General features: G+C 41.4%; 3 protein-coding genes across 5 annotated transcripts; 2 read left to right on the top strand and 1 right to left on the bottom strand.

Annotated features, from left to right (window-relative positions):
• Positions 1–22424: 22424 nt before the first annotated feature.
• LOC130379044 (glutamate receptor 2-like) lies at positions 22425–68001 on the top strand. Of its 3 annotated transcripts, XM_056585619.1 has the most exons (20): positions 22425–22675; positions 29878–30018; positions 40917–41156; positions 41243–41364; positions 42085–42159; positions 45198–45251; positions 45585–45743; positions 46584–46751; positions 49665–49769; positions 49970–50077; positions 51042–51105; positions 51604–51746; positions 52336–52551; positions 54224–54378; positions 54475–54673; positions 56036–56283; positions 59996–60110; positions 63504–63638; positions 63973–64148; positions 66697–66776. In XM_056585619.1, exons 1-19 carry the CDS (start codon positions 22606–22608, stop codon positions 64141–64143), a joined length of 2688 nt encoding a protein of 895 aa, XP_056441594.1. In that variant the 5' UTR covers positions 22425–22605; the 3' UTR covers positions 64144–64148; positions 66697–66776. The 3 variants fall into 3 exon arrangements, with proteins under 3 accessions (XP_056441594.1, XP_056441596.1, XP_056441595.1); XM_056585621.1 differs by lacking the exons at positions 59996–60110; positions 63973–64148 and adding an exon at positions 60858–60972 and having other exon boundaries at positions 66697–68001; XM_056585620.1 differs by lacking the exon at positions 63973–64148 and having other exon boundaries at positions 66697–68001.
• Positions 68002–70714: 2713 nt separating this feature from the next.
• Positions 70715–84732, bottom strand: pmm2 (phosphomannomutase 2). The gene is made up of 8 exons (XM_056585618.1): positions 84530–84732; positions 82568–82679; positions 81567–81643; positions 81363–81454; positions 75091–75190; positions 74610–74685; positions 72488–72603; positions 70715–71229 (listed from the first exon to the last, which is right to left on the bottom strand). Exons 1-8 carry the CDS (start codon positions 84602–84604, stop codon positions 71122–71124), a joined length of 756 nt encoding a protein of 251 aa, XP_056441593.1. The 5' UTR covers positions 84605–84732; the 3' UTR covers positions 70715–71121.
• An 11463-nt stretch (positions 84733–96195) lies between these two features.
• LOC130379298 (G2/M phase-specific E3 ubiquitin-protein ligase-like) lies at positions 96196–99352 on the top strand. The gene is made up of 7 exons (XM_056586047.1): positions 96196–96800; positions 96886–97223; positions 97426–97736; positions 97891–98069; positions 98343–98515; positions 98606–98820; positions 98960–99352. The coding sequence occupies exons 1-7, from the start codon at positions 96624–96626 to the stop codon at positions 99202–99204; spliced, it is 1638 nt and encodes a 545-aa protein (XP_056442022.1). The 5' UTR covers positions 96196–96623; the 3' UTR covers positions 99205–99352.
• Positions 99353–130487: the final 31135 nt, after the last annotated feature.

Here is a 130487-nt window from a genome sequence, read left to right as displayed (position 1 = left end):
ATGGTCTCATTGATTAAAGTGGAAGCGATCAGCAGCGGTGACCGCAGCGCAGCCGTCCCGCGGCGCGTAAGCCTCCGGTGGAATCAGGCCTTTAGTTTGACTCGTCATAGTTTGACAACGCCTCATTCCCTTTAACCAAAAAAGGGCATTGATCTCCCGCCCCTCATTGATGGGGGGCGGGAGATACGCCCATCTAGGTGACGTGCACCGAATTAGCAACATTAGAGAGCTGTCACTCAAGAGGACGTGCCCCTAATTATTCATACATTTTAACCTCCAATAAAAAAAAAATTCACCTCCTAAAAAAAAATTCACCCTCAGTGTTGTCATGGAGATATGAACTAAACATACTGACTAGAATGGTTTTTTGGACCAGGCTGTAAATAGGTTTAATAAGACTGTGAAAACGGCCTGTTTAAGATGTGACGACGAAGAATTGCTCCCTTTTGGTACCACCTCGTAGTGGCCACCCGGTGCTACTGCAATGTTTGTCACTTCCGCATTGGATGCTGGTATATCTCGCTGTGGTTGGGGCTTGGTTCTACCACTGTCTCACGGAGACACACTGCACAACAGCAAACATTGTCTACATAAGGTCCAACCAGGGCCGGCGATCGGCATAGGCGAGCTAGGCGACCGCCTAGGGCGACAAATGCGTTGGGGGCGCCCTCTGGTGGCGCCCTTAATTAAAAAATATATCAATTAAAATATACGACGCGAACGGAGAAGCGAGGGGGCGCGGGAGCAATTGTCAGGGCGGCCCGAAACCGTCAGCGTAGCACTGCCGAAGACAAGGCAGTCTGAAGAAGTAAGACGACAGCAGTCTGACTTATGAGGTGAAAATGGCGGTGCTAGCAAGTGCTCTAAGTTGATACTGTGCATGCTAAAAGCTACAGAAAACTCAAATTTCCATCAAAGCCTCAGCCACAAGCACAAACACAAACATCAGGCAAAAATAAACCTAATGCATGGCCACAGTCAGGCTCAAAGGCCTGTAATAGATGTGGGAAAATGCCCTCGCAGGAATATTGGAATACCCTGCTAAAGATGCTGTGTGTCAGAACTGTGGAATAAATGGACATCATGGCAAGGTGTGCAGAAACAGTGCAAAATCACTGAATGCTGTCACTACAGACGAAGAAGAGAGCTTTTTCCTGGGGGCCGTGGATGCTGGAAAAGACCCGTGGACGGTGCAGCAACAAGTGAGACAAAAACAAGCGTTCTTTAAAATAGACACTGGTGCTGATGTCACCGCCATGCCAGCCGAGGTGTACCATGACATTACAGGGGGGCATGATGTGAAGTGCCTGGCAGTGTCGACACGGCCATTGTTTGGGCCAGGTGGCAATGTACTCTCTGTCCTAGGTGTAGCCAGAGAAACGCTGCGCCGAGGGAAAAAGACGGCCATAGAGGACATTTATGTCGTACGGCATCGCCATGGAATCGTTTAAACAACAGTATCCGAAGCTGTGGAGCGGCTTGGGTCTTGTTCAGATACTCAATTAAATTAAAGCCAGAGGCTGTGCCCTTCTCTCTCCACACACCACGCAGAGTACCTCTACCGCTTATGGGAAAAGTGAATGAGGAGAATGGTCGTAATCACCAAGATTGAGGAGCCGACTGATTGGTGTGCCGGGATGGTGGTGGTGTCGAAAAAAGCAGGTGATGTTCGCATTTGTGTGGATTTCACAAAAATGAATGAATCAGTATGCAGAGAAAAGTTGATCCTGCCTTCTGTCGAACACACTCTGGGCATGTTAGCTGGTGCAACAGCATTCAGCAAATTAGATGCCAACATGGGTGCTAGAGAAGGCACAAAAGGCTGGCTTTATGCTCAACATGGACAAATGCGAGCTCACACAACACATGGTCAGATTCCTGGGTCATGTGATTTCAGCAGATGGAGTGAAGTCAGATCCAGAGAAGACGAGAGCAGTACAAGAAATGGATGCACCCAAAAATGTCAGCGAACTCAGGAGTTTTCTGGGCATGGTCAATCAGCTGGGCCGCTTCATGCCTAACCTGGCTGAAAAAGACAAATTGCTATGACAGTGCTCACACTATACAACTCAAACAGTGCACTAAAAATCTCTGAGGATGCCTCTTCCTTGGGCCTGGGGGTAGTCCTGCTGCAGAAGAGCAATGCCATGTGGTCACCTGTGGCATATGCGTCCAGGTCAATGTCACCAACAGAGCAGCGCTATGCTCAAGTGGAGAAGGAGGCATTGGCTGCGACGTGGGCATGTGAAAGGTTCAGCTGTTTAATCCTGGGAAGACCATTCGAGCTGGAAACTGACCATAAGCCATTTGTGAGTCTGCTGGGAGGGAAAGCTTTGGATGACCTCCCACCAAGAATCTAAAGGTTTAGGATGAGACTCATGAGGTACAACTATACAGTCAATCATGTCCCTGGCAAAAGCCTGTGGACAGCCGACACCTTATCTCATGCTCCTCTGAGAGCCGCAAGAGCACACACGGATACAAGCCTACTAGAGGACAGCAACATCTATGTAGACTCTGTCATCAGCAACATTTCTGTCAGTGGAGATTATCTTTGCAGCCTACGTGAGCACCTGAAGGCAGCACATGCTCTGCACTGATGGAGTACTGCACAGACGACTGGCCTGACAAAAGTCAACTGCAGGGAGTGCTGAGACATTACTGGGCTTATAGAGCAGTGCTGACTGTGCAAGATGGACTGCTGCTGCGGGGCAAGAGGTTCGTCATCCCATCGGCCTTACAAGGTGATGTGCTGCAGAGGCTACATGAGGGACACCTGGGGGTGACAAAGCACAGGGGCCGGGCCAAACAGACGGTATGGTGGCCAGGACTCAGTAGTCAGCTGAATGACATGGTGCTGAAATGTAGGACCTGCAATCAAGAGAAAAGGAACGTCAAAGAGCTGCGTATGCCAACAGAGATGCCAAACAGGCCTTGGCAAACCTTGGGAGCTGACCTTTTCATGCTGCAAGGCAAGACCGATCTACTGGTAGATTACTTCTCAAGGTATGTGGAAGTTGCACTGCTGTCACCCACAAGCTCTTAGCATCCTACGAGTACCCCTGGGCCCCGTTTCCTGAAAGCATCATTAGCCTAAGTGGATCGTGAAGTGCGTCGTACGAGCATCGTACAGTTTTCACACCGTTTCCCAAAAGCATCGTTGTTAACGAACGCCATGAAAATGCTCGTAGCTAACGAGGACTCCAGGGGTACTCGTAGGATTCTAAGAGCATCGTTAGCCTACTATAGTCTCAGTGGCGTCATCAGCGGACATACCGTGCATTGGATGCGTTTTATTAAAGCACATCCAATACCATGGAATGCCCAGCTGGCGCAATTTTGCAACCATAAACAGTGGTTACTATCGATATATTACTCATAGACTACTGTGAGATTTAAACAGCAAAGATAGAGACATGTTAGAAGTCAACAACACATAATTTATGGCAGCAATTTAAAATTCAAAAAATACACCGAAATGTACCGATCAAACGCCACGTCACAAGGCATACATTAAATCAAATGATTCCATTGCTCTTCTGTGGGAGGTCGCTTTCGAGCTTCACTTTCTGTCTCTCTCTGATTTTTTATTTAACCATCTTGGTTCAAATGTCCTCATATTGATCAATGGCAGAAGTCATAGGCTACTGTAGATATGAATCATGCTGAGACCAGCGGGTGTCGGAGAATTTCTGCAGGCGTTTTGCGTTGCGATTGTTTGCATTAAGCACTGTGGGTGCTTCGGTGAGGCTGTGATGAAGTTCACTATTGTACCGTGTCTAGACAGTAACGAACATCCCTGACCATAGTTAATCGCGTTTGTGGTCTACACTCAGACGTGAACCCATTATTGCATGCAATGTCTTCATTTATAAAAAAAATGAAATCATTCGGGAGTATGCAATAATACAAATTATTCTAAAGAGGTCAGAGACTCCGTGCACAGCCCCGCCTTCCCAAGTGAACCAAGAAAGCCTGCGCTGTGACGAACGGGGGATTTGACCCCCGCGGTTTTAAACAGGAAACTTGAGATAAGAAGACGAAATCGCCAGGCGTGCGAAGCTTCTATAACAAACTGGCTCGGCAGTGTAAAAATACCTATAGCCTACTTCATCCTGCCCAAAAATATGGGCAGGATAGACCAACTTCTCCTAATCGGGTCAGCAATAGCCGTGTGTCAATGCCTAGCCTCTGAGTTTGAATGATAATGAGTGAATGGAACGTTGCATTTTTATGTCTAAATAATCTAGACTAGAGAGTGCGCGCCAATCAATGAAACCCTATGCGGAATCAGATAAAGTTGGCTCTCTTTGCTGCGCAAAGTATGTTTCAGAAATCAGCACTTAAAGATAAATGTAGTTGTCACACAGGCTATTTTGGATTTTTGTAATATGGAATTATTTTCAACTGCCGTGAAAAAATGTATGCACAGTGCGTTCAGGAATAGGACTGATATAGCATATGTCGGCCTAGGCCTAATAAATTGTGTTTTAATATCTTTAGCATTCATATTATTGCAGTCTATTCTTTTCGTAGGCTACTCTGCTGTTGGCCTTGATGGGGAGATATTTTAACCCTTTTTAACCCCATTTTCCTGCAACTGTGTCAGTGGACAGTTACAATCCTACGAACGTCGTGAGTGCAGTGAACGCCCGTTCATGTTAAGAGGAGTTTCGGGAATCGCTCCAAAGAAATTCACGATGGTTTGCATGATCCATCGTGAGAATGATCGTACAAGCAAAGATCCATCGTTATCGGGAAACGAGGCCCTGGAGTCCTCGTTAGCTACGGTCGGCAACGATGCTTTTGGGAAACGGTGTGAAAACTGTACAATGCTCGTACGACGCATTATACGATCCACTTAGGCTAACGATGCTTTCGGGAAACTTGGCCCAGAACTTGAAAGCCCTAATTTGAAGTTCTCTCAATTAAAAGCCTTTGTTTTTGTAACTTTTACAGTAAAGAGGGACCAGACCAGGGCCTCGTTTCCCGATGGATCTTTGCTCGTACGATCATTCTCACAATGGATCTTGCGAACCATCATGAATTTCTTTGGGGCGGTCCCGAAACTCTCAAACTTTCAAAACGCCGCGCGGCAACTCACCTCCATTCAATTCAATGAGGGAAGGGCGGCAGAGGGGGGACGCGAAAGCGCCTGTAAACCAGGAAGCGGTTGCCGCCCACGTGAACCCGCAGATTTTGCCCTACCGCTCAGCTTTCCCCGTTTTGAAACTTTCAGGTGCTTGCACACCGCCGTGCGGCAACCGCCCATAACCATCTTGCTGCCGGAGGGTTCAGCGCGGCGGTGTGAAGGGCCAGACTTTTTCAAAAGCGGCTGCTGCTGCTGCCGCCGAAAGTTTCAACACGGGGAAAGCTGAGCGGCAGGGCAAAATCTGTGCACGTTCACGTGGGCGGCAACCGCTTCCTGGTTTTCAGCCGCTTTTGTAACCGCCTCCCCTCTGCCGCCCTTCCCTCATTGAAATGAATGGAGGTGGCGAGTTGCTGCGCGGCGGTGTGAAAGCAGCTTTCGGCGGCAGCAGTGGCAGCAGCAGCAGCCGCTTTTGAAAACGACTGGCCTTCGCACCACCGCGCTGAACCCTCCGGCAGCTGGGCGGTTATAAGGGCGGTTGCCGTGCGGCGGTGTTCAAGCACCAAAACGTGCGTTCACTGCACTCACGACGTTCGTAGGAGCTGAAATGGGCTCCGTTCTGAGGGGGACGCAGGAATGTCGCAGGGAAATGGGGTTAAAAAGCGTTAAAATATCTCCTCATCAAGGCCAACAGCAGAGTACCCTACGAAAATAGACTGCAATAATTTGAATGCTAAAGATATTAATACACAATTGTTTAGGCCTATAGGCCGCACAATTGATTATGCCTAGGCCTAATCAATTGTGGCCAGGGCCTAATCACAATTGATTAGGCCTGGCTTATTTAGGGGCTTATTTTCCCGATAATGACCGGCATTCTATACATTATCCCTTACTTATCACACGGCTCTTCTCAATGCTGTAGACTACATTCGTATTCGGTTGCTAAGCGACGTCAAAGACTTTGGCGAATTATTTCTCTGCTGATCATCGCTACGAATGATAACAAATACATTGGACAATTTTGATTCGATTTGGCAAGTAGCCATTACTAATAATACCAATACTCTTTGGCTGGGATGATGAGGCATCAGACAATCAAGTCATTTTAGCCTGAATACATCTGAAGCACCAGAGCAGGTTGCTAGTACCATGGACAGCAAGGGCGTAACCACGCATTCTTTGGGGGGGTCGTGTCCCCCCCAATGTTGAGAAAATACTAACCTGTCCCCCCCAATATTCAGCAGGATAAAATGTAAAATATATGTTCTCTTTTTATGAACCCTGTCAATGGATCGGTCTCTTGTTATGCAGTGATGTTGCTAGGTACGCGTCCTGCGTCCCTGACGCATTAAAATCTGAAAGGACGCGCTAAACTCACTATCCATCAGTGTTGTATAGTAGCGAAGTAGAAATACTTCGTTACTGTACTTAAGTAGTTTTTTTGGATATTTGTACTTTACTTTACTACTTATATTTCTCTGTACTTTTACTTTTACTTCGCTACATTTTGCGAAGAAAACGGATACTTTTACTCCGCTACATTTCCCTTGAAACTTTCGTTACTCGTTACAAAATCAACTCAGCTTTAGAAAAAAAAAAATGAATCATGAGAGATATGAGAATAACGTCGGGGACTGTGGTAGAACACAGACTGCGAGCCTGTTTGGCGAATCAGCTGTCCCAGCGCACGTTCGCAAAGCCCCCTTGCTTAGTTACTGTTGCTACGTCGATCAAAACTCCTACGACTGTCAACACACAAATGCATGGCTGGGACGAGGGCAAGGGCTATCAAAATTCTACTATTTGTATCAGGCTGGTTTGTACACGCAGTATTACAACACTATCTTATACACTTCAATACGCTGTATATGTGCCATTTTTGCTACAAAGCTAATTTAAATACCCTTTTTGGGCAGGGACTTAAGTTTTCCGAAAATCCGCGATCCTGGATGACACCAAAATCAATATTAAGTAACGTGTACCAGCGCTTGCGGGATAATAGGTCGGGCTACGATATCTGTCAGTGATTTTTTTTTGGAGTAACTCCGCGACAGCATCCAGATCATGGCAAAATGGACTGCAATATGCAGTGGAAGGATGTTTTCAAAAAAGATCAACAACGAAGGGGAAACAACAATAATCAAAGCAAAATCATACAGGTCTCAATCAAAAAATTAGAAACTTCACGACCTCAAAATAAATACCACCAGCACAACATTTTAAACTAGTAAGGTTCTTTCACCGCTTTTTTATTAACAGCAGTTACTTGTACTTTTACTTTCAGTACTTAAGTACATTTAATATCAGAAAAGTACTTTTGATACTTAAGTACAGTAAAGATCAGATACTTTAATACTTTTACTTAAGTACTATTCTAAAAGGTGACTTTTACTTTTACTTAAGTAATTTTCCAGTAAGGTATCTGTACTTTTATTTAAGTATGGCTTTTGAGTACTTTATACACCACTGCTATCCATGCGTCCCGGGGACGCATCTCATTTTCCCCATGAAAAACGATACATTGTGAACATTAAACAACTCGTGTTTAATCACAGTAACTGGCCAAAGAAACCTTCTTGTGAGCAGATCGGACAAGCGCTGTTTCAACCCTCTGCGCATCTACTTGTGACACACACACACACACACACACAAATGTGGCGCTCGCGCGGTAATAGCTCATTGGCGCCACCTAGTGATCATTATGTGCAAATGCACAGCCTCATTAAAATGACTTAGGGGTCATTTGACCCCTCTTGCGGCGCTAGGAGTAAGTAAAAATGGCCCGGCGTTTCTAGTGTTAAACATGAACGGTTGAGTACTCCAGCTCTAACCATATCATACCACCATCAAGGAGTTTAACACTATTAATTTAATTTAAGAAATAGAATAATAATAAAAAAGAAACACATTTTTTAAACTGGGGAGTCGGGACCCATTGAATTTCTCAGGGACCCACCCAACTCGCCACCTGTGGGTCCCGGGGACTCACTACATTGAAAACCTATCAACATCACTGGTTATGTCTTATTTATTTTCAATTTATTTCCGTTTGTTGAGTGTGTGAATCCCCCCTCCTAATTGTACACTTGTGCGATTTAGTTTGAAACCACCTCGCGACTTTCTGCGTTGTCATGGTTACCCCACACTCTTTCTTCAGTGAGAGCCAAGAAAGTAAAGTTGAGTAATGGAGGATTTGAGGTTACCTAAAAAGCAGAAGAAACTGGACCAACAGGCAAGCATACGCAGTTTTTTTCAAACAGTAAGTAACTTGACAGGCATGCTGAAAGCAGTGGCCAGACAGGGACATGCTCTGGACAGGCAGCTGAAAGGTGAGAATTTTGAATATGAGACTAGACAGCCTTACAACATTGTTTATAACCTGGGCCTACATGTCAGCAATACATAAAAGCCTACTTCTAATACAAGCAGAATATATAGACCAAAATTATCACGAAGGTCAGCCACTGTTCTTCTGATAACATAATGACATGTGGTCATGGGTATGTGGTATTTTTCCATTGGAAGCTATCCTTTTTGCTACAGTACTACTGGAAGAGCATAATTGTAATTGGTAGGTGTGTTTAAGGTCAGTAAGCAGCTAACCAAAACAAAGTGTGTGTGTATGTGTGTGTGTGTGTGTGGGGGGGGGGGGGGGGGGGCAGACATTACATTATTACACTATTCCTTTAGATGTGAATTCAAATGGTCAATGTAGTCCTCGAAACTATGTTCTAAATGTCCACATTTTCATATATAAATATAGAATTGTAGGCAATGCACTTAACAAATAATAATAAAAAATGGTTACGCCCTTGATGGACAGTATCAGAACGATAACCTGTTGAACTAAATGGATGTGGTAGGCTACACACCAGGATACATCTGCAGACCACTGCCACATAAATAAAGGTAAGACGCAATATTTATTAAGATTTGCTGGTGCTGTGGCGAGGTCTTTTGTGTTTTTTGCACTCAAGTGGTCGGCTGTTTTAACTTGCAAAAGATAGTCGGTGGAGTCAGTCTCTAGTTGACACAAAGTCACTTTTGGTCATTCTTGATTTGCTTGAATTCTGGAATAATTGTGGGGGGGAGTGCATGCGTTTTGGTCAGAATGCCTGATGTAGGCTAGTTTTGATGGAATGCGTGTTGTGAATGGAGAACAGCCAGCTCCTGATGTGATACAGCGTTCAGCTGTGCAACAAATACTTTTTTTTTTTTTTCAATCTTGACGACTTTTGTAGTGTTGTGTGTAGCCACACCTTTGGCCCTTCTGAACTTAAACATGCAGTTAAATTCCTTTCCTAGCTCCTCTTGTTTATGTTGTTAGCTTAGCCATATCATGTCACGTTGTCAACATTGGATACATGGAGCAGAACATAGTGGGTCATATGTCCGATGCTTTTTGAAAACGTTTTCTTCATAAAACGTGCCAGACAGATTTTGTATACATTTTCTTCCTTAGTAATTAGCTACATGGTTATGTCTTCTTTCAGAACATTTCATTACCGGCACTAAAGAGAGAAAAAAGAGTGCATCCTCATTGTACCCAGCACAGGAGCACTTCTAAAAATGCACTTCTGAATGCGTCTCTGTCCCCAGCACATTTCAAAACAAACTGACGCCCATGACACCGACGCGCAGCGAGGGTAATTGCTTCCCACTGAAGGGGCTTAAATACGACCGGCGACGTTCTATACATTACCCCGCTTATTACACGGCTACGTGCTAAAAATAAAAAATGACCTCATATGGTGTGGCTTGTTACAATTTATTTGTTACCAGCATTCGTAGTGTTGATCAGCAGAGATATAGTCCGCTAAAGACGTTGACGTCGCTTAGCAACCGAAAACGCTGGGATTGAAAAGTTACTGGACTACTTGAGGAGTGATACGAAAGACGTCATTATAGGCAAAAAGTCCTTTGTTTTCCTTGACAGCGGTCAATTTATATCTAGCATTCACCGCGAAGTTGTGAAGAGCCCATGCAAGTGAACGGAGCGTTCCACGGCGTTGAGAAGACCCGTGTAATAATCCATAATAATTCAACTCGATTCTTTTTATCATATTTTTTTTTTTTTAAAAGTGGTGGGTACAAAATTATTCTTGACAAAATCTGATGGGGACGCATCCCCGGCGTAATCGACGCCTATGCTTCTGTCATTGATCAATATGAGGACATTTTAACCACGATGGTTGAATTAAAAACAGAGGAAGACAGCAAGTGCAGCTCGAAAGCGACCTCGCACACAAGAGCAATGGAATCATTTGATTTTATTATATGCCTTGGGATTTGACCCCTTTTTCTTTCTAAATCTCAATGTTATTTTAGTAACATTGATAAAATGTCATGGATTATTATGTTTATGATCATATAAGACATTACCATGTAAAGAACATGGTGCTGGGTTCACTCTGTCTTTAGAACTAATAAACATTTTTAACTAATATATATGGGTTGTTAAAATAATGCGGGTCTCAGGCACGGCTGTCAATATCAGCCACTGGCCATTAGGAGCTCCACACATCCACGCAGACCCAGCCTCCTCTGTGCCACTTTGTCGTGACGTCGAAGTGCCTCGGAAAACGCACTATTAGACCACACAGTATTAAAGCTAACCTTATTACTGTATTGGACCTGAAACAGTATTAGAGCTAACACCAGTTTCTAGTCACAATACAACACGATGGTTGAATTAAAATCAGAGGAAGACAGCAAGTGCAGCTCGAAAGCGACCTCGCACACAAGAGCAATGGAATCATTTGATTTTATTATATGCCTTGTGACGTGGCGTTTGATCGGTTCATTTCGGCATGCTCTTGTATTTTTGGAATTTTAAATTGCTGCAATAAATTATGTTGTTGACTTCTAAAATGTCTCAATCTTTGCTGCACCGCCGATATTTACGCCACTGCCACTGAGGCTAGAGTAGGCTAACGATGCTCTTAGCATCCTACGAGTACCCCTGAAGTCCTCGTTAGCTACAAGCGTTTTCATGACGTTCGTTACCAATGATGCTTTCGGGAAACGGTGTGAAAACTGTACGATGCTCGTACGAGACACTTCACGATCCACTTAGGCTTACAATGCTTTCGGGAAACTGGGCCCAGACCTTATCAGATCAAATTTGTTTCTTGAAGGAGATTATGGTGTTTTCCAAACAAGTAAACATAGTTCCAGAAAACATGTTTTTGAAGCTGTTTGCTGGAAATAGCTTTTAGGAAAAATAATCTTGCCTATCGCTATTCCCCTCTGTTTCAGTCCCTTCAAAATGTGCTGTTTCTTGTACCTGTAGCTTTAATGCAAATGAGCTGTTGCTCATTGACCAAATCTGCTGTAAGAGTGAACCACAGCATGATTGTTGCCGTTTATGGACTCCCTGAGCTCTATATCTATATAATATAATAATAATAATAATAATAATAATAATAATAATATAATATATAGGTATCTATATAATATAATATCTAATATCACAGTCAAAAGCTATGTGCGCCTCGGATGATATTATGAATCATAAAGACTGAGTCTGACGTCTCTGGTACTTCTTCCACAACAAGTAAAGACTCGTAGTGGGGGTTATGGTCGGCCATGGTTGAGAAGAATTGGGTTAAAGGAACTTTGGCCTTGACTCTCTGAAGTCCATATTGAACCGCGACATGGAGGAGAATGCAGGGATTTTACTCCCGGAGCTGAGCTGCCGGACTGCCGCCGAGCTCCCCCCCGCCGGAGCTGCCGGACTGCCGCCAGAGCTTAGGCGTCAGTCCGGCAGCTCCGGCGGGGGAGCTTCGTGGCATTTTTGAAAAGCAGACTGCCACCGAAGCTCTGGCGGCAGTCCGGCAGCTCCGCCAAGCTGCCCGCTGGAGCTAGACATCTATTTTTGTATGGGAGCTCCCTGCTTCTGTAATGCGCAAACATCTCCGCCCAGCACTCATCCGCTGGTCCACAAAGTTGTATCTATGCTCTGATTGGAGGGGGGGTGTGGAAGTGGGTGGTAATATTAAAATGTGCCCCCTTCCTACATAGGAGGAAGCGCCGAAACTGACTCGCTAAAGTTTGCATGCGTATGGGAGCACCAGAGACCCAAACCAACACCTTAAATCCCAGGAAAAGTGTTGTTTTCATAACATGTCCCCTTTAATTAGCAATTAAGAAACTACTTTGTCTTCATATCGCATACCTGCCTTAAGTCACCTTACATTACTGTGGTGTATCTGAATGCAGTACATTAAGGGTTAATGTATTACGCGGGTTACGTTACAGTCAACCAATAGGATTATGTGTGTGTGGTCACATGATGCTGGGTTCGTGCGTCTTCATGTTAGTTTAATAAAGTGCCTGTAATGTCAAGACACAGTTGTCCGCGCTGAATTAATATTCCTCAAATAGAATATACGACATGGTGTCAGAAGTGCTGTGTCTATGACCCGAAAGAAAAAGCACAGGACACAACGGTCCACGGCGACAGAGACAGAGGGAGAGACATTGGTGGATGTTAAGAGCGAACAACGTGAGGGAAACGTTAACGTGCAACAAGCGAGCATGGCGGCTAGTGCACCAACTGCTACATTCAACATCCAGCCACCGGAGCCCTTTGATTTCAACAAACCGCTCGATTGGACAAAATGGATCCGGAGGTTCGAGAGGTTTCGGCAAGCGAGCAACTTGACTACGAACTCCGAGGAAACTCAGGTTAACACTCTGATATATTGTATGGGGGATGAAGCCGACGATGTATTGAGAGGATTAAAACTGAGTGATGCTGACATGAAAATGTATGACAAAGTAAAAGACGGATTCCGGGATTTCTTTGTTGTGAAGAAGAATATTGTGTTTGAACGTGCATGCTTCAATATGCGAAAACAAGAACCAAATGAGACTGTCGAGGCATTCGTCACTGCCCTGCATGCTTTAGCAGAACACTGTCAATATGGGGACTTGCATGATGAACTCATACGAGATCGGATCGTAGTGGGGCTTGCAAACACCAGACTTTCTGAACGCTTGCAGATGGAGGAAAAACTGACTTTGCAAAAAGCCATTGATATGGCAAGACAGTCTGAAGAAGTCAAAAAGCAACAGAGCACACTTAGGGGTGACGCTAGCAGTGTGATGCAGATGGAGGGGAGCTCCATAGACAGACTGATAAAAAAGGGACAGCAATATACCAACTGGAAAAGCAGCGGCGCACATTCCCGCCAACACACGCAAGGCAGAGACAAAGGCATGCAGCACAGCGCCCAGTGCTACAAGTGTGGGGGGCCTTCTCACGAGTTTCCCGCCAAGTGTCCCGCCAACGATGCAACCTGTCGGGGCTGCGGAAAAAAAGGCCATTACCAGCGTGTCTGCAGAAGCAAGTCTGTGGTAGCGTACATTGAGGAAGAAGAGGGGAAAAGTTTCTTCTTGGGCTCTGTGTCATGTGAAAACAACATGTGGGTGGCTGATGTGCAGATAAAAGGGAAAGTGCTGAAATTCAAACTTGACACCGGCGCAGATGTAACCGCCATTTCGGACAGTGACCTGAAAGACTTGTTCCCGGGGGCACAAATGCCTGTCCTCCACAAGCCAGAGAAACCCTTGCTGGGTCCAGGAAAGATTCAGCTGGAGGTAGCTGGCTATGCAAAAATGCAGCTGACTTACAAAGCCAAGCAGACAGAGGAGAAGGTCTATGTGGTCAAAAACCTGAGCACACCTTTGCTCGGGCTACCGGCCATTACTGCCCTGGGTCTACTCATTCGAGTCGACAGCGTCACCATGGACTCTTTAAAGGCAACCTACCCAAAACTCTGCAAGGGCCTAGGCGACATCAGGCGTCCATACCACATCCAGCTCAAGCCAGAGGCCGTGCCATTCTCTTTAAAGACTCCACGGAGAATTCCCCTGCCTCTGATAGGAAAGGTGAAGGAGGAGCTCCAGCGGATGGAAGAGATGGGGGTCATCAGGCGCGTCGAGGAGCCTACGGAGTGGTGCGCCGGCATCGTCGTCGTCCCAAAGAAGAACAGCCAGCAACTACGCCTGTGTGTGGACTTCACGGGCTTGAACCAGTATGTGTGTCGAGAGAAGTATGTCCTGCCATCAGTCGACCAGAGTCTAGGAATGCTAGCTGGAGCCAGAATCTTCAGTAAACTAGACGCGAACATGGGATTCTGGCAGATTCCTTTAGCTGAGGAGTCAGCCAAATACACAACATTTATAACACCCTTCGGACGGTATCACTTCCAGCGTCTTCCGTTTGGGATCAACTCTGCGCCCGAGCACTTCCAGCGTGTCATGGCGGAGGTGATAGATGGACTCGACGGGGTGGTCTGCCACATCGATGACCTGCTGGTGTGGGGAAAAGACCAAGAACAGCACGACGCTCGTCTCCATGCCTTGTTGAAAAAGCTTGAACAAGCAGGGGTGACTTTGAATGCAGACAAGTGCGAGCTCTCCAGGAGTGAGGTGGTGTTCCTCGGGCATGTCATCACCACGTCAGGCATCAGCCCCGATCCAGAAAAGACAGAGGCCATCAGGGACATGAAAGAGCCTACAAACGTGAGTGAGTTGAGGAGTTTCCTGGGGATGGTAAACCAGGTGGGAAAATTCATACCCCAGCTATCAGAGAAAGACAAAGCTCTCCGTGACCTTCTCTCAAAGAAGAACTGCTGGCTGTGGGGTGTCGACCAGGTGGCGGCTTTCAGGGTGCTGAAGGAAGCACTAATCTCTCCACCGGTCCTGGCCATGTATGACACGAGCAGGGACACCAAAATATCGGCAGACGCTTCATCTTATGGACTGGGGGGCGTGCTCCTCCAGAAATGGGACAGCAAATGGAGGCCGGTAGCTTACGCATCCCGCTCACTCTCACCCACTGAGCAACGCTACGCGCAAGTAGAAAAGGAGGCCCTGGGTCTAACCTGGGCATGTGAGCGCTTCCGGGACTTTTTGTTAGGAAAGCACTTCTGCCTAAAGACTGACCATAAGCCGCTCCTCTCCTTACTAGGCGCACAAGCACTCGACCTGTTGCCACCAAGGATACAGCGCTTTCGAATGCGGCTCATGCGCTACTCCTATGACATCGTGCACGTTCCTGGAAAGTCACTCTGGACTGCTGACACATTGTCACGTTCACCTGTACAGAAAAAAATGACCGCAAATGACACTGAACTGATGGAGAGCACGAACATTTACGTGGACTGCATTGTCAACAACTTACCTGTCAGTCCCACGTTCATGGACACACTCAAAGCACAGCTGGAAGCTGACAGTGTATGCTCTCGTGTCATGAAAATGTGTGCAGACGGATGGCCAGATCACGCACAGCAGGAACCACTCCTGAAACACTTCTGGCCCGAGCAGGCTACACTCACAGTACAAGATGGACTGTTGCTGAAAGACACACGTCTGGTCATTCCAGCAGCAATGCGGAACGATGTGCTGGACAGACTGCACGAGGGCCATCAAGGGGTCGTGAAGTGCAAAGCACGTGCCCGTCAGACTGTGTGGTGGCCTGGGCTGGGACATCAAATCACAGAGATGGTGCTCAAATGCAGAACGTGTCTGCAAGAGCGCCGCAATCACAGTGAGCCACTCATGCCGTCAGACTGCCCCGAGCGCCCATGGCAAAAGCTGGGGGCCGATCTCTTTGAACTGGGGGGAAAAACTTACCTGCTCGTCGTTGATTACCTCTCCAGGTACGTCGAACTTGCCCTGCTGACACACACAAAATGCAATGATGTGATTAACCATCTGAAATCGATGTTTGCCAGACACGGCATCCCGGAGGTGCTCATGTCTGACAACGGCCCTCAATTCTCCGGCCAGGCATTCGCTTCCTTCGCCTCTGCATATGGGTTCAAACACCTTACCAGTAGCCCCAAATTCCCACAAAGCAATGGCGAGGCTGAGCGAGCAGTACAGACCATAAAGGGTCTGCTGAAAAAGGCAACTGATCCGTACATGGCTCTGCTTGCATACAGAGCCACACCTCTTCAGAATGGATACAGCCCGGCCCAGTTGCTCATGGGTCGACGTCTCCGCACCACAGTGCCGACACATTCCTCTGAGCTGCAACCTACACTGCCCGACCGCAACACTCTGTTCCAGAAAGAAGGGGAGAAGAGGACGTCAGATGCTGCAAACTTCAACAGGCGACATCGTGCAAAGCCACTCAGCAGCCTGTCTCCAGGTCAGGAGGTGTGGGTGACTGACACAAAAACACCAGGGACTGTGATCCAGAGTCACACCTCGCCGAGATCTTACCTTGTGGATGCGCCACATGGGGTGGTAAGACGCAACCGCCTGCATCTTATACCACTCCAGTCTCCGTCACGAGACGAGGCTGGACAGCAGCAACAGGAGCCACTGCCGGTCCTAGAGCAGGGTGACACTCCACCTGCTTTGGGGTCTCCTGTTCCCTCTCCTGGGGTTTCCACTCCCAGAACCAGGTCTGGGAGAGCAATCATACAGCCCACTAGACTGAACTTATAAGTGGCTGAGAAAAGAAAAAAAAATGTTCAATGTGAAAAAAAAGTTTGTCATATGTTCATGCTGAGCAGAAAATGTTTTTCCAATGTACCAGTTTTACAGGGGAGATATTTACTTTAGAAAATAAGTTGGAAAATGTTATGTTTAGAAAGAGTATCAGTTTACCAGGATTTGTTTAACCCTGTTTTCTTTCACAGGTTTTGATGGACTTTGAAAAAAAATGTGTTTCACATGTTCGTAAAAAAGGGAGATGTGGTGTATCTGAATGCAGTACATTAAGGGTTAATGTATTACGCGGGTTACGTTACAGTCAACCAATAGGATTATGTGTGTGTGGTCACATGATGCTGGGTTCGTGCGTCTTCATGTTAGTTTAATAAAGTGCCTGTAATGTCAAGACACAGTTGTCCGCGCTGAATTAATATTCCTCAAATAGAATATACGACAATTACCACAGGTGAAAATTCTTGAGCACGACAGCCCTTGTGTCAACCGTGCAAGAGAAGTTCCTTGGGAAGAGCTGCATACTCCTGCAGGACCTTCTTAATTAACCGTGTTCAGGGTTCCCTATCTTTTTAGCTCATCACTTTCGAGGACATTTTCCATAATCTTTCTGTGCTCACATAGATTAATATATGTTTAATGTATGAACTGTCAGTAGCGGCCACCCTAACATTAATTGAATGAGTATCAAAGTCTCACTTTTTATTTCATCATAAGAACTGAATCAACTTCAGTGAGGTGTAATGTAACCTTGAGGTACAAGCAGTCAACATCAAGAATATCTGAGATTGCCTACAGTTTTTTCAAATCGCCTAATCGTCCAAAGTGAAAGAGTCTTTAAAGAGCCAGTGAACCCAATTCAGCTGGAATTAGAACACCGAAAAAATAAACAGACGTTATGGTCATAGAGCTCTCTCATTCGTGAGAAAGAGGGGGGAGGGAATTCATTAAGACTGAGATGTTATCACCATGGTAACTTTGTGAACTCGTCGTTGAGCAATATCTTATCAGCAGTATCATAATGAGCAATGTCACAGGGTACGACACAGAGTCTTGGCACTCTGTTTCTAGAGAGGAATCTTTTGAGATGGAGGATTACTCTCCCCCGCAATCTCCTTCCCCTCATCACCAAAAAAACACCCCCTGCTTTAGCATCAGAGTGAAACGTTAGCAGGTTTTGGGTATCGTTAAACATGGGATCTGACCCCTTTTTCTTTCTAAATCTCAATGTTATTTTTAGTAACATTGATAAAATGTCATGGATTATTATGTTTATGATCATATAAGACATAACCATATAAAGAACATGGTGCTGGGTTCACTCTGTCTTTAGAACTAATAATCATTTTTAACTAATATATATTGGTTATTAAAATAATGCGGCTCTCAGACACGGCTGTCAATATCAAACGCTGGCCATTAGGAGCTCCACACATCCACGCAGACCCAGCCTCCGCTGTGCCACTTTGTCGTGACGTCGAAGTGCCTCGGAAAACGCACTATTAGACCACACAGTATTAAAGCTAACCTTATTACTGTATTGGACCTGAAACAGTATTAGAGCTAACACCAGTTTCTAGTCACAATTCAACACCATATACGGTTAGACTCAACTCACCTGACCGTTAAACTGTCTCTTTTTAGTTTCTTAGATAAATCAGACCCCATAGGCGTCTTTAACATGCAATCCCTACCAATACATACTATAGAATTCCCTTTGTCCCACAGATGCTTCATCCAGAGCAGCTCCATAGTACTATATGTTTACCTTGTATCTTTGAATAAACAAAACTGTGTTGAACCTTTACCACAAGCCCCGACACCAGAGGCCACCATCGAGACCACTGTCCATCATTGGCGGGGAACTGGCAAAAACATTTGACTTGTTTTTCTCTAAATGATCAGGATGTCCCGATCCATTTGTATCGGGAAGACACTGGCCCAGAAGGCTGGATCTTGTCATTGTGTAAGAGCGTTCAGGCTCCGATATACTTTCCACGTTGCGGTGGCCAGAGATGTACCGGTCAAGCGGGATGTGCACATGGTCCCATTCATACTATGGTTGAGGGTCTGCGTCCGCCTGGCTTCCTCTAATACAGGTTTCCCTTGGAGAAGCTCCATAAGAGCCGGCGGGGTAAGCTAGCTAGCCAGCCGGCCACTAACGCTCACTAACCTCTTTCGCCCCACAGCCCACCGCAACCAACGGACCAGACCACCGGAGACAATGGGGAGGAGAAGCAGGCCAACTGTATGACATAAAATAAACAATAGAAGCAGTATGAAACGGGACTGGCGTTCTATATTATTATAAATATCACTACATTGTTCGACTACATTTGTGGAATAGTCAACTGAGGTTTCATTCTTTTGGGTGATTATGCCTGGCTTTTTCTTTGGAGGACTGCTGTGCTGTGGGTATTGCAATTTTTTTTTATGTTTTAAACAAATATTCATACATGTTACAGCTTTTAGCTAAAGTCTGGTTTTATACATATTATAACATGACATGACATGTTATTCCTTGCATGCTAAATGTAATTGAGGTAGCATAAATCGATGTATATCACTAACCGCGATGCTAATGCCAGAAATGATCAAAACTGGACCCCTATCACTGTCAAATGTTTACTTTTGGATTCCTGTGATTACCTTGCAATCAGAACTGTTGCCCACGGCATGAAGAACCCTTTTGGTTAACTGATGGTATCTGAATACGGCTGTTACAAAATCTGGTGTGGCCCACATCCTTGGCTGCAAAGATATCATCCTAAACTCCCTCCTAGTAATTGATGAGACCAGGGGGGACACAACACACAGGCCTTGCAAGGCACTTATCAGCTTCTTTGCAACGTGGGGCCTGATGTCTTTCGGGCTGAATTTGAGTCCCTGAATACATTAAAATTAACCTCGCTAGTTACCGCTGATGAACTTGAAATCAATTCAATCTCATTTAAATGTGTGATATAGATTGTAGCATTAAGGACATCAATTGTAGCATAAACAATTCATGGTAAATATTCTGGCATCAATATAATTCCGTAAAACACAATACTATAAGACAGAGGCAGCATTGAAAAAGCCAGTAATAAGAGGAATACTGGGGAGGGACATTAAACACAAAAGCAAAGAGATAGAGGCTCAAAGCAGGATGGGATGGCAAGAGAGAGAGTGACTGCAGCAATAGAGCAGTGTTAGAGCTGCAATGACACAGCTCATCAAAACCAAGGTTAAAGCCCTGCTAGGCAAAAACAATTCAATGTAACACCAGCATACAAGTAAGAAGACAATATAACATAATTATACATATGTGCTGCCCGTATAGAGATTCTATAACTGCATAAGATATGCAAAGAATGATGGCTTCCTACCTTCAGCTGGATCAGCAGTTTTGCTAGGTAATGGGTTTTTTTGTTTGTCACGCAGTGCAATGTATGCGGCTCCGTGAACCGGCTGGAGAAGTGTGTGTCTCACTCCTTTTCTGTTCCTCCTCTGCTGTCTGCCTCACAACACTCGGTGAGCTCCCTGTGCTCTCCAGCAACGTCCTATCACAAGTTGTACTAAACCTACCCTCCTGCACCACTCTATATTACTGTACATGTGAGAGAGGAAATCATGGTGTGTGTGTGTGTGTGTGTGTGTGTGTGTGTGTGTGTGTGCCAGAGAGAGAGAGAGAGAGAGAGAGAGAGAGAGAGAGAGAGAGAGAGAGAGAGAGAGAGAGAGAGAGAGAGAGAGAGAGAGGGGGGGGGGCAGAAGGCAGAGAGAGAGATTTACTACCAGGGGCACTGCTGTCGACAGGACTCAGCAGCAGTGCTCCTAGCAAGCATTGCAGTAAAAACCTCCACTGTGATTTATGTGTCCCCGGGCTAGCATATGTGTCTCTGGTGTGTAAAAACTGTTAATTCTAGAACCTTAATTCATTGCACATTCAGTTTTCTTATTAGGCTACAGCCTTTTTGTATTTTGTTTTGTATTTCATCCATTTGTAAACCTGCTTTTCACTTTAGTGCCCATAAAGAACCGCTTGAATTTTTCCAATTTTTTTCAGAAATATTCTGCTTCCACGTTGAAAACATGATTATGTTTTCAAGCATGGAACCCAAGAACATGTTTTACCTAAATCTAAGTTCCTTCCTTGGATATTTTTCACAAAATAAGACAAAAATTGTCCTGATCTTCGGAATGGTCTTGAAGGAATGAAGTGATGGTCTTTTCTATGGGCATGTCTTTTGTTTCTGTGATGTGTTCACATCACTATATTTAAACTTCATGCATGATGCCTATCTGTTCTGTAGCAGATAATGACGATGTCATCAGAATACAGACAAGTGGACAGGACACACTCCATAGGGAAACACAACAACAGTAAGAGTCCTGAATGATTGATTTACACCGTAAAAAGCGTCCCACACCCGTTTGTTGGTCTCCTGGATGATGGCATATCCACCTCTATCATTGCTTTCTTGTTTACCTCCATGGCAGCATAGATGGGCTCTGTGTGTGGCTGACTCACACTGTTCAAATTCACTGAACACCTCTCCTTGAGGCTGTTTTAAATGGTGAGGGGGGCTTCCCACGATGGATGCCACAGACTAACCTGTCATCTAATACATTCCTGGACTCACAATAGTCTGAAATCGAATGTAATGGAGCCATAAAATTGGTGCCTGTTATGAAATCCCCCTCCCCCCGATTTCCATGGCTCAGTTAGGTCCTTGTCCCACACAAACCTTTGAGTGCTGCCTTAACCTTAACATCAATTCTATTTTGCAATGTTGGAAACTCTACTTCCAACCTTTCCACATACTCAGTGTAGTCCTCACTGCCACCTCCAAACAGAGGACTACCAGGGATTGGAGAAGCAGCCGGTGGACGCCCATGGTTAGCTCCTGGGAGGAAGGGCTCCTACGTCAGCATCCCAGGCTCCTGCTCACCATCAGTCAAGATATTCTGCCAGCAAACCGACAAGGCCAGCAGCAGGGTTCAGTGCTTGTCAGTGGGTCCCTTGGGCCCCCAGTATGTCTCACCCAGTCCAGGAGAGTGAGTCTGCACCACCCAGGTGGTGCAGTGTCCCTCTCCTGGACTGGGTATATACCGTGAACATTCAACAACAAAATAAATGCTTTGGATAAGCTTGACATGTAGGCTTCGAAACACAAACGTAAATAAATCAATACATAATACAACAGGTTTTACTTATATTGACTGAATCGTTGATAATTATATTTATTTTAATAAAGCCTTTAGACATTATATATACGTTATAATTTATAATAAGTTGGCATACTAGGCATAATTAGTAGGCAATATAAAAAAAAATAGATAAGCATAAATTAGGGCTAATGGTGTCTTTCAAAATGAATGAATAAAAGTTAAAGGCCTATTAGGATATTTTTATATTTTGATGTGGGTGTCGACTCAATACAGAATGAGCGTGTTATTATGTTATTATCATGTTCCCTCCAAAAAACTATTGAGAAAGGGCTTCTATGTCAGGTCACACAAAGAAATTATGAAATAATGTAGCGAGTTAAACGAGGTTTGGTGGGTTAACGTCGACTAGGTTATACCGTAATTACCTCTATAATGGCGCGATGTAATAAAAAGGGTCGCTCAAAAGATTGCAGCGAACGGTGGCTCAATGGACACCCTTGATAGATTGAAGCAGACCAAATCAGTGATGAGACACATATTTTATTGACAAACGCTGCAAACGTTTAATAAGGTTGGCCGTTTCGAGACTATGGGGCGTATTGCGAGTACCTCTACGATGCACAACTGTCGGCAAATCCCGGTCTTGTGTCGTGCTTCTTCGTCTGCAAGTGGCTCATTAGTATTCCTGTAGCGTCCTTGAGACCCACCCCCAGCACCACTGTCAAACAGCGGCAGGGTGCGCACGGTGGAGGAGAGAAGTGATCCAGGTATCTGCAGGGCTCCACTTAGATCTTGTCACGGGACCAAAACCCTCGGCTGTAACTGCTGTTTTTAAACGTGCCGGCCTGTGAAATGGAAGCGATTATTCCTTAAGAAGAGCCAACCTGACGAGGAGGATGAAGCCGCTGCTCTTGTTGATGCTCTTGTGGCGCGGTGGGTTCTGCGGCTCCCCCAGCGTCCAGATCGGTATGTTCTCTTCACCCGTCTACTTGACAGCTCACGCTGCTCTTCTTAGCGCTAAACCATTTGACAGTGAAAAATCCTTTCTTTAATTTATTTTCTCACCGTCTGCTGTGTGAAATCGTCTTTGGTTTTGCGCCACAAAATGACCGAGCGTATGTTGGAGGCTTGTGGCTGCCGAGCAGGCGGCTCGATGATGGTTCATTCAAAACCATATCTAAAAATATTCATTTTCCTTTTGGGCAATAGTTGGATATACATTCTACATGTGCCTTAAAACGAGAGCGAAACCGGGTGTAGGGAGAAAATTATATTTGAACTAAGTAGGCCACTACGGTTATGGGGATGACACATTTTCTCTCTCTCTCTCTCTCTCTCTCTCTCTCTCTCTCTCTCTCTCTCTCTCTCTCTCTCTCTCTCTCTCTCTCTCTCTCTCTCTCTCTCTCTCTCTCTCTCTCTATATATATATATATTATTTATTTCCTTTTGTATTATTATTTATTTATCTATTTCATTATATATATTTCAACAAGGTCTTTTATAAGACGAATTTTAAAGTTGTAAACATTTTCGAAGTCAGACATGGGTATAGATTTATAATTTTCATATGGCATGACCTCTTAGTCTACGAGGTCTCTTTTTGACCCTTGTCAAAAGCAACTATGAGTATGGGTTAACATTATAACAGCATCTCGTTTTATGGATGAGACTAAATTACACAAACCACGATAATAAACCTAAAGCATACGCTAACAATTGGGTCTAATTCAAATATTATGGCCCTGGCAGGCAGCTAGTTATGTGTTTGCCGTCTAGAGATTCTGCTGGAGTTCTGCTACTGCAGTTCGCATTGCGATTATGGGCTTCAGCCATTTTAGCTCCACAACCCATCTTTATGGTTTCGGCTGCACTACTGCTTATTATTTTGTTAGGCATCGATTGCATATGTAGTTAGAATTTGGTTAAATGTAATATGGTTTTAGTAGTCACAAACGATCAGATTAAACATGAAATCATCACCTATGCATTTTATTGTAGTGCATTTGTAACAGATAAAACAATGCATATCCATACATAAATATAGTAAGGTAGTATCCCACTACCAGATTTACCATGATCTTGGAACCCAAAAGTACTGAAGTCAGATTCTTGAGACTAGGGTTTAATATATTCGGATGTTCCACTAGTAGTCTATTTTTTTTTACTCCGGATGCTGATCTGCTTTAGGACCAAATATAGGTTAGTTCCGTATGAATTGTTACTAAACGACCCCTTAATTGTCGTAATTGAAAATCGACTTAATATTTAACATTACTGCTTACCAGTAGCCTATGTTTGGGTTCAGGATATTTGCAGTTGGATATGTTGTATTTATAAAATAAAGAAGAAGGTATAAAGCCTTCTGTCACATTAGTGTAAAGACTAGATTCATGCAATGGACATACATTTAAAATCCACACATTTATATAATTACGTCAGAGACATTGTTTTCCAAAAGAGTATCACACCAAGCAATAAGTGTGACTACCAGAGCTATCAATCAACAGATTGTGGTTTAAGATATTGATGAACTATTTACGGATTATTGCTTGTCTTCCGAAACAGCTATTGTATTTAGGTAAAAAAGAGTATTGGGAAGTATTTTCTGAATGACTTCTGCTCGATTGTCGCATTATTAGAGATTAAATGGGACAGAATTGAGGTTGCATTCATGCAGACCGTGTCAGTTCAATGGTTATGAAATATTGTCACATATACGTCATGTTTGTATAACCTTAAAAATAAATAACACATGAGGAAATAAGGTTCTCCCTGATTTTGTCTGAAGCTGCATACTGAATAGCATAAATAATACATCACTCGGTTGGTAAGTAGAGTGCCGTCATTAATTTTACAAGCTGCCAGCTTGTAAAATGGCAAACCCTGCAACACGTAATATGCCTTCAAAAAAGCATACTTTCTACAGCAGAAAGCAGTACACATATGTACGTAGTACTCCTTTTTGGATGCAGCATAGAGACACAGGTTGCATCTGGGCTAAATAAGGCTGGTGGCTCTGTACTGCCTGCGCCCACAGCCGTGACATAGTTAACTGCTGGATAAATGTGCCCTGACAAGTTGAGCATGATACTGCAGTGTTATGACAGGTGTTATTCCAGTCATCACTAAGGTTATCAAATACTGATATCTTTGTTAATCTGTTAGTGGTTTTGCCTATTTTATTGACCAAAGAATGCTTGCAGGGATATTTTGAAACCTCAGCATTGAAACCATACCTTCTTTGATACTCTTGTTGTCCCTGCAACTCATTTACTTTCATGAAGCTAAATATTCGTTTCAATTCAAACTAAGCTGACAGGCCAAATTGAGTCCTGTATTAGTTGGTGTGCTACCTCAAAGCCCTCTCAGTAACTACCTCATACATACTACCCCAACTATCTACTACTCTAGACTCAGGGCTATAGCAAGCAATTATAATACATATATTTTAATAGTTATTTTAACTGAGAAACTGTGAAATCCAAAATTGTAAAGTATGCAGGCTTCTATCACACCTACCAACAGGTTTGGCTATCTTTCTGTCTGACCTTACGAAAATGAATGAAAATAAAATAATTATCATGGTTGTAATGAATGATAGTTGCTAGATCGTGAATTACATTCCGAGTATCTGGTGACCTTTTGGCAGGTAAACAAGAGAAGGCACTTCATTAGCATGAGTTACTAATCTGCTAATAGAAATTTACCGGACATATTATTAACATTTGAGGTTTCAGTGGGCCGCATATTCTGGCAGTTTGGATTTCTAAAACAAACAGGGATTTGAAAAAAGCTTGTCCCTCTGTGCACTCCCCATCCTATATTTTTCACCATTGAGATGATGGCGTGTGAGAGCGACGTGTGAGATATGTGATTGATAAGAAGGTGGAATTCCATGACCCGATCAGGCAAGAGATGCAGTGATTTGTCAAAAAATTAACCGTTTGTAACGACCGGTGCCAGCAGGAATACAACAGATAGGACCCAATCACAGATGGGGAAAGTAAATAAGGAATTAATAAAGGCAACACTATAAAGTTCCACCAACTGGCAAGGAAAATACGAACTACTACAGAACTAGAGATACAAGCAATGACAAAAGCCCAAGACAACATCAACCATCTGACACGGGAACAAAGATTGTGAACTGGTTTATATGTGGAGAGGCTGATGACGGCAGTAGGTGCAGGTGGGGAGATCAATGAGTAAGCTCAGGTGAGGGAAACTCATGAAAGTCATGGCAGATATTGTAAGGCAGATTTGGAAAGAAAGGATTCGGCAAGAACTATTGCATTTCTAACAGATTTCCCTCAAACTAGAAAAAGTACAACTTCATATTTTTTTTTGGTGTGCAGCTTGCTCAAAATAAAGGTTTAAGTTGACCTGGTGTATTGGAAATGTTCAGAAGCGGGACATGAAATAGTGCTGTAGATTCATGATGGCTGCTAAGATGTTCTATGTTGCAACTTGAGTGCTTTTGGTGGTTGCTAGGGTGTTATGAACAGTTCCTAGTGTTCCAGATGGTTGATAGGATGTTGATGATAGGACGTTGATGATAGGAAATTGGTGATAGGACGTAGATGATAGTTTGTTGATGATATACGTTGATGATAGGACGTTGGTGATAAGACTTGATGATAGGATGTATGTGGTAGGCTACGTTGATAGTCTGTCGATGATAGGACGTTGGTGATAGGGTGTGGTGATAGGACGTTGATGATAGGACGTTGATGATAGGACGTTGATGATAGGACGTTGATGATAGGACGTTGGTGATAAGACTTGATGATAGGATGTATGTGGTAGGCTACGTTGATAGTCTGTTGATGATAGGACGTTGGTGATAGGGTGTGGTGATAGGACGTTGATGATAGGACGTTGGTGATAGGACGTTAATGATAGGACATTGGTGATAGGACATATTTTTGATTCTTGAATCTGTGTTCGCAAGGGTTAATCATTATATTATATGAATATGACGTAACATGAACCCCATGTCTGCATGTGGATGTGTGGAGCTCCATCGGACCAGTGGTCGATGTTAAAGCAATATTTGACCTATTTGGCATGTTGCATTAATTCTCTGCAAAAAGTGAGATATTCTGTCAGCCATTTGGACCCCTTTATTTGCATTGAGTTTGCCAGGATATGTTCTTTAAGCACAGCGTTAGATGTATCTAATGAAGTCCTTGTAGAGTATTTTGTCGTCTGTCAGTTACATGTTTCTCATAACTTTTTAGGATTATTTGACTTTGCAGAATCTTTGTCATTGTGGCAGTTGACCGTAGGGCTGGGCGATATGACCAAAATATCATATCCCGATATAGGTCATTCATATCCCGATAACGATATATATCACGATATAGCACATTTTCTGTAAATTCAATGAATAAATAGTTTACATAAAATGACCACATGGAAAGGCCTGCATGCAACAAAATATAAAATATGAATGTATAAATATAAAAAAGTAAATAGAAAACACTTTTTCTGTTGGTTTTCAAAAATATTAAAGCCAACCATACCAATAGTCTTTAACAGTAGAACTTTGTATTGTAGTGGCAAACAAAAATGAATACAGGCCTAACATAATATTGGTATATAAAATACGAAATGTAAACATGGAACACTTTCAAGTTTACTCTCTCCGTACTGTTTGTCGTGATTCATTCGTAGGTGGTAAAATAGGTTTGTGGTGTTTGAGTCTGGGGAGGGGACCGGTTTGCGGCATACTTTACAAAGTACGTTTTTCTGGTCTGTGTCCGACTTTTCAAACCCAAACCATGTCCATGCGATAGAAGTAGCCCCTCTTTTAGGTACGAGCTCTCTTTGTCTTGGCTGGTCGTCAGAGTTCTTCTCCTGTTCAGAATTGTCACGTTCACTCTCCTCCATGTTTGTTTGTTTGTTTGATATAAACGATAGAGCATAATATGAAACGATAGACATTTTTATATCATCACACAATATATATCGTCATATCGCCCAGCCCTAGTTGACCCTGCTGTTATCTCTGAGCTCTACACAAGGCAATGGTTTAGGTTGTACAGACCAGTTTATTCGAGCATTTCGCAAACGCTTGCAGGTAGAACAGACCTTACATTCTGGCGTCAGAGCTCCATGTGTCTGGTGATATCGGGTTATCCTGTATGCCTTGATTGCCATATGCACCAGAGGTGTGAAACCTCACCCGTCCCAGAGTCTAATGAGTCTGACTCAGGCCCTTTGAGGCAGCTTAAACCAGCCGTCAACAAGCCCTGGATATATTCTGTGCCAGTTAGCCTGGAACCTGCCTTTTGAGTTCTTAGTAACATTACCATTACCTGAGGAGCCTGAGGGTTAACGTAGTTAATGTTGACATCACTGCCACTGCCGTTTGCCTTTACGTTAGTCCTTTCGGGTTCCAGTGTTTCTTTCCGATCAGGTTCCGCTAAAAGGGACACTGTGTAGAGTTTTAAGTAATGTATTTGCTAAAATCAGTTTCTTCATTCAGAAATATGTCTTCATTGGTGCAAAATTACCTCTGCCAATAATCTGATTTATCCTCCTGAGCGAAGAATTTCTTTTGTATTTACATTGAACGGGTAAGTCCTAAGGAGGACCCTAACCCTAACCCTAAAGGCCGATCCATCCTCCGGATACGGACAGTTTCGTCCGGTCCCGTAGGTGTTTTGTGGGAACAATAACAATAAACAATAAAATAAAAATGTCAGGTATATAGTATAATATAAGTATATACAAATACAATATATATATATATATATATAGATGGATGGATGGATGGATGGATGGATAGATGGATAGATAGATAGGACGAAACATCTCCGGAACCGGACGAAACTGTCCGTATCCGGAGGTATGGATCGGCCTTAACCCTTCCGGCTCTATGAAAAACTATAACGGCTGAGAGGGACATAAAGCACTACGCGGTACTAACTAAGGCTAAACGAGTTTTCGCTCAGAGCCAGCGTGACTGTAACGTAGAAGGAGCAAGCAGGTTGCAACGCACATTTGAAGGAGCGAGGCGCTGGAGAGAACTGTTTGAATGCAAAATACAATTTTACCACGAGATGGGAGAAATTCCTACAAAGTGATCCTTTAAAGTGATGAAAGGTTAGATTTACGATTTAGCGAGCGGTTCATGTTTGCATGTTTTTCAAATAAAGGTCTGCACAGGGTTAACAACAAAAAAAAAGCTTTGTAGAGTAGGGGAATGCTTCTAAGAATCTTCTGCTTCTGTCTGATCAGTCAACTAGGAACAGATGTTAAATTTCACACCCTAATACTGGAAATTGCCATTTCTTGGCAAATTTGGCAAATTTGATTCAAATTATAGCGCTTAGATCCCATAGTTAGGCAATAGATCTAGCCTATGTCACATTTTAAGAGGCCTCAACAATTGCATTAGCGTTTTATAGGCCGCTTTATTATATGTTGGATCTAATGAGAGATCTTTGCCCGCAAATGTAAAAAAATGAAAAAGAAAATCTCCAAAACTATGTGCTGGTGTATTCAATTCACACTGAGCACCAATGTGATCTTAAGCCGGGAACAAATCTGTCTTCATGCTTCGAGTCTAGCGGTGTTAACTGAAATTGAAACGCCGAATCAATGACATTAAAGCGGGCAAAAAGTGAAATGATGCCGTTGGGTTTCACCAGTTAACACGTTAGACCCACAGTGACTTGGACCGATGAGTAAGACTTTCGCTCCCCGCTTTCCATCGCTTTATTACACTTCATGGGCTTTGAGGACATAAAAAAACACAAATCCAAACGGCAGGTATTTGAGATCTTCTGCTAAATTGAATGGTGCCACATTTGTTCTATACGCTGAAACGCATCATTAAAATATCTAAAAAAGATTTAATCATTCAAACACTTCTACATTGTCCATTTCTATGACTTTTGTCAATGGTCGGTTGTGAGACTGGGCACCCTCTAAATTCATAGATGTATGAAGTCTACCATTATTAGACATTGATCTTAATGTAAACTTATTTATCTTAGGGTGTGGTTCGCCAATTGATTTTATTCGTCTATCAATCTTACTTGTTACTCTTTAGTGAAATAAATAGACTCCTTGTGTGTTATCTTCCTCTTCCTTCACATTTAACCCAAAATGTATTTTGCAGATTTTTTAACAAATATATTTGTATTCCTCTTCCCCAGGTGGATTATTCCCAAGGGGGGCCGATCAGGAGTACAGTGCATTCAGAGTCGCTATGGTCCAATTTGGAACAACAGACTTCAGACTTACACCACACATCGACAATTTGGAGGTGGCCAATAGTTTTGCTGTCACTAACTGCTGTAAGTATTTGAAATTTGGTTGTATAATTACTTGATTAAGTGTCTCTGCAGAGGGACAAATATCTCTGACTGATCAAACTCAACCCAATCTACAGTAAAGATCTTGTTCTGGTGTAAACATTATTATGACCAATGCACAGATTACTGTCCTGTTGTTAATTGTCAGTGGATTTGAATACGTTTATGAACGTTTGACCATACATGTTGAAAAGATCTACCATGTTTATTATATTTTACTTATATTCTTCATTTGCGACTATGAGGGGATTTTCTTCTTTGCAGCGTCAATGTATACATTGGTTAACTCATTGTATGTGTTTGGAGCTTCGGAGGCTGTTTCTATCCTACACTATACTCAGATCTCTGAGAGTAGAGTTTTAGGTCATTTTTAAGTCATTTATCAATTGTGCATAAGAGGTTCAAAGACTATAGATCGGAGACGGTTATGTTGGTTTATTAACATACATTTTTCTCATGCTAGTTCAGTGAACTGAGCTGAGAACTGAGCAAGACCTGAGCAAACTGCGTTGCCAAGTGTTTTTGTAGAGGTCAGGCAGAACTTACCTTCATTTGGAGATGTAAGCCTTCAACCTTCAACAACCGGTGTTGATTTCCAGAGTATTTCAGTTACTATAACGTTAACTGTCCGATCTGCTCCAAGGGAGTCGAGTACTTCCTGAAAGTGTTTAATTCATCTGGCTGCTGGCTTGTTCGGATCTTGAAATGTTTCCAGGGGTATATTGGCTCGTACATCTACTTGAGTGAAACATGATATTAGAACCTATGCACACACTTTCCTGGAAGTGTACCAAACATTCTTAATTGGCACCAAAAATGCTTTAATTTGTAAATTAAATTCCTTAGACATCTCTGTTGATCGGACACTATCCCAACTTCAGAAATACAACACAGACTCACAAAATAAAAGTTTTATCAAAAACCAACATGGAAACTTGCTTTACAGCAACGTTGCAGAAAATCTTTTGCTGTAAAGTCAAATATTACGTTGTGTTCTCCTTAAAGGACAATACACTGCTCTGGGTGATCAAACCATCATAACCTTCTCTCTTGGCTTCACTAAAACATCCCTTGCCAGGATAAACTCCCATAAAGACGTTTCTCCTGAAGAGGATTAAGGGCACTCTTACCATTACCTATACCGGTATTGTTCTTTAGAGGGTAGGTGATCCCCGTGTTGTAGCTCAAAGCCAAATACTATACATTTTAAAAATGATCAGGGGGGTTGCGAGTTTCATGGGGGGGTGTCATAAGACTGAGTTGCTATCCCTTTTTTTATGGCTGATGCAAACTTTGTGATATTTTCCTAATCTAGAAAGGCAAGGCATCGTTGAATATATTTATTTTCTTTTTTATTCAGCTCATAGCACAATCAATTTCTCTAATTACCGTTTCCTACAATACCCATAAGCCACTGTGCGTTTCAGCCCGAAACAGTTGAAATCGGTTAGCAGCTAGTTGCTAGCGCTATCAAAGATGACTGTCTATTCTGATTCTGAGAATGATGGCATCACAACATTTTGGCCTATTCAACAGTAAATAATAATGATACATTTTGAATATTATATCATTAGGGTGAATTATTTTCCAAGTAACCTTAGTCTTTTGATGTAATTCTTTAAGTCTATTATGAGTTCAGTCACCAGGCTACATAGCCGAGTCATTGGCTAATTACAATTACTCTATGGTAAACCTCACTCCCTGACCCTTAAGAGCGCTATCATTTGCTGACCCAAATCAGGTTGGCTATTGTAAATGTGTATTGTTATTAATACCATTGTCAAGATTGCTTAAAAATCCAAGTCTTTAGTAATACCACTATCGATACTTTTCTATAATTTAGTTGAAAGATGAACTGTATAGAACTGTATAGTCTGTGACTGTTCGATTTCTGATCAGAATTCAATCCAATATGTAATAAATAATAAAATAAACACTGCTGATGCTGGGCATTGCCTTGTAATGGGGTGCTGGCCGGTGAGCAGGCTGGTAACCATCAGGGGTGTCCAGGCATCCAGTCACACAGTCACCGCAACGTACAAAAACTGACTGAATTATGGTAAACTGGGGCAGGGTGGACAGAAAACATGGAGGCAACCTCTAATCTAGTGCCTAGCAGCAAACCCGGTTTACCCAGTCGCAACAGCAGCTGAGGGCACCCCTAGGCGCCAGACTGGCTTTGTATATCTCAGCAGAAGCAGCCTCCCAGATTACAGATGACAGACTATTCTATAGATAGTGCGCTCAATAGGGGAAGGCTCTGTTTCCTTCTGATTGCTTCTTAACCTTTAGTATTGAAAGAAGGCCAGCTCCCGAAGACCGGAGGGGCCAAGAAGGACTATAAGGAAGGATAAGGTCCTTCTGGTAGGATGGTGCTTATCTGTGCAAGGCCTATAGGTTTAGGTAAGCAGTAGCACCTTAAAATCCGAAGCTGCAGTTATTGGGATCCAGTGGAGAGAAGCAAGAATAAGTGGAATTTTATGCTCAAATGTTATCTTTCTAGTTAATAGTCTTTTCAGCTTTTTGTTGTAACAATGTTTACAGTAGTCATCAAGTTCTTGGGATGATGACCCCAGGACTTGTCTGGCCATGCAAGAGGATAGACTTGATGTTTATTCTAACATCATTATATATCTCTGAGTCTAAGGCTCAATCTAAATTAATGTGTCAGGGCTGGCCAAGACATCTATATGCATAACCCAGTATGAAAATACTTGGCTTGTGGAGGGCTGCTTGCTTTCGCAAATGGAATATTTAGTACTGGTAAAAATATGTGAGTTTTGTCCTAAACTCTATTAACATGTTTAAAATTGTTGTTTCCAACTGCACCTCACTTTACAACTTGCTTCCATTATGAGTTCACAACTTCTGCTTTATGACAATAATGTTGCAGCAAGTCAACTTAACTCTAGAATGGACCAGCCTTTTCTGTCTTGACCAATCAGTCTCCCCGAATAGATGAAGTAAGTCTTTCTTTCAAATAGTTAAATGTTGTATGACAGTGACTTACAGGACTCTAGGCTGAGCGGGTTCTGATGAGCCCACAGCCAGAGCTCGACCGCAGCTCTGTGAAGGGAACAGGACGGAACAGGACGGAACAGGACGGACCCCCCCCCCCCCCCCCTTGTCTTTTTAGATATACCGCGGCTGACATGCTGTCTGTTCCGATCAGAACATGGCGGCTGCACAGATGAGAGAAATATGACAACCCTTTCCTCATGGTGGACAGTTCAGACACATGGATGTGAGCAGTAGGGGGTACCAGCCCCTCGCCTCAGACCAAGTGGGAGTGGCACATCCCCCCGCAAACCGTCACTGAGGAATCAGTAAAGACCTCCAGGTCTGACATCACCTCCCCAAGGGAAGCCTCCCCAACATCTAGGTCCACTGACATTGAGCGGGATACCGTGAGAACCTTGAGTTGTAATGCCTGCGATCCAACCTCTGGCGAGCTAACCACCGCTGTAGTTGGTGCACAAAGAGCAGTCCAGAGTCAACATCAGGTGGCCATCGGCCCCCAAAGGGTCATGATAGAATGTGGTGTCACTTTTCCGCAAACGTCAACAGGACAGCACTTCGCCGCGGGGGGGAGAGTTTCTCTGTCCTAGTTGCTGAGTCGAGGTTAAGTGAGTGTGTGTGGATGACGTCTAGTTTAAGCAGCCTCACCTGGCTTAGTCGGATTCGACTCGGTGAGACTTCACACCTGTCGCACATTGAGTAATCAGTGTGCACACTGGAAACCAGCCATCCCCACACACACTCAGGGTGAATTCTCCTACATGGTAACATGGAGCACCATTGTCATGCATCAATGTCTGCAACCTTACAATGAACCGGTCTTCCAACAACCCGTGTCCTCGTCTGGAGGAGCCCAGCAAAAGTCACCTTGGTGGAGTGTAGCAAAGAACAATGTTAGAGTAATATATCACCGCAATAGTATCTGTTCTCACCGCTCCTCTGAGAGCAGAATCAGGAAAACGCTGAGATAAAATAATAAAGAGATGTTGTTGACAACTAAGCGGCCATAGCGGCCGCTTAGCTCCCAGCTCCCACTCACTCTGAGCTGGTCTGCTGGTCGGCCAGGGAGGGACCAGGCCCTCGTAGGCCACGCCCATAAAGGTAGAGCGGAGCAGTTTACTGTGAGCCTTGACAATAGAATGGTCGAAGTTAGTGTAATCTGTGGATGTAAACCAATTTCCGTCTTGCACACGTCAGAACAACACTCTAACAGTGAACCATCTGACTTTCAGGGTTATTGGTTGTTGAAAACGCTGATATCCAGAATGGTTCTAATCTCCCCTGACCTCTTGGGAACTAGGAGTCAAACCCTTGGCTTGCAAGGCTCAAAATTACCATTTCTCTATGGATTTATTAATTTTTTGTCCCTAAAACCAGTGACATTCTTAGATTGGATAGAGTAATAGTTGTTGGTTATTTCCATATTCATGTTTATTGTACATTCAGTACTGTTTTTGATTTTGTTAATATATCAAGTCAGGTACATAGGCTACTTTGGGTCTTATGGTGTTGATATTGATAGTATCTACCCTGAGGAGCTTTTTGTTTAGTTACCATAATGCATTTTATTAGGTGTTGTTTTGAACCCAGGGCCCTGCCTTTAAAAACGAGAGATAAACCAGCTCAAGGATGAGAAGTTCTCAGCAGTGTTTTATTGAAGCCTGGTGTTGTTGTGTTACAATGTGGATGTTTGCTTTAACGTGCATTGATGTGTAGCTTTGGAAAGTGTGGCTCGTCGTAATTAGGTGAGTGCTGCATGCAGCGCTCAACTATTGTTCTTCTTAGGTTTTATTCTTTCTTTCTTTCTTTCTTTCTTTCTTTCTTTCTCTCTCTCTCTCTCTCTCTCTCTCTCGTTCGTTCGTTCGTTCGTTCGTTCGTTCGTTCGTTCGTTCGTTCGTTCGTTCGTTCGTTCGTTCGTTCGTTCGTTCGTTCGTTCGTTCGTTCGTTCGTTCGTTCGTTCGTTCGTTCTTTCTTTCTTTCTTTCTTTCTTTCTTTCTTTCTTTCTTTCTTTCTTTCTTTCTTTCTTTCTTTCTTTCTTTCTTTCTTTCTTTCTTTATTATTCTCTACAAATTTTGGGACCTATCTCCTTCCTCAATTTTTCACCTAGAGACTCCATTCAAATTTAAAAATGTTCATATTTTATACTTTTTAAGATATTCTACTTTTAAAATACTAGCTTTTTTTTAACATGGGAGACAATGGGAGGACGCAGGAGCCGTCCTCTGGTATTTCAACAGTGTAAGACACTAAATCAAATTTCAACCGTTTATCTTCATTCAACCATTTAACATATCTACCAAGTTATATCTTCAATAATATCTAAACAGAATTTCGATATCATTTAAACTTTCTTCAGAATCACAGTTTTAGTTTCATACCAGCTTCATTTTCAGCTGTTTTCATTGAAGACGTCTGCCCATTCTGACACTCCTAATTCTCAAGACATCGTAACTCAATCATTTTTCAACCGTTTACCTTCGTTCAAACCATTTAACAAATCTACACACTTCTATCTTCATTAATATCCAAACGGAATTTTGATATCATTTCGAATCACAGTTTTAGTTTCATACCGGCTTCGTTTTCAGTTGGTCTCATTGATTTACGTTGACACTAGAGCGGGAGGATGTTCATTGGTGTTGCCAGATTGGGCGGTTTTTCCCGCCGGATTGGGCTACTTTTGGAGGATGTTCAGGCAATGTTGCCAGATTGGGCGGTTTTTCACGCTCTATTGGGCTACTTTTAATCACATACCGGTTCGCTATTCTCTTGAACGCACACACACACACACACACACACACACACACACACACACACACACACACACACACACACACACACACACACACACACACACACACACACACACCAGTGCGGGGCAATATATTTAACCTTTCAGATTCTTCAGTTCAATTTATTTTACATTTCTGCTTTTTTAGCAATGCTTTGCGTTCTTCATTCAGCTGTCACTTTATTTGTTTCCAACCATTTACATTTTCTTAAATGGTGTGCATTGTTTACATTGTTTACTCCATTTAGACTTTTGAACTTTTGTTTAAATCCCTTCAAGATTGAGCATTTATGGAATGCCACAAATCTCCAAATCCACATCTTCAGCTAAACGTTGGTTATCCACTTTGAACAATATGATTAACGAGGCTAGAGCTGATTATTTGGCTGACCTAAGTAATGGAATTCCTAAATCATTGTTTGGAATTATTAACAATATTGTTTCACCTGCTGTACCATATGTGATTTTATTCTCCATTGATGACTGTAATCACTTTCTCACTCACTTTGTTGACAAGGTTAGAAGTTAATGGCAAGCATAGGGCCCTCATCCAGGTTGTACTATGCATACATCATTCTGGACTCTTTCAGTATTCTTTCCCTAAATTATCTCACTGATCTAGTGCGTAAAGTGAATCCAAGTCCATTAGATATATCACGACACCTGTCTTTAAATGCTTACGTCGATTGGGCTTTGTGTGTGTTCTTTCATTAAGGTCCCATGGCATGAATAGCTAGTTTTCATTCTAACAAAAGCATGGTATTTACTTTGTTTCTACTTCTAAATAGTACATGTAGTATAATGTTTCATTTTCCAAATTCACGTACAAAAAATCTTTGTAAACATTATTTGTTATTATTGGAATTAACCGTGTTAACCGGCTAATGTTTTATTGAAGCATCCACCAATAATAGGGTTGAATCAGTTTTGGACAATTTGATTTCTGTAGCTCTTTGTCGCATAATGGCAAATGTTAAAGGTCCCATGGCATGATAATCTCACTTTATGAGGTTTTCTAACATTAATATGAGTTCCCCTAGCCTGCCTATGGTCCACCAGAAGCTAGTAATGGCGTTAGGTGTAAAACGAGCGCTAGGTATCCTGCTCTGCCTTTGAAAAAACAAAGCTCAGACGTGCCGATTTCGAATTTTCTCTGTTTGTCGTCATACGGGGACATGTTGCCTCCCCTTTCTCTGCTTTGCCTGTCCAGAGAATTTGGCCTAATGACACAATGAGCTACTACCGTGCAAACGCCACATGTGTGTGCGTGTGTGTGTGAATACACACACTGTAACGCAAGTGTTGTACACTTCTTTGTTATTTTGATAACCGTTCTGCGCATAACACATTGGTGTCTTTGACGTCTGAAGTGATTGGGGGAAAGGAACTTTGGCTTTGACTCCCTGAAATACATGAAACATGACATGGAGGAGAAAGGGATTGTTTCCCGCGATTGTCTCACATCGGAGCCCCGCTACCGATGTGAGACCAATCGCGGTCAACAATCCCTTTCTCCTCCATGTTGCGGTTCAGTCTACTTCAGATTGATGTGGAAGTGGAAGAACCAGAGAAGAACCTGACGCAGTCGTTTGAGATTCATAATACCGTCTGGAGGCGCACACAGCTTTTGGCCATGATAATATATATTATATGATATAGATATCTATGTATAATATGTAGGGATACACCGATATGAAAATGTTGGCCGATACCGATATCCAATATTAAAAGTGCTGTTACGGCCGATAACCGATATTTACCGATATCGATATTGGTATAAAAACAAGTTTCTATGATGATTTTGTATACTGAAGAACATGTAAACACTGTGAATATGAAAAAGTAATTTCTTTCTTTATTTTCCAAAACTTCGAAATACATTGTTTCTTCAACAAGTTACAGGGCATCCATAAAAAACACAAGTTACTAACAGTGTTAGTTTTAGGCTACTTTTACAACTTGCATCTATGAAAAAGTTTGGATCATAAATCACAATAACGATCACGAATCAAAATATCTTGACAAGGTTTTATAACTTATATAAAATTGGCCAATATTCATGGAAACCAGACACTTGTCTAATAAATTACAAAAAGTGTTTCAAGTTTAAGTCAATTTCAACTCAAATCTGTGAAATAGGCTAAATCAAATATATCAAGGGAGGTTGGTTGTAGTCTTTTCACTCGGTTCTAGCACTGCTGTTGATCCGGAGAACCGAGCGAAAAGACTACAACCAAATATAAACACGTCCGGTTCCGGTTCCGGTTTCAGTTTCAATGGGATTACGGAACGCCAAATAAAACACAACAGAAACTGTTCGCTACGATACTTGATGATGTTGTTAATACCGGAATTGTCCATTAAACATGCGCTGATCACGTGAACGCACAACTTTTTTTTTATCAGCCGATCCGCGGATCACTTGCGTCCCGAACCGTGAGGGTTGATCCATACGGATCACGGGAAACCCGTGATCCGACACGGCATCCTCCGCGCATTACTTCGGCTTTGCAAGTACTGCATATTGCAATTCGAGTAACTTAATTTGAGACCGTGAAAAACATCCAAACCGCCGACATTGATTCTTTTCAGTTAAGGTGACAAACACTCCTGTACTGCCTCTCCGTGCGTCTCTGGCTGCGTCACTGACACTGTCACATGACCAAACAAGCTGTGCATGGGCAAAAAACACACACAACAGCAACTAGACGGAAATAAATATCGGCTGTTAATATCGGACCAGTTTTACTTATCGGGCCGATGCCGATATGTTAAAAAATGCCGATAACGATATCACTGCCGATATATCGTGCATCCCTAATAATATGATATCATTTAGATATAGAGCTCCAGGACTCCCGCCGGAGCACCCAGAGTGTTCTTGAATATTTACAGAACACGGCCAAAAGCTGTGTGCGCCTCGCCATTGCGATACATCCACTGTAAACATGAGCGTATGTTACCGTGGCCGCAAACTGCTCAGGGCCACACCCCCACCCTCCACATTGACCCGCCTCTAAATAACGGCACGTTTGTGGAAAGCTCATTGTGGGACTGGCTCGTAGTGGCTGTAATTCTGCACCAAGTCTGACACTCTTACTTATAAGATATATACATGCTTCCTCTAGGGCTGATTATAATTAGCTTATAGGACATCTCTTGCCACTCTTATGCTGACGATATATAATGTACACATCTTTTTATCCCAATAAGCCCGATCAATTGGCTATTTTTCATGAATGCATTAACTCTATCAATAAATTAATGGCTGATCATTGTATTTCCCTGAATGTGGATAAGACGGACGTTCTGTTCATTGCCATTGACAAATTTAGGATTACACTTTATTCTCTTCCTAGGTTTCATCTTTGATCAGTTTATGTGTTTAGATTATCATGTTGGCCCCTCACTAAGCTTAGGTATTGTAACAACAATTTGAATGAAAATGTTCTTTACATGATTTATTTCTACACGTTTAGATTTCTGTTTTTACCTGCCTCAGCATATCTGCGTTGGATCTAGGGCTGGGGGATATTGCAAAAATTATTATCACGATTATTTTTTCGATATTGATTGATATCGATAATAATCACGATATATGATTTGATACTGCTGAAGCCTGAAGAAACTAGAGTGTTCATTAGTTAAACCGTACCTTTTTGTTTATTACCATATTTGTGATAGGGGAACATTTAATCACATTTAAATATAAACATTTAACTTCACAAACGTGTTTTATCTGCTTCCAACAGAACAATATAAGGTAGCTTGCCTTGTAACCTATTGAAAATAATGTAAATAAAAGCTCTGACTTCTTTCACATTAAACTCCTTTGGCAGGGCTTCAGAAAACATCTTAAATCTTGTAGAGGCGCAACCAATACATGAAAAGTAAAAAAGTGGATGAACAAAGGCCCTGGCACATGAACTGAACTTTAATATATAAAATATGAACTACGTATTGCTTACGTAAGTGCAAAATGAAAACATTGAAAAACCAGATATTATGCTACATAAAATAATGTGTTTAAAACTAAAAGATCTGTGAGTGACTATCACATCAAACTCCTTTGGCAGGGAGGCAACAATCTCAAATGTTTGGAGTGGTTTATTTCTGCTGTTAGAATTTTACTTTATTTTTTTTAGATCTATTTTTATTTATTTTTAATATCGAGCATTTATGTCTAATGCTTATCGTCATAATCGACGTGAGTTTTATCGCAATTAATAATCGTAATCAAATTATTGCCCAGCCCTAGTTGGATCATTTACACATTTTTCAAAATGCTGCTGAAAAGCTTCTGACAAGGTCCTGCTGGAGACCTGATATTAGCCTGTCTCTCATTTTCCTACACTGGCTTCCAATACATTAAGAGTACATTAAAATCCTGGTCTGCACCCATAGAGCCCTGCATGGTCAAGACCGCTTTTACATTTGGACATACTGTAACACACTGATCCTTGCCTACTTCTCCTTCTGCCAAAACGTATATAATATTATGAATAAAATAACCGCATATAACGTGAGATATACTGAGCACCTGGTAGCATTCAGGTTGCCTTTCAGTGAAGATTCACATAGAGATCGGAACCTAGCAGCACAACTTACTGTAGTCATTGTCGTCGGAGAATGAAATAATCAGAGGAAATAACACAGCTTATATAAACTGCTTGAGACCTCCGAGCAACACCTACAAACGATTCCCCGTACCTGTTACAAATCTAGGGGTGATCATCATCGAGCTGTAGCTCATGGTCTGTGGACCGCGCTCCCTCTACATACTGTGGACACCGCAGATAACAGCTAGTTTTGGCTATCCCTATGCCGGCTGTTGCAAAGTGTTTGCCTGTGAATGGGGATATATCAATAAACTGGACTTTTATGAAAATGTTTAATGAAATGGAAAATTCTTCTATGTATTAAGACAATTAATTGTTATACTCTTTCTCTCTCTCTCTCTCTCTCTCTCTCTCTCTCTCTCTCTCTCTCTCTCTCTCTCTCTCTCTCTCTCTCTCTCTCTCTCTCTCTCTCTCTCTCTCTCTCTATCTCTCTCCCCCTCTCTCTCATATAGTTTGCTCCCAGTTCTCCCGAGGTGTCTATGCCATCTTTGGCTTCTACGACAAAAAGTCAGTGAACACCATCACCTCGTTCTGCGAGACGCTCCACGTGTCCTTCATCACTCCCTCGTTTCCTGTGGAAGGGATGAACCAGTTTGTCCTCCAGATGAGGCCGGAGATAAAGGGGCCGCTGGTGTCCTTAGTGGAGTACTATAAATGGGAGAAGTTTGCCTATCTCTATGACAGCGATAGAGGTAATGGTACTCCTTGTTATAACTCATTATATAAATGTGCTACCACCAAGAAAATATTTATGCAACTATTTATATTCTGTGTGTAGGTTTGTCAACTCTTCAGGTGATTCTGGATACAGCAGCTGAGAAAAAATGGGTTGTCACAGCGATTAATGTTGGAAACCTGAAAGATGAGAGGAAGGATGAGGCCTACCGCTCACTATTTCAGGTACATACACACACGCACACATTCACAGTCCCCCAATCTCTGATATTGTTCCTCTCTAATACAGCCAATGATGTAGAAGGTTGTATATTGATTAGGCAGAAGTCAATTTTTTCAGGATGGGTAAGAATGAGTATGTTTGAATATAATTACAATGTATGCAGTGGGGGTCTCCCTCAGCATATGTGGTTCAACATCTGTAAGTGTGGACTGCCAGAAGGATTTCTAGCCACTTATACAATATGAGGGATCATTCGTCATTATGGTTTATCTCCTAGTGTAAATCAGAGTCCCCCACTGAGGTCAGCAGTCTTACGATTAGGATACAGTCCTCTTTGATGTCTGCCAGACACAGTGTCCAGTATCAATTTAAGCCTTTAAACACCCTTGTACTCTACATCAACCACATGCTCTGCCCAGGGGCCCCAGTCACCTGCAGTCAGTCTCCATAAAGCCTTTGGGCATTGATCGATGGAGGTCGTAGAAGCGCTGCAATTCCCATATCCCATTAGAGACTAGTCTTTCACTACAGTTTCTGCACACTACATTTTATTAATTTCATTAAATTCTAGTTATCCCCTGATCGGATGTATATTATTGTTAACTGTTATTGTGCCATTCTGCAGCAACCATTGTGTTAGTACTATCTGTACTTGAATTTGTGTTTTAATCACGTAAAGCAATTTGTAGGAATTTGTGTAACATTCTCACTTGCTGTCCCAGGATCTGGAAATCCGTAAGGAACGGCGTATTATTCTGGACTGTGAACAAGACAAAGTTAGAGACATCATGGAACAGGTTGGATTGATCTCTCTCTCTCTCTCTCTCTCTCTCTCTCTCTCTCTCTCTCTCCCTCCCACCCTCTCCATTGAATAAACGGTGTTATATATGTTATAAAATACAACAACATACAGTAGCGTAGGCCTGCGGCCCTATTCAGCTATGCACATCTCATGCAGGAGGCACAGTTATTCTTAAAAATAATATTATTTATTGTTAGCTGTTGTCAGCTGTACAAAGTGGTAGCCCTAGTACAGAGGCACGGAAACACATACACATACACACACAGCAAGTGAGAACATGATCTCATGGTAAATGTAATTCCATTCGTACAGTGGCGGCTGGTGGTTTTTAAAGTGAGGGAGGAAGGTCTGCGTGCTTGGTTGCCATTGGCCTGGTTGCACTGTTAGTGGCGTATGGTGGCATAAGTATGTGGGACTCAAGTTGTTTCTGGGTGTTTTGGGGAACTACAAAATAGCAGGGAGGGACAATTATGTGAATTGGTACAAATCCACCAGTGGCAGCATTGTGCTTTGAATGCTGGTGGGCAGCATGTCTTGGACTACAAGGGCAGAAGGAAAGGATGCAAAGCCGATTAGTCAAATCAGGCCTACTCTTGATTTGTAAAACTAAATAAAAAAATCTGGACAAGAACATTATTTCACAACTTTTTGCATTGGCTGTAGTATTTTGATAGTATTGTTTTGAATCTAACAATCTTTTTTTTTTCTAATTCCTCTGCGTACTACTTGAAAGCGCATTGCGTACCACCAGTGGTACGCGTACAATAGTTTGAGAACCACTGGGATAAGCGATTATGATGGGTCATATTTCATGGTAGCCAATCGGAGCCAGTGTCTTTGTACAGATGTTCCACAGCCTTTGCAACCAAGCAAATTCAAATTGAGTTTGAAGTATATCAGGGCCTCGAATGGGCAGTTCAACCGTTTAACACATTAAGGCCAAGTGAAAACTGCTCAGAAAAATCTAAATTCTTTGACATATAGCTACTTTTTTTTATATAGTAATGCAAATAGTTACTTTCCCTGGTAACTAGTTACTTTTATTATCGAGTAATTCAGTTACTAAGTAATGTATCACTATAACTAATTATTTTTTTAAATAACGTTCCCAACACTGCATTTGAATAATATATTCAGTATTACGTCAAATTAGGTCCTGCATATTCCTTTTTATTTAGCATTTATTAAATGTATGCCTTTTGGCATCATGTGAGTTCATTGCATAGTCTATATTTTTTCCCACTGTCTACATTATACAGTTTCTTAGTCTGTATGGATTAATTCTTTCTTAACAATGTTACCAAAATGCTCATCATTGGTTTGTTTCTTATGCTCTTTGTTGATTGGGTTGTTATGAATAATCACATAAGATGACCAAAAGGAGCATTGTTTGCTGCCTGAGGGCTTTTTATTACAAACAGCAATCTAGTCATTCCCGATATTTTTGTCCTCAAAGCCAATGTATTATTTAGTTTAACAGTATTACAAAATACCAAAATCTATAGTGTATGAGTTGCAAGCACAAAGATATTAATGGCAGATAGTCTTGAGTTTTGTATACTTCTTATTGTACAAGAGACTGAAGGATTAATGCCCTAGACAGTAAAAAGTGGTTGATGGGCTGTTCGCTGTGAAAGTTATTAGGTTGTTACAACTGCAATTACTATTCAATTTAACATGTTAAATCAAACCAAAAGTAATATTGTTACGTACATTTTTACTTTCAAGAGGCATTAATCAGCGATAGGCTATGTCATCTATCACATTTTGAAACTATCTTGGCCAACACCTGTGATCACACCACTTTCTGAAGCTTTCAAGCTTTCAATAAAATGAATTTTCTAAAGAGTTTATTACTAGAGATAGCGTTTGGTTAGCGTTTTAAAAAGTATCATGTTTATGGTTACTAAGAACTGTAACACCCTATACTTATTAGTTATTTAAGTTTAATTTTAGTAAAAATAGAAGGAATGCATTACACTTTCTTAATAATGTCCTTTGTCATCTTCTCACACACACACACACACACACACACACACACACACACACACACACACACACACACACACACACACACACCCAGACACACACACACACACACACACACACACACACACACACACACACACACACACACACCACACACACACACACCCAGACACACACACACACACACACACACACACAACCACAAACACACGCGCAAGCATACACACGCACACGCGCACACACACACACACACACACACTCTCACACACACACACACACACACACACACACACACACACACACACACACACACACACACACGCACACACACACGCACACACACACACACACACACACACACACACCCACACACACACACAAGGACACCTCGAAGGGCATTATCCCGCTTTAACCATGGTCACTTGCCAAAGAAAATACCATTAATAGGCTGAATAGACAATTTGCTGGAACTACTTAGCAGGGGTCCATGTATCAGGGATTAATGGACACCCTGCAGCCAATCAGAATCGATTATTCCCCCAGACCATGGTATAACGCAAAAGTAATATATACGGCACAGTTCTCGGGAGATGAACTACTTTAAACAGCAGTAACTTCGTTACCTTTTTTCAACACAGTTCAATGCTGCTTCATGAGCACACTTATCTCTGGGCCTCAAAGTGTAGAAGGCACATACGGTTTATCACGGCAATAATGATATGATCTGACAGTAAAGGCTTGCAAATCAAACATTGTTTTAACCATTTATTATTATTTAGCAGTCTTAAAAGTGCCTCCCCAGTAGAACATGTATTGAGTCCTATAAATAACGTCGAAATCTTCACAAACCCCATAAATAAAGGCATAATTTTAAAGGGAGTCATTCTTGGGATTCATTTTTGTTCATATTTAGTCTATCAATTGAAAATAGCCATGCCACCCTGCCCTAAATCTGATCAGAATTATTAAATTAGATTAAATTTTAATGTCTACTACCAAATCAATGTTGAAATTGAGAATGGTCACATTTTCTTTTTCCAACAGATCATCACCATTGGCAAGCATGTGAAAGGATACCACTACATTATCGCTAACTTGGTAGGTGGATTACTGTATCATACTCCGATTAACTGTCATTATTACTATTCTATATACTTCATTATTCAGATTCAATTTTTGTATTGGTATTTTCTGCAAATCTCAAATTTCTTAATACTTTAAATATATTTAAATGTTTTTTTATCTTTACGTTTCTACAAAAGAAACAAAAAAAAATGTCTTTATAGTTGCATACAAATGCACTTAAGCAAAAGTTGTTAGGAAATGAAACTAAATACAGTACAATCTACTCTTATATTTTGCTATATATATTTCAATTTAGAGTATTCATTACTATGACAAAGCTTTAATGTGTGCCTTCATGTTTTTCAGGGGTTCGTAGACGGGGATCTTTCTAAAATCCAATATGGAGGGGCCAATGTTTCAGGATTTCAGATTGTTGACTTTGACGATCCTGTGGTGGCGAAGTTTGACCAGCGCTGGGAAGGCCTGGAAGAGAAGGAGTATCCAGGGGCTGACACAAGGATCAGGGTATGAAGAACTTTTATTAGTAAATTAACTGTTAAATTCAGCTATCTAAAAGTGCCGGGCAAAAAGTTTGAAATCAGTTCAATCAATTCATTACTGTGACATTATAATTTCATGAATGTAACGGAAGGATAACATCTACTGGTTTTGGGCTTTTATGTTATTGTTGCTGTTACAATATAAATATTTTTGTTTGAAATGTGCTCTAAAACACACTGTCATGTAGGGGCTCACTAACACTACAGATAGCAAGGGTTAATTTCCCAATGGTAAGTTGTTTTAGCGAGCCTCACTTTTCTATGGTGGCCGTCGTTTGGAGAGAGAAGGGGGAGAGTGGGGTCAGGATTGGATTCCTTTTTCAAAATCTTGACTGAAGCTACCATCAAATCACATATCTTGTTAATTGAACCTCCAACGACGCAGTGTGTGCACCGGTGTGTAGAATTGAGTGGCGTCTAGCGGAATGAACTGGCTGGAATGGAATACAATATTCCTAATTACATTTGAAGTAGTGCATAATCCCATGGAATTAAGAAACGTTGCCCTTGTTGATATCACTTAGCATTCATTGAAGGCTATCGCCTAAGCGTAATGTTTTGCTTGTTAAAGGCCCCCACCCCAATGAGGGCAGCATCAGGGGGTCTGTTTCGTTGTCCACTAGCACGTCATGTTAAAGAATCAAGTGAGACAACCAAAGCAACAAATCAAATGCATGGTGTAGCAGGAGCTGCCACAACCTGGGCTTAAACTTATGATTACAACTAATGCTGATGCTATAAATGACATGATAAATGTTAAAAATGTAATTACAGAGATTTGTTGTGTTGTTTGTCTCTGTTACAGTACACTTCAGCGCTGACATATGACGCTGTCCAGGTGATGACTGAGGCGTTCCGGTTTCTCCACAAACAAAGAATAGATATGAGTCGCCGTGGAAACACAGGGGACTGTTTGGCAAATCCGGCCGTTCCGTGGGCCCAGGGGGTTGAGATCGAGCGTGCTCTAAAACAGGTTACGATCTAAACAAAGCATTCTGTGACTCATTCATGTTACATAACAAACAGAGAATTCCATGTTGTGATTAGCTTTTTTGGTATGTTTGATGTTCCATTTGCACCAACATTGCTGAGTATTAGATATTGTTAGATAAAGGTGTATATTTACAGAGAATTATATATACAGTATATCTTGGATAAATACAGAACCTTATCTTCAACAATCAATGAAATGATGAATGTGCCAGCAGACTTCCTGATCTGCCTGAAGTCCGTTGGCAGTTTAAAGTGCCATGAAGCCTTCTCGGATTCTCCTAGTAATTACTTTGGATGTTTAGGTGAACGGACATAGCATAAGCATCAGTCTTAACTCCTGGTGGAGGGTCGATCCATCTGTATGTTTTCACCGGGGCAGTTCTTAGAAAATTCTGTTTATGCACCTTGTAATAAGGCAGCAAAGTAGGCTATGTTAATTTTATTTGTACCATATAACATATAAGTTACAACAAAATGGGTTACGTTATTATTTTTTAACATGTGTTTTTGAAGAAGCACATTTCATTACACATGTACCTGTATTACGGATGGCTGTTTGACCATCTAATTGGCCGGTTGCCCGACCAAAGACAATGGCTCGCCGAATCCCTGATCTGATAGCAGACAAGCTTCAATCTGGGGGAATGGGGCGTTTCACTTTCTTTCTCTTCATATATGTTTCGACCAATCATGTGGCCCGATCTGGGGATCTGTAAGTGCCTAATTGGCTACTAGTGAACGCAAACTCGGCCAGCAATAGTAATGCTGTAATCCATTTGGATGGTACGCCGGTACGAACGACCAGCTTTAGCGAGAATGTGACGTATTTCCCTTGCTCCAGCCTTCCAGTTTGTCATTTGTGTTTCTGTCGAGCCACAAGGGGAAGTAGTAGCAGGCTAGTCATCATTAGCAACATAGCCTCTTTAGCAAGCCTTGAAAACACAACTTTACATTGAATTGCACACAAAGCAAGACTGTGCAATGCATAAATTGGTGACCGGATTAAAGCAGCAATGAAATCAAGTGTGTAAGAGGATTTAAAAACGACATTAAAACCACCAACGTGGTACAAATACAAAGAAAATACAACTCAAGCCCCATGAACTATGGGCGCAGCCATCTTCTTTGCGAGTTGTACAGCTCTGCTCGCTCTATTTTGAAAGCAACGAGATACTTCGACCAAAAGGGGGCCTGCCTCAGTGAAATGCAGCAAGAAAGCTGGGAGATTTGCAACTTACCACTTGCACGTACCGGCGTACCATCCAAATGGATACCAGCATAACATTTCCCGGTGGGAAGACAAGTAAAAACATCCGGTCCGGACACCAAAATTCTTAAGTGTCTGCAAAGGTTTAAATCAGGCCCAGTGTAGACTGGCTCCTGTAGAAATACACGTATTAAATCCCCTTCTGATCAGAATACCTCCATAATGAAACAGGAAACCAGGTATAACTTTGCACCTCTCAGTTTTTCTCAGTTTTCAGGCCCAGGCTCTGTGCCGTCTCCGCTAAGAATTTTAGCTACGACATAGAAGGACTCTGGATCTGAGATTACATCACTAATTACAAAGCTCATACTAAACAACGTGAACTAGCTTAAAAATAGTATTGCAAAGTTGGCGTGGGCCTTAACCATGGGGATTGTCGTCCAAAAACAATTGTGAATTGTTTTAAGTTTCACAGCTTTTAAATTCAGGGGGCTCACTTACCATTTAATTGTTTCATGCCACAGAATGATGCTATAAAATTGTTAAAAGTATATCAAATCAAATATAAACCTAATAGGGCTTGTACATCATAATGTATCATTGGATTTTTTGGAGATACTTCCCCAGTACACTCCTAACTACCAGTAACACTTGCCGTGTTTACATGGACACTTCTGGGCACTTCTGGACACACGAAAGTGGTAAGCGTAGGTTCGTATTTCTCTCGCGCACAGCCGTTATGTTGGTCTGGACTTATATGATATGTGTAAGGGATGATGTTGTACAGAACACCGATCATTATCGGGAAAGTAAGCCCAGACAGGGCAAACCGGACCCAACGTGAAGCGGAGGTGTCTTGCTTCGCCCCGAAGGGTATTATTTTCGATAATGACCGCCGACGTTCTATAAATGATCCCGCTTATTACACGCCTCCTTGCCAACACAAAACAATATTTTTTTATATACTTTTTACAATTACCATTCGTAGTGTTGATCAGCAGAGAAATAGTCCGCCAAAGACGTTGACGTCGCTTGGCAACCGGACGCGCCGGTTGATAAGTTACCGGACAACTTGCGGAGTGATAAGAAAGACATGACTCAGGCAAAAAAAATCACTTTAGTTGACAACGTTCAAGTTCGGTGTGCATAGAAGTACCGACGGACCAATTGCGAACTAGCCTACTGCAGATGCTGATGCCATCTTTCTAAATCTTTAAAAAGTAGCTGCAACCACCCCAAACCAATCGGAATAAGTGTATACATGTCGATTATAGCGGACTACTTCACCTCTTCTATTCCGCATGGAATTCTATTTCGATCAGAGAATTGTATTCCGATTGGTGCGTATATATGATAATTTTTTATTTCGATTGAGCTGTTCTTCCACTTCTAATCGGATCAGAAGTGTCCATGTGAACGCGGCTCCTGCTCCTATGATTCTGAAATGGAGGCGGTCATTGCGATTTGTGGCGTCTTATTATTATTATTATTATTATTTTACCCTTGCCCTGGTACATTAGAAGAGCAGACCAATATTTGTGTTACGAGCGACAACTGTGTGTGTGTGCAACAAAGGCGCCTCTTTGGAAAGAGTCTGCGATGGGCGATGGCCACATCACTCCAATAGATGTTCTGTTGAAGTGATTTCTTTACTGTCTGTGATTCTGTTGCGTTTTATGTTTCTAGGTGCGTGTAGATGGTTTAACAGGGAATATTCAGTTCGACCAATATGGAAAAAGAGTCAACTACTCAGTCACCGTCATGGAGCTGAAAAACAACGGGCCCATCAAGGTTAGTTATGTATTGTTTGTGAGGATCTAATTAATGAACCGCAAGCTGTTCATTCTCTCTAGCAATTAACCATCAGTAGAGGACAATATTTTATTCATTTATTTGTCCACTGTATGATTATTTGAGGATATAAAGAATACAAATATACAGAATGAATCTGTGGATTTTAAATGTGAACTGTGTATTTGTATGTGTTTTAGATTGGCTATTGGAATGAGATGGATAAGATGGTGGTGACCAAGTCTGACCTTTACCCTAATGACACAAGTGGCATGGAAAACAAGACCGTTATTGTCACTACCATACTGGTAATGAAGAACACTTTCTGATACTTATCAAGGCCTTCAAATCGTATTTGTACAAATGGATTTTTCTATTTAATATTTAATGTTGTCAATATTTTTTTCTATTCAATATTTGAACCTCACAATAATTGTGATGTTTTATTTCCTAATGTGCATATTTCAATAGTTTAAAAATATCCATTATCCAAGCAATCTCGTGCTTGGAACTGCCTAAGCGGTCAGCGCTTAGGCAGTTCATACTTCAGGGAAGTCAAAGCCAAAGTTCCTTTCCCCCAATTCCTTTTAAACCACGGCTGAGATAACCCCAACTACAATCTCGTTCTGGAAATACATGAGACGTCAAAGAACCGACGTGTTATGCGCCATAACACCAACAGCAAACACTTGCGTAACAGTGTGTGTAATGTAATCACACACACACACATGTGGCGCTCGCACAGTCGTGTCTCATTGGCGGACCAAATTCACTAGGCGGGCAAGGCAGCGAAAGGGGAGGAGCTCAGATCCTTTATAACAACATATGGGACCACATTCCAAATCAGTGCGCTTGAGCCCCCGTTTTTTCAAAGGCGAGCAGAACACCTAGTGCTCGTTTTACACCGAACGCAAGTTTTAGCCACTGGGGGACCATTGGCAGGCTAGGGGAACTCATATTTATGTTAGAAAACCTCATAAATCGAGATTATCATGCCATGGGACCTTTAATATTTGCCATTTTGCGACAAAGAGCTATAGAAATCAAATTGTCCAAAATTGATTCAACCCTATTATTGGTGGATGCTTCAATAATGCATTAGCCGGTTAACACGGTTAATTCCAATAATAACAAATAATGTTTACAAAGATTTTTTGTATGTGAATATGGAAAATGAAACATTATAAAAAAGCTTTTTGAACTACATGTATGAATACATGAATGAAAACAGCTATGAAATATTCTAACTCTTTTATCATATCATGCCTGTAGGAAGCCCCTTATGTGATGTTGAAGAAGAATTCCGAGCTTTTTCAGGACAATGACCGCTATGAAGGTTTGTTTTGTTTGTGTCCGTATGTGTGTACATGTCTTTAGTATGTATCTATAAAGATATATAGTATATCTCTAGATATATCTCAATATATCTATAGGAAGAGTCAGGGATATGTATATCAGATTGGTTATCTCTGATTGGTTTAGAGATGCGGATCAGTTAACCCTTTGTCACCCCTTTCCCAACCAAACTAATGAATGCTTTTCAACCATACTTATTAATACAATATGTGGAAATAAACTTTGGCCCTCTTTTTCATGTTTTTACTCATTCAGTATTAATGTAGTTATTCTTTTCCTATTTTATTGCAAAGTATTCAATTGAAATTTAAAATAAAAAGCAACACATTTCTGAGTTGATGCCTATGGCTATCAATGCCCACATAAGAGAGACTGAAGCTAAGCTATTGCTCTGTAATGCGACATGTATGTAATGTGAAAGAACTCCCATTACAGTGACCTTGATGTAACTGACAGTGACTTTTGATGTTGTCCTAAGGCTACTGCGTTGACCTGGCTGCTGAAATAGCAAAACACTGTGGAATACGATACCAGCTGAGGATTGTGGGAGATGGAAAGTACGGCGCAAGAGATGCAGAGACTAAAATCTGGAATGGAATGGTTGGAGAGCTGGTATATGGGGTAAGATTAACATACATCCCAAAATACACGCAAACAGACACACACACACACACAGACACAATCACGCACACAAACACACACATATACAAACAAACACAAAGACACACACGCACATACACAACCACTCACACACATACACACACACACACACACACAAACATACACAACCACACACACACACAGACACATATACACACATACACAACAACTCACACACACACACACACACAAACATATACACATACATACACAACACAACCACGCACACACACACACACACACACACACACACACACACACACACACACACACACACACACACACACACACACACACACACACACACACACACACACACACACACACTTTGTATATAAAGGAGATTAACACAATTCCAGACTCATGCGACACACCAGGAAGTGTATGCCCCAAAAACGGTAGCAGCACTCGATTTACACCGCAGGCTTTAGAAAACTTGTGTTCAGAGGCAATAAAATAAGTTTAACAGTACGACTCTCATCCATGCAGATGATTCGTCATTTGCCCTCCCATTCTCCGCCACTGATTGTCGTCTCTTCTTCTTTCATAGAAAGCAGATATAGCAGTAGCTCCGTTGACCATCACTCTGGTTCGGGAAGAAGTGATTGATTTTTCCAAGCCATTCATGTCTTTGGGGATCTCCATCATGATCAAAAAACCTCAGAAGTCCAAACCGGGGGTCTTCTCCTTCTTAGACCCCCTGGCGTATGAGATCTGGATGTGCATTGTGTTTGCCTACATCGGAGTCAGTGTTGTACTCTTTTTGGTAAGTAGGTGTGGTGTGTGAATGTGTGAACGGGCTGGCTTCTCGTTATATCAAACGCTTTGTCGAAACTTATATGTTCATTAACGTAGTATTTCACTGTTTGTTTGTTTGTTTGTTTGTTTGTTTGTTTGTTTTTTGCGTAACTCATTCCAGGGAGGTTCCGGCATTATAAAACACAAATGAACGTTTTTATTTTTGGTTTTATTTGCATAGTTGTATCTCTTAATTGCTCATTCTTTTTCTAGAAGTGTGAATATGTGATGAATCCTTATTAACTATTCATTAGCAGATTGCTAAACCACAAATACATGCAAAATTAAGTGAATGGGAATGGTGTTTTGGGTCACAGTACAATAATTGAGCAAGCGAGTGACTAATAGGCAAGACATCCGATAATACCAAGACTATTTGTTTAGTAGCATCACAGTTCAGTATCTAAGACTAACAATAAACAGGCTCACAGTATACAAACCTCTAACCCCAAGCCCTTTAAAGGAAAACATAGAAGTTGGATATAGTCACAGCTTAAAAACATAATTTAAGCTTTTCAAGCTTTCATGTGAGATTAAATCAAGGACAAAAAAAGGATAGCCTAGTTGTTGAAGTACCATTGAAGTACTTGATCTGTCTCACATACTCAAGAGAAAAAAAATCGTAAAGGGTCAAGTCACACTTGTTGTTTATACTACTAGGGCTGTACCCAACGCAGAGTTTATTTCAGTTGAAGGGAGGATAAACCCTACAGTAACAATAGAGAACGACGAGAACCGATGTGAATAGAAGGAATGGTGGATATGGCACACTCATGGTCCAAGTCAATGTGGCTCTAGCGTGTAAGCGGCTTGAACCTGACCGGGGATCACATCTCTATACGACCTGCCTAAAGCCTTTGCTTTGGCTTTTCAGTTTTCATTTAACCAATATTTTTTCGCTGTACACCGAGCATGACGGTCCCAAATAGGTCTCTGATTAGATTGCGATTGATCAATCAAGCCAAGTTGGTTAATTAGGATGTATGGACCATACAACTTTATAGGGTGTTGTCTTGACTACTCTATGGGTAGAAGCAGAAACCGGTCAGTACTGGTGTAAGCACTACTAATGTGTGGAGGACCAATGAGATTATAATTTTAGCTTTAATATTGTATGGTCTAATGAGGTAATATAAGAAATTAATGCAGCACTCGAATTTCAAGTTTTCCTGAGGCAATTACTGGTGATAATTAGTTTCGCTTTCTCATGCTTAATATTGAAATGTAATTACTGTCACTTAAGCTTCTGTTTCATATTTTCTGTGGTTATAATTCACAGACAAAAAATATACACTATTTCCTGACAGAAAAACCACAATTAAGCGCTCTGAAAGACACTTTCGTGTTTAAGTTTTAACGTTAGACTTTTAGTGATAAATAAGCTTTTAGGGTTCAGCTTTAACAACTTAATACGGGTGTTGTGAACAATTTTGGTCTGCAAAATCAACTCTGTTCCTTCTAAAAATGTACGGAAAGTTTGACCATGGAAGTAATTTGTCCGGAATTTGCCACGATGTTGCAGACCCCAATTACAGTCCAAACAGGCATATGGAGCAATATTCTCAGTGTGTGACGGTTCCCCTTTTGAAAATGATTATGTTTAATATGAATATTATATGAATCATTGTATTTTATTATAGGTTTCTCGCTTCAGTCCATACGAATGGCAGCTTGAAGAGCCAGAGGATGGGGCGTTGCCATTGACAACGGAATCAACCAACGAGTTTGGAATCTTCAATTCTCTGTGGTTCTCCTTGGGTGCATTCATGCGTCAAGGCTGTGACATCTCACCAAGGTTTGCGTTGTAATACATACTCTAATAACGGGATACCTTCACTTTGCTGTCGGCCTTTAGATCTATCCATCTTCTTGCTCCCTTGCCCTCCCTTAGGTCTCTGTCAGGCCGTATCGTGGGAGGTGTTTGGTGGTTTTTCACACTGATAATCATCTCATCCTACACTGCCAACCTCGCTGCCTTCCTCACTGTGGAGCGGATGGTTTCACCTATAGAAAGTGCCGAAGACCTGGCTAAACAAACCGAGATAGCATATGGGACCTTAGACTCTGGGTCCACCAAGGAGTTCTTTAGGGTAAGACGTGTGGGAAATAAGAAGTGTTATTTTTGGGGGATTTGTGTTTGATATGGAAAGTGTTCAATCAATCTAGATCAGGGGTCTGCAACCTTTTTTCATGTTCCTTCGCCACTTTACAATCAAAAGATATCTGTCACAGACCCCCGTGCAAGTTAGAATATGCATTTGTTTATTTATTACATGCTGCTGCTCTTCTGACCCGTCTAGGGTGCCAATGCCAAAATATCTAATGATGACGGAATCCCCTCTGCTTCTCTACCATTCGGGGGGGGGGGGGGTTCGTCGGTTGTAACAGCAAATATCTTCTTGATATCAACCTCTAAGCTCAAAATGATCAGTAAATATAGTCGCCCCATCCTCCACTTTAGTGGCACCATCGGCTTTATACCAATAAGACCCTCACGTATCACCGCATTGTCGCAGTATCTTGCAACCATTGTTATATTTAATATATAATTGATATCCTTGCTCTTGTTGATTGCTGACGTTACACTGAACACTGACACGCCTTTCAAGCTGGTGCTTTACGTTTTTTAGCGATATCAGTAATGTGCCTTTCTACAGTTCTCGCAGAAATCTCTTTAATCTTGGAGAAGATTGTGTCTCTGTTTGGTAATCCTTCATATATAACCTCCAGACTGCTGACGAAAAACTCAAATTTACACACATATACATTCTCATTCCGAGAACGGCTTCCCGTGTTCAGCAATGCAATGCGCGACTAGCTGCCTTCTGTAGCTTGATTTTTGACGGCATATAGGGTTTTAAAAATCTCGTACTGATTATCCAAGTTTGTAGTTTGTCAATTAGATAAAAAGTGGCCATTTTAAATGGCCTGGCCTGCCCGGATTGGGACGCGGCCCGTAGGTTGCCGACCCCTGACCTAGATACTAAAACGACAATGTTACTTTTACCTCTAATACAAAAACAGAGGGAACCTTTGGGTATCATTTCATGTTCTATTTAACCATTTGGTTGCATGATTTTGTGCAGTGTATGATGGCAATCTCAGATTTGGTCATATAGTGTACGACGAGTCCTGATTATAGCATCCCTATCTTCACGATCTAGTCTGCGAGGTCCCAAATCTTTTCAAACATGTTTGATATTTTCGTCATAGCTCGCAAAGCAATTTGTAACACTGGCCAATGACAAGACAGCATCAGTAGCCATCAAGGTGTTTAGAAAGAATACCCTCTTCTGCCTGGGATGGTACGATTTATAACCTGTTTCCATAGCATAACCATGTTATTCTGCCAATGAATATTTAGCATATTGTAATGTGAATTACATTTGAATGAACACATTTTCACTAACAAATCTATTTCTGTCTCCTATCCAATGTCCAAACCGATCCAGCGCTCTAAGATCGCCCTCTTTGACAAGATGTGGCAGTATATGAAATCAGCAGAACCCTCAGTTTTTGTTAAGAAAACTCCAGAGGGGGTTTTGCGTGTCCGCAAGTCCAAAGGGAAGTATGCCTACCTGCTGGAATCGACCATGAATGAATACATTGAACAGAGGAAGCCATGTGATACCATGAAAGTGGGGGGAAACCTTGATTCCAAAGGCTATGGCATCGCCACCCCCAAAGGATCACCATTAAGGTGGGTGGATCAATATAACAATGCTGCCCAACCTAAAAGGCTGTGTCCCATTCAATTGACTAGCATACTGCCGAGCATACTGCCACACTCTGTTTGGCTAAAGCAGCTTTTAACCGTTTCAAAGTCAAGTAATTTGACAAAAAAATTAAAATACTGGATTTCAATCCACAGTGTCAAAACCCTGTTTGTATGCTTACATGAATTATAAGATATTAGCTATACTCAACCAAAGCCACTTCCCAAATTTTGTTTGCAATATCAGCATGTATTGAATTTAGGAATAATTTGGAAATATTCAGGAAGAAAGTACTTACCTCAATAGCATGTGAGCTATGGGTAAGTCCAAAAACGCCTAAAACACAAATTTTAAAGTAGTGTTTTTAAATCCTGCTCGATTGCATAGAAATTTTGCAAGCGACCTGGAATACATTGCAAATCAGTATGGGAGTGGGCAGAGAGATCCCAATTGTGACCAAATTGTCACAATTAAAATGTGGATTGTGTAGTATGGTAGTGTGGCGAATGGGTCATGGCAGTCAACTCGTTGTTATAATAATCCACCTACCCTGATGACATCGTCACAGTGGTTTGTATTAACCCATGGGTACCACCTCTGGTCAGTGGCTAGTGGTGGTTGCCATGACTAAATAGAGGTTATTTGTGAGTGTTTGTGTGTGTGTGTGTGTGTGTGTGTGTGTGTGTGTGTGTGTGTGTGTGTGTGTGTGTGTGTGTGTTTGTGTGTACGTGCGTGGGTATGTGTGCACATGTGTGTGCGGTGGTGATGGTGGATATGGTAAGTGTTATGTTAACAGTTTTGGATAGCAGGATTTAAAGACACAATTTGGCCCCATGCTTCTATTATCTCAATTATTCTGGTGCCTATATATTTTTTCAGAATTCATTATTTTCACTTCCATTTTATTTATCTATTTGAAACAAAACACACATTCAATTAATATCTTGTAATCCTATATCTTCACGTGTATTGTCTTAATATACAGTAAATGGTGGATGGGGGGTATAAGAGGGATGAACCCTTCTAACGGATAATGATATAGAACTATAAAGTATAATACTTTAAAGGTCCCAGAGGAAAATATTTGTTAAAGGAGCTTTGGCCTCTTTAACTTATGCTATCTGGAAATGGTTGATATTCAGTAAGTTAAGTTCAAACATTGACTGTTTTAACATTCAATGTTTTAACTTGATGAATGTGCCTCTTTCTGTGTGCATTTGTGTTGGAATATGCATGTGTGTGCATTGTTTGAAATGGGAAGGTTATATCTTGAATCAATTGGGTAGTCCTATCTGAAATTATTTGAATTGTACACTCTGGTAACTTTGATACCTTATTTGTCTTATAAGTAATACATCATAAGCAAAGTTTAGGCAACCATTTTTGGGAAACAATGCATCTTTTCGATTACAGACCATTTGCACATTATGCCCTAAACAGTACACAACGCCTATGTGTTATGTGTAATATTTGATCAAATCTCATAGTATACATCAATAATAATGGCCTACCCATTTTTTGCTTCCTATTCTAGAATAAAGAAAGACTAACAATAGGAATGACAGAAGTATCCATCACTCTGTAACCACATTCCCCACCAGTCAAAAGTCATGGCTATCTTTAATGGAATACAATACCGGAGTTGACTACGTTAACATCTATAGAAACTAACATTTGCTAGTGAGAACATAATGGGGGTAGTGGCTAGGGACTCCTAGGAAAGACATACTGGATTCAAATAATATGCACCCCTAAACAACACAAGCAATCATTAACTGAAATGAAAGACTCTGGCCATGAAGATAATGTTCTGCGACTGTTTAGTTCCAACCCACTGTCTGTTTGAGTATTGTTAGAGAGGCTAACCTTGAAGCTTGGCCCCACCATGGGTTCTCTATTAGAGCAATGGGACAGTACACCCTTAAGCTGCATGGATGAATGAACATGTCAGTGCTTAAATACTCTGTATCTAACAAGGGGAGATAACGTTAAAGGGTATTAGTACAACATCCCTAGGATATTACAATCCTGCAAAGATTTGTTTCAACTTGTCGTTATGCATCTAGGGAATCAGAGTTTACATAAGAGGGGGATTGTTTACACGTGGTTTGTCTCATTGTTTTAATTGTCCTAATCCTTCATGCTCTGTCTCTTTTCCATATGAAAGTGGATAGTTTAAAAGCAACTGATGTATTTTGATCACAGCTAAATCAGCATTCTTGAGAAATGATTTGGGTTATTTACACAACATGCTAGAAACAGAGATGCTAAATAACTAATTTAGTAATAACAAATGCCAAATTAAAATGAATCAAGCATTTCTTTTTCATTCTAAAAACATTAACAGAATATTTTTTAAATGTTGCTTAATGGGAATTTAACCTCCATAATATTGGCCAAGTCTCTGCTCCTAGCATTATGTTGACTTGTGTATTCAGACCTTATGTTAATTGATATTGTGAATGTTACAATTGTATGAGCTGAATTGATTATGTGGAATGGGTTCAGTTTAGCAATTGGTTTTCATTAATCATCAAATTTGACAATGGCAATCTATAACTGTGTTACCCATTCAAAATAATTGAACTAAGTCAAATAAATGAGTGATTAAGTTGCTCAAACAAACTGAACTGAGCCCAGGCCAAGCCTCTGATCTGAAATGGAGGAATACCAATAATTTATTATACACGACATTTTTCATGACACACATCTCATAATAATGATTTAATCTATTTAAATATATGAATTGAAGACAATTATCAAATAGGAATTGCACTAATTGGGGTCCATGTCAATTTATAATAATAGTAATTATATTTATAAAGTAATTGTAAAACATTTATTTTACAATTAAAACCATCTTCCCTTGAAGGTAAAATCAAACCTTCTACCTTGATATTAACTCAGTCAAGGCAAGTTTCCCAGTAGATTGTAAAACGTGTAATCCCCTGATTCACTTGAAGTTCTTATACATGTAATGTCAATGACATGTCATCCATTGATGGCTTCATACAAATAACCTTATGTGACAAGTTCAGAAGAGGTTCCGATAGGATTCCACTGTGAACATGGTGCTTTATCGGCCATGTTTACCTTCTAAAATGGATAATCACATAAAAAACACATAACTAAATAATCCAGTCACTAAAAAGGATTTAAGATAATTTGCCAAAAATGTAAATAATACAAAATAAAGTATCAGATAAGAACAGAATAACTACCATTGTATTCAAATGTGGAATGTGGCTGTAAGAGAGAGCCAGGCTCTGAAACAAGAAGAACAGTAAAAGCGGTGCAGTGGGAGGAGAGTTGTACTTGTAGCCCACCCTCCTCTATACCATAACCTCTTACCTTGGCTAACCATTACAACATGTGTGGAGGCGTAGGAACCTACAGTACCCTGCCCTATAGCCTCAACCACATCTCCAGCTTGCATCAAGTTTTTTTTTTTTACTCAAACTGATTTTTTGCCTGCAAGGGGAAATGGTTAGATTATGCACTTAAGTATGTTGTGGCCACTATGTTTACACATACATAGTTTAATGAAAAACTGGAAATCTCAGCCAAGACGTTCTTGCAGGCAGGTTTTTGCTGTGTTTACTAGTGTTCCAAGCATGTGGTTTGGTATGATGCTAGCTGCTGTAAACCATCGTCTAGACCCTGAGCTAACTGCTAACAGCCACTGTGTTCATGTAGAAACGCGGTGAACCTGGCGGTGTTAAAGTTGAACGAACAGGGCCTTCTGGACAAACTGAAAAACAAGTGGTGGTATGACAAGGGAGAGTGCGGCAGCGGAGGAGGGGAGAGCAAGGTTAATGCACACATGCACACACAAACACACACACACACTCATACTACCCACCGAGGTGATGTAGAACACTTGGTAAGACTTTAGGAGTTTAATCCATCGAAGCCAACACAGACAGCACTTCATATTTGCACACACGTGAAGAGTGCAAAGGTGAAAGATGCTTTGGTCTGTGGTGGAAGCTCTGAGGTCTGTGCTACCCCCCCCCCCCCTCTCCAAGCGATGCATTGCAGCCCATCTGGTTGAGGTCAGGGTCCAGGCAGCATCACAAACCAAGGTTAGGTTCATGGGACCTCAGACCACATGGCAGCCGCAGTGCTTATCGCCCTTTTACGGCCTGTGAAGGATCCATGGATTAAAAGAGTTTGATAGAGTCGACAAACTCTTTGTATCCATGTCTTCTGTCTGAAGTATCTCCGCTGCACAGTGAGCAGAGAAAGGCTTTTCATCTGCAGCATCTCTTAATCTCTTGTTCAGGGGCCGGCAGTAGCAGCAACACTGCACTACAACCAAATTGAAATCATTTACATAAATTAAAAATTATAAATCATAGATGATATAATGTATTCTTTACATTAAATATTATATTATTTTTGACCTAAAAATTGGATGTTATTAAGACGCTTCATGTTAATTAAACAGAATGTAGTCCAGCCATTGGTCCCCCAAACAAGAGTTTCAGAACTGCTGCCTCGCTAATAACATAAGATAACATTGATAATGATGTTATTTATGTTATTCTCATTGAAGAGTGCCAGTAAACCTTGCGGTTTTGAAACTGAATGAGCAAGGAACCCTAGACAAGATGAAAAACAAGTGGTGGTACGATAAAGGAGAATGTGGCTTCAAGGACTCCACAAGTAAGGTTAGTTCTGTGTGCCCAGAGTTCAAACCTATTCAAGCACAAAGTTAATCTCTCCTTGCATGAATATCCTGCAAGGTTGTTTGGCCCAGAGTGTTGGTATTTGTACACACATCAATCAGACTTAAAGGGCAGTGTCCTTTGTGTGCACTAAAGGATTTAATGGCATCTAGCGTTGAGGCATTGCAACCAACAGAATACCTGCCCACCCCTCCCCTACTAATGACGTATAGAAGCTATGCTGGCCTGTAAGGTGCCAGTAGCTACCTTAAATTCCTTTATAGATTTATACATTTTATTTTGTTATTTAGTCTGTAAAACCAATAGCTTACAGGCAAGACAGTGATTATGTATACAAATTCTCTAGAACCGCCTGTCCGTTCGGGACTACTGTAAAAACATGGCGGTGCAATTTGGCGTGTTCCATGGATCAGGGCCCTGTGTGGATTTAAAAGGCTAATTCAGAGGTCATGAAAACACAGCCATTCCTACTTAATGGGATTTTCTCTAGTCATTATCTTATACTTATGTAATATTAATTAATATTCAATTTCTGTCCTTAGATGCCACTTAATTCTGCACACACTGCACCATTCTATTAAAGTGGCAATCCTCAAAGATCGTCTGTTTTTTTTTAGTTTGCTAACTTTCAGTGACTTAGGGCTACCAAGAGTTTGCATAACAAGAAAATATGATTTTGTCTTTTTTCAGTAGATGGGTGAACTGAAACGTAAATAGGGCAAACCTTTGTTTCCTTGGACAAAAAAGAAATGGCCTTGAATGCCTTGATTCATTCAAAAAGGAAAATTGTTTTTCATTTGTGGTGTAGGCAAGTAAGAAAAGGCTTATTGCCTTTGGGCAAAATCAGAATACATGTTTTTATATATATATAGCGGCCTCCTCCATATGCTTTTCCCATGTTGTGGTTGTCTCAGGCATTATGATAGCTCTTCTATTATTTTACCAGGAGGGCTTGGCGCACTTCCTTCTTTCTTACCTTGTTGTAAGCTCTGCTGACACTGATGGTTACCAATGTTTCAAGAAGAAAATATTTGCTGACGAATCACTGATCAATGAGAGGACTGTGACCTACTTTACACTTTCGCACACTCCATCTGAGTGTACACCCATTCCCGTACTTCTTTTGCTTGTCCTTCTCGTGGTTCTAAGGATCCGTAGCAGCATCTCATGTTGGGTTTCTGCCCAGTCCTTGGATTCGTGCTTCTTCACATCCTGAATATCTCTTTGGTATCGTTGCCTTGGGTCACATGCCTTGGCTGGCTCTGCTGGTGTGATCACTGCTTCACACACACTTCTTAGCTTGTTCTTGGTCTCTTTGGTGTCCCTTATCGTCCTTGCCTTCTTTATAAAGCTATGCTAAGCGATGGCCTTTCTGTTTCTAATACAGCAGCCCAAATGGGTTTGTGAACCAGCCTTTTGATCGTACTAACTGGTTTCCCTAGATCGATCGATGACAGTAACAAGATTGTTATCATGCATTCTCCTCAAGCCCATTAAAGGGTCTGTAGGTACGTTTTAAGAGCCATTATTTGAGTGTTATTCATGAGAAATTAAAGAGCCACCATCAGCTAGTGAGTTAAATGTGCAGTGGAATATGTGTAGGGAGTTGACTGTGCCTGCTTCTTGTATTATCCAATTTAAAATATTTCTGATATCAGATTATTTAATCTCTTCCCTGATTGGTTCGTAGAATCTTGCCTGGTAATCTTGCCTGTCAATCATAGGTGCCTGAATCAATTGTTAACACAAATGAAAGGAAGAAGGAGGAGGTGCAATACCAGTAGTATTGGAGTATAAAGAGACTCTTATTCCTATATTAAGCCCTCCTGGTCCGAGGAAACTATTGAATTACTAGGTTTAATCTGAAGGGTTGCCACTTTAATGAAATTACAAACAAACATCTGTGTTGTCAAATGCAATGTCTGTCAAATGCCACATGAAAACCAACAAAGCTAGGAACAGTCTGTAGTATATTATTCTGTATTGTCTATATAAGGCTGTGTGGCAAGTATTACATTATTGAAGTTTCCATAATAATCATTTCGAGCTCAGCAAACAGTCTGTGGATTTGTAGATTTATTCTGTCAAGCCACTCTTTGTATTCCATTCTATACCTGTGCTTGTACATTATACTTTGTTTCCAGACATACAATGTTATTGTTTTTATTTTGTTACAATTTTGTCTCAATTTAATATATTTATGGCATCTTTCTAGAAAGCAGCTAGATGTATTATGTATGCATAGACAATAATGATGACACAATCTGTTTTGTAAGGATCTATCAGACTTAAGTGTGAAAGATCTACTTTATGTTATAACAGTTAAAAATAAATCTAGGTCTCACATTTGTGTTATTAATTTCCTCAACTCCCTTCCAACAATGCAACAATTTGACTGGATTTATTTGTGTGTGTGTGCATCTGTGCATGTGTTTGTGTGTGTGTCTGAGTGTGTGCGTGTGCGTGCGTGCGTGCGTGTGTGTGTGTGCGTGTGCGCTTGTGTTTTCACCCAGGAAAAGACGAGTGCTCTGTCCCTCAGTAATGTTGCTGGAGTGTTCTACATCCTTGTGGGTGGCCTGGGTCTGGCCATGATGGTGGCCCTGGTGGAGTTCTGCTATAAGAGTCGCACGGAGGCCAAGAAGATGAAGGTATGGATTAACAAGTGGGAATATTCAATGTACTGACTGGAGAAAGGAACACAAAAACAGTATTAGTGAGTTGCCAGACATTGCAAGCAGAAGGTAAAAATACAATTATGGATCATCATATGAAATTCTAACAACAAACAGGCCATTTTTGGGACACACACTGCGCAACTTGCGAATCACAGGATATTTTCGTTTGAGGAAAACAATGACTAATAACGTTTTGGTTCAAGGTTTTGCATGAAGCTGCAAATGGCCTTACAAGATATATTGTAAGGCCATAAGGGGGACATAAACACTCTTCTTAACCCTTTTATACTTTACATTTTCTTCAAAGGTGGCAGCAACCACATTGTCCTCCCCTCAGCACACACAAAACTACACGCATACCCTTTCCTCCCCTCAACATCCCCCTAACTACAACCTGCAGTCTCCTGGTCACCAGCCAAACTACGCCACCTATAAGGAAGGCTACAACGTCTATGGCATCGAGAGCGTCAAGATCTAAGACGGGTAGGAGAGAGATGACTCCCGGCTAAAGTCTACTTCACCTTGCAGCCATTGATAGCTGGTCACACTAGGTTTTGCCTCCTAATTACTAATATTTAACTGTTACACATCTATTGTTCTGTACTTATCCATAGCACTTATAATTAAAAGGAAATTGCCTTTCCTTAACACACAAGGAAAGCCTTTTCTTGGCATTGTAAGAATTTGACATTTGTGGTTATTATTAATGTCACTATTTAGTTCCAGAGGCATCAGTGTGTTGGCCACAGACCACACTGGACAAAAGCTATCTTTGGCTGTGAATTTACCTGCTCAACCTTTTTTACTTTTCACCTCCTCAGTTGTGTTTGACTTGTTTGTCCGTATTATCCTGGTTGTCTTCTTACCTCACTGAGCTTCCCCACCTTCCTTGCACCTCCTTCCTGTCTTGTTACTTTAGTTACGTCCTAAATATAAACCTAATAGCAGAGCTACACTGAGTGTGTAAGATAAGACTCCATACTTATTCCATCTGTGTCAATGCACGGCATCTCCTACAGGCTAGCACAGTTGGGTTCTCATAATCAAATTGTTAAGAGGACAGCTTTGCTAATGTTAAAAAAAAATGAATGATATATATATAAAGTGCAATGCAGTTATATCCATCATCATTAATTATGTATTTTAATTTTGACCTTTAATTTGACCTCTGCATCGGCCAAATAGCTACCAGCCCCAGGGATATTATAAAGCCCAGAGCCATTGCTACCATATGTGTACTGCTTTCTGTAGCTGCAGAAACTGTAACCGATTAAACAACATATGTGACGTAGAGTACTGGTCAGGATGACCTTAACTATTTAACTGTAAATAGCTGTTAATAATGGTATACGTATGGCCATATAAGCAGTATATATAGTATGTAAGTGTTTCACTTGCAGTATTGACTTAAATTTGCTCATAAATATTCTATCTATTGATAATATCTGATAATTAATCTAAAAGTTAAAACTTTAGCATACATTCTCGGTTGTTTATAATGCGTGACTATAACGATTTATTTCTAGCGCTAGCTCTGAACAGACAAATGCAGATGAATGACAGAGATGGGTACGATTTGAACGTATAACAAAAGCAAATAATATACAAATGAAGAGACTGTTAAGGTAACCAATCGCACTGGTGCATTGATTGTGTTGTTTTAATGAGGAGATGCAACAGAGATGGAATGAAGCCTTAAAACCAGTAACCTGTAACCCTGTTATTCTCGCCCACCCTCTTTTCCTGTTCTGTTTTTATTTCTCCACCTCTCTCTTTAGCCGATCATCCTCTCGTTAGACTAGCATTAGAAAGTCATTTCTCAGCTTTATATTGATTGAAAGTTCAGTTAAAAGAGAAGTATCCATGCCATCTCGTAACATTGTGTAGGAAATCCTTTGATACTTTACGATCACCTATATACACACCAGTCACACACACCTTTTAACTGCAAATGCTGTCTGTTGAAATCTTAAAATTCTATACAGGGGTGAGTTCATGAAGTCTGTCTGAATTCAATATAAGTCCATTTTTATTAAAGCGTTTTCCAAATTACAAAATAATAATGAAATGAATGTGCATGTATCTTTAGTTTTAATATGAAATTGATGTGAATAAGTCTGCAGTAACGTTATTTGGGTTTAAATGCCCATCTAAATCATTGGGAGAGCACTCCATACGTAGGGAGAAGCAGAGCCAGGCCGAGTAATAGTTATTAAGTTATTTAGTTAGATGAGAAAAGTGAGAAAAATAGATATTCATAGCATTACCAGTTGAAATATAATGAACAATAATCCAATGTTTGTTGGCATACAACGTTTTAAACCATATCAATACATAGCTAGCCATTTTATAATTGCATATAAATATTTTATAGATATACAATATATATATATAACAAATATCATAAAGCATATACGACAGTATTGTTAATAAATACGTATAGATACAGATCAATATACTAAGGGAATTAGATAAACAACTAATCATTTTTGATGACAAATAGTATGTTCCAAAGATAACATACAAAGAAAACATTCCCATTGAACATGTCATTGCTTAATCATTCCACCATCTAAACTAGCGAAACAAAACAACTAACATGCTTGACTTGTAGAAGCTCAGCAATCTTTCATGTTAACTAACGTTTTCTGAGGTTGATGTTGAAGATGTACCAGATATATTTTTGCCATTAAGTGATGAGAGGGGGCTAGGTGTTTCTCCTATTGAATGTTTGATTTACATACATTATAACGATTATAATACGTTTCCTATTTTTGTTGAAGATGTACGATAATCTTCTCCCATATTTTTGTCATTAAGTGATGAGAGGGGGCTAGGGGTTTCTCCTATTGAATGTTTTATTAACATACATTATAACGATTGTAATACGTTTCCTATTTTTGTTTTTATTAAAGGTAACGTTGACTTGTTACAGAAATGGCTATATGTAATTAATGTGGGCAATACGGTCAGCTACAGGTGATAAATGTTTGTGTTTTTGATTGTGTGCTTTGTATTTTTCTTTATATAGGTGACATTTACAGAAGCGATGCGCTCAAAAGCTCGTCTGTCAATCACAGGACCGACCAGTGAGAACGGTTGTGTGCCATCGGCCTACCTCCACCCAGGATTACCCATGAGTCTTAGCATGACCGACCCGTCCTGACCACGTCCTGACCCAGTGCCTTACCGCCAAGCAACAAACTCTTTTTTTCATCAGACCCCTATTGAAGAACTGAAACGTGTATTATTTCCTCCATTAACTTATAATTAATTCCAGTGTTTGATAGTCTTACTCTTTACTCTTTTATCATCACCAAAAAGTCACACTTTCACTCAACTAATCCTCTTTTCCAAGGACTCATGTCTTCAACAGATTTGAGAGGTTGAAACGTATGACATCTTTTCCCTTTCCTGAAGCGTGTGTGGCAGGCTGCCTCCTAGGACTGCCCAAGATACACATTTAATAGAACAGCTGGCCTGGCCAAGGCCTCGTTTGTTTCCACCGTGGAGACAATAACGATAAAGCACAGCTGAAGGATTTTAAGCCAAACAAGCTCGACTGATTCCAGGATGTTTTGAATAAGCAGTGTGTTGGAAGACATTAGGAACTATGTGTTGACTTTTTCTGTACATATAACAAAAACTACTGTGGTGTCTAGTCATTTATGCTTTAATGCAAAGGCATAACAAACACAAAAAATAACACAAATTTGCTACCACCAACTACAAAAAACAAGTGGGAACTGAAGAGTTGAGAGAAATATGTAGAAAATATTGATATACTGAAAATGTAGTTCTGTAAGATGATGACAAATTGAATTAGGGAAAGTCTAAAAGCTAATAATTGTTTTTTACTTCAGAAATCCTATATTAGTAGAGAATTTAAAACCTGACAAATGCATGGACTGGCATATACCAGTCTGAATGAACTGGATGAGGTGCCAAACCAATGACTGTCTGTTCCATTTTCCTTGTGAGAATAACAGCAGTTTATAATTAAAACTGAGCCAATTGGAACTTTTAATGCTGTGAGGTACCCATATTTAAAACAATTTAAAAAACGTCCTTTTTTATAAATACACTGCACTAATAAAGACAATGCTATTGATGAGCAGAATGATGATGAATTTAAAATAATGGTATTTGAGTGAAAAGATGATAGGGATGAAAATGGAAAAAAAAGAATTGCATGTTACTTGCCTAATTTAGCCTTTTGTTGAAGATTAACATATCAGCCATTAAGCTGTACGCTTGGCTGTATTTTACTGTTTAATAGTAAGTATATTAACAATGTTAATTACATGTTGACATGGAAGACAATGTTATTTATATAGTGTACGACTACCACTGTCATTTTGGATTGTGGACTTATATTTATCATAAACAGAAATTTGATGTTAATTTGTTTTCTTCTCAAATAGGTATTAAAACGAATTCTGAGATTAACTCATTGTTAACCATTGGGTATACCTCATAAGGACGGCTGTTTCATGTATTTACCATAATATCACAAATACATGTAAAGGAAATACCACATTGAAAAAAGCTAGTTTCAAAGAAAACCGTTTCGTTTTGAGATGTTTTTTTTTAATATTATATTATTTCTGATCTAGCCATTAACTTTCATTGTTTTGTTTGTTTTGAAAGATGTCTTTGTATTTGAAACACATACATAGAACTCTGCGTGTCTCTGTGACATAAACTGATACATTTTCCTACAATAACTTTAACAAACAGACGTGTTCGCTTTTTTACCTTGGATTTAAAAAAAAACATTAAGACATTTATAGGCATCCATTCTCATGGATCATTTCAGAAGAAAATGTGCCAACGGAGAGATATCCTTTGTAATATAGTTCAGTTGAGTAAACATTTAAAAAATGTTCCGGTTATCATTACATAATACTAATGATAATAAGTGAAAACTGTACAACTTTGTCAATGTTAAATCCCAGGTTATTCTCATTATGTGAGATGGAAAAATGAATTAAATAAAGATTAGTCAGGTTAAGAAATAAGGTGAAAACTTAATTTTTTTAATCATTTAATGATTCAAAATGGTCAGGTTCCAAACAAAATAAACTGTTAAAAATATACATGATCAAAACCCAAGAAGGTTAAAATAGAAATCTAAAAATGATCTTTTGGAATCTCAAAGAGGCACAGATTACATAATATCCCCATAAATCGAATGTGCTATGGAAAGATAGAATGTTTCTTCATATCCATAATCAACATTTAAAAGAAACGAAATACTAAAATCAAACCACATTACTCAATAGTAAGGTATTAGGACATATTTTTTTGTGACAGGATATCAATAACCAATTCATTTATTGTAGTTGTGGTCTTTAAATAACCTGAGATTCCTTAATTCTTAATGTTTGCAAATGTTTTACACTGTGCCATACATCTTTTTTTCTCAATGATGGCTTAGTGCAAAAAGCTTAAAGGCAAGCTTACCAACCTTTGTTTAGATCATATTTTGAGATAATTAGTGCTGATCAGTCTACAAAGAACCCAGAAACAATGTAATTGATCTGAATATAAGAAATCAAATATGGGTAATCATATAATGTAAAGTCATCTGTCTAAATGCCCAACCGGGGACTATAATCACAAATTGATTAGTGGCATTATCAAATTATGATTATTTAATGATCAAGTATTAACTTTGTTGTTGATATTATAATATGCTAAATAATAACATCTTTCTGATCATTATGTCTTTAAAAGGGACATTTTACACAAAATTCTGTGTTATGTTTTCCCAGTTGCTCACCATTTCTTGGCTGTATGAATGCAGAAAAAAAACAGTATTACATAAAATGTAATCACATTCAGTCTATAATGCATGGATGCTTAATGTATTGCCTATATTTTAAGCCCAGCTATAGAAGAATAAAAACATTAATTTATAGATAGGCCTTTCTACTTTGATTCACTAAAGTTGCCATAGGTTAGAAATAATCAGGTTTATTAAAAGTTTTGTTTCATTGGAAACATTTGCATTGTTTTAGTTCATTTGTATATTCAACCATAACATAACAACATCAACATAAATGTAATATTTGCAATTATTTAAAAGTTATATAGTTTGGAATGACTGCATATGTATGTGTGACTGACTGCTACGATTTTTAAGATGTTTTGCAAATAAAGTTCAAGTAGAACCCTCTACTTGTTCATTAGATATATAAAGGCATTGCAAGTATTTAAGTTATGTACAATCTTTTTTGAAAAATATTTGTTTTAAGTAAGCCTTCTTCTGTCATTTTCCAATTTATAATCGAATCCTTCAACATTCAAAAATACCTTTCTTTGTGACCTGGTTTAAATCCAATCAAGATTTTTTTCGTTCAAATTCAATAAAAATGTCTGCATTCTGGTCGTTTCATACATCTTGTGATGCACTTTGACACTATATGGAGGCTATTTATATATTCAGAATAAAATTGAGTTGCATATTGGTGAGTGGATTAAGTTGTTTCTTTTAAGTTGTTTCTAGTTATCATGCCACGATTCAATGTCGAAGTAAAGATGAAAAGAGAAAAGGATCAATTGTATTCAAAAAAGGTTAGTCGCTTTTGAGTCTTGATGAATAAAGTTACAGTAGCCGCGTTTACATGGACACTTCTGATCCCATTAGAAGTGGAAGAACAGCTCAATCGGAATGAAAAGTGATCATATTTACGCCATGGCATCACCTGCAGTAATTCGCAATTGGTCCGTTGGTCATTGTTGAAAATAATAACCTTCAGGGCGAAGCAAGACACCTCCACTTCGCGTCGGGGTACGGTTCGCCCTGAAGGGGCTTATTTTCCCGATAATGACCGGCGTTCTGTAGCCTACAACATTATCCCTTACGTATATCATATAAGTGCAGACCAACATAACGGTTGTGCTAGGAAGAACTAGAAACTTTCAATAAACTTTGCATAATAATAATGGGCAGATGCAAAAATGTTGTCTTTAACAGCTTTACAGTAATTTGATACTTCAAAATATCTGGCATGCGTACACAAAGAGACATTTACTTAAAATGCATTAAAGTGCAGACACTCACACTTGGTACCAATACAGTATTGTACTCAAAATGAAGGACAGCAACATAGACCGGTATAGACCTCCATATTTAATCTTTAGGACACAAAATATTATCTTTTTATCATCTTTAAGTCAAATATTCTGATCAGGAGTACATTTTAATTACTTATTGAGCGGGCTTTCTTGTAAAACAAATGCAGTTAGATGTTGGGCTTGCAAGAGTTTAAATTCAAATAATAATATATAGTATAACGCTTAATTCTTAATCTTACCCACACCTTTTAGCATATAGAATCATACAATTGGATTTTAATTAAATGTTGATTTTCCTACACTAAATATTTGAAAGGTAACTGATATTGATAACAGCTAGCTGTGTCATGCTAAAGTGATTATTTGTCATTCCTCATTCTACTAAAAACAATTGTTGGCAGAGTTGTTTCGTTTCCTCTGGGCAAGACACTTCATGTCCGATTGTACGCTGGTCTGAGTAGATCTCGTAGTCATTGCCACCCTGAACCATAAACCAAAAACAAACAGGTTATGCAGATTAAACATGAGCAGAACCAGTCGCTTGACAGGCCCATTTGAGACACCCATTATTCACTGTTGTTTGCAAAGTGTATAGCAATACATATTGTTTGTAGATTGTCTGAGTGTTTTGTTCTTGTCTGATATTTAATGTCTTCATCCAAAACAAGAAGTACATATGTCTTGTGGGATGTAACCATATGGAATATAGGGCTACTAAACCCTTTATTATTTATTATTATAGATGCAATTGCATGAGTTCTCCAGTAGGGAGGTTATTCCTAGTGTGATTTGGCGATGTTTGTAAGGGAGAATTATGATGAATCAGTGGAGGAGAGAGGGAGCTGAAGTGTTCACTGACCAATCACCAGTTTCCCTTTAAAGAGCCCTAGTACTGTTCCAACTCAAGTTTGCATCAAGCAAAGACCACTGAAATGTCCTTGTGTTCTTGCCATGCCCTCAGTGCCAAGTATGCATCGATTAGTAACTTGGGTGAAATTGCGAATAGGGATATCCCATGATCCATTTCAGGCTTAGGACGGTCAAGAAATGGTTGACGCAGCATATATCAATAGGTGTTAATTCTTCTGTAAAACGTTGTTAGTAAAGTTATCTGGTAACATGTTGGGTCTTAAAGTGGCAGTTTAGGTAAACTTTAATGCATACAGGCAAGAATGTTCCCTAAACATTCATAATAATTGTACTTAACTTTTTTGTTACAGCTCAGGGGCAAATTTTACAGAAATATGGAGAACCATATTGAGAGTGCACTGTTTTGCAAATTTGATTATCATAAGGGCAGTTTCAGACCAATCAGGCGTTGCAGCAATTCGTGCAAACGGCGGTCACTTCACAGCCTGTTTATGTGACGTCATGTTGTGAACTTAAACCACTCCCTAATTGCAGGGTTGTACAGCGCTCGGTAGAACCATACAACGACGATAAATCTCTCTTCTATCTTGATCTCCAGCCTACTTGATTGGCCATCACAACGTCACGTCAGGTTGCGTTTCTCCAAACGTTGATTCTTTTTCAACTATTGGCCGTAGGCCGCTGCATTTTTTTCCCGCAACCTCATGAAGTCCAACACCGCAGCTTAAACACACTACCGCCATTAAAATGAATGGTTGAACTGGCATTTCCCCCGCAATGCCTCATTGGTCTGAATGAGCCCCAATACATGATCAAAATTGTACGTTCTGTATGGATTTTTTTTTTTTGATTATTTGAATCATGCTTACAGGTTTAGTCTTGTCTCCAAAAAAGTGAATAGTATTATAGCTGTCCTTCTCCACGATGTCCAGACAATATCTTTTATCCCAGCCTTCGGGAAACACATCAAAACTAATCTGACCACCTGGAGAGAGAGGGAGAGGTTGTTTAGTTTAATAAAATCACACAGAAAGGAACCCAAAGTAGAGCGTATGAGATTGAAATGTGTACTTTGTAAATAACCCCATCTGCTGTGCATAATGCAGATCATTTATCCTTGCATATAGACCCATTTTCTGAACGTAAACAATGCTGTTATTTTGTTGGCAGGGCTTAAGGTGAAGGCAGAAAAATCCCTTAACGCGGTTCAAACAGTGCTTAGTAATTGTTATTTTTCTGGCCAGCTGCACTTGCATGGCGGTATAAAGTACCTTAACCCATGGCTCATATTTGAAACTTTCAAGAATAAGAGTTGCAGTCCGCAACATTTTGACTATCTCGTAGCTTAAAATATGGTCTGGCAGCTTAAAAAAATCGTATGTTTTTACCAATCTCTCGAAAACACGATGTGAACATTGCATCCAACTCACGTCCAAGGGGCACGCGGTGGCGCGGTGTGTGTGGACAGCGGTGGACTGCAGCGTCTGAGATAAAGTTTAGCTTCTTAGACACCTATAGCATAAAACCACGGATGGATGTTCGGATCTGTGGAGCTCATTCGGGGAAGCCATAGTTTGATGTTCGCGTCCGAGAGAGGGTTAGGCTTCCCAGGCCCCTTTAGTATAACACAACGGTGTGTGTTGAAAGTAAATCTCCGGCTAAGCAGCGGTTTAATTAATGACCGTGTCCGAGTGAGGGTTGTTATCCCATGGTCCTAGGCACTCTACAAAGGAGTCTTTCAAGGTGGAGGATTTCTCTCCCCCACTATCTCCTTTATCCGTCCCTGAAACATAGGATAGATAAGGTCCACAACCATACCTCTTTGAGCCTCTGCCCATGGGGCAGAGGCTACGGACAGAGGCGTAGAATTTAACGACTGATATTCAGAATGTATTTTAGATCAAGACTATTGTAAATATGCAATCAGTATCTTTCATGTATTCCTTTGACAAATATTTGTATATCAAGGATTGACAAGGCGAGATACACAATTACAATTATACGTCTCAGCTGATTCCTCCTACACCCCACTGATTACATCATAGATCAATCACCCCTTCTGACAGGGGCACTTGTATGCTTTTCTCCAAATAAAAATAAATGCTGCAATGCGATGTCAAAGGAATATTATAGAGTCCCACCTAGTACTAAACTATCAACACTAAAATCATGCTTTCTGCAGGATTGGCCTTCTCCGTATAGAAAAATTGCTGAATGACCTTCAAGGTCCGATCAGGTGACATTATTTTTGTGATGTCTGAGACGTCACGAAAAAAACACCACCAGCAAGGGGATCATTCACAATGCTTTTGGGGAGGATGGAAAAATAAAGGATACAACTATGGAAGAAATTAACATATGCACACCTGTACATCATCTATCTGTTTGCATAGAGGTTAATATATGTTCAAAGATACAGTATGACCTAAAAATACATGTTATGTAAATCAATATTTTATGTAAAGTCAAACTTTGTATTATGTAATGATTGGGTATATAAGGAGCAGGACGAGAATCATTCTGGAGTGTCTTTGCCAACCTCACTCGGCATTGTTGTTTCTCGTTTGCGGGTTATAATAAATTCTCCATCAATACTTGATCCGGACTCTCTGATTCCTCATGTGTTTAGCTAGTTGAAGTGATAGATCATTCGTTTATAGATTCTACTACACAACCTTTTTTTTTTTTATCACATTGTTATTTTAGTAATAGTGTTAAAATGGCATAGATTACTAGTTTGATGATCATATAAGACATTACCACGTTTGAGAGCAAAAAAATGGTTTTGGGATCACTGGCTCTTTAGGTATACTTGCATTATTATGCCATTATATTCTCATTATATCAGTGGCATAAAAGTGTCTTAAAATTACAATATTGTTTATCACAATCATTTCTGGGACAATATATCTTCCAACAAAGTAGTTGTGGTGACAGGCGAATACAGCAGCAGCAGCCATGTATCTGTACATTAGTGTGAACATGACTCACCAATAGAAAAGGCCAATCCTCTGCCTTTGAACTCTTCCTTCAGTGCAGACACAAACTTCTCCCTGATTTGCTCTTTCTGGGAAAAAAGGAGGTTACGATATTGGAATCAAAAATGACAACTAACACCAAAATGTATCAGATTGAGCCCGTCCCAGTTAGAAGGTGGGAGACCTTGATAATAAATAAACTCTAACCATTTTCTGTCCATTTTAAAATTGTGCAACTGTGTGACACGAATTAGCATAACTCAACTGAAGGTTTCTTATTCATTGATCTAAATGAGAAACGCAGTGAGGCAGTTGCCTCCTTACAGGTCGATTAGCTATACCATCCTTTACTGTTCTTGAAAAATACCATATTATTGTTATTAATACAACAATTTTATAAATCATTGTGATAAGTAGTTTTTAGAAATCCCATTTAGAAAGTCCCCAATCCTAGTGTCACGAAGCCTTAAAGTAAGCAAGTGAGTGAGTGTTACCTTGTCTAACTCGTAAAACTCAATTCTCTCCTCTTGTGAGCAACTTCGTCCGATAGGTGAGATGTTCAGCATGCCATTTCTGAATTCAATAAACGTCCCCCTACAAAAAACAAGAAAATGTACATCAACATCAATACAAAATCCCCCCCCCCCCCAAAAAAATTGTCCTTTCAGAATGGTCCTTTCTCACAACATGACCCATTTAATTTGATACATCTTCTAACCAAACAGCATTGAAAGAGGTTAACATTTTTTGCATTCATCACTGGCATCTAAATGCTTATTTCTTTGAGGTAAAGTCACGACCCTTCAGCAAGAATTTAGGAAAACATTGCATTAAGACGTTGTCGTGTTAAATGATTCTTTAGAGATCCTAGCTGTAGTTGGCCATCATCAGGGATGGACTGGCCCAAAAATTTGGCCAGGGACATTGGGATGGAGAGGCCTTTTATGAGACCGCGGGAATAGCGCACGTAGAATTTTGCCACGGTGTAAAATAATAAAAACAAGTCCTTATCCGTGGATATGTGCATTGCAACGGCATGTCAATGTTGGGATGTGCATGTGTTTAGAATATTGTGAAGATCAGTGGGAAATATTTTATAAGCAATCTTGTCCATGTACAAATATTAGAAATTGCATGTGCCTAGAAAGGTAAATCAAGGCTGAAAATTATCTAAATAGTGCAAGATACAATTATTTTAGTGGAAAAAAATTGTCATACACATACACAGGGTTTGGGAGATGGGGGCGGGCCGGGGTTTGTTGTGCGTTGCTGTGGTTACCGGTGTTGAAGTGTTCCAATGGTTTATTAGCGGTGGTATCTAATAAATCGCTCTCTAATCAATACTTCATTCACTGGCTCTTCCGTGGGCATTACAATATTATGAATTGTTCTCCGACGTCTCTGGTACTTCCATAATTAGTTTAAGTCATTATTATATTGCCAAACATGCTCGCTAGTGCACCTGTCATAGCTATGCTGCTGTGTCCTGTTCCCGCCTAACCATTGGTCTCGCTGACGGTGGCGTCGCCGTCAACCTTGGCTTTTCCACGGAAAAGGTCGGTTTTTTTCCTTTTCAACCTTAACTTCTGAGCGCCACCCAATTCTTTGACTCTGTCTAGCCGTCTTCTTGCATGGTTGACTCTGCCGTCGGTGTGTCAATGTGTGTATTAACTGCTGTAAATTGCTTTTGATAAAAACGTCTGCTAAATGCCCTAAATCGTAATTGTAGAATCTTTGTAGAAAACATAAAAAATGCAACATTCCATTAATTCATTATCGATCAAACGCAGAGGCTGGGCATTGACACACGGCTATGGCTGACCCAATTAGGAGAGCTTGGTCTAGATCCTGCCCATATTCAGGGTTCGAGTTATGATTCCATCTCTGTGGGGGTCTCTTAAAGTTGTGGACGGGGTAGGGGGGTAGAAGACCGTGCCGGTGTCACGTTAAAATTGTACCGGGGGCGAAAATTGTACCGGCCTACGTCATCAGTTGTTTACGTCTTGACAACCTGCCTGGCAACAGACGAAGCAATCGTCTGTTGCCGGGCAGGTTGCAAAAAACATTCGGCTCATGTTTCCAAAAGACGAAATAACATAATACAGATAACGTATCGCTAGATAACACTTGTTTTTACTTTATATTTGCATTGTATTTAATTGTTTAATCGAATAGCAACAGACGACGGGATCGTCTGTTGCCGGGAAACGGGCGATCGCGTCAAATGACGTAGGACGCGAATGTTCAAGAACCTTCCTACGTCATTTGACGCGATCGCCCGTTTCCCGGCACAGACGATCGCGTCGTCTGTTGCTAAAGCTATTCGATTAAACAATTAAATACAATACAAATATGAAGTAAAAACAAGTGTTATCTAGCGATCCGTTATCTGTATTATGTTATTTAGTCTTTTGGAAACATGAGCCGAATGTTTTTTGCAACCTGCCCGGCAACAGACGATCGCGTCGTCTGTTGCCAGGCAGGTTGTCAAGATGTGAACAACTGATGACGTAGGCCGGTACAATTTTCGCCCCCGGTACAATTTTAACGTGACACCGGCCTTGCGCTCAGTTGTTGACGGGATGGAAGACCGTACCAGACTTGTGCCGAGTTGTTGACGGGGAGGGGGGGAAATATAGGACGTAAATATGGGCTATTATGACACGGCTCTTCTCAATGCCGTGGAATGCTCCGTTCACTTGCATGGGCCCTTCACAACAACGCCAGCGTCTTTGGCTAACTATTTCTCTGCTGATCAACACTACGAATGGAAACAAATAAATTGCAAAACACCTCGGGCAGTGTAAATGCGCGGGCCGTGCCGCTAAAAAGACGTGCATACGACGGCATATTTGCAGTGTAAAAACGCCTTATGATGGTGCTGGTAATGTAAGCGGGAAAGCGTGCGGCATTCAGGCACGCATCGCATCACAGTTTCCCGCAGCAGTCTACGTTCACTGCAGAAACCACTCTCTCAACTTGGCGATTGTGCACTGTCAGGGATGTTTGTAACAGTCTAGACAGACACGGTCAAATAAATAATGAACTTCATCACAGGATCACCGAAGCGCCTACAGTACTTTATGGCAAACAATCGCAACAAAAAACGCCTGCAGAAATTCTCAGACAACCGCTGGTCCCAGCATGATTCGTGTACAGTATGTCTTCTGTCATTGATCAATATGAATTTAATTATAATCAGAGGGGAGACAGCCTCCAACACTGGAGCAATGGAATCATTTGATTTTATTATATGCCTTGTGAGAGGGTTGCCCTGTGACGTGGCGTTTGATCCGTACATTTCGGCTGCGTATTTTTTATTTAAATTTAAAATTGCTGCAATCAATTATGTTGTTGTTGACTTCTAACATGTCTCTGTCTTTATTATTTAAATTTAACAGTAGGCCATGAGTAGGCTAATATATCGGCGGTAACCACTGTTTTGGGGGTATTGCGAAATTGCGCCGGCTGGACATTTCGTGGTATTGGATGTGTTTTAATAAAGGCAGTGGCTATTCGTACGGCGACCGAGCTTGTAACGTGACCGCACTTGACCTATCAGTCTGCTCGGCGCTAACCCTAACCCTAACCGGGCCGACCGTAATTATAGTAATTAATTATAGTAATAACCCTAACCCTAACCTTTACCCTAACCATAACCATAACCTGCCGTGAAAATAGACTAATGCAGTATTTTTACGGCGCGCCGTACGAATAGCCACTACCTTTAATAAAACGCATCCAATACATGGAATGTCCGCTGGTGACGCCACTGAGGCTATAGTAGGCTAACATCTTAGCAACCTACGAGTACCCCTGGAGTCCTCGTTAGCTACGAGTGTTTTCACGACGTTCTTTACCAACGATGCTTTCGGGAAGCGGTGTGAAAACTGTACAATGCTCGTACGACGCACTTCACGAACCACTTAGGCTAACGATGCTTTCGGGAAACGGGGCCCTGGAGCACTACATCTATATAATATAAGATAATAATAATATTATGTATGGCATAATTTTTTTTATTTACTATATATAATATTATATTTAATATCACGGCCAAAAGCTGTGTGCTTCAATGATATTATGAATCATAAAGACCGCGTCTGACGTCTCTGGTACTTCCATAGTTAAAGTTAAGTTAAGACTCGTAGTGGGGGATATCTCGGCCATGGTTGGAAGAATTGGGGGAAAAGGAACTTTGGCCATGACTCTCTGAAGTCCATGAACCACGGCAGTCTGGCAGCTCAGGGAGCTGAGCTGCCAGACTGCCGCCGAGCTCCCTGCACTGGAAAGCTTCGGCGGCTTCAGCTTCAGCTCCCAGAGTACACCCCCGGAGCTTCTGGACAGTCCGGCAGCTCCGGCGGGGGGAGCTCGGCGGCAGTCCGGCAGAGAAAGAGATTGTACTCCCGGAGCTGAGCTGCAGAGCTGCCGTCGAGTTCCCCCCGCTGGAGCTGCTCGTCCACTGGACCACAAAATCTTAGCTATGCTCTGATTGGAGGGGAGTGGGGAAGTGGGAGGTAATAATCAAGTGTACCCCCTTCCTACGTAGGAGGGGGCGCTGAAACTGACTCGCTCGGTTGGTAACTGTAGGCTTCAGAAATCGGTACTTTCAGAAATCCATATCTCACTCAAAAAATCATGTACAGACTTTTTTACAAGTTTGCATGCCTGTGGGAGCACCAGAGACACAAAACAACAACCCAAATCCCAGGATTTTTTTTTTTCATAATATGTCACCTTCAGTTCTTTCCATCCACCACGCCCCCCTGCCCTTTGTCTATAAATAGTCACTGTGCACCAAATTAAACTGCCATGACTCACCACAACATTGTACTTGGTTCTGTTAATCTAGACAGCCTTAAAGGAGCATTTCACCGGTGCAGACATGAATATGTATTGAAATTGGGTCCTATATGTAGTCGAATAATAAAATAAAATTCTAATTTGGTGCCGTCTTGACCGAGAAAAGGCAGAAAGTGACTTTTTGGCGCTTGTGGATTGAAGACAACAACTCCCACCATGCACAGCTTCGCTGGCGGCCACTCCCGCTGATCATCTCCGCCTATCGGACACCTCCTTGTTCCATCTACTAATGGAACAAATCAGCGTGGAGCTTGAACCGACGTCACTAGAGTAGTGACGCTTGCACAGAAGCATACGGCCGACATCTTTCCTTATTCTGGGTGGAAATAGTAACATAGTTACGCCATTAAATGCGTTTATGTAAACATTTTTAGCGAGAAATGTGCATTTTAATTTCATAATGTTCGCTCGTTGAATTTGAAGGATGTTTGGTTTGATAGTTATGACGAAGAGGGAACGCTCCATTCACTTGCATGGACAGCGTCTCTGGTCGCTAAGCAACCTCAACGTCTTGGCGGACTATATTATTGTTATTTATATCCGAGATTATTTAATCTAACCCGATCTAAACTCTATCATGCACCCAAACATGGCGGCGTTTGGGTTTCCTACCTCTGACTCCTAAATCCAGCGCAGCCACAGGAGCGTTGAACCATTTTTGTGACACACAATGATCAAGCGACAAGTTAACGTTACACGCGTTTGGTGTGGCCGTAGGCCGTGTCCACCAAAAGCGTTTTTTTATGCGGCTTCACCCAAAAAATCGGCTTCGTGTGGACGGGGCCAAGAAGGCGAACACACGTCACCAAGACGGGGAGACAGCGCCAGGCGACATACGCCACTATCTGCCAATGGATCGTGGATGCCTGGGCTGATATAACAGTCTCCACTGTGGTCCAAGCTTTCACGAAGGCAGGAATAATCACTGAACTGCCAGGCAACAGCAGCGACACTGACTCGGATAATGACGAGAGGAATCCGGGCATGTTGGATGCCGTACTCGCCCAACTGTCAATTCGCACACACAAGAATTCGAGGGATTCGTAGACGGGGAATGAACTGAAAAAGGTGAGCTTACTGTTAAGAGATATTGATCAGATATTGTTAATATGCACATTAACGTTTGAACATCGTTACCATGGGAGTGACCGGAGTTGTCAGAACGCTTAATACAGTTTGACTTTATCTGACTGTTTTGTTGACATTCTCTTTAGCACAGCTCGGTCTTGTCGATGCATAACGCAACCCCAGTCAAACGTTTGACTGCAGTATCTTCTATTCTATGCGCCTAATAATCCGGTGCGCCCTATATATGAAAACAGTTCTAAAATAGGCCATTCATTAAAGGTGCGCCTTATAATCCGGTGTGCTTTATAGTACGGAAAATACGGTAGTCCTCGTTTGTGTTTCTTTCGAAATGGTGAACTTTTGCATGGAGCCATCTTCTTTGTCAGATCCAGTACCCTCCGCCAATGTACTTCAGTTTTAGCAACAGCCTCTGTTATCTTAGCTTCAGACGCTGTGGATGTTAGTTTCTGCTGGTGAAGTCCCACCCACTGGCACTGCTCTAATAGGTCTGTAGCGTCAGTGGGTCAGTGGTTGTAGTCTTACGAGAATCATCTCCTCTTACACTTCCTGTTTTCTTGTACGCAAAAATCGTCATATTGCGTCATAAAAAACAGGAAGTGTTGGAAATCGATACGGATCTCTCCAGTCTCTTCAGAAAATAAGGGAATGATGCTAGACCATTCAAAAATATGCGGGGGGTTCTAAAAATACAAAGCTTATGTGAAATGGGTTAAGTTGCCCTTTAAGGGTCGTAACAGTAGCCCAATTATACCAAACCATGGGGTTTTAAACCCCATTCATATTATGATCTAATGTTGATGAAAATGGTATATACCTCTTCTTAGGCAGTTTAATTGTAGCCAGGTAATTGAGACAGAAGTTGATGAACTCTTGTAGTAGCTCTTCTCCCATGTGGGCCTGGATAGACTGTAGTAATGAAGTGAAGTTGTCAATGGATTTTATAGAACATTATGTGGCATTAGTGGTACATTTAATTCACAAACAAAATGACTGTCTACAAGGTATTTTGATTTCTTACCTGAATTGAGAGTAATTGTCCATCTTTATAGGCCACCAGACCATTCTCAGCAAACAGATAGTCTACTCTCTGGATCACTACACATGCACCAAAAAAGGTCAAAATATTAGCATGTTTTGCTTGCATCCAACAGACCGGACAGACAGGACAAACAGGACAGACAGAGAGAGACAGAGAGAGACAGAGAGAGACAGAGAGCATGCACAGCCATGAAATATGTGAAATACATTTTGAATGTTTTCTTTTAAATATATTAGCAAACTTTTTGTGTTAAAATAGTCCAATGTTTTCACTTTTACATTGAAATTATTTCATAAAATAAATAACATTAATGACTGCAGTTGTACCGCTGGTTTTTAATCATGTGATGCTATGCTGCGAACAGGAAATGGTGCGTGGTGTGGGGTGGTAGACGCTGTATTTTAATCAGCTTTAATAAACGGACACAGCGAAACAGCGCCCTCTGGTGACATAGTAAAGTTAGGGTGCCATGACATTAGGCTAGGCAAATTCAAGTAAATCTGCTGAATAATCAGACTACTCATTTAGATTTCTTATAATACTGCTGATTCTTTTTAAGTTTGCTACCTTTGACTTAACATGGGCCAAAAAACGTTCGATATTACTCGATCAAAATGTTGAATAAAAACATAAAACTGATTTACCTTTTTAAATTAACCACAAATATTCACAGCTTTCACACAGACGCTGTTCAGAAGCAAAGTAGGAAAGGGTGAAAGGAAAATATTGACTGCCGTCGGTTGTGACAGTACCGTTGGATGAAAGGTGTTAAACCTTTTTAACAGAATATGCTAACATATGTTTATGTTTTTGGGGGGTCCCAATTATTATTAATTTTCCCTTTAATAGACAGCTATTACAATGTATCACATCACAACTTTACAATAATAATTCAAACTCACGGTGAGACTCGCATTATGCAGTTATTTTCCACCAATAGTGAGCAACGAATTAACTCAGGCGCTTATAGTCCGTCTCACCGTCTTCTCCAAGTTGTTCTTTGATCTTGTTGAGGTCGGAGCCGCCCACTACTCCGACTCGAATCCTCGCTCTCAACTTCTGGAGGAACTGCTCCATGTCTGAGCTGACATGCTGAGAACACAACAGCAGGGACATTAACGCAGAGGAAATAACAGGACAACATGAAACATCTTGCCATATATTTCAATCAAAAGAAAAGAAAATACATGTAGTTATTACAATAAACAATGAGTTCAACTGAACTTCAACATATTTACTACATACTATCATTTCTATTATTATAACATATGTTCAAAAATAGAACAATCTGTTTCTGTTTTAGTTTAGCCAAATGTTAATTATATAATTTGTTCCCCTTATTATTCTGACTGATAACTGCTACTATAACTGATGGCGACTGAATCAAAGATTCACACTTTGCTGCAAGCGCTGGAGTTGTTTAACAGGCCATACAAGTATTTCCTGTATGGGCTTTATATGGGCCTCTGTAAAGTACATTTGTGATGTGGCTGAAGATACAGTCAGGTCCATAAATATTGGGACATCAACCCAATTCTAATCTGGCTCTATACACCACCACAATGGATTTGAAATGAAACGAACAAGATGTGCTTTAACTGCAGACTTTCAGCTTTAATTTGAGGATATTTACATCCAAATCAGGTGAACGGTGTAGGAATTAAAACAGTTATGTGCCTCCCACTTTTTAAGGGACCAAAAGTAATGGGACAATTACTGCTCAGCTGTTCCATGGCTTGGTGTGTGTTATTCCATCATATCCCATTTACAAGGAGCAGATAAAAAGGTCTAGAGTTCATTTCAAGTGTACTATTTGCATTTGGAATCTGTTGCTGTCAACTCTCAATATGAGATCCGAAGAGCTGTCACTATCAGTGAAGCAAGCCATCATTAGGCTTTAAAATCGAAACAAACCCATCAGAGAGATAGCAAAAAACCTTAGGTGTGCCCAAATCGACTGTCGATGTCCCAATATTTATGGACCTGACTGTATGTTCATATTTATTCCTATTTGTATTACTAAGAATGTATACAGGGCAATGATAATTATGAGAAGTGTTATGATTGGTAAAATAAAAATATCTTAGTTTGTGGCCAAAATATTTATTTAATGTAATATGCTAATAGTTGTTAAAATGTAAAATATAGTCAATCAAATGTTGTTAAAATGTAAAATATAGTCAATCAAATGTTAACTGTAGAAGTCTAATAGTGGCATGAGGATAATGATAAGATGATAATGGTAAGTACTTGATTTTTCTTTTTGCTATATGCAACTAGCTATTCATTTTTGATGACAGAAGTTACATAAATTGAGGTGTAAGGAAAATAATAGTTATTGACTCATGCATTTATTTTTTACATTTCTTGTACCTTTTCCACTTCCAGTTTTAAAATATAATTTTATTTCATTGGCTTTAGCGAGTGAATCTGTAACGCTCACCAACTGTGGGCTCAGGACCTTCGACAGTCTCTTAATTCATAGAAGTCTATAGTGCATGCATGCATCTCTTCATATGGTGTCGTGGTTTCATTGTTAGTTTGCAGACAGCTTCTCTGCAACAAAAGGCCTCATCCTACTAATGAATGCTCGATGGATATATCAGTAGATCCTAAGAGGAAGAATTCTACATGTTCTCTGACCAGGTCATCTGACAATAACATTGTGAACGCTGTTCCACTTGTCAGCTCCACTGTCTCAATGTCCCATTATTCATTTATCCAAAATGACTTGTGATACATGTATTAGGCATCTTGCTCAAGGATGTATGTAGGTAGCCTGGACGTTTGGGTCGAGGTCATTAGACACAAGTCAGACATTAGAATACAGATAGTTGTTTAATTAAAGCTATGAACAATGTTTGACCCATTTGTAGTTTTTTGAGTTTGGGAGTAAAAACCAGTCACAATGAATTGCCCTGTTTTGTCCTCGGGCCTCCTACCTGTCTGGCAGCCGTCAGGGTCCCGTCCACATCGAAGAGGCAGAGTACCTTCGGGTCCAAAGGAGTCTCAGCCATCGTGGGTCTGGCTCCTGGTCTATCAACACATTCAGAACTGATCACAAATTATTCGGTCTGTGGTCTGAGTCGAACAGTCAGGAAATATAAACAGACATGTGAAGCGTCATCAATCTGTGATTGGTCGATGCTCACGGAAGACTCAAGCGTGTGAGGGTGTCAGAGAGGTGGGACGCATGCGCGGGTCTCTGGTCTCCTTACGTTATGAATCAAGCATAATGATTTTCTACTTATAAGCCGTTTTCACAAATTTTTGCCGCATTTGAATATCACGAGATACGACCCTGAGGGTGATTCACACTTGATGCTTTAAATGCGATTATCGATGTCGTTTAGACATCAGTAGTATCAACGGGGGGGGGGGTCGGTGTGATCTCTGTTTCCATTCCGGAGTCGGACCAGTGGTAGGGGCCGGGTGAACGCGGGTCGGGGTTGGATCATTGTGGTGAGCGGGCGGACGGACTCTCGAGTTGTTGTTTTTTTTTGGTCATTGACGTCCGGCTGGACCAATGAGGCGTGTGTTTGGACCCGCTGATCGGACTCGGACTGTGACTGGACGAGAGATGGCAGATTCAGGAGGGACAGGAAATGACGAAGGAAGTGAATCAAGTGCGCGGTAGAGTATGAGGAGCTTGAAGAGCTTGAGGAAGAGAAGGATGAATTAAGTAATACAGAGAATCTAATCCATTTAGAGGATGGAGATTGGGATACTGTAACATGAGGGAAGAAAATGAAAACACGTGAAAACAAAGGGGATGAAGGCAAACCGAGTGAAATAAAGGTTATCATTCGATTCCAAACTCCGGGTGCATTGAATCCTTAAAAAATTAGCGATGCTGTACGCTTCCAAAGCGTCAACGCGCCAACGCAGCTAGATGAGTCCATGTCCATGCCAGTGAACGGAGCGTTCCCTCTTCGTCATAACTATCAAACCAAACATCCTACACATTCACCGAGCGAACATTATGAAAGTAAAATGCACATTTCTCGCTAGAAATGTTTCCATAAAAGCATTTAATGGCGTAACTATGTTACTATTTCCACTCAGAATAAAGATAGTTGTCGGCCGTGGCTGCGCTGGAGTCCGAGGTAGGAAACCCAAACGCCGCCGTGTTTGGGTGATAGAGTTTAGATCGGGTTAGATTAAATAATCTCTGATATAAATAACAATAATCGGGTTAAATAACTTCACATGGTGTGTCTGGTGTGTTTCCAGCATTCGTAGTGTTGATCAGGAGAGAAATTGTCCGCCAAGACGTTGAGGTTGCTTAGCATCCAGAGTCCATGCAAGTGAACGGAGCGTTCCCTCTTCGTCATAACTATCAAACCTACCATCCTTCACATTCACCGAGCGAACATTACGAAAGTAAAATGCACATTTCTCGCTAAAAATGTTTCCATAAACGCATTTAATGGCGTAACTATGTTACTATTTCCAACCAGAATAAAGAAAGTTGTCGGCCGTGGCTGCGCTGGAGTCAATAGTATCTGTCTGCGTCCTGCAAGACGGAGGCGTAACTTGTAGTAGGAGGCGTAACATGTAGTCGGAGGCTAGGAGGCGTAACTTGCACTAGGAGGCGTAACTTTCCGCGGGAAAACAAAAAGCGTTGTAATAACTTATTTGAATTATTAAACTGCTGTCTTTAATTCTTTAATTATTTATCTGCTGTCTTTTTGTTAAAGGTATAAAGGGATAAAGTGGGCTAAACTTAATGTTACGAGAGTGGCGTATGTGTGTGCGCGAGAATGTCTAGGCTGTTTCCCAATGTCAAGGAAGCATGCTCAACGGCCGCCCTTTTAAGGACGCTACGTCATCGAACGCCGACAAGCACTGTTCCAATGTTGAGGACACTCGAAATACGCCCCCTTTTCGGGTCCTTCGTTTTTGAGAATTCCGAGATTTTTCAAGGATGCATCGCTGCATCCTAGACGAGCCAAAACTACCCACAATCCTCTGCCTTCACTGGGCGGGTTCTTGAAAATGGCAGAGAAGTACACGTTCAAACGAAGTGAAGTTATATTAGTTTTCAGAAATATTTTGTGCCGTATTGCTTTTTATAGATTCATCATGTTAATGCAAATAATCAAGCCTAAAGGCCTGTCCCACTTTTCAAACGTTTTTGCAACTTAATGATACGTTGCTATATTTTGCATGGACGTAGCTGGTGTTAAACACCACTGTCACCAATGTCAATTTACTCGCTCACAAGATTACATTATTTATGTATACCTATTTATGTTTTACGTTTTTTTTAGGGTCAGGTCAGCCCAGCAAACGGAGGCTTTTGTGCGCCTTAGGGTGGCGCACAAACATTTGTTTGCCGGTGGAAGGGATAGTGCCACTATCCAATGTTGTAAAATTAATGCACAACCGATCATTAGCAATGTTTGTAATTTTTAATGAACGTATATAATTGTATTTTATATGATATACTTATGTGTTCAAAGCACTGGTAGATTGTAGGCATATGAATGAATCAGATCATATATCCAAATAAATACACGTTTATCATCTCTTTCTTTGTCTTTTTCCCCCTGCATAATAGTAATCAACCGTACTGTAAATGTGATGCATGAATTAAGTTCTCAGACAATTTCACTTAGTTTTATAAAAATTGAATGGATTTTCCTTTTAATAAAGACAATTCGATCAACCACAACAAAGCTTTTGTGACTTCCCCAAAGAGGCTCTGTCACGTTAAAATTGTACCGGGGGCGAAAATTGTACCGGCCTACGTCATCGTTTGTTTACATCCTGACAACCTGCCCGGCAACAGACGACGCGATGCAGAAAACATGTTTCCAAACGACGAAATAACATAATACAGATAGCGGATCGCTATCTGTATTATGATAGATAGCGATAACACTTGTTTTTACTTTATATTTGTATTGTATTTAATTGTTAATCGAAACAGTAAAAAAAATTGCCTGCGAAACGAGCGATCGCGTCAAATGACAATGTTTTTCCCGCGAAACGGGCGATCGCGTCAAATGACGTAGGAGGGTTCTTGAAACATAATACAGATAACGGATCGCTAGAAAACACTTGTTTTTACTTTATATTTGTATTGTATTGAATTGTTTAATTGAATTTAGCTAGTAAACTGAGTGTTTTAAGCAGGTTTCATAGTCTAGAATGTTCAAGAACCTTCCTACGTGATTTGACGCGTCATTTGACGCGATCGCCCGTTTCGCGGGCAATTTTCTTTATTGTTTCGATTAAACAATTAAATACAATACAAATATAAAGTAAAAACAAGTGTTATCGCTATCTATCATAATTCAGATAGCGATCCGCTATCTGTATTATGTTATTTCGTCGTTTGGAAACATGTTTTCTGCATCGCGTCGTCTGTTGCAGGGCAGGTTGTCAGGTTGTCAGGATGTAAACAAACGATGACGTAGGCCGGTACAATTTTCGCCCCCGGTACAATTTTAACGTGACAGCTCCATGCGAAGGAGACATGACCGCATTCATAACAGACAAAAGTCAAATAAATATCGATCAGCTTGATTGCTGCCATGTTTTATTCATAAGCGCACATGTGTTTACAAGCGGACACGCAGTATTAGGAAGCGGAAGCGCTTCCACACTACCAAGTCGTTCCCAAAGTCAGACGTTACAAACGCTAGGAAGCACTCGAGCTAGCACTCTAGTCTCATCTCCATAGGACGCGACTAGCAAGGACGCGTCCTAGCAAGGCTGCAGCCTTCACTTTGGGAAACAGTAGCTGTGTTCGAAATCGTTCCCTATACACTCGTTCCCTATTCCCTATATAGTGTACATTATATAGTGCACTATAGGGAATAGGGAACGAGAATTCGGACACTACGCTGAACATTTCTAAGCGTCAGTAAATGCGCCGGGTATTTGTTTGACGCAGAAAGATGCGCCCACATCATGTAAACAAACCAGGCACTCACGAGGAAAGCTGGAGGTTGTATTGATTTTGAATGTTACATTTCCTTGTTCAAGTATTTTGAATGTTAAATATTCTATGTTAAATCCCAAATAAATTGTTGACATTTCTAAACGAAAGCCGGAGACTCCATCATTAAATGTATTAGTTTTCGCGGTTATTCAGCTTCTTCTTCTCCTCCGGAAAAACACGACCGCATTGCATTGTGGTATACGGGAGTAACATGTAGGGAACATCGTATGTACCCTATTTTAAGTCCACTATATAGTGCCCTATATAGTGGACCACTGAGAATTCGAACACCCTACAAAATGGCGTGCACCCTATTTAGTGCACTACATCCATGATAGGGAACGATTTCGAAAACAGCTAGTAGCTGTGTTCGAAATCGTTCCCTATACACTCGTTCCCTATTCCCTATATAGTGTACATGATATAGTGCACTATATAGGGAATAGGGAACGAGAATTCGGACACTACGCTGAACATTTCTAAACGTCATTGCGTCAGTAAATGCGCCGGGTATTTGTGTGACGCAGACAGATGCGCCCACATCAAGTAAACAAACCGGGCACTCACGACGAAAGCTGGAGGTTGTATTGATGTTGAATGTTACATTTCCTTGTTTAATTAATTTTGAATGTTAAATATTCTATGTTAAATCCCAAATAAATTGTTGACATTTCTAAACGAAAGCCCGAGACTCCATCATTAAATGTATTCGTTTTCGCGGTTATTCGGCTTCTTCTTCTCCCCTGGAAAAAATACAACCGCATTGCATTGTGGTATACGGGAGTAACATGTAGGGAACATCGTATGCACCCTATTTTAAGTCCACTATATAGTGCCCTATATGGTGGACCACTGAGAATTCGAACACCCTAGAAAATGGCGTGCACCCTATTTAGTGCACTACATCCATGATAGGGAACGATTTCGAACACAGCTATGTGTGTGTGTGTGTGTGTGTGTGTGTGTCGTCAGAGAATGAGTCGACGAATGAGTGAACGAGCGATTGAGCGAGTGTCAGTCTAGGAGGAATTAAACTAGACCGGTTGTGTTTCCGAGTTACGTGTACTGTACTGTTGAATAAAGTACCAAACGCCGAGAATCCGTGCCCGTGTCTTCCGACCTATAAACAGACCCACTGCCGGTTATAGTGAAGGGTGTTACCCCCGAAAGGACATCGGCCCTGGAGGGAACGTCTCCCCTGTGCTCCCGGACTACGGTCTGAGAGCCAAGAAACAGGAAAGGTGTAACATTAAGCAGGTTCCCCACGTTAAACGGCTATATGCATTATATGTCATTGTAAAATTGTAATAGGCTTCTTTTCTTAAATGCATATGATTCAAGGATGTCAGTTTCACGTAAGGCTATGATTAAGCTAATCAAGAGCATATCAAGATTAAGCTAATCAAGAGCATATTTTTAAATGAGCGGGTCAGGTGCATTATTTTTATATAAGGCCTAATATTTGAGGTCCGAGTTACGGTCATTTATGTACCCACGCACCACTGCTACATACAGATCACTTCCGCGATTTAGAAAAGTACTAGACACGCCTCCTACTAAAAGTTACGCCTCCGACTACAAGTTACGCCTCCGACTACATGTTACGCCTCCTCCGACTACATGTTACGCCTCCTACTACAAATTACGCCTCCGTCTTGCAGGACGCAGACAGACCCACCTCGCTGGAGTCCGAGGTAGGAAACCCAGAAACGCCTACCTTGCCACCATGTTTGGGTGATAGAGTTTAGATCGGGTTAGATTAAATAATCTCATAATCATAATAATCTCGGATATAAATAACAATAATCGGGTTAAATAACTTCACATGGTGTGTCTGGTGTGTTTCCAGCATTCGTAGTGTTGATCAGCAGATATATAGTCCCCCCCCCCCCAATGGACATGTGAAATCCTCTACCATATTTATTTATTTAAAAAAAAAAAGACACTTATATGTTATGACTGCATATTTATATTTATTGTGCCTATTGCTGTTGTTTGTGTTTGTATTTTTGCACTGTTTTATTTTGCACTATGGGTAGTGAGCACCACCCCCAATTTCATTGTACAAGTTTGCACAATGACAATAAAGTATGAATCTATAGTCCGCCAAGACGTTGAGGTTGCTTAGTAACCAGAGACTCTGTCCATGCAAGTGAACGGAGCGTTCCCTCTTCGTCATAACTATCAAACCAAACATCCTTCACATTCACCGAGCGAACATTATGAAAGTAAAATGCACATTTCTCGCTAGAAATGTTTCCATAAAAGCATTTAATGGCGTAACTATGTTACTATTTCCACCCAGAATAAAGAAAGTTGTCGGCCGTGGCTGCGCTGGAGTCCGAGGTAGGAAACCCAAACGCCGCCGTCTTTGGGTGATAGAGTTTAGATCGGGTTAGATTAAATAATCTCGGATATAAATAACAATAATCGGTATAAATAACTTCACATGGTGTGCTGGTGTGTTTCCAGCATTCGTAGTGTTGATCAGCAGATATATAGTCCGCCAAGACGTTGAGGTTGCTTAGTAACCAGAGACTCTTTCCATGCAAGTGAACGGAGCGTTCCCTCTTCGTCATCACTATCAAACCAAACATCCTTCACATTCACCGAGCGAACATTATGAAAGTAAAATGCACTTTTCTCGCTAGAAATGTTTCCATAAAAGCATTTAATGGCGTAACTATGTTACTATTTCCACACAGAATAAAGAAAGATGTCGGCCGTATGCTTCTGTCCAAGCTCACTACTCTCTGCCAGTGACGTCGGGTCAAGCTCAACGCTGATTGGGCAACGCGGCTAATCGTCATGCGTATGAGCGTACGGTACGGCCACACCAAACGCGTTAACGCCCCGTGCCCACTACATGCGTCCGTTGCGTGATCCCCATTGACTTTAATGGGGACGGACGCGCAATGCATTGTGGATCCGTACGTTCCGTTGGAGCCTTCGGCTCCGTCAGAAAGTTGAAAAATGTTCAACTTTTTGGCAGCGACGGATCCGTCATCCAATCAGATCGCTGTACGGTTGCTGATTGACACCCCGCCCTCATGGGTAAAATCCTCAGTTTGTCGATGCTCATGCTAATGATCATGTGTTTTTCCCCGCGTGTGATTTGTTGACCATTATGTTAATTTGGATGTGCCTGTCCCCGGACGTGTCCATGGGGCCACAAACTATCCTCAACAGATTTTGTGTGTCTGATCAGACCATGACATATTATACTCGGTTTCCATCTCAAGAAGTGTTTCAAGTGTTTTGGGAGTCTGTTTTGCCCCTCAACACAATATATTCTTTATTGGAGCAAAGCACAGAGGATAGGACAAGAGGCGATTCCAACACCAAGCCCTTCAAGGAAGATTCCAGCCATTGATGAATTTTTCATCTACTGTTGTAGAGTAGCAACTGGCCTTAAAGAACAAGTCATTGCTGACATCTTCCAGGTCAGCACAGCTGAGATGGTACCAACTCCAAGCTGGATATTCCCTCTAGGATGTGGGACATCAAAGGGCTCAAAGGGCGAAACGTCAAATAAAAATGTGACTGTTTTTTTGTAGTGATAACAGATGTATTCTAATATGCATCTTTTCATAATGAGCAAGTTTAACAGAGTGCAAATTGCAAAAAAAAAAGTCTTACCAGCATACGCTCTGTCGAGTGTGGACTTGACTCCAGTCTTCCCCACCGACTTGGGTTTCTTCACCACCAGGTCACTCACAGCCTCTGAATGGATTCCCTGAGGCGAACAACAATACAGGATGCTCATATACTCTAGACAAATACTGAAGTGTATGATTTGAACAGAGGACACAACAGCACACGTGGGTTCGAGGTCGATGCCACATCTGTGGTTGACTGGTACAGGCCAGGGAAGGTGGAACCACATCAAGGCCCAGCTATATGGCTACAGAAGCCTTTGCCCGCAGCAGAGCTACAGCTCTGAGAGACCCAGTTGTCCAACAGCCTCCAGGGTGATCTGTGAACACCATAAGAATTGAGTTACTGAACTTAGTAGGTAGGACCTTGATATAAGGCCATTGGAAACTGGCAAGGAGCCTGCAACTGCAGAAAAGCCATGTACAGTTCCGTGCAAAACTCTTGGGCCACCATTACATCTGTTGTTTTAGCGATGTTATAACATGAACTAGATGTTTGTCCTTTTAATGCACTCAACAAATTTCCTTTATTTACGGCTTGTGCCTTAATGAAGAGGAAGAAAAATACATAGGTCTGTACAGCCACAACATTGCAGCAAGCTAGGTGGGCCAAGTCTTAAGCACGCTACTGTTTGTAAGAAAGAACAATGAAAATGATCTGAACTTCAGAAGAAGAGGAAAACTGCAACTGCAGTTGTTAGTCCAGACAGACTATCAAAACTAACAGACTTGGGCCAACGGGCCCTAACTCGGCAGAAACATGTAGTATGTGGGGCTCCTCATTCCTCCTCATCGAGCGGTTGCATCTACCTCTCACTACCACCTTTCCATCAACTATATTTGACACTTAGCATATACATAATGTTAATAATATGTCGCTGATCGGAAGAAAACTGGTCAGCAAATAACTAGCTGAACCTATCCTTGGCTAAACTAATGCTAAAATGCTAACGCTACACACGGAGACTTCATAGCCACCATGGCTAATTATATTCATAATATTATAGTCTACACGTAACAAATATGATCATTTTACACACATTTCACACACAGACAATATTTCTGACGATTTATATGGATCGTATATGGTTTGCTTGTCATCACAAAAGATGAATGAGCAAGGCGGCCATTGAGTAGCCTACTGACAACAACAAAACACCTTAGACAACTTACCTTGATAATTGTGTACAAACTCCTCCACAAAAAACTTGTACCCCTTTGTCAGCCTGGGCTGTGGTGTTGCTGAGTGTGTCTCCACAATCTTCTGCACATCTTCGAATCGCAATTTCGGAAAACCCACCAGGGAAGTGGCGAAGAAACTATCCATTTTTGCATTGACGGCAATACAAAAATGACTACGCCGGAAGAATGTTTACCCGGTGTGACGTCATTTCCGATTTCTGTGAGATAGGCCGTATTTGTACGATAATTTGGCCCTCTGTACGATGTACGATCAATAATCCCAAAAAAGACCAAAAATACGATAATTTGACCATTCAGTGAATGTGTGGTTGTAATCGGTTGTAATCAGCCTGTCGCAACTGTCTGTCGGATTTTTTTTTGTGAACCCTGAGGGCATCTCTTTCCATGTGACAAATTTCAAGCCAATCGTGCTTTTCTAAATGTGAGCTTGCCTCAGAACAACGGCAATGATTGGCTGAATAGTCCGCTGCGCCCGCCCCAGGAAAAAAAAAAAAAAGAAAGAAAAGAAGAAGAAGCAGAGACGGCCTGGAGAAGCGCGGAAAAGAAAATGAAAGAACCCGGAGGAGGAGGAGGAGAAGAAGGAGAAGGAGGAGGAGAGGCTAAGAAAACGGCGGGGCAGAGTCGAAGTAAGCAGCATCGCCTACAAACTTACAGAAAAGAGTGGGAGAGCCAATTTGCAGGGGTGGTTGAGACACTCGAGACACTCGAGGGACTATATAGCGCATCAATAGACTTATTTTGAATATGACGGGTGTACGATAATTTCCCTCAAAATACGATAATTTTATGTCTCTGGTACGATAATCCTACATTTCCCACCTGGCAACACTGCATATGGCAAGCCGAATTGACATTTCCCCTTGCGACGGTGAAATAGTCTTCTTGTTGAAGAGAGTAATCGGGAATCCTCATTGCTCGCTGCCAGTATGGCAAGCCGAATTGTCATTTATTAACTAAGTTTGACTATCCGGAATTTACATTGCAGATATCTGCAATTCAGTTTCGCCTAGTCAAAACTAACATTTCGGATATCCGCAACTACATTCCTCCTATCCGCAAAATAAAGATATCTTGAATTCGAGTTTTGACTAGGCGAAATTACGTTTCAGATATCTCTAATGACGTTTCAGATATCTGTAATGACGTTTCAGATATCTGTAATGACAAATTATAGGACCGTTTACTTTAAGCGGGAGCGGAGCATCTCCTCGTTCAATCATCATTCCCACTGATTACATCGCTCCATATAGCACCATGTCAGAGCAGCCGGAGGTCGAGGGAGTCGGGTTTTTTAACCGTCTTTTTAACGCTGCGGCCCGTGCCAGGCAGGAGCTGGCAGCGAGCAATGAGGATTCCCGATTACTCTCTTCAACAAGAAGACTATTTCGCCGTCAAGTTCCTGGAGTTCGGGGTAAGTTTGGCCATTTCGGGGTAGCTGTGAAGTTTGGGTAGCTGTTAAATATATTAACCTATCTTTTGTTTTTCTGGGTTGACTACAGCCTCATACATTATGTAAGTGTAACGTTAATTCAGCTTAGAGTTTAGATCGGGCCCAGAAAATCAAGCCCGACCCGGCCCAAGTCCGCGTACGTTCTGTCCGAGCCCGGCCCGACACATAAACTAATTATGAGCCCGAGCCCGATTTCAACCCGCCACATGTATTTTTAATACATGTGTAACTTTGTACACATTTGTTACTTAGGCCTTTTCTGCTAAATATATATGTAAGGCATAATCTATAGAACGCCGGTCATTATCGGGAAAATAAGCCCCGACAGGGCGAACAGGACACCGACTCGCAGCGATCAACTGTCTTTTTTTTAATTATTTTATTTTATAAGGGGCTTATTTTCGATTATGACCGGCGACGTTCTATACATTCTCCCGCTTATTACACGGCTACTTGCCAAAGCGAAAAATAACTTCACACAATGTGTCTTTTTTTTAAATTTATAATTCGTTACCAGCATTCGTAGTTGCTTAGCAACCAAAGACGCTGGGGTTACCGGACCCATGCAAGTGAACGGAGCGTTCAACGCAATTGAGAAGACCCGTGTAATAAAGGCCTATAATATTTCTGTTTAAGGCATAGATTTCTCCTCAGATTAGGCCAATAAAGCAATGATAAAAAATAAAAACACAAATGCTCGATCAAAGGCCCGGCCCGACCCGGCCCGGGCTTTTGATGAATCACAGGTCAGTCCCTCCCTGCCTGCATGCCTATACACCCCTCAGTACATTCATGTGGATATTTTTATTTAGTATATTATTGTCCATATTATTCATGTCGAATTTAGCCAAGAGTGACTGATGACAGTTATGTATTTGTGTTTACAGGATCTGGTGGCCGCAGGGAAAATCTTTTTTGGCAAGCAAAACTTTTCCTCCTTCCAGGGCCAGATAGTGATCTTCTGCCCCCAACAAAAACACTTGCTGAACTGACTGAACTTGGATTAGGTAATATAAGATTGAAGCACATAAGAATTGAGTGTTATTTACTTTAACACCTTATTATCCAACCTTCTTGCCAAGAAAACTATGGAACAAGCTTTTTTGAATTCTATTTTATATTTAGCCTGTCTGGTCCCATTTGTTACACTGTCTATGCATTGGGAAACATTGAACTGTTAAAATACATTTAGCATTTGTTTTAAAGAAATATTGTAGAGCTGTTTACTCTTTAATGCATTTTCATAAAAGTTTCCATGTAGCCATTTTAATATATACACCTATGCCCTTCCAACACTTTCTCATGCCAAGGCATCATTTTGAAAGTGTCCAGGAATATCACCCAATGAATCATTTTGCATCAGCTATCTAAAGTTAGTCAATGGTGGTTATGCTTAGTGTGAGGATCTGGGTGGTGCATTCAGAGGCTCAGCTACATCATATGTTAATGTTCTTTCACATATTATGCTCAGAGGCTGTGTGATGCCCTTGGGAGTGAAACCTGGCTTTCTTTTCATGTATACATTTTGTTTAGCTTTAAACTTTGTAGAAGCACAACTTATCATAGGTTAACTGTGGCAGTCATACAGGTCTACGTTGGTGGTTGGGAACACTATGATTATCTCTGAAAATATGACAACACAGTTTGGAAGCCTTGGTTTGTGGAATTTATCGTCTTTGAAACTGTCTTCTCGAACATTGTAGGAGTCTGGGCAAGATCTCAAAGGACAGTTTGCTGGGATTCCTGAAATATCTTGTGTATATTATTGGCAACGAATGGCTGTTATTTTGCCACTAGAAACGGATTATACTGATGTTTACATTTCCATTTTTAGGAGAACCTGTGCAAGATTCAGCAGACAGCGGCACAAACTTGAAGATTGGGTTAAACTGGATGGCATAAAACCATCCTCAACGCTATACGTACTTTGGTTTTCAATTCAGCATGTACAGGTAAATGTATATTGTATTTCCTGTCTCAAACGGAGAAAAAGATTGTGTTTTTGTTTTGTGCAAGCTCATGCATGTTTGTCTTCAGGAAATTCTCTCGGGACAACGAAATGATGGCGCTCATGCCCTAAACCACACATCTCCTGGTCAGTCGTCGCTGTCTGAGCCCTCCACCCAGCCAAGTCTCTCTGTGTCCTCCACCCACTCACTGCTGTCTGAGCCCTCTCTCCAGCCACTGCCATCTGAGAACTCTATCCAGCCATCGCTCACTCTGATCTCACAACCGCAAGAAATCCTGACTGTTGAAGAACCATCACTCCCTCCTTCACCTGTCCAGGAACCAATCATTCATCTTGACGAACAAGAGACCGTTTCACAAAATCAGTCTCCTGTATCGACACATCACCTTGGAGGACCTGTGGATGAGTATGTTTTTCGCATTAACTTGACATTGATGATTTTGGTGTATGTAAATATTACATTTTCTATACCATATAAAGGACTAGCACTAAACCAAAGTCAGTGTGATGCTTATATCCTATAACATTTAATCAGGTGGTTAAAACTGTTATAAAATATGGTATATATTTGGCATATGAATAAAATGTATGAACTTCTTTGGTTGCAGGATTGATCTACAGACCATATTGCAAAAACTGGTCAACAAAGTAGATCACAACTTCTCTCCAACAAGCAACCAAATAAATGTGTGCCGGGACAATGTTTTACTATGTAGCCTGCGGGCGTTTAAACGGAAGTCCTTCGACCCTGAAGCAAAACTGGATGTTGTCTTTGTGGATGAAGATGACAATGGTGAAGGGGCAGTTGACGAAGGCGGCCCGACCAGAGAGTACCTAAGGCTGTTGATGAGGGCTGTCCACCAATCAAACATCTTTGATGGACATGAGAAAGACCGGCAGTTGCGTCTTGATACTCAAGGTAAGGAAGCCCAAATTCTTAGGGCTGTCTTCATTCAACTGGCAGAATTCTAGAAATGTATACACGGAAACCCATTTAAAAATTATTGCACTCACTTATTTCTCCGGTCTTGATTTATTGTGTTTACTGTTTTTTTTTTTTGTGTTCATTTTAGCTTTACAGAGTAAACTGTACACCTGGGTGGGGAAAATGATTGCTGTGTGCGTCATTCATGGAGGAGTTGGTCCACATTTCTTCTCGGAAAGGCTTTTCCAGCAAATCTGTGGAGTAGAAACGACCCCGGCCACGGTCGATGAAGTTGGCGACCATACTTTTAGGCAGCAGTTGATGAAAGTAAGCAGGAGGAAGGTGTTATACATCGAATGTACAGTCTACTGTGACACAGCCCTCCAGTTGCTTTCTATTAACTTTCTATTTATGAAACACTTCCTTTCATAGCGTACAACTATTGACAGTTAATTTATATAGGGAAGGTGTCCTTATAAGACAATTTTGGATTGTAGACTCCTGCACATTTTAATTATCCTTGTATTTATGTGCCACTCACTATCTTTCATTCTGTATTTTTGTCTTCTTTCTGTCTATTTGTCTTTCTTTTCTTTTTAGATACAGGAAGCAACAACAGTCGGAGAGGCAAACGACACAATTACAGAGGCAGCAGATAGTCTCAATATTGTAGGGGCCTTGAGACATGTGTCCACCCTTGAAGAGAAGGACTCCCTTGTCAAGTCAGCTGCTGACTTCTTTGTAAACGGCAGATTGGCGACTGCCCTGGACCAGTAAGTAATTGCCTCACCTGTCTTATCTGTCCGAAAAATTAAACTGTCAATAGCCCAGGACAACTCACACTATGGCACATGTTTTCATAGGTTTGCTGATGGGTTACAAACCCTTGGATTACTCCAAGAGATTAGGGAGAATCCGGCAGTATTCTTCCATTTCTTTGTAAATGAGGAATTTCCCCTTCAGGCAAAGGACCTGTGCAAGCTATTTGTTGTAGACTTCTCAGTGCAAGGCAGCAACCGGAGAAACCGTGAAAATGCAACCATCTGCTTCTGGCGTGACTGGTTGATTGACGTAGAAGGTATACAAATTATTCTACCAGTTACAATATTGTATGTGAAAACATTTATTTATTTTAAATTAAGAACTTTTCTCCAATTCCATCAAGGTGTGAAAGGCATCACTTAATCACTGTTTCTCACCACTTTCTTGTGTTACAGAAGGAGAATGCAGTCCAGTCACCCTTGAGAGGGTATTGGAATTTTCATCTGGAGCCTCTAAAGTCCCTCCACTGGGATTTCCATACCCTCCTCAAATCCAGTTCATTCATGAAGACAACCGAATCTTCCCTGAAGCAAACACCTGTATTATTATATTACGCCTGCCGCTGCATTCTTCCTATGAATGTTTTAAAAAATACATGATGGAGGGAATTCTGCAAGCGCCGACCTTTGGTCTTGCATAATGTTGTTTGTTTTTCATTCATTGCAGGTTGTTGGAGGGCATGCCTCTATTGTTCCAATTGATCAACTCATACACACTCATACGCTCTCACTCATACACTCTCTCTCTCACACTCATACGCTCTCACTCATACACTCTCTCTCTCACACTCATACGCTCTCACTCATACATACTCTCTCACACACTCATACGCTCTCACTCATACATACTCTCTCACACACTCATACGCTCTCACTTATACACACTCTCTCTCACACACTCATACGCTCTCACATACTCATACACACTCTCTCTCTCACACTCATACGCTCTCACTCATACATACTCTCTCACACACTCATACGCTCTCACTCAAACACGCTCTCTCTCACACACTCATACGCTCTCACATATATACACACTCTCTCTCTCACACTCATACGCTCTCACTCATACACTCTCTCACACACTCATACGCTCTCACTCATACACACTCTCTCACACTCATACGCTCTCACTCATACTCTCTCTCTCACACTCATACGCTCTCACTCATACACACTCTCTCACACTCATACGCTCTCACTCATACATACTCTCTCTCACACTCATACGCTCTCACTCATACACTCTCTCTCACACACTCATACGCTCTCACATATATACACACTCTCTCTCTCACACTCATACGCTCTCACTCATACATACTCTCTAACACACTCATACGCTCTCACTCATACACTCTCTCTCACACACTCATACGCTCTCACATATATACACACTCTCTCTCTCACACTCATACGCTCTCACTCATACACTCTCTCTCTCACACTCATACGCTCACACTCATACATACTCTCTCACACACTCTCTCACATACGCTCTCACTCATACACTCTCTCTCACACACTCATACGCTCTCACATACTCATACACACTCTCTCTCTCACACTCATACGCTCTCACTCATACATACTCTCTCACACACTCATACGCTCTCACTCAAACACGCTCTCTCTCACACACTCATACGCTCTCACATATATACACACTCTCTCTCTCACACTCATACGCTCTCATTCATACATACTCTCTCACACACTCATACGCTCTCACTCATACACACTCTCTCTCTCACACTTGTACGCTCTCACTCATACATACTCTCTCACACATTCATACGCTCTCACTCATACACTCTCTCTCACACACTCTCTCACATACGCTCTCACATACTCGTACACACTCACACTCAGGGAAACGTTGATCCATTCTTTAAATTTGTTTAAAATGTGTTAAATTATTTTGAAAAGATTTTATTTAGGTTTTGAATATCTTATTTAGCTCTAGTATTGCCCAACTTGACAAATGGCTTTGTTCAGGTCTTTTAAGTTGACCTTCACTTTTAATGATGTGGTACTGGTAATCTGTTATGTCCAATTTCATGCACTTTTAAATATTTTCTATGTTCAAGTGCTCTGTGGCACTTTTTGTTCTCCACTGTGGTCATCCCCACTTGCTGCACTCTCAATAAAGTGAGTTGTTGAGTGTATTTATATGCAGGGCCTATAATTGAACAAATCCATTAAATCAGCCTCTCAATAGCAGAAGAACCATAAGAACAAATGGGATCTAGGCAGAATAGATATTATCAAACAAACATGGACTTTTGATCAAAACTCAGATTAACAGATGTAGACTATCACTTTAGATCAGCGGTTCTCAAAGTGTGGGGCGCGCCCCATTGGTGGGGAATAGAGACGTGACAGGTGGGGCGCGACAAACGGGAGGAAATTTCACTAGCCGTGTTTACATCGAGGCTTTACTTCTCCGAATTGATTTCTAATCGGAAAAGATCTATTCCTAACATGCAATCTGAATGTACTATATGGAAATTACAAGAGTGGTAAGCATACGTGCGTATGTCTCTTGCGTACAACCATTGTTAGTCTGGGTTTATGAAATAGTCCGCCAAACACATTGACGTTGCTTAGCAACAATGGTTGGGATGGTTAGCAGGCTGGTGTGGACAATAACACAAGATGGATACATTTGTGACACGGACCTCAAAAGTTGTCCATCCATACAATAATGAGGGTTGCGCCTGATGCGCACTGGACGCACGCACTGGACGCACTGTCATTCACAGGGCAGCGCTGCTCAGCCCTGAACTAAATTAGGTTTTGACAGAAGTTGTGAGCGTGGTCAATTTTAGGGTTAGGGTTAGGCGACTTTTCTCCGCACTTTGTGAGGAAATGGGAGCTGATCACACATCTGTGCTGTTTAGTCCATCCCCTCTGTAAAATAAACTTAAAGCTTGCAAAATACTTCACTTAGGACTACCTAAATGTGTGTTCTGAACAATGGAGAAGAGTAGGATAAACTCAGTTATCTGACTCCATTAAGAACAGTTACCAATTAATTTAAATGTAACCAGGTAAACCAAATTAAACAAATCAAGTTACATTTAATGTAAAACAAGATGAAACAAAGTACATCGAGTACATCGAATACAAAACCTAAATAGAGAAAGAGGGAGAGAAAGGGAGAGTGCGTCAGAGAGAGCCACACACATTCCCGCAGGGGCCAATAAAGAAGAGACAAGACCAAGGACTTCAGGGACAGATTTTCAAAAGTAATGTGATTTATACAAATCTGGTCTTTTTCTCAGGCTAGGGCAGTGCGCATCCATCCAGCTGACTTATGATAGGTCAACTGAGCCCTGTTTCAGGTAGCTGGTTTTGAGGTTTGTTCGAGTTTGTTCGCTCTGAGTTAGTGGAAACTCTGGGTTTTCCGTTTCAGGTAGCAGGTTCAGCGCAACCGAGAGTTAGTTGCTGCGGCAACATACGCCGTGGGTCTAACCTGCTCGGGAGGTGGTTAGACCTACTCTGAGTTTGTTGTCTATAAGGCTGAAGGCAGCTCTCCGACAGAAGGAAGTGTTAGAAATGGCCTGTCCTTTTCTACGAGAGCCTGTGGACGTAGAGGCTGCGATCCTCAGAAGGAATCTCCGTGAGGAACGATTATTAATACCCCGGTTGGATATAGGGCTACTTTATTTTCCTGATAATTTTCTTCACGAGCGCTATCGTTTTTCAGCGCAATCTATCATTTATTTAGACCACCTTCTCAGCCCCCATGTTAACTGTCAAACGCACCGGGGGCATGCTTTAAGTTTTATTTTTTATCGCAAAATGTGCAGAATGATCCGCCCCGTGCATCCCACCCGCTCTGTAGGCCTACTAGTCACTTCAACGTTGTGGCTTTCCCATGATCAGAGTAGCTGACTAACCACGGACCTATAACTGCTGCAAGTCAAGAAACTCATTTTAAGAATGCAAGGCAGAAAAGACCCTGGTACTGCTTTTAACCAGATGCTGTTCTTCTCTACATGCACATGCTCAGCATAATCGTCTGCATTGTTCACTGAAGTAAAACCCTTTGAGTAAACTGTTCAACAAAATAACTTGTCCCACCACAGCCCGTGTTCTAATAAAGACAATCTACTTATTATGAGGATTTTTTTATTTCCTGAAAGCACAAAAAAAAAAAAGTCATTATTATTGGGTATGTTTTTAGAGCAGGGAACAGTATCCCAGTTTGCACCTCACCCACCTTTAACTAATGTTCCAAAATGTGGATCTCCAAAGCATCCTTTTACATCTTTTGAATTGTTACAATTGCATGGAGGTTGGTGAGGGCATCTGGTTCAAGTAGGGCGATGACGCCATCAGTAACTGGAAGAAGATGATTAGACAGTGCAATTAGTACTTGAGCCAGAATATTGCCCCATCTAATTTGCAACGCGCTGGGTTGCGTGTACATATTTAATTATTTTGAATAACCAACCTCTTATACTGTAAAGGCACTTCTATCTTCTATCTATCTCCCCCCAGGGATGCCCTCAGCCACAGGACGCATACTCTGTTGGCTGAGGGCCATCTCCTCAGCCTCTGTGAGGGCTACAGGTGGTGGACCCCCTCCAGTCTGCCGGGCCTCTGCATTTTTTCGATTTGCTAACATGGAGGAAAATGTTACCCTAATATTCAGTAAGCGCTATTTTGAAGACACATATATATTTATAATGCATTTTTGCCTAGGTGTAGCCTTCTAATATATCTAAATCCTATTACATATTGGCAGTGTTGGGGTGGCTGGGAAATGTACTACTTACATTTACTGCTTAAATATAGTATACATATATATAATACATGTTGAACATAGCTGTTAAATTAGGCAGAGCAGGCAAAACAGCACAATTGATTTGATTTCAATTAAACATTAGTTTACCTGTTTAAACTATATTTTTGTACTTCATTTGCTGCCAAGTCCTCGTGGGGCAACTCAGGGTTGCGTAAATTGAGACACACACACACACACACAATTTACATATTGAATAAGTGGAAGATATTAAACTTTCCTCTTATTTTATTTTACTCATTTATTTGACTCACGCATTGACTTGTTCAGCTATTTCCTGCCAAGCTCTCTCGCGCTCTCGCTGCCGCGGCGGTATTGCTTTTTTTTGTTAAAATGGGTAACTGCTCGGCATACACGTTCATTAGAATTTCCAATTCCGTGGGGGAAAAGTAAGTGGATATACGCTTTTGGTCCATGTTTGATCATGTTATCAGAGATCCAATGATGATGGCTCTTCATAGTCAACAGGCACGCCCTCAACCCAGAGTGAACATACTCAGAGTTGATTAACCCAACGCTGATCACCTGTTCTGAAACCGAAAACCCAGAGTTGCTTTTCAACCCTGAACTCTGTGTCAACCAACTCAGAGCGCAGGATTAAACTCAGAGTATGTATTGTTAAACCAGCTACCTGAAACAGGCCTCAGATGTGTGACTGAGGTGTGAAGTTCAATTTAACACAATGTACATAATACATAGGCCACAACTATGCATATGCTTAAGATTGCCAGAACAACCATAAGACTACTGTCCACAAGGATTAATTCAAGACCAAATATCAGTATGCTACATTCATAAATACACTTGCAGATAATTTCAGTATCACAACTATAACTTCTTTGTCTTTGACTCTGAGGTGTCAATAGGCTCTGCTTATTAGATTAGGCTGGCCACGCCACCTGGGTGGCCATTACAACGACAAAGTTAGAGTGCATGAATTACATTCCTACAGTGGTCATCATGTACTAGAGTAAAATAGGAAACATGCAATTTACCTGTCTCTACCTTCTGAATTACACAGAATGAACCACCCTCTCTCTCTCTCACACACACACACACACACACATACACACACACACACACACACACACACACACACACACACACACACACACACACACACACACACACACACACACAACAAATATGAGAAAAGGGAACAGAAAAGATAATTGCATAGCTGTTGACTGTAGTCCCTGCGACACATTTTCAAATACGCACACAGTTGAGGCCTGATTTGGCCAATCGATTGTGTTGGTAACTTCACTCATAAATCTATCTACAGTCAAGTATGCATTTAGACAAATACGATAAAATGTCAATATAATATGTGCAACCTTTTATGTGTGGTTGTTCAAGACACACTGAAGGCATGGTGCCACCATAGGTTTGCAGAGAACTATATACAATATACACACTGAAAGCATGATGCCACCATAGGTTTGCAGAGAACTATATACAATATACACTTGAAAGGGGTGGGGTGGTGGTGTGGGGTTGTGAGGGCCGCTGAAACCCATGGGGTGGAGTCCTGTCTCCAAGGGAGGAGAGGGGGTGGAGTCCAGTCACCAAGGGAGGAGGGGGTGGAGTCCTGTCTCCACGGGAGGAGAGGGGGTGGAGTCCTGTCTCCAAGGGAGGAGGGGGTGGAGTCCTGTCTCCAAGGGAGGAGAGGGGGTGGAGTCCTGTCTCCAAGGGAGGAGAGGGGGTGGAGTCCTGTCTCCAAGGGAGGAGGGGTGGAGTCCTGTCTCCAATGGAGGAGAGGGGGTGGAGTCCTGTCTCCAAGGGAGGAGAGGGGGTGGAGTCCTGTCTCCAAGGGAGGAGAGGGGGTGGAGTCCTGTCTCCACGGGAGGAGAGGGGGTGGAGTCCTGTCTCCAAGGGAGGAGGGGTGGAGTCCTGTCTCCAAGGGAGGAGAGGGGGTGGAGTCCTGTCTCCAAGGGAGGAGAGGGGGTGGAGTCCAGTCTCCAAGGGAGGAGGGGGTGGAGTCCTTTCTTGAAGCCTGGATAATATATGCAACCAATAAAATGTTGTCTCTGGGCTTGGAATTGGACTATACCTGATCAGTTTGCAAAATACTGACAATTGCGGTACAGCAAGCCTGATATTTTATCTTCAAATCAGAAATGTGTTGGATTGCATTGTGCACAGATGTCTGTTGTTGCTGAGTGAGGATGAGTTGAGGTGGCTCTACCCTTACAGCTGGGAACTCTTCCTCATCAAGTGTAGGCAGTGTTTGAATTCCGTACTGCGCTAGGATGGCCTCAATGTTTTGGTCGCTGTAGGGATTCTCCCCAAACACATTGTTGACAGCTGTGCTGTCTGTGGCAATATTTCTGAGCATGCCCTCTGTCCAGAGTTGAGTTGGTGTGCGATTATTTTCTGTTCGCAACGGATGGAGGTTCCAGGCCTGTCTAAACTGCTCCAGTCTGTTTTGAATCTCCGGAAGATAAACAATATGCAGTGATAGTCTGTGGACATCATTATCTGGGTCTAGAACCTCTGAATCCTCTAAGGAGTAGAACATTAGGTAAAAGTGCTGCAACACATGCAAAAATACATCACGCCAAAGGCGTTAAATTCTCTGATTGTGAACTGATCGTCCGGTTATGAAACCTCTGTTCAAGTCCTTGAACTAGATGCATGAACAAAGCCACAAGGATGTTTTCACCACCATGATCAGATCTGACTCTTGATGGTAGGGCGTAGAGGCATGTTGCTTTCAAAAACTGAGAAAGCACTGTTGTGGAACGATTGTCTGTGCTGCAGCTGAGGTAAGTAATCAGACGGGAGTATCCATCCATTGCACCATGAGTCACAAAGCCCCATCTAGAAAGGTTGAAAAACAAATAAAATGATTACTTGAAATTCTAATACTATTGACAGTAGTCTTGAAACAATATAGCTGTGAACTCCAGTTTTTCACTTGCTGAAGTTCTTTTAAAAATATAAAAGAATATATTGACAAGTCTGGTAGTAAGTATGACAAGTCTGGTAATAATAACCTTATCAGACGCATGTTCCCATCAATGTGCCACAAACTGTTGGGGTAAGGTACATGATAAACACGTCTTGCAACTGTCCTGCTCCATCTCCTTGCAGCAGCAGTAGGATTCACCCGTGTCAACATCTCACGCACTCTGGACCGTGTAACAAAGACACCCTGTGTGCGCAACAGGGCTTGAATAATCTGAAACAGATTTTGGAAAAGTAAAAAAAAAATCAAAAAACAATGGCACACAAATGTGAATTAAATACAGGCTAAAAATTAAGACCACCAATTACCTCATTTCCAGAATTAGGATATTGGCCCTGAAGTTGCCTCACATGTTGTTCTAGTTCACCATCATCTATTGCAGGCCGCATACTTCTGACAGGTATACCCATCAACTTTGACTTCTTGTACAGAAATGATGAGGAAAATCCAAGTATTTCAGCAGTTTTTGCAATTGTATGGCCTTGCGCTAGCAGAAATTCTATCTGTTCTCTGGTAACATCAATGGCTGGACGGCCTGCTCTCCCTACACAAAATAAAAAGTCAACAAGGTTTAAGGGTTGAGGCAGCATTGGACTGTTTATTAATTGTAATTTAAAGTAGGCCTATATATCAGCATACCAATTCTCAAACATGCATTGAAATTGCATATTGTTAATGAATAGGCCAATAGGCTACCCTGGGTGTGGAGAGGCTTTAGGGTTTGCAAAAATACTGTATTTATTGCTGTGACCAGTGGACATAACAGTAAGACTAATACATTTAATGATTGCTCTAATAAGCACATGGATACATACAGTAAATTAATAAATATAAACAATTATTGCTAAACATAGGTTAATACATTTGTGTGAGGATATACATCTTGCAACAGACAGGCTTTTCATAGTTATAGCGTTTTAGTTAGCCTAGGTAAAATATCGTTTTATCACTGTAATATGACATTATGACAATATGACATTATAGCTTTAGCTTTAATATAGGCTATATTTAGTATACTTTCATAAGAATTGGAGGCAACTTATTTATTTTATTTTAAACAAGTTGCCTTTATTCGACAGGACAGTAAGAGCACTGGGCCTCAGGGCAAAGCAATTATCTCCGCTGCGCGTCGGTGTCCTGTTTGCCCTGTCGGGGCTTATTTTCCCGATAATGACCGGCGTTCCCTTACATATAGGCCTATGGATGCAGTGAAAAACGGACATACCTGAACGAATGCGACCGACAGAGAAACTTCGGTCTTCCCCAGCCTGGAAATGTGTGCCAACTAGATTTTTCACTTCAGCCAAAGAGCGTTTGAGTTCGTTGTTTGTCTCCGGTGATATCAAATATTAAATTCTTCCGAGATTTCTTTGACAGCTTTCAATAGAACGACGTTCTCTCTCTCCACACATCCCCTGTGTGTGGGCTTGTTCAATTTCATGGCATTTTCTCGTGATCTTTTCGATCACAGCCAACGCCATGACTGCTCCTTTCTTATTCCATTCGGAAATGAACCCACTTCTTCTTTGATTATGGCGGCAAGGGGAAATTACGTATTTCTGGATATCTAAAGCGTAATGCCCAACACTCAAATGACGTTTGAGATATCTTTAACTTTCATTCTGCCTAGGCGAAACTGAATTACAGAAATCTGCAATTGTCATTTAAGATGTGTGACGAGTTGAATGTCGTTTTCCGTGAAGTCATTGCAGATATCTGTAATTCAGTTTCGCCTAGTCAAAACTGAATTACAGATATCTCTTAACTATCGTTTCGACTAGTCAAAACTACGTCACAGATATCTCTAACTGTCGTTTCGACTAGTCACAACTACGTAACAGATATCTTGAATGAAGTTGTTGATATCTACAATGTAAATTCCGGATAGTCAAACTTAGTTAATAAATGTCAATTCGGCTTGCCATACTGCCAGCTCCTGCCTGGCACGGGCCGCAGCGTTAAAAAGACGGTTAAAAACCCAGACTCCCTCGACCTCCGGCTGCTCTGACATGGTGCTATATGGAGCGATGTAATCAGTGGGAATGATGATTGAACGAGGAGATGCTCCGCTCCCGCTTAAAGTAAACGGTCCTATAATTTGTCATTACAGATATCTGAAACGTCATTATCTGAAACGTCATTACAGATATCTGAAACGTCATTTCGCCTAGTCAAAACTCGAATTCAAGATATCTTTAATTCAGTTTCGCCTAGGCAGAATGAAAGTTAAAGATATCTACAATTGTAGATATCTCTAATCAAAATTCCTTTCAAGGTATCTATAACTTGATATTAGATATCTACAACGTCATTTCGCCTAGTCGTAACTCCAGTTAGAGATATCTACAACGTCATTTTGACTAGTCGTAACTCCAGTTAGAGATATCTACAACTTCATTTCGCCTAGTCAAAACTTAATTTAAGATATCTGAAAAGGGACATGTAGATATCTTGAATTGAGGTGAATTAAAGATATCTTGAACTGGAATTATGACTAGTCAGAATCAAATTGTAGATATCTCAAACTGGAATTACAGATATCTACAATTCAGTTGCAGATATCCGTAATTCACAAAGTGGATATCCGCAACTGAATTGTAGATATCCGCAATGAGAAACCCCATAGACATGAATGGCGAAAATGACGTCATTTCGCCTCGGAGGAATGTCTTTGTGGATATCTGAAATGACAATTGCGGATAGGAGGAATGTAGTTGCGGATATCCGAAATGTTAGTTTTGACTAGGCGAAACTGAATTGCAGATATCTGCAATATAAATTCCGGATAGTCAAACTGAGTTAATAAATGACAATTCGGCTTGCCATAGATCGATACCTCCGGATACGGACAGTTTCGTCCGGTCCCGGAGGTGTTTCGTGGGAACAATAACAATAAACTATAAAATAAAAATGTCAGGTATATAGTATAATATAAGTATCTACAAATACAATATATATATATATATATAGATGGATGGATGGATGGATAGATGGATAGATAGATAGGACGAAACACCTCCGGGACCGGACGAAACTGTCCGTATCCGGAGGTATGGATCAGCCTTTACTCGCGTTACGGTACGGCCACACCAAACGCGTTACTCGCGTTAAGGTACGGCCACACCAACCGCGTTGCTCGCGTTAGGGGCGTTGAAAATCTGCATTTTTGCATAGGGAACCATTGGTCTAGCCGCGGTACACGCGTTGAAGCGTTGAAGCGTTGAAGCGTTGCGTTGGGGGCGTTAGGCGCGGCAGTTGCACGTAATTACGCACGTAAACGCAGTAACGCGCCCAACGCACCAACGCCCGGAGTTCAGAAAATTGAACTTTCAACGCTCCAACGCGTGACGCTTAGCCGCGGTAGCCAATCAGCGTGGAGCTTGACCCGACGTCACTGGCAGAGAGTAGTGAGCTTGCACAGAAGCATACGGCCGACATCTTTCTTTATTCTGGGTGGAAATAGTAACATATTTACGCCATTAAATGCGTTTATGGAAACATTTCTAGTGAGAAATGTGCATTTTACTTTCATAATGTTCGCTCGGTGAATGTGAAGGATGTTTGGTTTGATAGTTATGACGAAGAGGGAACGCTCCGTTCCATTGCATGGACTGAGTGTCTGGATGCTAAGCAACCTCAACGTCTTGGCGGACTATTTCTCTGCTGATCAACACTACGAATGCTGGAAACACACCAGACACACCATGTGAAGTTATTTAACCCGATTATTGTTATTTATATCAGAGATTATTTAATCTAACCCGATCTAAGCTCTATCACCCAAACACGGCGGCGTTTGGGGTTCCTTCCTCGGACTCCAGCGCAGCCACGGCCGACAACTATCTTTATTCTGGGTGGAAATAGTAACATAGTTACGCCATTAAATGCGTTTATGGAAACATTTTTAGCGAGAAATGTGCATTTTACTTTCATAATGTTCGCTCGGTGAATGTGAAGGCTGTTTGGTTTGATAGTTATGACGAAGAGGGAACGCTCCGTTCACTTGCATGGACATGGACTCATCTAGCTGCGTTGGCGCGTTGACGCGTTGGAAGCGTTGAACCGAGTAACCACCCCACAATGATCAAGCGTCAGCTTAGGCGCGTTACTCGCGTTATCCAACGCGAGTAACGCGTTTGGTGTGGCCGCACCGTAAAAAGTTCAATTTTTTGAACTCTTGAAATGTACGCGCGTACATGTACGCGCGTATATATACGCGCGTAAATATACGCGCGTAAATATACGCGCCTCTATGGCAAGCCATCCCCGCCAGAAAGCGGCATCATTTAGAAGCGTATCACCTTCATTACGCCGTAAAATACGCGCGTAAAATGTAGAAACACGGCGTATTTTACGCCGTCATGCGCAAAAAAGCGCCGCTTTTTACGCCGCAATTGAGCCTTTCAAGAGCGTGCGTAAAAAGCTCCGTTTTGAACATAAAACCGCGTGTAAAATACGGCGCTTTTGTGCACATCACAACGCCGTAAAATACGGCGTTTCTCTAGTATGCTAATAATGTCCGCCCTTCTTTTCTCTCAGCCAATGCATTTGAAGTGTTTGCGCCCAATCGCTGAACAAGACAAGCAGACCAAATCAGTTCAACACAGATCTCCTCTCATTTGGCGTTAGTTGTAGCGTCATATTCATATAGATATATATATTAGTTAATGCAGTTTCAACGTTGTGATAACCGAGGTCCAATCGATAGAGACGCTTGCTATGTAGGGAAGAGGTTGTCGGATCGAATCCATTTATTGTCAGATTTGTGCTTTTGTCAGATGGTCACGCTTTTATGATCGCAATGCTTTTTAGTCCTCAAGCCAGACCTCCTGTGTTATAAGTTCCAAATTCAGTGCCTTTTTAGTCACCCAGCCAGATCATCTAGGTGTCTTGTTACACGCTTTATAAGTTAATTATATTTAAATTATTACACCCATGGAGCCTTTATTTTCGCAGAGTTATCGTAACATCCTCTCTTGTTCAATCGATATAAATACACAGTGGAAAGGAGTGAGAGGGAGCCATAGAGAGAGACACTGATGAACTGGGGAGCCATGCTCTAACAACGTTCAGAGGCTTGTAAACAGTCTTCTGAGTCTGACACGGTGCTTAAATGGGCTCTGGAGACGCAGGAATGTTGTTGGATTCAACTATTTGTGCATGGAAGCAAAAAAAAATCTCCCCATCAAGGCCAACAGCAGAGTAGCCTACGAAAAGAATAGACTGATATGAATGCTTCAAATATTAATACCCGATTGATTAGGCCTATGCCGACATAATATCAGTCCTAATCCTGAACGCACCGTGCGTACATTTTTCACGGCATTTTCCCCCAGACAGACAGACAGACAGACAGACACTTTATTTACCCCAAACTAACTTTCATAATCCAGCAGGTTACACAATACAAATAACTCTTACACAAATACAGACAGCCTATACAGTAGGCTAATACAGCGCCCACCTCAGCAAAAGGTAAAATGTAAAAAGAAGATATAAGCTACATTTAAAATACAGATGCTGTAGCCTACATAAAAATACAGATGCCACATGAAATATGAAAATAGGATGCAATGTATAAATATGCAAAACTAGGATATAACTAGGCTATAATGAGAATACTCGATTACAGCTGTGCAATGACTATCCAAAATTAAATTAGTTGTATGGAAAAAAAATTGTCTATGGAATGATCTTGTCACTTTACTGCCACACATTGTGTGTGTCAGTAAAGTGATAGAATATAGGAGGTAGGAGAATCCGTGTATGGTTCGTTCTTTGAATATTCCGATTTAAAACAAAATCAGAAAAAACAATTAACAGGATTGTTTTTAGTTTTTTCTGATTTGGTTTTGAAACTGAAAAAGGGCAAAAGGAATAAACAAATAAACGGCATTTGTGTTTCTGTGTTTTGTGTGTTGGTTTTTTTAAACCCGAAACAGAAAAACAAAAATAGATAGCCTACATGCATAGTTATAGGCTACACCAGAAGGCAGAACGCAGCGAAGAAAAAAGAGCCAACCACCTTAACCAGCAATAGACTGTCTAATTATATTTAGCCTTAGTTATGGCCGCACTTGAACCTCATGGTGATTTTATTCGTGAACTAGGCTATTTGACACTGGAAAGACACACGACGCGATCAGTATAGGGCCTACCGCTCTAAAGCAATCTAGTGCCCCGAAGTGCTCCCTTATGACGGTGAGGAGGTTCTGTGTGGTTACGCCTCGATATCCTGTCCATGTATATCACAAACAGGATTGGTGACAAGGCGCAGCCCTGGCGGAGACCAGCACCGAGAACGAAACTGACTGGCTGCCGAGGACGCGAATGTATTTTTATTGATTTTTTAAAACAACCTCTTGCCTACAGAGCAAGCGTCTCTATCGATTGGGCCACGGCCACGGTGACCACACTGTTGTAACTGGATTTACTAATATATATCTATATGACGCTACAACTAACAACAAATGAGAGGAGAACTCCTCAAAGCAGATCTGCGCTGGCTGAACTGATTTGGTCTGCTTCTCTTGTTCAGCGATTGGGCGCAAACACTTCAAATGCATTGGCTGAGAGAAAAGAAGGGTGGAGATTATTAGCATACTAGAGGAACGCCGTATTTTACGGCGTTGTGATGTGCACAAAAGCGCCGTATTTTACGCGCGTTTTGATGTTCAAAACGGCGCTTTTTACCCGCGCTCTTGAAAGGCTCAATTGCGGCGTAAAAAGCGGCGCTTTTTTGCGCGTTTTTCTACATTTTACACGCGTATTTTACGGCGTAATGAAGGTGATACGCGTATAAATGATGCCGCTTTCTGGCGGGGATGGCTTGCCATACTGCGGCGCCGGTGTGTGGAGGCCTTAACGCGAGCAACGCGGTTGGTGTGGCCGTACCGGATGGAAACTTGATGATTGTTTGTAGGGATAAAGATCAACAGGTTGGTCTAATGAGGTGCAAAACACTGATGGGAAAGAATGTTATACCGCAGATATGGGAAGAAAGAGGGAGAGTTATGGGAGTTATATCTAGTGTACCAACTGATCTGACTGAAGAAGAAATTAAAACCAATGTAAGAGGAGCTCAAGTAAACAAAGTTAAGCGTCTGACATATACCAGAGATGGAGTTAAGGGACCTAGTTTGTCAGTAATGATATAATTTGATGAGGATAGATTACCGGAGAGAGTAAAGGTTGGATATGTAAGTTACGCAGTGAGACCATACATTCCTCCTCCGACAAGGTGTTTTAAATGCCAAAGGTTTGGTCACATAGCGGTAGCTTGTAGGGCTAAGAATCGTTGTGCTAAGTGTGGGGGTGATCATGAATACGGTAATTGTGGTGAAGGGACTAAAATTAAGTGTTGTAACTGTGGGGGTGAACACAGTGCCGCATACAAGGGATGTATAGCGCACAAGAGAGCAATTCAAGTTCAGAATGTAAAAGTTAAAGGAAACATTACCTATGCCGAAGCAATAAGAAAGGTAGACTATAATAGGCCTACAAAATCTAGCGCAAGCCCAAAGGTGTCACAGGTGGTTCAAGCTCCAACCCAAAGAGTGGTGCAAAAGTGCTGCAAGGTTTCAGAAAAAACTTTGGTGGTAGATAAAGAGAAATTTGTTGCCTTTATGGTGGAAGTAATCAACTGTACTGCACAAACGGACAGCAAGACGGTGAGAATTAAGATTATAATCAAAGCAGCAGAGAAGTATCTAGAGGTGGAAGGACTGACTCCTGAGTCTATTAACGAAATACTCAGAGCAGAGGGAACTGATAGGCAGGCGTCAGATGGTACGGTAAAATGATGGCTGTGTCAGTTTTACAACGGAATGCAGGGAGGTTTATTTCAAATGGACAAGGATTCAAACAGTTGTCGATCGGTGCCAAAAGAAGTGCTGGGGTAGCGTCAGGAGTTGGTGTTGGCTTACCCGAGCAGAGTCAGAATCAGAACTCTCAGAATATAAGGAATAACAGTAGGGCTGTAAATAGAACATGTATTGCAGTGGATAATGTTACATTTGTAGCATGCTTAGCAGAAGGGATAAACTGTTCGGCTCAAACACAGAGTAGAACAGAGAGGATTACAATTATCATAAAGGTAGCACAAAGGTGCATTGGCATGGGAGAAGTTACAGTAGATGAGATCAATAATGTTCTCACAGCAGTTGTACAAGACGCACAGTCATCATGTGGAGGTTCATAATGGTCCTTTCAATTCTCCAATGGAATGCCCGAAGCCTTTGTTCCAATGGGCAGGAATTTAAGAAATATATTGAAGAACTAAGTGAGAAACCAAATGTTATCTGTGTGCAAGAGACATGGCTTAGACCACATTTAGATTTCATCATCCGGGGATATGTAGCTGTGCGAAGGGATAGGGGAAATGGTTCTGGAGGTGGGGTAGCAACATTTATACAACATGGACTAGGATTTAGGACCTTAAATATAAGTCAGGATGCAGAGGCAATTTTAATTGAGGCATGGATAGGCAATACAAGTGTAAGAATAGTAAACTTTTATAACCCTTGTGAGAAATTAAGCAGAGAAATGTTAGGTAAGATAATTGGTAAAGAAACTCACAAGACAGTTTTGTGCGGTGATTTTAATGCACACAGCACCCTTAGGGGTAGTGGTCACACAGATTTTAATGGATGTGTTGTAGAAGAGTTGCTTGAGGATGAAGGGTTAGTATGCCTGAATGATGGAAGAATAACTAGAATAGATGTGTCAAGAGGGTTAGAATCATCTATTGACCTCACTTTGGTTTCTGCACAACTAGCAACAACAGCTAAGTGGGATGTCATTCAAGACAGTACAGTAGGGAGCGACCACTACCCAATAATATGTGAAGTAGGAGTGGGCCCAGTTTTGCTTGAGGGGGGAAGCTTCCCTAGGTGGAAACTAAGAAAGGCTAGTTGGGGGGCATACAGCATGATGTGTAGTGGGAAGTTGGAGGGACTGAACCAAAACAATGAAGGGATAGATGATTTGAATGCAAGGATAACAGAAGCCATGCAGTCAACTGCAGTAGAAATAATAGGGAAAGGAAGTGGATCAGGACACATCACATGGTTCTCTGGTGGACAGATGAATGTAAAAAGGCTGTACAGGCAAGAAACAAAGCTTTTAAGAAGGTTAAAGCTTAATTTTCCTTTAATGACTTGATAGAATATAAGAAAACACAAGCAGTAGTTAGACGAGTGATAAGGCAGGCCAAGCGAAACCAGTGGCAGCAATTCTGTAACACTATTGGAAGAGATACCAAGATCAGTGATGTGTGGGGCATGATTCGAAGAATGGGTGGTATCAGGAGGGAATATGCCCTACCAGCAATTAGGTATAACATAGCTCTGCTAATCTGACCCAGGAGGCAAGAGCAGGTAGGGATGAAGTGATTAGGGTACATCCCAACACAGTAAGGAAAAAGAATGACACTGCAGAGGCATCAAATGTTTGTTTTTCCTTGTTTGAGTTGAAACGAGCTTTAGCAGGTGTTAGAAATACATCCCCTGGTAAGGATGAGATATGTTATAAAATGGTGGTCAATTTAACTCCTCAAGCACAGATGGTGATCCTGCAGCTTTTCAATAGGGTTTGGGAATCAGGGACACTACCATTGGCATGGAAACACTCTGTGGTTATCCCAATTGGGAAACCAGGAAAAGATAAAAGTGAAGTGACTAGCTATAGGCCAATAGCCCTGACCTCTAACATGTGTAAGGTAATGGAGCGTATGGTTACGGATAGATTAACCTACATAGTAGAAAGCAGGAGCATGATTAGTCCAAGTCAGAGTGGTTTCCGTAGAGGGAGGACGACCATGGACCCTATGCTGTGTTTGGAGAATATAGTTAGAAAGGCCCAGGCAAATAAGGAGATGGTAGACGCCATCCTTTTTGATGTTGAAAAGGCGTATGACATGTTGTGGCGGGATGGTCTCCTTATTAAGCTTGAAAGCATGGGAATAGGTGGGAGGATGTTTAATTGGGTATTGGATTTCCTTAAGGATAGAACTATGGAAGTGAGGGTGGGGGCAACCCATTTTAGGGTCTATCCTACAGAGAATGGAGTCCCACAAGGGAGTGTGTGCAGTCCATTACTCTTTAGTGTTATGATTAATGACATTTTCTCAGAGGTTGATGCTAGTCTTGGAAGGTCTCTGTATGCAGATGATGGGGCGTTGTGGGTTAAAGGCCGTAATGGTACGTTTGCTGAAAAGAAGCTAGAGGCAGCTGTAAGCACAGTAGAGAAATGGGGTAATAAGTGGGGCTTCCGTTTCTCAGTTGAGAAGACTCAAGTGATATGCTTTTCCAGGAAGAGGGAAAATCCAATCTTACGAATCGTACTCTTGCATTTCTATCTATATGATTTTGTTTATTTACTTTTGTTCTTTTGCATAGTTTATAACGTATAACCTCCATCGAAGCTCTAAAACAAACAGTAGGTGGCGGTAATGCACCATATTGGTTTGCCAACCGCCAAATAAACTCAAAAGTAGAAGAAGAAGAATCAACGGGGGGTTCAGGGGGGGTTGGCTTGCTGGATATGACGTAGGGCAAGACTCTGGAAAAGTGTGGCCGCTGTCACTGTAGTTTGTTTTGATTTGACCATAGACAAAATGAAGGCAGAACGGGCAGAACTCAGCGCGATCATCGGAACTGAACTGAAATTTGAAGTTTAGTTGATATAACAGATGTATTGTCTGCCTTCTCATTGGTACAATAACTAAAAGGGCTGAACTTGCTCAAGGGGATTAAATTGTACGGTGAAAGGGGTGAAAGTGTTACAGGGCGCCGCCATGTTGGATTTCAACAATCAGCTACGTCACTGGCATGGTAACCTACTCCTACTCTGTGGCTCTAGCAGCCATAGCAGGTAATGAGTCAGGCTCTGAGGCTCGCTGCAATGGCTACGGAAAAGCAAACAACCAGGTATACAGGAGGATCATCTTATTGCATTCCCCCTGGCTCCATTAATGAAGTATATAGGGCCAATTAAGGCAGCTTTGGTAATCATACATTTCCACAGGCTAACTTTGAATAGGAAACCAGCCCTTAATACATAGCAGCCACGGACTAACCCTCCGATGTCAATGGGGGATTATCACGCTGATACGTAGTACTTCCGCATTCGGTGTTCATTGTGCACTGTGACATCCGGTGAATCACTCATCACTCTGGCGAACTGATGATGGAGGACCGGCAGTTCACTTTCACGACATCCCTGGTAAATGTACCCAAAGTCACGTTTTCTGAAGTTCACAGACTTACCGAACAACACTCCATAACAGCCCGCTCCAAACTGGACAAGGGATTGTTTATTTTTCGAGAAATATATATCGACTACGAATGTGAGTGTCTGCTAGCTAGCTTACGCTACGTAGGTTGGCTTATGCTAACGTCAGTTTGGCGTCAGCTCAGTCTGGAGGGATGAAATGATGAGATGAAAAATAAGGTAGACTTGTACTTCTTTGGTACATATATGAATGTGTATCTTCAGCAGAAAGTGAAATGAATGTGAAATGAACTGAATGAATAAAGGAACTGAAAGAATAAAAGGATTTAATTCATTCCCTTTTTCTGAGTAGGCCTACATCATTTACTACATTATATATTAACATTATTTTGAATACTTTCAGGATGGACTGACTGGACTTTAACATTGATTATAGATGAAAGACTTCTCATTCAATTAAATACATGTCATTCAATATATACAATGTTTTCAGTGTACAAAATTACAGCTCCGGAAAAAATGAAGGGACCACTCCAAATGTTCAGTGCCTCTCGTTTTAATATTTACATATTATATTTAATATTTATAGGTACATGTTTGAGTAGAAACACTATTCAACAGGGATGTAGCCTTTTAAATCAAGTGGTCCCTGGAAGTTGGTCATCACACAGCAGACGGTCCACAGCTGATTGACTGTCGCAGACAAGGTGAGAGGACAGTGCGTTCCCAGATGCGTTATTCCTTGACTCTGCCTATTGCTCTTTCTACGAGGATTCGAAGTCGAGCGATTGCTTGTGTTTTAAGAGCATCCTCTTCAGTGAACTGCGCAGTGGTTAGAGATAAATTAATTAGTAATATTATTGTGAGTGCTTCAGTCCATCTTAAACATTTGTCTACATATCTTAATGGTCACATTTGGGTCAAAGTTTTAATTTGAAATGTTCATTCCTTTCATGCCTACCTGTCATCTTGAAGGGTGGTATAATCAACGTTGCCCTACGATCAGCTAGTGGCTTCTCGATGGTGAAACCCTTGTCTGCCATGCAGCCATCTCCTGGCTCCAGTAAATCCAGCAGTCCACTTCGTTCAGTCAGCTCTGGGTCGGAGATGGAGCCGGTGAAGAGACTTGACACAAAAGTCACAGCACTACAAGGGGCAATCCCAATCAAGGCCTTAAAGGTTGTTGTGTTCTTGTAAGATGATGTTCGGGTGCAGTCGATGATTACCCAAACATCTGGACTGTACTGCACAAATTTGCTTGGCATGGTGTTCTTGACTTGCTGTTTACTCATCCAGATGGGGAGGGAGCCAAGGAGCAGGGGAGGGAGCCAAGGAGCAGGTAACGGTAGTTGGCCCACGGTATAACAACATGGGAGACAGTGGACACACTGACCTGAAACATGTCAGCCAGCACCTTCTCTTGCAGGCCTGCAGCAACCCGGCAGCAGAAGAGAAAAAAACTCAACCAGTTGCAGTCTACACGTTGGACTGGGAGAAATGGGTTCAAATGTTTGTTTCTTTTTCTGAGCTTTCGACCAATAAACCAACATGGAGGCAGATGGTTGAATAACCTCTCAGAAGTCACAAAAAACATCTCTTGACGTGAATCTGGTGTAAAAAAGGATCTCCTCGTCTGAGACACAAAATCTGTGAAAAGGCACTTGAACCACTTTCAGCTGTGACTGCTCTCATCAGCTCCTTGACTGTTTCTTCAAATTACTGTATGTGTACAGCAGCAGCATCCAGTGCACCTGTATGAGATGAGGAATAAAGATTAAAACATCTAACCCAGATTTTGGCTGTGACTTGCATATTGGAAGCAGTTTGGACCTCTAAAGAAATTGCTTTTTGTAGCTCAATATTGCTTTTAAAATTTGCTTTTTATAGCTCAATATTTGCCTTTACAATTAATTAAGTAAGATATAAAATGCAACATTTGTACTTGTGATGAAGCTTTTCACATTGTGGTTTGGTCAAATGCTGGGAAATTAATAAGACTAAACATTTTGTGCCCGAGTTCTGAAAAGTTGACCTACCTCCTCAGTATAACCTACTAAGAGCCCATTCTGTGATTAAACCATAGGTAGCACATCCTGTCAGGTAGGTGGTTTGAGAACAGTATGGGGTAATAGTAGGCCAATATTTCAGAACACTAACAAACACTGACAAACCTGGTTTAGGAGCAGAACCGAAATCATGTTCCGTCATCACCACCGAAGCTGCGATCTCCTCCATCGGCTCTTATTCACAGGGCAGCGGTTGCTCCAGAGGAAGGGCTGGGTGAACGTCATGGCCTAAGCGAGTTGATGCTCTTTTATAAACAGACCCCCTTCTTGGCAGTCCCCAGTTGTTCCACTGGAAACGGGAGGGTACAGACCCGATTTTCAGTCTCTTGTTGTGACCCCGGTTGGTTGCTAGCTGTAGCGTTTGTAGTCTGATTCACTAAAGTGCCGGCTACAAACAAACGTGCTACCTTGTTTTATTTTAAAGTTTGGCCCTTCATCCCGGCGAACCGCTTGAATCCACTTCTTCCTTAGACTCAATTCAGTCGGGAATCCATGAAAACTTAAGTAGGGTTGGTGTTGTTTGTTAGATGTACAAAGTGGAACAGAGCAGTGACATCTAGCCTTTGTTTCAGCCATTGTTGAAGTGCACCGGAAGTGTTCATGCACATCGAAGACAAATCCCGCCACCGGAACCAGGAAGCGTGATAATCCCCTATAAACCCCTGTCATGTCAATCTCCAAAAGCTTTCACTCCGACCATAAAGTATATAAACTATTACTCGGACGATATCACAGATCTGTTTCCAAGCTGCTAATTAAAGTAAACAGAAGTTCCACAAATGTCCCTTTCTACTCACCCTATTGTTCGCCGACTAGCCGATTGCTGATGCAGAGGGAGTTAAACTCGAAGAAGTAGTTTCATAGTAAGATTTATCTGTGCAATATCCATCTGTGCAATATCCACCAACATCCACCAGAAAGTATACCTCTAACATCCAACTAAAGTAAACCTGACACTCGTGAATCCGCCTCGCATCTATGCTCATCCGCGGGTCTATCTCCCAAAGTGCATCTAATATGTCTTTCAGGTCCCATCCAACCGGAGAGGATTTATTTTGTGGAACTGTCATGCCAAATTTGTACCGGCTGCCAAATTTGTACCGGGCGCGTCATCCATACGTAATCCATTCCAAACCTGCCTGGCAACAGATGATCGCGTCGAATGACGTGAAAGGTTCACGAACATTCGCGAACCTTCAACCTCGTTCATTCGCACTTCCGTCCGTTATCTGTATTGTGCTATTTCGTCCTTGACCTGCTTTAAACACTCAGTTTACTTGGTAAATTTGATTAAACAATTAAATACAATACAAATATAAAGTAAAAACAAGTGTTACCTAGCGATCCGGTATCTGTATTATGTTATTTCGTCTTTGGCAACATGAGCGTGAATGTTTTTTGAAACCTGCCCGGCAACGGACAACCCTTACGTAATCAGTTGTCCGTTACCTGGCAACGGACAACTGTTGACGTGCCCGGTACAAATTTGGCAGCCGGTACAAATTTGGCATGACAGAACCATGTCTTTAACCATGTTATTAGGCAGATAATAAACCATGTTCTTTAATAGGTCCATGGTCCCAGGGTGGCATCAAATAAAACCGGACCTGGCTATGCGGTTTCGTGTTAGGATTCGTATGGAAGCCTGAAGCGACGTTAGAGTTGCGTTGAAAGTTACAGGTTTTTTTTGTATTATTTTTGTAGCTTTAAATACAGCCCCTTGGTCAATTTAATTGCTATATGTAGGCCTACATTAAAAAGTATTTCTACTCAATCTAAAAGGTTGGACAACTACTATCTCCTCAACGACTTGAATGTTTTTATACAGCGCACAGTACTTACTTAATTTTTTTTACTTTTTTGCTTAAAAAAACAGGCTTAGACCCGACTGTCCTCAGTAACTTCAGGCCTATTTCAAAGCTGCCACTCTTGTCCAAGATCCTAGAGAAGGTGGTCTCTGAACAGCTGTCATTATTCCTGGATCAGGGTAACATCCATGAGACCTTTCAGTCTGGTTTCCGCAAACTTCACTCTACGGAGACGGCCTTACTGAAAATGTCCAGTGACATTATGATGTCTGCTGATTCGGGAAAGTGCACTGTTCTAGTTCTCTTAGATCTGTCCTCAGCCTTTGACACAGTTGACCACCAGATCCTGCTGAGAAGACTGAGGGATGAAGTAGGACTGTCAGGGTCAGTTTTACACTGGTTCTCGTCATACCTCTCTGGGCGTAGCTTTAGTGTCACTGTTAACCAAATAAGGTCTGAGTCAGCAGATCTGTTGTGTGGAGTCCCCCAAGGCTCCGTTTTGGGCCCTGTGTTATTTTTGCTGTATTTGTTCCCCTTGGGAAAAATCATCCAGGGATTTCCTGATGTTTCTTATCACATGTTTGCTGATGATATCCAGCTTTACTGTTCCTTCAAGCCAACTGAGCTCCAGAGGCTAAGTTCCTTAGTTCAGTGCTTGGTAGAGATAAAACATTGGCTGAGTGATAACACCCTGCAGCTTAATGTGGACAAAACAGAAACACTGGTTATTGCCCCTGATGATTCCATTCCAGGGATTAACCAGTACCTGGGTGACTTGGGCCAGTCTGTCAAACCGAGCGTAAGAAACCTGGGTGTTGTGTTTGACAAAGACATGTCATTAGTGCAGCACTGTAAACAGCTGACCAAAAATTGCTTTTTTCAACTGAGGAACATTTCGAAACTCAGGAAAATGGTTTCACAAAATGACTTGGAGCTGATCACTCATGCATTTGTGTCTTCGCGTTTAGACTATTGTAATAGTTTGTTTTCTTGTCTAAACAAAAAGGAGCTGTCTCGCCTGCAGTTAGTGCAAAACTCTGCAGCGAGAGTTCTGACTCGCACCAATAGGAGGACTCATATAACTCCTATTCTTAAAGCTCTGCATTGGCTGCCAGTTTCGTCCAGGATCAATTTTAAAATTTTGGTTTTAACGTTCAGAGCTTTGCATGGCCAGGCTCCGCCTTACATCAGTGATCTGATCCAGCCTTACACCCCAACTCGGGCTCTGAGGTCTGTGGATCAGAATCTGTTGACGTTGCCACACACTCGTTTCCGGACCAGAGGAGACAGATCCTTCCAGGCTGTTGCTCCCAGGCTCTGGAACGATCTTCCGCTCTCTCTGCGTTCGATGGAGTCTGTTGACTCCTTCAAAAAGCAACTAAAGACCTATTTGTTTGCTCATGCTTTTGCTTAGCTGTCTTGGGGCTGCTATGTTTGTCACCTAGTTGTCTTGGCCTTTTAAACTTAAATTTGTATGCACTTCTTAACTGTGTATCGTTATTGTTTTTGTTTTAACTGTGAAGCGCTTTGTGACCCTGGTCTGTGAAAGGCGCTGTACAAATAAAGCTTACTTACTTACTTACACAGGCTGGATGCGCGCAGGCTTGATGAGCTCCACTTATTTTTATGGAGAACCAGCGCCTTCAATATGTAGCTACTACAGCGTTTGTACAGCTCGTTGCGTTTCCGCAATGAGTCCGTCTTTACGGAGATATTCCTGAAATGCATCAAAGGATATCGGAGGGTGAATGATCGTTTTCGCCTTGTTACTTGGTTGCTATCTATGGGGCGCTCCAGTGTCTCCGCTCGGACGTCCCTTAGAGAGAGCATGGCCACTTCCAAAACCCCTCTCTCGCCGCACAGCATCCGAAATGCCCTATGCATGGTTATGCAACCTAATCCCACCATTAGATGGTCAAGGTTGACCGGGACCTCTCGGCAGCAGACCGATTCAATGGCATTGTCCATGCTCCGGCAGCACCCAAACGCACACCAGTCACACCCACACGATCCGAAGGTGGAGCTGGAGCCTGAAATTGATCCCTCTCCACCGGGTGGCAGTCGGACATTACAGGCGTGTCCCTCACAGGCTCAAACGCGAAACCAGCCATATTAAAATCACTATTTTCCGCCGTGGAGTGTAGAAGACGTTCGCGTGTCGGCAGCAACGACCTAGTCCTACCATGCCAGTGACGTCATTGGCGCTCTAGTCTCGCAAAACCAGACCAAACTACAGCAAGTAGAATGGTCTGGAGCCACGCTACCTCAAGCCGTCTATCCGTGGGGAAACTGGGCGGGCCTGTTTTATTTCTTTAAACCAATCACAATCGTCTAGGGCGGGGCTAAGCCCGGGAAGCAGCAGCGGTGTCCATGCAAAATAGTGCCGGGGGGGAAATTATTTTGACGGAACTTCTTGACGTTCAGAGGCTGTCAGAAATGGCTCAATCCCAAACGCCACAAAAAACCATTAACGATGTATGTCGCCTATGTGGAGATAATTTTATAGATAAAAAGAACAAACATCGTTTGATTCTTTGTCACGATGATTTCAAGCCACCATACACTTTGGCCCACGGGACCTATAAAAACGAACGACGTTTTAACATTTATATGTGGTTCTTGTAGAACACTACTAAAGAAATACCGTAGGAGCTATTGTGAAGTGGAACGGATCGGTTCATTGGTTAAATCCATGTCAAACGCTCATGCCGCTGTCAGAGTGAAACGATGCGCCAAATCCACACCAACCGGCGATAGTCGTGACCGCAAACGCATCGTCCCCGGGGGAATCCTGCCAGACAGAGTCTGGGCTTTTCCAAGGTAATGTCAAAATAGGCTATGTTGTGGTCCTACCATTGTAATGAAATCAGATAGTCAGTAATCAGTAATTACATTATATTAAAATTAAACAAGATTGGATGTCTAGTTCCACAAACAATTTCGAAAACTTGGTAACGCCAGCAACCGGAAGGGGAGGAGTCGCGGCCAAATCGGCCGCTAAGCAATAGACGCTGTCCACTTCCGTTCAGCCAGACTATTGGCGCTCTAATAATAAAGACGCATTTTCTTTTGTTGCTAAAAAAAGCTATATAGGCCTATTGATTTTTTTTTAATAATTTTTTTATTGTAATTTTTTATATCATGGTCATAACTAACACGGTATCGATGTTGATTATTTCAGTTCAGTTCATCTTTAAATGTTGCTAAAATGATGCATCATATATTCCTTTGCATCTACAAATCCGAAGCATCGATCTATGAAAGATTGGAGCATGAGTTGGACACGAGGAAGAAAGGCGTCGCGAACGACTACCGGAGAAAGAGAGCGTATTATTTAGCTTATTTTCACATATAACAGACACTTGGAAAAATGTAGTTGATTTCTGTGTTTAACTGAGAAAACAGAGAGTAAAAGGACGGGACCCTAATGTTCATCTGACTATTCTGACTAAACATTTTCTATACGTGTGCAGCTGTGAACTCATGAATTGTAGCCTAATTTATTGTATGTGTACTTTTAGGGTTATTTGACCTATCTTTCAGCGTTCACCACGAATGACTCTAAAAAGCAGTGGCAACATTAAAATATTTTTTAACCATTCAGCAAACAAAAGGCAACAGGCTGATTATCCTATAGGGGGCCATTCAATGACATGCAGTAGCGTCATCAACACGCCCACAACAAGTGGTGTGAGATATTAGGGCTGCACGATTATTGCCAAAATGATTATCACGATTATTTTGATCAATATTGATATCACGATTATTTACCACTATTATTCATTGAAAAAAAATCTTTCGAATTCCTACCACCCCCTAGTGGTAGGAGCCACACACTGTGCTCAGCGGCAAATTGCCGCCAGGCCACGCCCCCCCCCTTTTCAGGCTTTGCGCCGCTGTGTGCAGGATGGACTCACGCAGTCGCAGACAGGTGTACAGGGAGCGCTTGGTTTGCTTTGCAGCAGAGGTAGAGCGTATACTGCATGGGCGAGCTCGTTTATTTTTTGTTTTTATTTTTTTTGCGGATGCATTATTTAAAAAAATATATTGCGTAAATATCGCGAGAACGCTACGTGTCATCGTGGGACGCCAATATCGTCATCGCGATAAAAATTCGATATATTGCAGTGATGTTGATAGGTTTTCAATGTAGTGAGTCCCCGGGACCCACAGGTGGCGAGTTGGGTGGGTCCCTGAGAAATTCAATGGGTCCCGACTCCCCAGTTTAAAAAATGTGCGCTAAACAGCGCTTGTCCGGTCTGCTCACAAGAAGGTTTCTTTGGCCAGTTACTGTGATTAAACACGTGTTGTTTAATGTTCACAATGTATCGTTATTCATGGGGAAAATGAGATGCGTCCCCGGGACGCATGGATAGTGAGTTTAGTGCGTCCTTTCAGATTTTAATGTGTCAGGGACGCAGGACGCGTACCTAGCAACATCACTGTATTGTGCAGCCCTATGAGATATACAGACTTTCTACTCCTCATTCACATATAAGATCATTTACATTTCCTACAGAGAAAATACTACCTCAGGGGTAGTATTATTCAGGAGATTTTCAGGGTACAAATCTCAGGATATGTTATTCACACATACGGCCCATCAGGAGAATAGCAGGAAAATATCAGGACTTACACATGTGTCTGAAAGCGGCTAATGTGTGTGAGCATTTGATTACATTATAATTGATGGGTTACAGGGGAAATTCTTCAATGGAAATTGTAGCATGCTATGCATGAAAATCAATTATTCAAAAGCTTTTGCTGTATATTTAAAAAATGCATGTCAACTACTATTGGTTAGTTGAAAATAATTATAATAATAATAAACAGCTGAAAATTGTGTTCATTTACAGAAGCATGTTAGTGAAATAAACTAGGTGTAATAACAGCTAAGGCAGCAACCTACCTAACTATAGTGGAAAAAAAGCACATGCAGGCTTGTTTGGGGGAGAGGGAGAAGGTTGAGGGCAAGACTGCGGATTGTACATTGGCTACCTGACGTGAGAGTTTAAGATGTTAATTTTATTTTTATTTTTTTAGCAGAAGAATACGTAAATAGAGATTAAACAACTCTTCAAATGACGTGGGGGGTATACCACGAACCTCGCTGAACATACCCAGGCTTTCTTGGGAAAACCTGGCTCGACAGAGACGCAACTCGCAATCAGTGTTAAATGGTACCACGACGCTCACTTTAGATTCAATTAGTTGAACCAGGTTTTCCGCTTTATGTTCAATGCGCGTTCACATAAAAGGGGCGTTTATCGCGTCATTTGACTCACCCTTATGCAAAATGAATCGAGCGACAGCGGTGTATTTCACCCAAGGCGAGCAGTTTATTATTATGAACTCCTACGAGGAATTCAAAGTTCAAATCACAGCCAAGGGAACACCGTTGCCCATAATATGGCTAGGGTGGCAAAAAATATCATGTTTCATCATGCGTTTTACCCCCATTTTTAGTTGAAGGCACACAAACATTAATTTGGAGGAGCCTCCGACAATCAATCTTCAATCAGTGTTATATAACTATCAAATTATAGTATCACGTATTCTTCTAAATGTTTAATTTTTGAGGGGTTTCCCTTATTCATGCAGGAGACTCTGTCGCCCTGTGACTCCAGGGCGACTAAAGAGGTGATTTCTCTCACAGCTATAATATGAATTTGTAGAATAAAAAATACCTAGGCCTAATTGTATCACTGACTTAGCGGTTATGCGAAGGGATAATGGACAACACAGCACTTGACTATCCAAGGTTAATGTACGTTGAACGTGGGGCTACCTTTGAACTTGAAACACAGACACACTGCGCAACAGTAAGTGCACAGCTTCTTTGTGTAGCATTGCATTGCCTACATACGGTCCAACAAGGACGATCAAATATCGAATACCCCAGGGGCGATTCTAGATTCTGACTTTTGGGGGGGCTAAAACCCCAGGAAGCCACAGGGGTATATGAAGTATATAAAAATTCCTGTCCAAGATTCTTTTTTTTTTTTCTTAGTTAATATGCTGTTGTATGTCTAAGCCAATAGCTTGCAGTGTCAGCTAAATAATGCAGTTCTGAACCACCATCTGAAGGAATAATCAATGGATGTGAACTGTGATAACAAATTTGAGGTATATTAAAAATGACCATATTTTCCTGAATATGTTACTGAAACACATTGGTGCAACATGTATAGATTAATAATATGAGAAACATACCACTATTTCGGGAGCACTAAATTATGTCGCCTCACTTTCATAAACCCAGACAATTTTATAAATTGTATCAACATACATTTTTATAAAACTTAAAAAAAAAAAAAAATCAACAAGTACAACATGTACTAGCCGAATACTATGAGAAACAGACCGCTATTTCAGGAGCACTAAACTATGTTGTCTCACTTTCAGGGACCCGTACATTTTTATAAAACTTCTAATGCCAAAAAATCTTGTTGTTCTGATGCAAAAAAATAAAGGTTGTAATTTTCAGTTTAAAAAAAACTGCTGGCATTATTTTATCATATGAGTGCGTTTTCATTGCCATAACAACGTGAGCTAATCAACAAGTACAACATGTTCTAGACCAGTGGTTCTCAATTATTTTCTGTCATTCCACCAATAGGAGACAGACATTGTTTCGTGCCCTCCCTGAATTGAAATAGCCTACTATTGAGAACCTGTTAATATTTATTTATTTAGATTATTAAAATGAGTGGAGATAACATCTGCAACAACTTAAAACCATTTCCAACATCAGTTTATTAACTCAATTTGTAACATTTAAACAAGACTAGACAAGAGCTAACAAGAGCAAATGATTCATTTAATTTGCATTTAATTAAAAATATCTTTAAATAGTAAACATTGGTCACTTGTCAGCTTCATCAGCTTATTCCCTTTCAAAAAAAAAAAAAATATGTTCATCTTTCAGGCATGAATAAAGACACTAAGTCCCTCTGTCATGACTTTGTAAGATCACAATTCTTGTAAAACTTCTGTATTATGTTTATTTAAAATAAAATAAAATAAGTAACTTATTAAAATAAATGAATAAATAAGACACTAAGTCCCCCCCTGACACCTTTAATCAGCTGAGGCCGTTTCCATGAGTCTCGTAGTATTAGAACATGTTGTACTTGTAGATTATTATGAATACGCCCTCAGCTGATGAAATAATGCCAGCGTTGTTTTTTCAACTTTTTCTGCTCCTTGCACCTTATCATGCTTAACATGCTACGCAGCATTACAAGGCTTTGCCAACTAAAACATGAAGCAATTCAAGAAGAGGCATAGATAGAATCGTTTTAAAATGATTATTCTTATTACCAGGTCAGGTCATGTTATAACACAGCTGGAAATCGTGGATTTTAGCTCGCCTCTTTGACAGACAAAACAGCAGAAACTATGTTCGGTGCGCTCGTGCTGCATTTTTGGTTTTGTCAAACAGGTGACCCACCCACCAATCAGAGGTTAGAGATTCTTGCAGGAAGGTTGCGCTCGATTTCACTAGCCCATTTGAGCCTGTTCATTAGTGTACAGCATCCATCCTCTAATTGCTTGTGTAAAAAAAAACGGTAGAATATTAGATTTGAGGATGAAACGATAGGGTGGGCTAAGGCGAGTTTTGGGTGGGCTTGAGCCCACCCAAAAAAGGTCTTGCTTCGCCACTGCCCTCTGATGAGAATATCGTATATCTCTGATAAAGAATATCGTCAGACAATGCCAAGGCGGGATCGGTCCTGTCCCGAAAAACTGTCTCCGGAGAGACGCCTGTTATGGCAAGCCGAATTGTCATTTATTAACTAAGTTTGACTATCCGGAATTAACATTGTAGATATCAACAACTTCTTTCTGACTAGTCGTAATTACATTTTGAATAGTTAGAATTTTGATTCAAGATATCTGTAACGTAATTGTGACTAGTCGAAACGACGTATAGAGATATCTGTAGGGGAGAGACGGGTCGATTGAAACGCTTTTCAGTTAAACGTCTTTTTCAAAGATGACGTTACGTATACAAATAATTTCAACATCTCATCTCATCTCATCTCATTTTCGTCCGCTTATCCGGGGTCGGGTCGCGGGGGGAGCAGCTCAAGCAGGGGGCCCCAGACTTCCCTTTCCCAGGCCACATTGACCAACTCTGACGGGGGGATCCCGAGGCGTTCCCAGGCCAGTGTAGAGATATAATCTCTCCACCTAGTCCTGGGTCTTCCCGAGGTCTCCTCCCCACTGGACGTGCCTGAAACACCTCCCAAGGAAGGCGCCCAGTGGGCATCCTTACCAGATGCCCGAACCACCTCAGCTGACTCCTTTCTAAGTAAAGGAGCAGCGGCTCTAATCCGAGTTCCTCACGGATGGCTGAGCTTCTCACCCTATCCCTAAGGGAGACGCCAGCCACCCTTCTGAGAAAACTCATCTCGGCCGCTTGTACCCGCGATCTCGTCCTTTCGGTCATCACCCAGCCCTCATGACCATAGGTGAGGATAGGAACGAAGATCGACCGGTAGATCGAGAGCTTTGCCTTGCGGCTCAGCTCTCTTTTCGTTACAACGGTGCGGTAAAGCGAACGCAATACCGCCCCCGCTGCTCCGATTCTCCGGCCAATCTCACGCTCCATAGTACCCTCACTCGCGAACAAGACCCCGAGGTACTTGAACTCCTTCACTTGGGCTAAGGACTCATTTCCTACCCGGAGTAAGCAATCCATCGGTTTCCTGCTAAGAGTCATGGCCTCAGATTTAGCGGTGCTGATCCTCATCCCAGCCGCTTCACACTCGGCCGCCAGCCGATCCAGTGAGTGCTGAAGGTCACAGGCCGATGATCCCATGAGGACCACATCATCTGCAAAAAGCAGTGACGAGATCCTCAGACCACCGAACTGCAACCCCTCCCCACCACGACTACGCCTCGATATCCTGTCCATGTATATCACAAACAGGATTGGTGACAAGGCGCAGCCCTGGCGGAGACCAGCACCCACTGAGAACGAAACTGACCTGCTGCCGAGGACGCGAACACAGCTCTCGCTTTG

Source organism: Gadus chalcogrammus, chromosome 3 (assembly GCF_026213295.1).
Source record: "Gadus chalcogrammus isolate NIFS_2021 chromosome 3, NIFS_Gcha_1.0, whole genome shotgun sequence".
In the NCBI taxonomy this organism is placed as follows: domain Eukaryota; kingdom Metazoa; phylum Chordata; class Actinopteri; order Gadiformes; family Gadidae; genus Gadus; species Gadus chalcogrammus.
The sequence above is the reverse complement of the archived record's forward strand: the minus strand, read 5'-3'. Positions and strand labels throughout refer to the sequence as shown.

Coding starts and splice junctions, on each gene's coding strand:
- LOC130379044 (XM_056585619.1), top strand. CDS start 22,606: ATGAAGCCGCTGCTCTTGTTGATGCTCTTGTGGCGCGGTGGGTTCTGC. Junction 45,744..46,583: donor GGGCTGACACAAGGATCAGG/GTATGAAGAACT, acceptor TCTCTGTTACAG/TACACTTCAGCGCTGACATA. Junction 63,639..63,972: donor CGGAGGCCAAGAAGATGAAG/GTATGGATTAAC, acceptor TTTTCTTCAAAG/GTGGCAGCAACCACATTGTC.
- pmm2 (XM_056585618.1), bottom strand. CDS start 84,604: ATGGCTGAGACTCCTTTGGACCCGAAGGTACTCTGCCTCTTCGATGTG. Junction 82,680..84,529: donor CCCTGACGGCTGCCAGACAG/GTAGGAGGCCCG, acceptor TTGTGTTCTCAG/CATGTCAGCTCAGACATGGA. Junction 75,191..81,362: donor ATTAAACTGCCTAAGAAGAG/GTATATACCATT, acceptor TGTTTTTTGTAG/GGGGACGTTTATTGAATTCA.
- LOC130379298 (XM_056586047.1), top strand. CDS start 96,624: ATGGCTGTTATTTTGCCACTAGAAACGGATTATACTGATGTTTACATT. Junction 96,801..96,885: donor TTTCAATTCAGCATGTACAG/GTAAATGTATAT, acceptor GTTTGTCTTCAG/GAAATTCTCTCGGGACAACG. Junction 97,737..97,890: donor GTTGCGTCTTGATACTCAAG/GTAAGGAAGCCC, acceptor TGTTCATTTTAG/CTTTACAGAGTAAACTGTAC.